At 43.6% G+C, this 117,414-nt stretch overlaps 1 protein-coding gene across 1 annotated transcript; it reads left to right on the top strand.

The window, feature by feature from the left end:
* Nucleotides 1-15,306: 15,306 nt before the first annotated feature.
* Nucleotides 15,307-103,340, top strand: LOC122755738 (aryl hydrocarbon receptor-like). The gene is made up of 11 exons (XM_044004539.1): nt 15,307-15,531; nt 27,716-27,903; nt 63,226-63,347; nt 72,979-73,068; nt 81,179-81,302; nt 86,437-86,579; nt 88,226-88,428; nt 89,711-89,820; nt 95,225-95,366; nt 98,900-100,901; nt 102,914-103,340. The coding sequence occupies exons 1-11, from the start codon at nt 15,473-15,475 to the stop codon at nt 102,980-102,982; spliced, it is 3,252 nt and encodes a 1,083-aa protein (XP_043860474.1). The 5' UTR covers nt 15,307-15,472; the 3' UTR covers nt 102,983-103,340.
* The last annotated feature ends 14,074 nt before the right edge of the window (nt 103,341-117,414 follow it).

The following is a 117,414-nucleotide window of genomic DNA, read 5'->3' as shown; positions in this document are numbered from 1 at the left end:
TAAGAAATGACAAGCAGGATGACTTCAGAAAGGCCTGGAAAGACATGTACGAAATGATATATTCTAAAGTGAGCAGAACCAAGAGAACATTGTACACAGAGACAGTAATATTGTTTGATGAAGAACTGTGAATGACTTGACTATTCTCAACAATACAATGATCTAAGACAATTCCAAGGGACTATTGATGAAACATAAAATCTACCTCCAAAGAACAAACTGATATTGATGCTATTTTTCACTTTCATTTTTTTTCTTTTAATCAAGTTTTCTTGTACAAAATGACAAATATGGTAATGTTTTACATAATAATACATGTATAACCCATATTTGATTGCCACCTCAGGGAGGGAAAGGGGAGGGAGGGAAAGAGGGATAAAAATAGAACCCAAAGTATAAATTAGAATGTTTATTTTTAAAAGAAGGGGAGATTTTACTTAATTGAGAAGAAAGAAAAGGAAAAGAATTAACTATATAAAATTAAGGAAGAGAAAAGACAAAACTTTAAAACTAGAAAAAGGGAACAAATGGGAGGGATGGGGACTTGGGAGTAAGGAGAAGAGAGGCTACCTTAAAATACATTAACTTAATATAACTTAAGAGACTTTATAGAAGGGAGAGGAGAAGGAATCCTAATGTAGAAACAAAAACTATTAGATCATATAAAGGAAAATATAAATGTAGCTCTCATAACTTTGGGTTTTGTTTATTTGTTTGTTTTTGGTTTTTGCAGGGCAATGAGGGTTAAGTGACTTGTCCAGGGTTATGCAGCTAGTAAGTCTCAAATGTCTGAGGTTGGATTTAAACTCAGGTTCTCCTGAGTCCAGGGCTGGTGCTTTATCCACTGTGCCACCTAGCTGCCCCCCTCTCATAACGTTAAATGTGAATGGATGAAACAGTTTATAATGAAAAAGAGTGACAGAATAAGGAAGCAAACCCTCACAATCTATCACTTACAAGAAATATATTTTTAAAAATAAGGAAATGACAGAGTGAAAATGAGAGCCTGGATTTCTTTTTCTTTTTCTTTTCTTTTTTTTATTATTCATCAATTGAATCTAAAAATAACAGGAGTTTCATTCAGGTTGAGACAAAGCAAAAACAAACATTCAAAACATTAAAAAGAGGGGAAATATGGAAACTATATCATGTTGCAAGAAAGCATAAACAACAAACCAAGGACAATATTAAACCTATCTGCTCTAATGATCATAGCATGATAATTCATAAAGGAAAATTTAACTGAACTACAAATTGAATGATAAGAAGGCATAAATGGTAAAAGATTTCAGTATCCCTCAGTTTTGGATAAGTCTAATGGAAAGATAAATAAATTACAAATTATAAACCTGAACAAATTGTTGGAGCAATTAGAGCTAAATGACTTATGGTATATTTTAAATAGGACTACTAAAGAATATACATATTCATCAGGATCACATGGAACTTTGCAAAAAAATGAATGTGTACTAAGGTACAGCAATATGGCAAATAAACATAAAAGGGTAGAGATAGTAAACATATATTTTATAGAGCATCATAAATATATAAGCAGCTCAGAGATCACACACAAATGGAGACAACAATGAAATCTTAAATAATGAGTGGATCAAAGAATATAGAAACAATTCTATGAAAGAAAAGTATAATACAATGAAATTTCTGCAATGCAACTAAAGAAATGCTTAAGGGAAAAGTTCTATCCTGTAAGGAATTAATTGTGATTTGGGGTTTTCATAATCCTATCTTTGCTTTATTATGATCAGATTGAAAAAAAATGTAAGCTCGAAAGGCCTGAGAGGATGGGTGTATACTTTGGGAGATGATTGAACAAACAAGAAGAGCTCTGACCACAGCAAACATTTATTGAAACTAAGTAACTATGCCTCCCTCTAATAGTTTTCCCAAGCCCACGTGGGTCTGGTCAGATTATAATGCGAACAGCCCATGTAGGTGTGCTGAGCCAATCGGAGACTCAGCATGGCTAAGAACCTCCCCTCCCCTTCCTGTGAAAAAGTCAGTTAGTTTCAGTTAGAGATACAGTTACAAGACAGTTAGAGAGGGTTCTGATGGAAATGGGGAAGGAAGGCAGACATTTAGAGGAGTTGCTGGTGTTTGACCTTTGGACAAAACAGAAGAGACTGCACAACTTCTTCTCCTTAAAGCTACAGATTTGGGGTGTTGGTGAGTTTGTGTTTTTGAGTGTTTTTGAAGCAAAGTGGAGCTAGCTGGGCTGGAAGCAGGTTTGGGTGCCTGGGGCCTTTTTACTCCAGAGATTTATACATTGTTTCTAGTTTTATTAATCTCACTTGTGTGATTCAGATATTGTTTTGAACTTTTTCCCATTAATAAACCTGTTTTGTTTTTTCAAAGAGGCTGTTTCCTTTCTTACCACAATACTATGTTGAGCTGCCCACTTAACTCTTCCCATACTAAATTTGGCCCTTACAATCCTTAGGAACATATGTTGACAAAATAGAAGATAAGAATTAAATATAAATTTTTAAACTAGAAAGCTAAGCAATAAACATAAAGTAAGCACGAGATATTAAAAGGTAGATGAGAGATAGGGATACACTAGAATCTCAATAAATAAAGGAGTAAAACAAGGATGCCTATTGTGTCTGTTATCATTTAATATAGTTATGGAAATGCTAGCAATAGCAATAAGACAAAAGAAATTCAGGGCATGCGATAGGTAAAGAGAAGATTAAAAGTATCACTATTTGTTAATAATATGTCAGTTTACTTTAAAAAAATTCTAGGGAATTATCAGAGATACTAAATCAAGATAATAGCTTCAGTAAAGTTTTAGACTATAAAAGAAATCCTTAAAAAGCAACAGCATTTCTATATAATAGCAAAAGCAAGAGGCAAAAATAGAAATGGAAATCTTCTTCCAAATAACAAAATGCATAAAGCACTTGAGGATCAATCTACCAAAACTCACAAAATACTTGTATGCATTCAATTACAAAATATTCCTTATAGAACCAAAGCATAATTGACATATCTAGAGGAATATTCAGTGTGCATAACTGGACTATGCCAATATAATAAAAACGTCAATGCTACCAAAGTTAATTTATACTTCTAATGCTACACAGATGACATTTATGAAAGGAATGCTTTCAAGAACCCCAATAACATGAGTATATTATTTTATATAACATATATTGTCTATTGTATCTCTATAGATCTATCTAAAATACAATATTTATTAGGGAATGGTAGTTATATATATGTAAATGTATGCTTATTTATTTTATATGTATTATATAATATATGGTGTGTTACACATAACATGTTTTATGTAATATATTACATATAAAATATATGTTTATATATAGTATAGGTATGTATATGTATGTATAACCAAAAGTCATTCCCTAATAGATACATGACAAAGGACATGAACAAACTGTTTTCAGAAGAACAACCATAGGAAAGAATGTTCTCAATCACTAATAACAAGCAAAAAGCACATGAAAACTCCCTGAAGTTTCCCCTAATACCTTCACCACTGGCAAAGATTAACATTAAGAAGAGAAGTCAGCCCTGAAAGGGTTTGGAGAGGATAAGAAGCTGGCTTGATGTTGGGGGAGCTGTCACTTAGCACAACCATTTTGGAAAGAAATGTTAAATGATGCAAACAAAGAGACTAAAATTTTTGTCCTGGAGTCAGGATTTCATTCCTAGGCCTATACCCCAGGAGACCATTGATAAATAGCAGAACTTTGTGTGTGTGTGTGTGTGTGTGTGTGTGTGTGTGTGTGTGTGTGTGTGTGTGTGTGTGACAGCAAACTTTGCCCCTGGGGCCCAGCATCATAAATCTCTTCTAGATGACAGACCGTCAATAACTTCTTCTCTTCTTCAGATTAAACATCCCAGTACCATGAGCCAACTGTTATATGGCAAAAACTTGAGCCCCTTCCCAATCTTGGTTCTCCTCCTTTAGAAGCCTTCCATGTCCTAGTGAGATCTGACCATGTATAGCAGAGGACAGCCAGAGGCTGGCCGACTTTGCACTTAGCAGCAGAAGAGACAACATGAGAACCTCAGGTTTGTATTGACTTTGGCCTGGCCTTGAAAACCACCTAGTTAATGCTGCTACTGGGATTTTGTCCAATAGCCGTGTCCCTGAGTCCATGTGTATAAATTGTTCCGTTTATGCCAACTCACTTCTTCAAATGGGCTTTTGTGTCTTGATCTTTAAGGAGCGTTATAGAAGATTCATTTGGTAGACGAGGCCCTGAGATCCTCCTCTAAGGAGAAGTAACCCTGAGGTGATGTTATCTCTCTGGGCCTCAGTTTTTATTTCTGTACAATGGGAGGGCTGGTTTGGAGGGACTCTAAGGCCCCTTCCAGGTAACTACGCACCACTCTGGTGCTGGGGAAACTCTGCTGGGTGTGAATTCAGAGCCCCTGAGTTATGATCCAGGATGTGACCTTGGGCAAGTCACTTTCCTGTTATAAATGAGGAAAGAAATGGGTCCCTTTTTAAATTGCCTTTTTGCATGAACTTTGTTTCATGGATTTTCCCTTTGTGTCTGCATATGCTGTTGTTGTCACTTTTCAGATGTGTCTGACTCTTCATGGCCCTGTAAACTCTACTATCCATGGGGTTTTCTTGGCAAAGGTACTCAACTGGTTTGCCATTTAATTCTACAGTAGAACAAGGCAAACAGAGGTTAAGTGATTTACCCAAGGTCACACAGCTAATAGATATCTGAGGCCAGATTTGAACTCTGGTCTTCTTGACTCCAGGCCCAGTGGTCTATCCATAGAGCCATCTAGCTGTCTCTTAATTATTATACTAGCTGTCCTCAAAATGTCATCCTTGGATGAGGGGGAATCTTTGTGAGTTTTTCAAGGGGTCTGTGAAGACAAAACTATTTTCAAAATAATACTCAGATGTTATTTGCCTATTAAAACACTCCATCCTTTTCCAATTACATATCTCTTATGAGCCTAGAATGTGTTCTCATACTTCAACCAAAACAATATAATACACTAGATTGAATGCAGAAGTAGAAATGATTGTGGTGATATAAAAATTCTTCTATTAATACATATATTAAAAATATTTGAACAAAATTATTAAAATAATACAACCTCACTTTTTTGTTTGAAAAATATATTTATTTTCATAAAACATGTTATGGGTTTATAATTGTTATTTAAATAAATTAATACATATTTTTTAAACTACCAGTTTCAGTTTTAATATGGTAAATGAAAGCTCTTTGGGGTCTTCAGTAATTTTTAAGAATGCCAAGGGGTCCTGGGACCAGCAAGATTGAGAACCCTAGTTTACATAGGGGGTCCCCAAGTTCACAGTTGTGCAGATTGGAGGACCTTCACAGCTGATAGAACTAAGGACCTTGCGAATTATGTCTTTGACTCATGCAAGGAAGGTCCAAATGGCCCTAATTAGAGCATTCTGGCACCGGTAATTCCCGAGTCTTTATGGGCCTCATCCCCTAATGAGGTGGGGCTCCTTAGGTCTGCCATGCCTGTTACCTTTAAAGTTAAGGGGGGACCACCCCCCTCCATTCCACAGTATCCATTGTCTAGGGAAGTCATAGAAGGGAGCACCCCTATAATTGAGGCTTTGAAAAGCCAGGGTATTATTATTCCATGTCATCATTCTCCATGTAATACTCCCATTTTGCCAGTTAAAAAACCCAAGCCTGGGCCAGATGGTAAACCTGTTTATCGTTTTGTGCAAGATCTTAGAGCGATTAATAATTATGTTATTCCTAGACATGCTATATTGGCTTCCCCTTCTACAATAGTGTCTTCCATTCCCTGCCAATCTACATACTTCACAGTGGTAGACCTCTGCTCTGCCTTTTCTCTCCTCGCTCGCTTGCTCTGCACACACACACACACACACACACACACACACACACACACGCTGACTCAAGTTCAACAGCGTGGTCCTTGGTGATCCCGTAACAGCGCGTGCTTGACGCGGTTCTCAGCCTTAGAGGTGGTTTTGGAATTTGGTGAGTTCTATACGTAATATAGACTAAGCTTAGATCTAAGACTATTTATTTGTGTTTCTACTTTCCTATTTCTCCAATCAACATCACCTTGTTTGTTGGCTAATTAATTCCCAAACAATAAAAGCTAAGTAATCCATCTCTAACTAAAGCTCAGAGGCTTCTTTCTCTTACTGGTCTGGGAGATATATAAGGGAAAGGTTAAAGGGGAGTTTTATGCTCTTGTATCCAATTTTAAATCTCACACAGTAGACTAGAGTTGAGCAAATATCCCAGGCAGACCACCAGAGGGCAGTGGTTCCCCAGAAAAACTCTCTCCTTCCCTTGCTCTGAAGGACAAGCCAATGGATGTGCCAATCCTCTTGTCCATGGCGAGATCAGGAAAGGAGTGATCTCTTCAGTGACATTCCTCCCCCACTCTCACCTTTGTTGGCTGAAGGCAACAAGCTCTTTAACAGGATTTCAAGACAAGCTGCAAACAGTTGACAGCATAATTTCTTTGTCTCTGTGATCATCCTAACAATGATGATATGAAATGGATGGATGGACCTGTAAGTTGATGCTTGGGCTCACGCCGCTTTAATAGTCCATAGGACACATTGTGCAGATCTGCCGGTTTCCATTTTTAGTCCTGGTGCTAGAGACTCATGTCTTTTGCCCCCCACCATCCCTGGTGAACCTCAAAATTAGGACAGGGGCACAGCATCCAGAACATGGGCTTGGCAGTCCTGCTATGCAGTGCTTTGTCCAGACCACACTTATTTAGGATCAGGGACTCTGTTTTGCCTCTTTTTATATCTCCAGTGCTTAGCACAGTGATTGGCACATAGTAGGCACTTAAGAAATGTATATTGATTGATTGATAACAGATGCAGAGCTTAGAAGATACCTCAGAGACCATGGTCCAGCCCCTTGATTATATAGATGAAGGAACTGAGGCTTAGGGAGGTCATATCTCAAGGTCTCAGGTAGGAAGTCTTAGAGATAGAATTTGAACCCAGTGCTATTTCAGCTGGCACTTATTAAATGCCTACTATATACTGTCTAGGCACCAGAGATACAAAGGCAAAAATGAGACCCACTCCAAGAGACAGATGCAGACAGAGACATAGAAACAGATTGTTTATACGTCTTGGATACAAAACCCTCATCAGAGAAATCTGATACACATTTTTTCCCCACTTAACTATTTCTCTTCTTATCCTAGATGCATTAATGTGGTCTGTGCAGAAGCTTTTCAATTTTAAGCAATCAGATTTACTCACATGATTGTTTTTTAAGTGACTATAGATGTTGTTGTGGATGGTATCCAGGGTTCAAAAGTATCTTGAGAGCCAAAAAATACTGGGCTGAACCACGTGAGATGACATTGAGCATTTCCAAGTCTGGATTGGCAGGATGAACTAGTATCCCAAGGTTGGACTTGTTGGTAAATAGGGACCCTGGTACAGTCCAGCCTCTGAAAAATTTGAGAAGAGAAGGGAAATTAACCAGCAAGCCAAAGAAACTTCAGTCTTCTGTGGCCAGACCAAAGTGATGAGGTAAGCCATTGGGGAATCCTTTATGAAAATAGCAGGGTGGAAGGACATGTACCACCACCTCTGGAGGCACATTGGGAGTCTAAAAGAATTGAAAAGCCAATGGAACCATCACCTTATGAAACATCTGTGGCCCATAGTCTGACAATAAATGGGTTAATTCATGGAGGGAATGATATTTAATGAGATAACTGTAAAGTCCTCTACTAGGGTTCAAAAAATCAACTTTATGAGCACTGGAGACACTTGAAGTAAGAATCACTATCTAGATCTATTGGCATATTTCCTGTCGAAACTCTTGTTAAGTTTTATAATATTGACACATCCTTAGCCAATTTCACATTCATTTTATAATCTTGTCATGACTCAAGCTACTTATTTACATTTAAAATATACACATGTATATACACACATACATATATGTATATATGTATATATAAACTTTTGTAAAGTAACTTGCTGTGAAGAATGTACATGAGCTACTTTCAAAATTTTGTAACTGGTAATTTGGTTTTGTTGTTCAGTTTTCAGTCATGTCCAACTCAGTGACCCCATTTAGGATTTTCTTGGCAAAGATACTGGAGTGGTTTGCTGTTTCCTTCTCCAGTTCACTTTATAGATGAAGAAACTAAGTCAGACAAGGTTTAGTGACTTGCCTAGGGTCCACAGAGCTAGTATGCATCTGAGACCAGATTTGAACTTGGGTCTTCCTGACTTCAGTTCCAGTACTCTATCCACTGTATCACCTAGCTAAAATGTGGTTTTATCAGGGAGTTAATAATAAAGAGAATCATGGTTAGATAACAGTTCATCTGATTTTTTTAACCTGGACTGCAGGTTTGGTAGGAGCCAGAAGTGGGTCATGGCAGCCAAGGAATTTGATGGATTCATCAGGTGTATTTAGAGAGTCACAGGGTCCAGGATGATGGAGATGACCACTCTGTTCCCTCAGGGGGGATATCGGGCCAGGCCTGTGGTGAAGGAGGAGGACCGGGCAGATGTGCAGATGTGCAGAGGAAGAAGCAGAGAGGGGAGAGGCTGGACCCTGTGAGACCAATTAGAAGCTGATCGATTAGTCCCCCAGAGACAAAGACTGAATGAATTTCAGAGGGGGCCATGCCAGCTATGGCAGGTCCCACCAAGTCCGACCACCCTGTGTCCTTGGGCCCTGGCCCAGGGAGGTCATTCCCTGGCAAAGGGGGGCCCTTGTTTACTGACAAGAGCAATTATGAGTGTTGATAGATAAGTGGGGACAGTGATCACCCACACTAGGGCTTCCTTCTGTTGGTTACCTCTGGGTTATCCTGTCTGTTACTTGAATGCATGGGGTTGTTTGCAGATTGTCTCCCCCCCCCTTATATAATGACCTCCTTGAGAGCAGGCTCTAGCTTCTTTTGCTTAGCATGATAGTACCTACACAGAGTAGGAGGGGAGCAAAGTATGAGAAGAGGGAAAGGTGGGGAGGAGCCAAACTGGAATGTCAACAAAACATCTTCTTTTTGATCTTGTAACTAATAGGGAGCCATGGAGGCTTATTAGAGGGGAGAGGGAGTACCATGGCCATCCCTATAGTTTAAGAAATCACTCTGGCATCTGAGGATACATTGGTAGGTAGGTAGGTAGATAGAAAGATAAAGAGATAGATGATAGATGATAGATAGATAGATAGATGGATGATAGATAAATAGGTAGATAGATGATAGATAGGTAGATAGATGGATAGATTATAGATAGGTAGATGATAGAGAGATAGATGATAGATTGATTGATTATAGATAGATGATAGAGAGGTAGGTAGATAGATAGATGATAGGTAGATAGATAGGTAGATGATACATAGATGATAGATAGGTAGATAGATGATATGATACATGGGTGTAGTATATGATATCTTAGGGAGGAGAGAGATTTGAAGAAGAAATACCAACCAGAAGGCAAATGCCATAATCTAGGCATAATATGATCAGGGCCCATAACAGGGTTAAAGCTATGTGAATGGAGGGAAGGGGTATATACAAGAGATGTTACAAAGGTTAAAACAAAAATATTTGATAGATCCCTCCAGGGTAATAGCAAATCTAGGAAGAAGGAAGGGTTTGAGTAGTAAGATAATATCCCTGCGGAAATAATGAGGAAGTTCCAAACTCTCCATGGTTCATACAAAGTTAGAAACCTCTTCTCCAATGACAAACTATGTCCTGAAAGGCAAATCAGCTGCACCACCTATTTTAATATGCCTCCCCCACCCCCAGTTAAGAATGTGCATTTTTTTTTTGGTTTTGGTTTTACATTTTAAAATAAAGTTCCCTTTTACTTTACTTCATTACTTAAAAATGTGAAAATCATTTTTAACTCCCAGGGCCATACAAAAATAGGTAATGGTGGACTGGCTGTTGTGGGCAGTAGTAGTCATGGTCTAAGGTATATGATTATTATGGACTTACCCAGTCACATTAACTCTAAGCCCCCCACCTACTGACCTTATCTTCTCCATGACCTTGTTAATTCCACAAAACTCCAGTCATGTGACCTTGGTGTAATAGAGTGGCCTTCTAACAAGAATAAACAGAGCATGTTTAACTGGACACAGTGTTTTGCTTTTTTTTATAGAACCAATAAAAAGCAATAGTACAAAACACAATAAAACATCTATTATGTGGCTGTTTGCTCAGGACTTCTCTTAGACACACATAGCCCCCAGGCTGCTACATACCCAGGAATTCTAGGGAAAAGACAGTTTAATCTGCTTAATGCTCCCCAAAACACTTCTGTGAGAAGGTGCAAAGGAACAGAGAAAATTGAACATAGCTCCTCAAAGATTCCTGACTAAGAATGGCTTTTCCATCTATTGGGGCTGGTCATTAGATAGGGAAATGGAAACTTTAAATCTAGGTTTCAGCTTTTCTTCATGTGCTGGGACATGAACTTGGGCTTGCATGGACTGAAGCTCATATTTGGGTTTTAAGTGCTTTTCCACTGGGTGTGTTAAAACGGGCCAAATTCTTTGACTTTCTCTTTCTATGGCTGCCTTAGCCCCTGTAGAACAGAGGGAGTTGGACTTGAATACAAGACCCAGCGATGACAGCCTGGGATCTCTCCAACCTTGGGTCCTTAGTAGAAGTGTCTGGAGGCTGTCCTTGAGCTCCTCTTTGGCCCCTTACCCTTGGCTGCTGTGTCGAATTACAGTTGCCTGGACTGTTGTTCGGTCATTGCCTATTGGCCGGCTGAAGCCAGGCCATTCCATTTGAAGGAGAAGCTGCCTAGGATGGAAAGTCAGTTAAGGAACATTCCAAGAGGGTTTCCTCACAACCAGGCACTAAGTGTTAGGCAGATGAAGGAAAGCAAAAACAAAGAAAACTGGACACAGGAAAGCTTTGCAGTTTAATCTGAATCATTGACATTTTCTCCATCACTTTCTTCCATCTAGCCAGTCAACAGAAGAATCCATCAGGCCTGTAGTCTTAGCACTGGCTGATTTCCAAGGGATGAATAATGCTCCCTAAAAATTTAGCCTTTGGCTTTCCCTTCCTATTCTAAGGTAGCTGCAGCATGTCCCTGCCCAAAGGGCCAAACCAGACTCCATTGCGGCATTTTGGCACAGTGTCCTAACCCTAGCCTGTGTACATTGGGACCGTATACATTAGTGCCCTTCATGTACTCTGCAGTCCAACCCAACTGGCCTGCTTGTATCAGCACGCTCCTTCATCCCTGGCAGCACTGGCCAGGCTTGTCCACCATGCTGAAAGCGCTCTCCCTCCTCACACCCACCCCTTTGAAACTCCTTGCTCCCTTCAGAGTTAAGCTCAACAGAGCCAGGGGAACACTGTACACAGTAACAGCACCATTGCGTGATGGATGATCAACTGTGATGGACTTGGCTCTTCTCAGCAGTGCAATGATCTAAGACAATTCCAGGGGACTCATGATGGAAAATGCTCTCACATCCAGAAGGAGTAACTGTGGAATCTGAATTATTGAACCATCCTGTGTTTACTTTTTGTTTGTTTTTTGAGGTTTTCCCTTTGGTTCTGGTTTTACTTTCATAACATGACTAAGGCAGAAATATGTTTAATGTGATTGTCCGTGTCCATTGGATTGCTTTTTGTCTTGGGGAGGGGGGAGGGAAGGGAGAGAGAGAGAAATATGGAATTCAAAATCTTATAAAAATAAATGTTGAAAACCATCTTTACATGGAACTTGAAAAAAATAAAATACTCTTATGATTTAAAAACAACAGAGTTTAGCTCAAGCACCACCAGGTCTATCCTGGTCTCCCTTAAAGACTGAAATTGCTTTTTATTTAGCTTGTATACTCTCTATGTTTACATATACTGTGAATCTACTCTTTACCTACTAGAAAAGGAAGTGGCAAATCCCTCCAGTATATCTGCCAAGAAAATCCCAAATGGGGTCATGAAGAGTTGGACATGATGGAATGACTGGACACCAGCACTGTTTACCCATTGTTTCTTTTGTAGAATGTAAGATCCTTGAAGGCAGGGACTGTTTCATTTTTTTGTCTGTGTATCCCCAGCCCCTAAAACAGTGCTTGAGCCACAGAAGGCTCAAAGTAAATGCTAATTGATTGACTAAATGTTGCTTTGTTCACTATACTTCTATCACTCAATCACTTCCCAATTCCTTTTGGCAGAACACAGCTTTTAGAGTTAGAAGGAGTCCAACTGTCATAAGTCCAACTCATGCCTGAAAAAGACTCCTCCAGACAACATGCCCATGATGTAAGGGGTTTTCCAGGCTTGGATTAAGGGTCTACAGTGAAGGAGAGAATCCACTCCCTCCCACATCAGTCTGGTATACTTTGGAAGAACTCTCACTGTTACTCTTTTTTAAATATCAAATTGAAAGGCTCCTCTCTAACTTCAAGTCACTCTTCCTGGCTCAGCTTCTCTTCTGCAGGGTGGATCTTTCCATTTTCTCCAAGTGCTCTTTATAAGACATGAACTGGAAACCCTTCACCATCTTGGTTTTTTTCCTCCTCTGGATCCTTGGCAGTTTATCAATGTCCTTTCTAAACAGCAGATCTAAGAAATGTACACGATACTCCGTATCTGGTATGACCAAGATGGAGTATGGTGGGATTACCCCCTTCTTATTGCCAGAAGTTATGCCTATGTAGCTCAAGACCTCATTACTTTTTGTAACTGTCCCATTATAGTACTAGTAGCTTCTAATGGGTATTGCATACAAGCACTGGACCTCTCAGACACCTCGTCTAGCCACAGCTTCCCCTTCTGGTACTCATTAAGTTGAGTTTTGACTCCATGGGCAAAGGTTTCCATTTGGTCCTACTCATTTTCACTTTATTAGATTCAGCAGAGTCTTTGAATTTCTTGAGGTCTTCTCTGATTCTGTTTCTATTATCCAGTGTGTTTCTCATCCCCTCCAACTTTGGGTCCTCTGAGAAATTCAATGAATTTCCAACCCATTACTATCCAAGTCCTTGGTATAAGTGTTCAACCACCCTGGTCTGAGCACAGGTTCCTGAGGCCCTCCTCAGGTTACCTCCAGCTAGATCAACAGGGACCATTGATGATCACACTTTATATTTGACCAACTGGATCCTATCCAACTACTTCCAAAATTGTCTAATGAATTATTGCTTAGCTCACGGGTCTCCAGTGGCTGATCCCTGCCCAGGTATGGGTGACACTAAGTGACATCTGAGATCCCCTCACTCTGAGAAACTATAAGACTGCATCGCCTCACCCTCTCCCCATGCCATGTATACAGTAGGTGCTCAAGAAATATCTGTTGGATGCTGACAGAATTTTTGTATTATTGCTTTCTTTATGTAGGGAGACAGAGTAAAGTTCATGCTACCTGGAGCCAAGCACAAAGGACCAGTGATTTTTGATGCTGACCTATCTTGAGGATAAGGACAGAAATGGGAAGCAGGAAGAGAGGCTGACAATCCTGCTCATTTCACTTAGACTATTGCTCCTTCCCGAATTCATTTGGATATATATAGAGGAAGATCTGGGAGGTCTGAGCTACCTCAGTTCCCAGAATGTGTATGACTCCCCCCATTAGTGTTGGGCGGTTAGCCAGTGGGAGACTGCATTCCATGTGCATGGAAGGGGTAGGTGGAGGCTTGTAGGAGAAGCCTTTCTTCCTTTTTAAATGGGCTTTGCTGTTTGACTAACCATCTCTTGCTTTGAATGACTAAGTCCTCTGCCTGCCTTGGAAAAATAACCACACTGATGGGAAATGGTGAGCCATGATTTCAAGGGCCTCCATCCTGGGCTCCTTCTTTCTAGGAGTCCCCACGTGCCTGGATGTGCCATATAAAAGTTCAGCTTGAAGGTCACTCCACCTGCAAAATGGAGGAGCAGCTGGGGACCTTCCTCATGGGTGTGGCCTTGGTACCCAGAAGTCCCTGCTTTGGTTTCAAGAGACCCAACATGCCTGTGAATGGGGATTCTCCACCCCAGCCCTGCTTAAGATGGCTGCTCCTTGTAAAGGGAGAGAAGGGCTGGCAAGAGCAGAGAGAGGGAGCCCCAGGCCCCCTGAAAGCACAAGAATGTTGGACTTCCTCCTCTTGGTTCCCCTTTGGGGCCCTTATTCTCTTTAAATAGGATAGAAGTAAAATGACCAATTGGGGGAGTTTTTGCTTAGTAAGGCAACTGGTTTGAGACCTCTGATAGGAGGGGCACAAGGAGAGGAGCCACTTTGCCCGCCTGTCTCACAGCCCTTCTATATCACTCCTTATTTCTATCTTCCCTTTGGGGCACCTGGGTAGTGCACTGGGGCCCTTTAGTCAGACCCAGGTGGGACAGAAGGGACCCTTTTCTCTCCTTCCATTTGGGAAACTCAGTGTCATTTCTTTAGCCTCAAGAGAACTGACTGGCTCAAAGAGAGCTTTCTAGAACGGCCAGCCTCTGTGTGTGTCTCCCCTCACTGATTTCCAAGGTCAGGAGAGGCAGCTCTCTGTGTAAGGCAGAAGAGAGAAATAAGCAGGTGAATGGGAAGCCCTCGGGTCTTCCTCTGTCTCTGCCTCCCTTCTTGCCTCCTTAGCTTCCTCCTTTTCTTCCATCCTCCTCTTTCCTCATCCCTCCTCTTCTTTTCCCCCCTCCTTCCCTCCTTCATCGCTCCATTTCTTCCTCCTCCTCCCTCCTTTTCTGTCTCACCTCTTACCTCACCCTCCTCCTTTCTCTTCCCTCCTTCTCTCTCCTCCTTTCACTTACCCCTTTCTTCTCCTCCCTCCTCCTGTCTGACTTCAGCCTCCTCCTCCAGCACGCTGCTTTCCTGGATTGGGTGTTTCTCTGTTTCCCTGAGCTCAGCCACCACCTGGCAGGCGGGGAGCTCAGTCCCTCCCTCCCTGGCTGCTGACTCTCGGGCCCCGCAGGTCCCTATTGATGGCAGAGCTGGTAAACTGTGGGAGGGAGTGATCGTCCGTCCCCCCTCACCCCCCCGCCCCAGCCGGCCCCCAAGTGCTGCCTCGGGCAGCAGCTGCAAGAGGAGGGCAGACCTGCAGAGGCTGACCACGGACGGACTGTAAGGAGGACGGGCCGGAGAGACAGCAGCGTCCCGCGGCTGGGATTGCTGTGTCTTGCGGGGACCTTTCCTGGGTGCCCCCCACCCCTCGCTGTCCAGCTTGTGGACGCCACAGCAGCTCCCTCTGGGAGCCCCAGCCCCGAGCCCCCGAGGAAGCTGCCTTCCTCCTTCCTCTCCCCGCTGCAGTCGGTCGGATCGGGGTGCGTGTGTGCGTGTGTGCGTGCGAACTAGGGGTGGCTGCGCCCGTCTCCTCCCCTTGTCCTCTCTGGCCCGTGGGAACAGTCCCTCCCTCCGCGGCTCTCAGCCTCCGTCCCTTCCTCCCATCTCGCTGTTCCCGGGTCGGAGGTGCCGGACGCCTGGGTCCTCTGGCTGATCAGGAGTCTGGGAGCGGGAGCGGGAGCAGCCTTCGCCATGCTGCCGACGGGAGGCGTCTATGCCGTGAAGAAAAGGAAAAAGCCCGTGCCAAAGAGGTGGGTACGTGGACCAGGGGAGCGGGCGGCCGCCTACTCCGCCGCTGCCCACTCTGCCGCGGGCGCCGCCCCGCTTGGGGCCAGCCTGGTTTTCCCCGGACCCCAGCTCGGCTGGTTGGTCTGCCTCTGGCAGCCTCCTGCGGGCTCAGGGTATGGAGCCGAGCGTCTCGGAGCCCGAGGTCGGGAGGGGCGAAGCCTCTTGGCCAGGGCCACAAACCTAGTACAGAAAAGGCCAGAATTGGAACACAGTACTTCTGCCTGGAGACCCAGGGCGAGCTCGCAATGCCCCCGCGCCCGCCCCTATTCTTGCCCCACCCAACGTGTGGGGTAAGAGCAAGGCCGGGGCGCGTGGGTGCGGTGTCCCCAGCGGGGCTCCTTGGGGACTTGGACAGGGCCCTACTGGCCCTGCAAGAAGCCAATTTCTTGGGGAGAGTCACTGGCGCTGGGCAGAGCTCTAGACCTTCCAAGCTTACTGAGGGAGGGGGCTCTGGCCGCAGTAACTTCTGACGCGCCCCCTCCTCCTGGTTCTGACGCTGGGCTCGAGCCGGGCCGGCCCAATGAGGCCGAGAGATGGGGGGCGAGTCGGGGCGAGGGGCTAAGTGGCTTTGATTTTAAATGTCTAATGTTTGCTACTTGCCTTCCCCAAGACTTCCTCCCTACCCTCAATGGCTTCCCTAGCCCCATGAACTACCCCCGCCCAGAAAAGTATTTTATTTTATTTTTGACTTGGTGGGTGTGGGGGATGGGTTCTTTCTCAGTTCCTCTGAACTGGCTTAGGTGTCAAGAGTAAGATTAAGGTCATTCATTTCCATTGGGAGGACAAGGGTGGGACGGGGCCAGGGCGGCAGGCAGAGCTGTAGGAGACAGAAACAGCGACCAATGTTGGATTGAGCAGAGATGGAAAGGGGGTGGCACCCTAGGGCTCTGCTCAGGACCTGCTGAGGGTGCCCTGAGGGTGTCTGGAATACCTATATCTTGTTTTTGTTCTAGCTCTGCAATGCATACACACGTGTGTATTCCAGCCTGGGTCCTGCCCCTGCTGGATGGGTCAGTGCTATCAATGAAAAGAGCCCTGAATTTGGGATCAGAGCACCTGGCTTGAATCTTCGACTTGACCCCCCCCCCCTTCTGAGACTTGGGACAAGTCCAAGCCCTCTCTGCTTCTCAGTTCCCATCTCTTAAAAAAAAAGTGGGGGCTGGGTTGGAAAGTCACTGGGCAGAGGTGATCAAAGAAGGGGTGGAGTAGGGCACGCGTGCTCAGACTGGGCCTTGGTGCTGATCCACAAGGTTACAGGGAGGATGGGGCGGGGGCATTCACCAGCCAGGAAACCACAGCAATGTTCAACACAAAGCATTAAGAAAATAATTTCTCATTGAATGGCCCAGGATTAGGACCAGTAGCCCAAATGACTCCTAAGGAAGATCTTTCCAAGCTCATGATTCTCCGGAGTAGAGGCTTAGACACACACTGACTGGTTTTATTTCCAGCTTGTCATTACATCGATGTGGAAGCTGCCTGTGCTGGTGTAGATGAGGTCATCTGAAGGAGGTGATGAGCCTTAGCCAGGGCCACCAGAGCACGGCTCAGAGGCAGGACTGGAACCTGGGTCTTCTTGAACCCAACACAGCCTCTGGTTATTCCTCCATGCTACCTCTTTCTAGGCAAACACAGGCATGAATGTGCCTCCTGGCTTGGAGGAGTTGAAACCGTGGAAAGCTGAAGGTTTCAGAGCTGAAAGGCCCCTTAACAGCCATCTAATCTCACTCCACCCCTAGTGTGACAGGGGAGGAAACTGAGGCACAAGGCGTGGATGGGATGGGATGATCCCACAAGTAGTGAAATCAAAGGCCCAAATGCAAATTCTTGGGATCCTGGAATTCTTTCCCTAGCTTGTTTGCTGAAGTGAAGAGTGAGTCTGACTAAGTACATGGAGAGGCATACCGGTCTGCCCTAGAAGGAAAAGAGCACTTTTGACCTTAACTCGCTTTTCCTACTCAGTATTATTCTTCCTCAGTGATAGGACTGGGAGTGTATGTGCTTGGGTACATCTCAGGTCACAAGATTGGGAGTCCAGGTTCTGGTCAAATTCTCTTTGCTCAAGAAAGCATACCAGGCAGCTATGGGACACCAAAGGTTGAGTGCTGGTCTTGAGTCCTGAAGATGTGAGTTCAAATGCTGATGTAGACACTTATTAGCTGTGTGACTATGGGCAAGTCTTCTAACTATCTTCCAGCTTCAGTTTCCACATTTGTTAGTTGGAGATTAATAATAGCTCCAACAGCAGAGGATCAAATGAAATAATATCTATGAAGTACTTTTCAAAACTTAGTGTTATATAAATTCTAGTTAGCTGATATCTTCTCCAATTGAATTAACTCTGTGTGTGTGTGTGTGTGTGTGTACAATGAAGCGAATGCAAAGGGGTAGTGAATGGGAAAGGGAGAATAGTTGAGGCTTCCTGTAGGGGATCTCTGAATCTGATCTTTGAGGGAAGTTAGACGTTTGAACAGGGGGATGTGAGATGGATGTCAGTCCAGCACTCAGGCTTTGGTGCCCATGGTTGCTTGGAATGTTTTCTTGAGCAATGAAAATTTGACTAGAACCCAGACTCACACCTTTGTGAATTGAGATGCACCCAAGACAGAGGATTCATACCAGGGCAAGAATGTAGGAGATGGAATGTTGTATGGGAGAAATAGCAGATAGAGGTCAGTGACTGAAACCTGGACTGGGGGTGGGTTGTGCATAGGACAAACTTTTGCCTGGGCTCAGAGAACAGCGGTCACCACTGTCCCTGCCCAGCCTCTGCATTCTGAAGAGAACAAGACAAGAGGGGCAGGCTGTGGAGTTTACAGCTTGCAGGGACCTCCCAGACCAGTTAGTCTAACTCTTTCATGTTACAGAGAAGAAAACTAAGGCCTGGAGAGAAAAAAATGATGCAGGATCAGGGGGTCACAGACTTAAAGTTGGAAGAGACCTGGAATCCATTTACTCTGACTCCCTCATTTTACAGAGGAGGAAGTTGAGGCCCACAAAGATGAAGTTCCCTAAGTCACGCAGGTGTAAACATCAGAGGCAGGATTTAACTCAGGTCCTCTGATTCCAGGATGAATGCTCAGTCTTCTGCCTCCACTCTTTGAATCCCAGGTTCTGCATTGCAGAATGAGGGTCTAGAGAGGGGCCAGACCATCTCTGGGGTCCTTCCAAATGGAGCATTCTGGGATTCTGTTTCTGTGCTGAACACATCAGAAATGACCAGAGAGAAGAGGGATGGATGACCTGGTGAGTGGGCTGACACCGCTCACGCCTGAGTGTGGACAGTTATGAAGGAGGCGGCTCTAAAGAGGGGGTCTATACCGCAGATTCCAGGGAAGGCAATAGCCTGGAACAACTCAGTCACAATAACATTCTTCCAAGTGTCCTGGCAGATGCCAGCTGTAACTCACTTTGAAAGCCAGGGATCTCCTTGCCAGCCCTGGAAGCTTCCTCCACCAGCTGCACTCAGACCTAGGAAACTCTGGCCCAGGCACATTGAAATACTGGGTTTTGAGAGCTGGGCCTTGTGGGTAGTACCCAGGAGGTCCTGGGGTTGATGTCTCTGCAGAGGCTGGCATCCTTACCGAGAAATAAGGATGCTTTCTGTGGCCCACAGTGACATTTTATCTGGGGAATTAGTCAATCACACTGATTCTTTTTTTCCCTTTTAAACATATTGCCCATCTCATGCCCATTGGTGTCGTGGGGTCCACTGGCATGTTGTGTGTCAAAGAAATGGCATGTACAGATGGTTTGGAAAGGGGGATCAAGCACAGAGTTCTGAGCTTGGGATCAGAAGACACTGACCCAAAGCCTTTTGACAAAAGTTGTGGGTGTGAGCCTGCACACAGCCCTTGGCCTCCCTGAGCTTCATTTTCTTATAAGGAAAATGAGGATGGGAATGGCTTCTATGTAGAGGCAGTGCCAGGGCGGGGGGACTTCTCCGGGCACCAAGACCTGACCTTATGTTCCACCTTTGACACTTATCCACAGAACAGTGCTGAAGCCAGTTACTGCATCTCTTTGGGCCTCAGTGTCCTCAGCTGCTGGGGACACTGATCCCTGGGAGCTTCACCTCTCAGAACAACAGGAGATTCAAGCATGACAATGTCTATAAAATTCTGCCGACTTTCAAGTGCCTGCTATATAAGGCAGTGTGGTGCAGTGAAGAGTGCTGGCATGGCAAGAGGGGGCCTGGGCTCCACTTCCTTTTCTTCTTCATTCCCTTCCTTCCTCTATACTCCCTCCCTCCCTCCTTTCCTCCTTCCTTCCTCCCTCCCTCCCTCCCTTCCTTCCTTCCTTCCTTCCTTCCTTCCTTCCTTCCTTCCTTCCTTCCTTCCTTCCTTCCTTCCTTCCTTCCTTCCTTCCTTCCTTCCTTCCTTCCTTCCTTCCTCTGTCCTTTCTCCCTCCCTTCCTTCCTTCCTTCCTTCCTTCCTTCCTTCCTTCCTTCCTTCCTTCCTTCCTTCCTTCCTTCCTTCCTTCCTTCCTTCCTTCCTTCCTTCCTCTGTCCTTTCTCCCTCCCTCTCCACCTTCCTCCCTCCCTTCCCCCCTTCTCCCTGTGATGGACACTTAGGCCCCATGACAGAATCAGGCCAGAAGCTAGAGAGGCCACTGTGCGCATCCTTCGTTGCTACCTGGCCGGATCTTCACAGAGCCATCTGACTTGGCTACCCAGGGGAACATTTAATGATTACAAGATGCCTCCTCATATAAAAACTTTAAATGTCTTTGGGTGAATTACTTTGTTCTGTGATCCCTGGCTTTGTGGCTTTCTTTAATCACTCAGCTTGGAGAAGGAGCTGTGACTCATTTGTTTTTCTTTTGATGAAAAAGGGCTCTTTCTTCTCTCCCATGAAAGTGTGAGTCCAACTCAAATATTGGTGTATCTGAACAGAATTTCTTCATGTTAAACCTAGAGGCTTGGTGTCCCCTGTATCTCTGGAGATATCAAAGGGCTCCAAGCTGGGGAAACCTGCAGCTGTGCCAAGCTTGATGACACTGACGCTGGACATGATTGTGTGTGTTTGTGTATGGGTGTGTGTGCACGTGCACCGAGGTTCAGCCCAGCAAGGTTCAGGGCACAACTGTGTGCTGCCGGTCTGCCCTTGCCCACTGACTGGCACACCTCTCTGAGCCTTGTGATCTGATCATTCAGCTCTCCCAGGTGTGAAAGGGAGAGAACACAATGCAGGTTTTCCCAAGATTTAAACACTTTCACATGCACTTATTTGGGAGTCAGAATCACTCAAGTGAGACCCTTGGGGCAGGAGTGAAAAGAGTGAGGGATTTAGCATCAGACAACCCAGTTAAAACTTCTGGCTTTATTCCTTTTTGGCCATTGACCTTTGGAATACACAAGTACTTCCTCTCTCTGGGCCTCAATTTCTGCTTCCACAAAAAGGGAATAGAAAGATCATCAGCTTCAGTGTCACAGATACTGGATGTAGATTGCTCTGTAAGTGCTCAGCCCAACAGCCATGCTGGCTGACACTTGTAAAAGGAGCCTGATGCTTTGGCAGATCCCTGGCAGCTCTGAACCTGAGCTGGTCCTTCTTGATGAATGACTTCAAAGGCCTTAATTTGCTTCTGGGTTGCCTCAGTTTCCTCATTTGTAAAATGTATGTCTGGTGCATTTCTCAGTGACCCATCAGGGATATATAAAATCAGTGCTTCTCCCGTGCTTTAGTCACTGCACAGATATGTCTGGTGATTGAGATCATGTTCAGTCTTCAGGTCTGTGTCCTGTGGGCTTCCCCCCAGTGTGTGGCCCTTAAAAACTATGTGACTTTTGGCCAATTGTTGAATCTCTCTGAGCCTCAGGCAACACTTGAGAACAATAACTTATAGATGACTTGAGAGCTTCATTGGGGGCAGTCTGTATTGACAAGATCCTAGGGCCCTCATGTGGGATGTGTAGCCCATCTTTAGAACTCTCATATCACAAGCATCTGTGACTTTGAGTTGGGGAAGTTCTTCTACTAAGGCAGATCTGAAACCTTTGAGACTTTAGGAGTGGCCGTGGCTGGAAAGTACATCCCTCTTATGGCTTATCTAGTGGTTAAATTTCTCTTCTTTTAGACATGTTCAATCTTGTACTTCTGGTATCTTTTCAGACATGTTGGGTATTGTCTGGTGTCTTTCCAGAGCCCTGCTGCTGTCTCTTCCATGTAGGGTTCCCTGGGCACCCTGAGAAGCTGATGGCTTTGTCTTCTGCAATGCCATTGGCTCAAGCCCTCACCAGTTATGTTTTCTCTCACCACTAAATACCAATGACTATCGATCCAATTCCATTTAACCACTTAACATTAACTAGTTTTTGCAAAGAGAATTTACTCGGAAGATAGAACAAGAACAAACATACAACTATCGATGGGCTTATCTTAGAGCCTGTCCCAGTTTGCTGAGACCTGCCTGAGGTTATGGTTCAGTGAAGAGAGCCTCAGGTCCCCAGTGTTAGCTCTGACTGTGATGAGACATAGAGGAGGACTTTACATCACAGATGCCTTCTAGAGCCTCCATAGCGACGTGTGGGGCATTGTACCCAAATCTGATTCTTTTGGAGCTTCTGGATCAGAGGCCACTTTTTTTGGTTTTTTTGCAGGGCAATGGGGGTTAAGTGACTTGCCCAGGGTCACACAGCTAGTAAGTGTCTGAGGCCGGATTTGAACTCAGGTACTCCTGAATCCGGGGCCAGTGCTTTATTCACTGTGCCACCTAGATGCCCCTGGGACCACATTTTGAGTATGTATTACCAGAGCTATCAGGTGCTCTGGCACCAGGGAAGCCTGTCCCATCATATGTTGTCAGCTCAACGAAGTATTCCTAGTTGAGTCTAAAAAATGCTTTGTGTCCATTTGCCAAGCTGCTTGATCTGTCAGCTCTACACAGATAACTTGCTCTCTCCATCCCACTGAAAACTTAGTCTTCTCTAACACTGTGGTATCTCATAAAGAGAGCTGAGGGAGAGGAATTGGATTGCCTTTGTCAGTCCCAAAACTGTGTGCCTCAGCTAGGACAGGGATGGATTTTCTCCTTTACTCTCTCTTTTTTTTTTTTTTTGAAAAAAGACATTCTTCCTCAGATATAAGCTTCTCCAGAGGATGCTGGACCTCTCCCGCTTCCCACAAGTGTCATAGCACACACCACTTCCCCATCTCTCTTCGGAAAAAGAAGAAGCTCCCAACTTCCTGTCCGTGTCCTCCATGGCGTCTCCCAAACAAATGGGGGCAGTGATTGCATTATTGGCTTCCAAGTGCAGCCTGGACTCATGGCTTTGCAAGGAGTCCAGCAAAGAGAACTCATCATGTTTAGGGAAAACTTCCTGAGCACTCACATGAATGGGATAATAGGCCATACAGTCACCAGGGGTGAGCACTCCTTGGCCACACATGTCCTCTAAGCTAGAGTCTACTTTTCTCTGAAGAGATAGTGTGTTACAGACCTTGGGGCGGGGCGGGGTGGGGCATGTTCCTGACCAACTGTCCTTAGCAAACAGCCTTTTTCTTTTTTTTTCTTAATACACCCCTATTAAAAAACTACTTAAGGCTGGCTGATTAAACGATTTTCATCTGATAATATTGAGGGGCAGGCACCTCAGTTGGGACTTCAGCCAATGGTGTCAGACAATCACCCTTCTGTTCAGATGTGCCTCTCCTCCCCCCCCCCAATCAGCTCTTATAGTAAAGAAAACAAAAGAAAGAGGGAGGAGGAGCAGCAGTTGACACAATTAACCAACACTGGTTTTGAAGACCAAGGACTTAGGTTTAAACCCTTCCTCTGATGCTTGATAGATGTATGACCTTGGGCAAGTCACTTAGCTCCCTGAGAGTCAGTGTCCTCACCAGTAAAATGCAGGGGGTAGATTAGTGGGTTTTGAGGTCCCTTTCTACTCCAGATTTATGACCAACATTGTCTGACATTATCTATGGGTTTTGGGAATGCCGTTTAGGACTCGGATGGGAAGATAGGAGCTTCTGCTCTTTCCTAAGAGAGAGAGAGAGGTGGTATATGCTATGACAAGGATGGGAAGTTAGAGAGATCCAACATCCTTTGGAGAAGATTACATCTGAGGAAGAATATTACTTTTTTCCCAAAAAACAATGGAGGAGAAAAGCTAGCCCTGTCCTAAATTAATATTTGTTAATTGCCTACAATATGTCAGGCACTACACTAAATGCTGGGGATACAAAAAGGGACAAAAGATAGTCTTTCCCCTCTAGGAGTTAACAATCTAATGGGGGAGACAACATGCAAACAAATAGACAAAGCAAGCTCTCTACAGGATAAACAGGAGGTACTTTAATAGAGGGAAGGCATTGGAATTGAGGGGTTAAGGCAGGCTCCCTGCAAAAAGTGGGACTTTGGCCAGGACGTAAAGGAAGCCAGGGAGGAATGGAGGGAGAGTGTCCCAGACGTGGGGCAGAGCTAGAGAAAACGCTTTGAGATGAGAGATGGAGGGTCTTGTTCACGGAAGAGCCAGGGGGCAGGGGTCACTGGACTGAAGAATATGGGGGGGGAGTGAGGTGTAAGAAGACTGGAAAGGAAGGCTGGGGCTAGTTATAAAGGGCTTTGAAGGCCAGAGAGTTTTGTTAGTTACCCCTCCTGTTTTTATAAATAAAGAAACTGAGGCCCAGAGATGTGAGTAGATTCAGGATCTGAACCCAGGTAGGTCTGCTGTGTTTTCATACAGAGAGGTATGTACTAGAGAGGTACAAGGGCCCCCAAAGGCCGTCTGGCCCCACCCCCTCACTTTACAGATGTGAAAACTTGGGCTCTGAAAGGTTAACTGGCCAAGCAGAGGCCTCTCCCAAGGCCACACAGCTGGTAAGAGGCAGAGATAGGATTAGGAACCCAGGGGTACAGAGGAGGGTTCTGGAATCAGAGGATCTGGTTCCACATCATGCCTCTGCCCTTTGCTAGCCCTGTGATCTAGGGGAAGGCATTTCACCTCTAGGGTCCCTGTAAAACGAAGGTGTGAGACTAGCTGGCTCCTGAGGCCCCAGCCAGACTGGAATCCCAGGACTCCAGACAGTGTTCCTCCCTCCCCCTAGGGCCAGGCTGTCTACAAGGCCTCCCTGTAGCTGTGACTGCTCTCTTAGTTCTGAGCCAGAGCTCTTCCTGTGGATGGTTGGTTCACAAACCCAACTCATTGGCTTTCGCTCCCAGAGATTGTGGGGGAAAACTGATCCGTATCCCTGTTCTAGAAATGCGAAAGTTCTCATAGTTGAGGAAAATAACCAATGCTTCCATGCAGGCTGTGGTGGCCTCTTTACTTTGTACGTGCAAAAAAAGTTGAGACTTTCATTTGCAGCATTATTGCACAACTCCAGTTTGGTCATGGAAGTTCCTAGGAGAATGTGACAGCAAGTGATCTGAGAGTCTATGGTTCTGGAGGTTTGGGGATGAGCTTTTCCAAACTTGGCTGCGTGCTTGAGGTTTGGAAATATTCTTCTGTCTTAGGGAATGAGTCACACAATCAGTTTCTTTCCTGGTCAAGATTCCCTGGGCTGTCTTTGGCAGACTGATGAGCTGACCAGTGCTCTCCAGCTGTTTCTAACTAAACCCTCCCCCTTCCAAAAACATTTTAGTTGACATCTTGTTTTTACATTGCTTTATTTCCCCTCTAATCATCTGCTTCTCCCAGAGACATACCTTTTAACAAAATTTTAAAAAAAGAAAATGGAAGAAGAAAAAATAAACAGAATCAATCGCTATATTAAACAAATCTGACAATATGTGATGTGACCCTATGCCTCTGCAAAGGTGTGGAATCCCATTTTCTGTTTTTGTTTTTTTGTGGGGCTATGGGGGTTAAGTGACTTGCCCAGGGTCACACAGCTAGTCAAGTGTCTGAGGCCAGATTTGAACTCAGGTACTACTGAATCCAAGGCCGGTGCTTTATCCACTGTGCTACCTAGCTGCCCCTGGAATCCCATTTTCTGATGGAGAAAAGGAGAATGAATGCTAGGATGTTGGGGAGAGGATGAGTCATTGCTCCAAGCTTAGTCGGGGCACATCCATCCTCTGTGAGACTCCCAGTCCAGGGCTGACTCTTCCAGGATCTCACTGAGGAGGCTCCTTTTCCTAAGAAGAGTCATTATCCTCAGAAGCAAAGGCCTTCAGGCCCTTTGCTGTTTCCTGGTCTGAAGGCTGATAACCACCACAAAAAATGGTGAAGGTGTGGTGAGCCCCTCAGGTGGGATCCTTAGTATCTTTAGACTGTGGATTCTACCTTTACAAGACAATCCTCCCTCAAATGTGGTTCTCTAAATGAATGGTGAGTAGTTTGGCAACATCCAAGGCTGGGCAGGATCTTTCTAGTTTTACTGGGCAGCTGGGTGGCGCAGTGGATAGAGCACCGGGCCTGGATTCAGGGGGACCTGAGTTTCAATCCGGACTCAGACACTTGACACTTGCTAGCTGTGTGACCTTGGGCAAGTCACTTAACCCCCACTGACTCGCCAAAAAAAAAAAAAAATCTGGCCTCAGACACTTGACACTTACTAGCTGTGTGACCTTGGGCAAGTCACTTAACCCTCACTGACTCGCCAAAAAAAAAAAAAGTTTAAAAAAAGGGGAAGACAAAAGTGAGAAAGGAGAGGTCGATGTTGGTTTCTAGTTTTGCTTTTGGAAGTGATTGATCCAATGGCTGAACAAGCCGTGGTCGATGATGGGGATGGAAGATTCTTGTGCTCTAAGAAATGACAGGCAGGAGGACTTCAGAAAGGCCTGGAGAGACTTGTATGAGCTGGTGTAGAGTGAACTGAGCATAGCCGAGAGAATGTTGTACACAGAGACAGCAGGACTGTTGGATGAAGAACTGTGAGTGACAAGTACTCTCAACAATACAATGATCCAAGACGATCCCAAAGGATTACTGATGAAAATGAACTCTCCACCTCCAAAGAAAGAACTGATATGGATGGAACAGGCTGAAGCAGGCGATTTGTCACTTTCTTTCTTTGTTTTCTTATACAAAATGACTAGCAGAATAATGTTTTCCATAATCGTACGTGTATAACCCATATCTGATTGCTTAGCGCCTCAGGAAGGGGGGAGGGGAGGGAGGGAAGGAAGGATAAAAATTGGAACCCAAACTATAAATACAAGTGTTCGTTACTTTGAAAAAAAAGAAGTGATTCATCCAGCCTGAGGAGAACTTGAGAGAGGCTCTTTGGGAGAGGGCACGGTGTGATTTGGAGCACAGGATGAAGTGGACAACTGTGCTAAAATTGTATTTTGAGGGCCGTGGAGGGGGCACCAGGCTCTGTAAGGTTATGCCGGCAGGGGGCAACTTCAGGCAGCTTCTGCCTGGCTGCAGAGGCCTCGAGGAATCTGGGAAACTTGGAGCTGGTAAAGACTACAAAGGGATCTAGCTTCTATTTCCTCATCTGCAAAATGGGAGTAATTATAGCACCTCAGTTACCTCATCTGGGCAAAGGCGCTGTAGTAATAGCGCCCACTGCCTTGGATTGTTGCAAAAATCACATAGGACAATGTGTATAAAGTGATTTGTAAAGCGTAAAGTGCGATGTGAAGGCTAGCTGATATTACTGTCAGGTGATGAGCCTGTATGAAGTAGATACCAGCTGCTGGTCATTGTGCCTGGCAGTGGGGGTGCAAAGACAAAAATGAAACACTTCCTGCACTCAGGGACCTTAGAGTTTAGCTGAGAAAGATGCTGTGTCCATTTATAGGTACATGCAGAGTAGATGATAAAAATGGCATTTTTATGTTTGCAAAATGCTCTCTACCTGTGTATCATCTATCCATTTATCTTTCTACCCATCGCCTATCTGTCCAGTTCTCTATCACGTGACGGTTTGTCTCTAAATTAATTTGATCCTTAGAAAAACCCAGTGAGGTAGTCGATATTATTACCATTTTATAGATGGGGAAACTAAGGTTGAAGGGGATAATTGACTTGCCCAGGGTCACAGAATAGAAGATAATTTTGGCGCAGAGCTATTTTTCTAGAAGTTATGAGCAGAGGATGCTCAGTCCAGAGGCATCATGGAAGGCCATGAGTGTTTTACCAGGAAGTATTAACTCAGAAATTTCAGTAGTTGGGATAATGTTTCATCTTAAAAACAGATGCTGACCCACCTGGATAAACTGTTCATAATCTTTCTTTTTTCCATTCAACAGTCCCAAGCCACCCCCTCCTGAGGGAACCAAGTCCAACCCTTCAAAAAGACACCGGGACCGTCTGAATCAGGAACTTGGCAGACTGACCAACTTGTTGCCCTTTCCCGAGGATGTCCGGGCACGGCTGGACAAGCTTTCCATCCTCAGGCTGGCTGTGGGTTACCTGAAAGTAAAGGGTTACTTCACAGGTAAGATGTGGAGATGGGCGTCCTCCCTGTGACCCTGCTCAGGAGGTCAGCCGCAGAGCCCTATTTAGAAATCGGTGTTTCCATAGAGAACACATGAAAGATGGCCTTATTTGGGGAATGGGGGGAGAACTCTCTGTTGTCAGAGACTGAGGGCCGCTGGGGCATCTTTGGGAGGTCACTTCCGAAGAAGCCACAGTGCAAGGAAGGACCAGGTCCCTGCTGCCATCTAGGACCTTCCCGTGCCAACTTTTATTCTGGCTGATGAGCTTTGCTAGTTCTGCTACATCTAAAGACTACAAGACCCACTGCTGCCCTTTCGATTCAGTGCCTTGGGCCAGGCTCCTGTGATCCAGCCCTAAGGCTGACGCTGGCGGACCACCGGTGGGTGGGTTGTGGTCATACGGTGCTCAGGCACGTGGCGGATAGTGCTGTGCTGTGGGCACACGTTCCTAGGCACAGCGGGAAGTAGAGCTGCAAATTCCAGTTTGGGCAAGGGCAGCACGTCCCAAACCTCAGTGGGCTTGAGCATCTCTCTTGTTCGTGCCAGGCTCATACGTGGCTCATCCTTGGCTAATCCAAGATGCAAAGGCTGGCATAGCTTGGCACGTGGGTGTGTTTTACACCATGGCTAGCGTTCTCTGGATAGGGTGTGGATGATAAAGGCCTTAGCTTGGGTTGACAATGATACAGACTCTTCCTTTGCCCTTTCCCCCCCTGGCTTTTGATTGGTTGTCACTCCTGAGATATCTGGTGACTCCTCGAAAACATGTAGCATCTTACTTCGGAGCAAAGAGCCCCAGAGACTCTGGAACTTTCCAAGTCTTTGTGGGCATCACAAATACATCTTCCCCACCCTTCAGTCTTTATGGCCTGTGATGATGGGACATCAGGCAGCGTCTTAGAATTCTTAATCCATGTTCAGGCATCTCAAAGAAACCACTGGACTGTAAGCCCGATGAGAGGAAGACCTCTACCTTCCCTAAATTTTGTAGCTCACCCATCAACTGGCAGGGCGCTCTGCTCAGAATATCAATTAAGCAATAAGTCACTAGTCACTGTGGGTGGTGGTGGACATACAGATAGAAAGAAAACAATCCCTGCTCTCAAGGTACTTACAAGGGGCATGCTGTTGTTCACTTGTTTCAGTCATGTCTGAATCTTTGTGAGCCCATTTGGGGTTTTCTTGGTAGAGGGACTGGAGGGATTTGCCATTTCCTTTTCCAGGTGATTTTACAGATCAGGAAACTGAGGCAAACAGGGTGAAGTGACTTGCTGAGGCTCACACATCTAGGAAGGGTCTGAGGCCAGATTTGAACTCAGGGGGATGAGTCTTCCTGACTCCAGGCCTGGCGCTCTCTCCACTCCTCCACGAGGTCCGCAACAACATGCCTAGATAGAGGCATATACAAAGTGTGCACTTTGTCTCCACCAGCATGAACGGATATACTGTGATGTAGAATGGATACAAAGTAGATTCAAGGTGATTGGGAGGTGTAGATTTGGTAGCTGGAGGGTCAGCAAAGGCTTCCTTCATGTTGCTCTAGTGGCGGCTTCTGAGAGGCTGAGGGGAGAGGGCACGTGCATTCTGGGCATTTCTGTAGGAGAGTCCCGCAGAGCCTATTTCCTGATGACCCCTCTCTGCAGTCAGCCAGCCGATGGTCACAGAGCACCTCCCCCTCCAGGGACTGGGCCTTCTGCCTCCTGGCAACCTCATGCTTTGGGGCTGGACACGGCCCCAAAGGGAAGGACTTGCAAAAACCCCAGAACACACAAACAGGGGTCCTGGTCTTGGGATGGCCCTGGATCTCTGCCGGATCATGAATGGCAAAAGCAGCAGGGTGCCATCTGGGGAATGGGCAGAAGGCACGTCCTTAAGCTGGAACTTGTTCTTGAAATTCGAAGGCTTGTGCCAAGTTGTGTCTGCTTATTTATGGACAGAGTGTCAGTCGAAGGCAAACTCTTGGAGAGAAGGGACTGTTGTACCTCCAGCCCCTGGCTCATGGCCTGACACAGTGTAGGTGCTTCATTCATGCTTGTGCAAGAACACAGGTCACATGCTCCCTCTGGCTGGACGGCTCCCAGAGAGAGGACAACAGTCCTTGCCTGCCAGGAAGCTTGCCTTTTCTTGGGATTATGGTCACAGGAGAGTCTTGGATGTATGCATATGGGGTACGTACCATGGAAGTGAAAACCGGCTGTTTAGAGAAAAGGATTCTGGGAGGAGGGATCGTGAGCTGAGCCTCGGAGAAGAAGTGAGGGTTCCAAGAGGTGGAGGGAAGGAAGGAGGGCGCTCCTGGCATGAGGAGCAGTCTGTGCCAAAGCAAAGGTGTGGGGGTGGGAGATGCAATGTCACCTGCAAAGAGCAGGCAGAGGGTGAGTTTGACAGAAGAGAGAGAGAGTGTGTGTGAAGGAGAGTGATGTAATCCATCTGGAGGTAGAATGTGAAGGATGAGCTGACCAAGCATGATTTTATGTTTTGTTCTAGAGGCCACAGGGAGCCATTAGAACTTCTTGGGCTGGGAGGTGGTGTGATCAGAACATCATTGAAGTCTAAGGGAAGAGTTTTGCATCAATTAAGGAGAAAAGCATCCCAAATTTCATATTTTAATTTGTTCCTTAAGATTGATTTAGAGGGGCAGCTAGGTGGTGCAATGGATCCAGCACCAGCCCTGGATTCAGGAGGACCTGAGTTCAAATCCAGCTTCAGACACTTGACACTTACTAGCTGTGTGACCCTGGGCAAGTCACTTAACCATTATTTCCCCACCAAAAAAAAAGATTGCTTTAGAGGCGGTCTGGTATAATGGATAGAGAGGGCTGTCCTTGAAATCAAATAGACTTGTGTTCGAGTCTTTCCTCTGACACACCCTGGCACTGTGGCTACCAGCAAGTCAATTAACCACATTATGTCCCAGTAAACCACCTAATGCCATAAGTTACAGATGAGTTGTTCATTTGAATTGGTGGAGGGAGTTTACACTGGGTGTTCCTTACTGCAATGAAATCATAGAGGAGGTCCAGCCTCTCCCCCACCCAAATTCTTTTATTTAATATAGTCACTAGAATTCATCTGGGGTGGATGGATGGATACTAGTTTATGATTCTTACTTCAACTGGAACTGTGGGGAGAAAGTCTCTGCTTGTATCATGCTACTCACTCAGAGAATGATAATATGCATCAAACTCTAACCTTATTTGAGTTTCCCCACAGTCCTTGGAGGATGGCATTTTTACTTCTATTTTAGAGATGAGGAAATATCAAAAGATGAGCTGTTGTTGTTGTTGTTTTCATTGTTGTCATTCCCTGCTCTTTGGCAGCTCCCACCCTCTCCAAACCTTGCCAGCTAGTTTTATGATTGGCAGGGATCCAGTCATTCTTCATTTGGGGCGGAGCTCTAGGCAATGCCACCTTTTTGAACTCAGCCTGTTCTTCACACACCAGTTTGTCACAGGCTCCATGCAGTCTGCAGGACCTGCTGAGCCTTTAGCTCTATCACCTGGGAGAAGCAGGAAGTCAAGAAAGGCATCGTCTGGGAAAGTCTTACTTGAGATCTTCCTAGGGGGAGAGGTTACTCCAGACTAAGTCAAGAATCTGTAATGCCACATCCTGATCCTCCTTGGCCCCCAGGAGCAAAGAAAGTCATGAGCTCATGGCCCCAGAGCTGGAAGGGTCTTCAAAGGTCATCCAACCCTGTCTTCTCCTTTTAACCATGGGAGAAACTCAGGCTCAGGGAGGAAATGAGGGGACTTGGCTCGAGGTTACACAGGTCATAAATGGCAGAGATGGGATTCAAATTTGGATCTTTTGATTCCAAATCCAGTGTTATTTCTACTGTTGAAGACTGTTAAAGTCTAGTTAAAAACAAAGCAGCCAATTGTTCCCATCCCAGCAAACTCTACTTGTTATTAAAAGATCACCTGTGGGCAGCTAGGTGGTGCAGTGGATAGAGCACTGGCCCTGGATTCAGGAGGACATGAGTTCAAATCTGACCTTAGACATTTAACACTTACTAGCTGTGTGACTCTGGGCAAGTCACTTAACCCCAATTGCCTCACCAAAAAAAAAAAAAAAAAAAAAAAAAAAAAGATCACCTGTGAGGCTAAAATCCATCCCTTACACCTGATCTGCCTAATTACAGACCTGGCATAATTAATTGCATAGTAACAGCCTGGTGTTTTGCTGCCAAACATTCTCTCTTGCTTTGGATACACTTAGAGTTTGTGATGTTGGAAATTTCAGGGGGAGGATTTAAAGACTTCTTCATTTAACAGTATATGAATAGGACGAAATTATGTGTTGTAAGCAGTGATGAAGGGGATATTTTCAGGAAAATCTGTGAAGACTCATGTGAACTGATGTGGAATGAAGTGAGCAGAACCAGGAGTACAATTTATACAATAAAAGCAACAATGTAAAGATAATTAACTGTGAAATACTTAGTAATTCTGACCAACACAATGGCCCACCACAGTTTCCAAGGATTCATGATGAAACATACCATCCACCTCCAGATGCCGTCTTGACCTTCAGCCAGGCTCTCGCAGCAGGGGGCCCCTGGTAATAATTTTCTCATGATAGACATAGTCTTTCTTTTGTCTTTTTCCAGAACATGGCCAATAGAGAAGTTTGTTTTGCATGACTTTATACTTGTAATAGATTTTGTTTTTCTTGCCTTCTGAAGGCAAGGAGTGGGAGTGGGGGAGGAGAATTTGGAGGGAAAAGTAAAATATGATATTAAAAAGGTAGATCAACATACAACACTTCTCCACTGAGAGGTAAAATCCTGTGGACAATCACAGCAGGGCTTGGGTTCATCCCTTCTTCAGCTGGAGGCAACCCACTGAAGGTGCTGTCAAGATCTGGTTTGAGAATCTTACTGCATCCCTTTTTATCACAGCATCTCAGAATTAGAAAGGATTACAGCGAACACTCAGTCCATCTCTTCCCTGAACAAAAATTCTTTCTACAATATCCCTAATAAGTGGACATACAGTCTGTTTGAAGATGTCCAGTAATGGGAAATCTACTACTTTCTGCCCTTTCCACTAAGATCCTAGGGTTCAGAGCCGAAAAGGACCTTAAAATCCATCTGCTCCAGCTCTTTCACTGCTACAGATGAGGGAACAGAGGCATTGGGAAAGGGAAGAGACTTTCTGAGTATCACTCAGGCTCCAAGGGAGAGGCAGGTCTTCTGGCTCAAAAGCAGCACTCTTTCCTCTGTCCCCCACTGCCTCCACAGTAACTAATATCCAGGTAGACCATGTTATAGGAACATTATCTCACTTTAGCCTCATGGCAACTCAATAGGGAGGCATTGCAGGTATTGGGGACTTGGCACCTGGGCTCAGAGTCTATTTCCAGGACTAACTAGCTATGTAACCACTCACTTGATCAGCACAGTTATTCATCACCTTAGAGGTGGCAGCCATGGGACAAGGAACAGTGCCCTCCCTCAGGAAGCTTATCTTCTCTGACCTTAAGGCAGCTTGCAAAGACTATTACCACTAATAATACTAACATTTATATAGCACCTACTATGTGCCAAGCACTGTGCTAAATACTGAGGATACTGTTTCTGCCACTGCTACTACTACTAAGCATTTACAGAGCACCTATTATGTTCTAGACTAGGGCTTCTTAAACGTTTTCCACTAATGACCCCTTTTTAAGAAGTCCAGCACATTGTGCATATATCTGTATGGACTCCATTGGCTTAGATCTCCTTCTGCTTTGGAGTTCTTCCCTGAAAGGTGCTCAAACCTTTTACCTTGTGTCCTCCATCTCTTTGGAAGTCTGGCACAGCCTCTATATGGACCTCTTCTCAGAATCATGCTTTTAAGGGCATAAAATCAAGTGCAGAGAATTACAAAGGAAACCACTTGTATTGAACTAGCAAAATATTAAATGAAAAAGAAAATACAGTTGAAGACTGTAGGTTAAAAACCCCTGTCCTATACAATAAAAAAGTTTTATTGATGCTTTTTGGGGGCCTCTATCACTACCCAGTAACAATTCCATAGCAGTAGAAGCTCTCCTTTGTAGCCAATAAGAACAGTTCAGGAAAAACAAGAACAACCAATCCATGCACTGGCCAAATATGAGAATGCATATCTCATTCTTCATTTTTAGTTCCCTTTTTCCTGTAAAAAGAAGTGGGATGTATCCTCAGTCCTTTGGACTCACTATTGTTTCCTACTTTGATTAGAATATTGACATCTTCAGTCATTTTCCTTCATGTTATTGTTGTTGTCATTAATGATGGCTCACATTTATATAGCGTTTTAAGGTTTGCATAGCATTTTTATAAATATGATCCCATTTTATCCTCATTAGAATGCTGGGAGGTAAATAGAAAAACTGAAGCAAAGAGGTTTAAGTGACTTACCCAGGGTTACATAACTAGCAAGTGTATGAGGCCAGATTTGATCTCAGGGCTTCCTGACTCTAGCTCAGCTCTCTGCCCACTGCAGTATCTTGTTATCATTATAGAAATTGTTCTTCTGCTCCCACGGATTCCCTCTGCATCAGTTTGTAACAAGCCTTTCCGTGCCTGTGCCTTCCACCATTGCTAATGGAGCAACAACATTCCGTTACATTCAGAAAGCTTACTTTGTTCAGCTGTTCCCCAAACACAGCTGCCATGACTATTTCTGTCTAGTCCCTCTTTTCCCTTTAGCTGGGCTCTTAGCACATGTACCTAATGGAGCGAAGGAGATAGACAACATAATGACCTTGGCCATATTGTTCCAGATTCTTTTCCAGAATGGTTGAGCCATTCCCCAGGATTTCTGTAAGTATAGTTATGTAAATCCTGAGCATCAGTCCATTCCATTTCTTTTTCTTTTTTTTTTTTTTTTTTTAGTGAGGCAATTGGGGTTAAGTGACTTGCCCAGGGTCACACAGCTAGTAAGTGTCAAGTGTTGGAGGCCGGATTTGAACTCAGGTACTCCTGAATCCAGGGCCGGTGCTTTAACCACTGCGCCATCTAGCTGCCCCCAGTCCATTCCATTTCAACCCTTGGTGATTGGGCAAGTAAATAACCAGTTCATCCCAACCACCACAAAAATGCTTTAGGGGGCAGCTAGGTGGCGCAGTGGATAAAGTACTGGCCCTGGATTCAGGAGGACCTGAGTTCAAATCCAGCCTCAGACATTTGACACTTACTAGCTGTGTGACCCTGGGCAAATCACTTAACCCTCATTGCTCCGCAAAAAAAAAAAAAAAAAAAAAAAAAAAAGGTTTAGGTCACATGTCCCTCTGTGGGTCGGTCTTGCCTTCTTTGTTAGCACAGACACATCAGCTAAGACAAGTGATACCCACTGTGGTTGGAATGATAAATATGTGATTATTTTCACTGAATGGTCATCCCTGTTGAATGCCTGAACCCAGGAGAAAAGTCTGATCTGCATGTCCCTGAGATGAAGAACTAACAGACTCCAGCTGCTCCTCCAAACCCCTGAAGAAATGTCCCCTTTGTGGCCCCATGACTCACACTTTAGTCTTAAGTACCTGGAGGAGTCAGATTGTGATGCTGGGAATGGAGCCCAGTTTCTAATAGACTGTGAGAAGGTGCTGGGTACATTGTTTATTTCTTTTCTTCTGGTTTCAAAGGCTGTGGTGTCGATGGCGAAAACATTATCAGGCACGTAAGACCAACATCTTTCCCTCCTGTTTTTATTGGGGAGGCTTTTCCTTCAGAATTAAAAGATGGCTGATGGCATGTGGTGCAGGGTGGTGAAAGCTTGAGAGTCAGAATAAGGATAGCCAAGAAAAGAGAAGCGTAGGCTGGAACGCAATGTGGAGACTGATACAGCATTGGCCACTGTGGCAGAGGCCACGTCAGCACCTACATTCTGGTATTCTTTGGATCTTCGCACCATAAATGCAGAGCTGGAAGGGACCTTGTGAACCATCTAGTTCAAATCTCCCAACTTAGAGATGAGGAAACTGACCCCAAGAGAAAAGAAGGTCTCCTGACTTTCATTCATGCTCACTTCCTATGCCATGAGGCTGTTCTTTCTCTTCAGATGAGTCAATAAGAGGCCCTTTCCAACTCAGATAATCTCTGATCTTGTCTGATCCCTGTATAAGGATGCTGGGATATCCTCCTCCCTGACCCCGCCCCCATCCAAAGATCTGTATGCGGGCATCTCCCTGGCTCGGACGATGACGAAGTACCTAGAGCTCAGAATTCTCATGTGAATGGTGTCCTCTGCTCCAATTCAGCCTAGCTTCCCAAAGTAAGGCAGATTGCTTCCTATTGCTCCAAGAGAGTCCACTCAGGGCTTCAGGGGACAGACCACTGGACATCAGGAGGCTAGGATGGGCCTGTCTCACTATCACTGCTGTGAAGCAGGCAAAGATCTAGAAGCCCTCCACCCCCACCTCCCCAGGCACGGACTAGAACCTGGTTCTTCCCTTCTTGGGGAAGGGGGTTCACAGGGCTGGTCTCTTGGGAAGGAGTTGTTATTGAGTATGGAGTCATCTAGCTCTCCCTTGGCCTCATCTTTTTTGTTTTCTTCCACCCACCACCAGAAGAGCTTCTGACTTCCTGTGGAAGAGAACCAAAGTCCAGGCCAGGGTGGGCCCTGAGGCTTCCTAGTCTGGGGCTCCCCTGAACTTGGGCTTAGAGAGAACCCAAGGGGATCCTAGGAGAACAAGGAAGGGTGGATGGTGCTCTGCTTTCCAGTGGCTGGTAGAAACAAGCCCCATTGTCCTATCCCTGGAGAAGTGCCCATCCATTCATTCTGTGATGCTTCATTGTGTTTATAGATTAACTAGTTACCTTCAAGTGCCCAAGGCCCAGAGGCTTCTGGGTTAATGGAACAAAGGAGAAATACTTAAGTTAGTCATAACAGTATTGATCACTCTGCCTTTTGGACACTTCTCTAATCCTACAGGACCTTTCCATGAACAGAGAGGGAAAAGTATTCCGGAGAGATGTGCTGAGTAAGCAAGTCGCACAGTTTATTATACATGGACTCCAGAAAAGAATAACAAAGCTGGACCTCAGGATGGCGCTTCCCATAAAGTTTCTCCAATAGAAGCTTTGTGGCCTTCTTACATAACCCCTTTGAGGGAGGTAGGGCAGTTGTTAGCATCTTTATTTTATCAGGAAACAGGGACAGAGAGGACCAGGGCCTTTCCCAAGGATTTTTGTTGTTGTTGTTGTCAACAACAGATAACTGTCCCTCACAAAACCCAGAAACATTGAAGCCCAGTTATAAAGACAAGCACCTGTTTTTTTATTCTGATAAGTAACTGGATCACATGCATTGCATGAGAAATCTCTCAGTAAAGATTCCACCAAGATTTGGGAAGGGGAATATTTAAGCATTTGAACAGGGGGATTGGGCAGTCCCTGGACAATTAAGTTTTATGTCTTTATTGGTAAGTCTGTCAGGTCCAGATGGATTAACTCCCTGCTTCCTGGTTTGCAACAGGAAGCCCTTAATTCCATTTGCACAATGCAAATCAGCCTGACAGTTCAAACCTGGAAAGCAAACAAAGTGACAGGTAGTCTTTGGGAATCTTTGCAGATAAAGAAGGTCCATGTAACCCTAAATGGCTCAGGAATGTTGGAGAGCTGAGACAGCAGATAATGATGTCTCTGTAAGGGCCATCAGTTCCCAAATGTCTCAGGAAAAGCCTGCTTGGTCTGTGTACTTATTGTTCTTGGGAATGCCTGGCTATTTGCATACCAGCCAGGCTCAGTCTTTGCTACCACAAGGGACCTTTGATTTATTGGTCCAGGTTCTCATGCAGTTCCTCTGGGAAATAAGGGAATTCTACATCATTCAGTCATCTTTCAGTTGTGTCCAATTCTTTGTGACCCAAATTCTAGCCTTATGGAAAAAGGCTTGCTGCTATCATGTTTAACATCCCCCAATCTTTAGATCTACTCAGGGTTGAATTCAAACCAGTTTGGAATAATCCTCAGAATCACAGAATTTCAGAGCCCATCTCCCTCCACACATGAACAGTAATCCAGTCTATGAAATTGGTAACAAACAGTCACCTAGTCTCTGCTCAAAGACTGTCAATGATGAGGAGCTCACTACCTTTCCACTCTCAACTTTATTTCCGTGTGAGGAAATTCTTCCTCATATTGAGCTAAAATTGGTCTCTTTGTAAACTTCCCTCCAGGGCTCCTGTTCTGCCCTCCAGGGTCAAAAGGAAAAAAAAACCAGGCTGATGCCTCTTCTATGGGGCACTTCCTCAAACTTTTGGGGACTTTTTAGTTTGTAGAGTTATTTGCTCAACAGAGATTTTTGCTTTTATTCTCTGAACTCATTGATTCTATCAGTTAATGTCCAGCTTCTCAATGCCTTAGCTTGCTCCTCTATAAAATGGGCATAATAATGCCCCTTGGGTCTGCCCCCAGGGTTTCTACCATCAGCTCCTCTAGCACTGAGTTGCAGCTCCTGCCTCAGAGATAGAGAGATGTGGCAAGAGATGAGGCTCTTGCTTCAGAGATAGAGAGATGTGGCTCCTGCCTCAGAGATAGAGAGATGAGGCCCCTGCCCCAGAGATAGAGAGCAGGTTTTGAGAGAGGCTGTCTTATATTGACCATGACTCAGGAAGAGAGAGTGAGGTGGATGACTTTCTGAAGCTCTACGTCATTTCAGTCTAATTCATGTGCAAGTCAAGACCACGATGTCTTTAATTCTCTTCAAAAACAAAGGATGAACAACAATATTGATCGTGTGACCCTGGGCGAGTCATTATCCTCTCTGTGCTTGTCCATTTTCCGAGACTATAAGTTCCAGAGAAGGTGCCGATTTGCTTTGGTGGGGAGAGTTTTCTCCCCTGGGAGTTCCCCACACCAGTGAAATCACCAGTTTCTATTTCTCTCTTCGATCACTGCCACTACTTTTAGGCAATGAAATCAGCAGCTTTTCACAGGCCAGTTTCATTCAGCTTCTTGTGAGTGCATGTTCCAGGGCTGGGAGGGAGGGAGCACCAGGGGAGATGTGTTTGGGTGTGCGTGGGTATCTAGGTGTGCCTCTCCCAATGTTTGCAACGTTTTCCTCTGGCCCACGTGCAGTCATTGGGGCGGAGAGCTCGCCCAAGCAGTCTGAGCTGTGGGCCATGGGCAGACACTGAGGCTCCCAGAGATTAATTCTTTGAAGCTCCGGGGACTCCGGAATCCCCGCGCTTTGTCCTTTGATCTTCCCTTAGCCTTGGAGGGGGGAGCTCTTACTTCCCTCCCCCTTCTTCAGCCAGACGGGGCAGAGGAAGGCTGACTCTCCCTGCTCCGCCTCCAGCTTTGGTTGATCTCAATGTACAAAGACACAGCTCTGGGGAGATGCTCCTCTTCTCATTAAGGAGAGAGAGAGACAGAGAGACAGAGAGAGAGAGAGAAAGACAGAGAGACAGAGACAGAGAGACAGAGAGAGAGAGACAGAGAGAAAGAGAGAGAGAGAGAAAGAGAGAGAGACAGAGAGAGTGAGAGAGACAGAGACAGAGACAGAGAGCGAGTGCAGGAAAGTGGGTATAGCAAAGAACCTCCCCGCTTAAGGTCTAGGATCCTTTCTTGCTCCTGATCATTCTGTAAAGCCAGATTTGTGAGGCTCTGACCCATCCTCAGACAGAGCTCCCATCCTAGGATGCTATACTTTCTCCATGGTCCTCCTAGCTCAGGAGGAGTGGGCCTCTGTACATCCTGGTCTCTGTAGTCAGGACAGATATAGCTCATTGATTTCCAGAATCCCCAACAAACCTGGGATAGGAAAGCCTGGAATGACTTTGTTCTTTGAGGACCCCTAGGGAGGGGGGCAAAGATGGGCTGTAGTGTAGAAGATCTTGTCCTCCCTGGAGCCTTGGCATCATGGGTGCATGGCAGAGCATCTGGCCACAGTGGGCACTCTCCTAGGTAATCAGTTCACAAGACATGCCTAGTCCTGAGGTAACAGTAATTGTTTTCATTATTCCTCCATGTGGCCAGACCTCCTCACCCATGCCAGGACCATCTCCCAAGCTGCTCTTCCCCATGAGCACGAGCAGAACAGAGGAAGTCATGCCCCTCCTCTATGACAGAGCACAGTCCCCTTGGAATCCATTCTGAAGCTGTGCCCCTGGATTCTGCTTCTAATCTCTCTCTAATATTCGTCCTCAGTCCAGAAGGAAAGAGTAACTGTTTCCAACCCCCGCGACTTCCTTTGGCCATAGGACACGGGGCTGGCTCAAAGTTGTCCCAGCTGTGGCCCTTCCCTTTTATTTTTGTCATTGATACCCAAGAGTGATGGACGCAGCATCATGTAAGAGGGAAATGGAGGGGCAAGGTTTGATTCCTGTCTCTGCCACTGACTGCATGACCTTGGGCAGGTCACTTCCCTTCCCTATACCTCAGTTTCTTCTGTAAAATGACAGGATTGAAATTGATGGCTTCTGACATCCCTTCCAGCTCCCAGTGGATGAGCCTAAGATCAGGAATACATCATGTCTGTCTTAATATTTTTCTTCACCATCAACTGGTTTATTGCTGTCACTCCTTAGGGGATCTTAACACATTAAAAACCAGTTTTCTTTGCTCTTGATTTTCATAAGGCACAATTAGCCTTAAGGGATGTATCTAAAGTGTTGGACGATAGAGTCAGGATACAAGTTTCTTGTCCAGCTCAGACGGTGGGCCAAATACAATAAAGTGAAATATAGGAGGTATAAATAAATGCAACTTCTTTGTCTGTTTCATGGGTCTTTTCAGTGAGCTGGCCCTGAATTGGGTAGGGGGGATTGTCCTGGTCTTGGTCACACTGGGGACATGGTCTAGCATTTTCAATGATCTTAAAATCACTCCTATCTCTGGAATCCTAGGTTTTCCCAGTGATGGGTCTGGGAATCAGGGAATGCCACCGTCTGCACAGAATCAGCATTATGGGAACAGCACATTTGTGCTGGTCATCTCCGATTAGTCTTTTTTTTCCTCCTCTCTCCTCTTCTTTTTTAACTGTCCTCTTTCTCTTCCTCTTCTTTCTGTCTTTTACTCAACTCTTCTCTCCTCCATCTCTCTCCTTCCTCCACTCTCGATTAACCTTTTCCTCATTTCCTGTGACTTTTCCCACTCTTCCTCTACTTCTTAATTGGATAGTTCCTGTTGGCACGGTGGTACCCAGAGCATTAAATGTTTCATTGTCAGGGCCCAAGCTCTGGTGGGCTCCACTGGCCTGGAACAGGGACACACAGACTGAGGCCCAACCTGGATAAGCACATGGGAGCTCATGCCCGTCCTAGCCTGGCACAAGAGCAGCTTGTAAACACCTGTACAGGTGCCAGTGAGGGAGACGGGCAGATGGATACAGAAGGAAGTTACCCTGCAGGTTGACTTCTTGCCATCTTTCCCCAGAAGCTCAGAGTGGAGGCCCTTCCCAACAAGGCCCGGGCTGCCACCTGCCATGTCTCTTTTCCCAAACAGCCAGGGGCTGGGAATGTTCTGCCAATGGGACAGACGTCTGCACGGCAGAGGCTTCTCTTCATGTTCTTTGCTGACGGGTTGATTGTTCCACAGAGCAACCAATGAAAACAGGAATCAAAACACTGAAGCAACAGCTGGGGCTTTTCTAGCTCTTTCTGCTGTTAATGCAGCTCTGGTGGCCCAGTGCTCTTTGTCCTAGAGCCAGGGCTCCAGGACCACCACTAAGGCAGGAGCATTCCTCTTCAGGGACTGGCTGACCAGATGCAGCCAAAAGCCCTTAGGGCTCCCAGAGTCCAAGAAATCACGAATTGAACATTTCTGCAGCTCATCGAGGTTCCTGTTTCATCAATCACTGAGGACGGGCTTATGTTCAGCATGAGAAGCAGAAGGCAGATCAGTGGAAGAGGGGGAGAGAGCAGGGAGCCTGGAGTCAGAAAGACCCAAAGTTAAATCTGACCACAGACATTTACTGCTGGCTGTGTGACCCTGGGCACTTCACTTAACCTGTCTGCCTCAGCGTCTTCACTTTAAACTGGGGGTTCTAATAGTGCCGTCTCCCAGGGCTCTCTGAGGATAAGGCAGGATGAGGTGAGTCAGACTCTTGGCAAACTTTACGATGGTATGTATAGACTAGCTTAGCTATTGTTAGCATTGTTGTTATTATTGTGGTTGTTGAGGTTGTTACCTGGGGACACTTTACATACAGCTCTTCCTTGCGCCTCACAAGAGCCCGTGTCTGCATCCTTGCTCCTGAGGATGGGCAGCTCCCGGCACTTCTTGGCCGTCTCTGCACCAGAGACAATCAGTCTTGACATGAAGCGAGGATAGAGATACTGTAAAGGACCCAAGGAGACTCCAAGCAAAAGCCAGGGACCACCCTGGTGCTCATGGCATCTCTGCTGGGACTGGAGGCTCACTGACCTGTGGAAGTCTCCTGACAAACTCTGGCCATCCTGGGCTCCTGGCTGAGATTCCAAGAATAGCGATTCCTCCTTCTCTTAGGCCGTGGAGCAGACTCACTGTGTCAGGCCTTTAAAGCTACATAGGGTCAGAGATGTCTTCTAGGAGGAAACTGAGGCAGAGAGAGGAGGAGAAGCGTTCTAAGGTCACACAGGGAGCTCAGAACCAATATTCGAACAGGCTCTCTGCCTACCGATCATGCTCTCTGTCTCCTGCCCTTCACCGACTTCATGCACGGCCTGGGGAGGGGGGGTTCCAGGCTCTCCAGACAAGGCTCTGCAGGTCTCCATTTTTCCTCGTGGCCAGACTGGGGCCTAGGCCCGTGCCTAGGCCGGCTCCCTCTCCTGTGCAGAGCTGGCCTGGCCATGTACAGAGTGTGAAGGTCCCCTCCCCACTCTGTGACTCCCCAGGGAAGAGCATCAGGGTCTTAGCAGAACATGCCCTGGGGCTGTTTGGGGTATTGCCAGGGGAGGAAGCCAGCTTTCTCTGTTTCTCCGGCAGTTACTAAGCAGTCGAGTATCTCAGGGATCTTTTTCATAGCAAATCCCTCTCCTCTGTTTGCCTGCCAGCCAGCCAGGGCCTGTGTGTGTGCCAGCCCTTTGATGTCTTCTTGCACTAGAGGCACTGCTCAGATGGTCCCCAAACTGGACTTGTTTGATCAGAGGCGCCAGGCCAGCTGCCATCAGGGCGAGTCTGCGTGTCTGGGAAGGGAAGGGCAGGGCTTGACCCAGGCCATAGTGCAGCATCAGGAGGGAGGCTGGCCTTCTTTCCTCGCCTCCAGTTTATGCAGGAACCCGCTGTGTGGAGCAGAGTCTGACGGACCATAGGAGAACAAGACAGACTTGCTGGAAGGGCCGGCAGAAGCCCTCCTCTGGGCCCATCAAAAACTGGGGTGCTCAGGCCTGGATAAAGGATCCCCTTCAGCACATCCCTGAACAAAAGAATCATCCGGCCTTTCAAAGACGGGGAGGTCACTACCTCTTGAGGCAGTCTTGGCTTTTGGCTACTTTTAATGAGAGAGAGGTTATTAGGGATTATTTCAGCTGTTGTCTTTGTATCTCTAACACCACTCAGGGAGTGAGTATTGGTGCAGCCCTACTATGTGCCAGGCCAGTCATGGGCCCTGCTACATGCCAGGGAGGCTACCAAATGCTTCTTACAAAGATTATCTCCTGGGATCATTTGATAGAGCCCAAGGGCCCTTCCAGCCCTGTTGTTGTGCATCACGTTCCCAGTTACTTGATTGCCTGATGCCTCATGTTGATGGGAAGCTCCTGGGAAAAGCCAGGTGGTGTTGTGCAAAGACAGTTACAGAAGATGTGAGTTCTAGCCCTGGCTCTCCCACTGCCTAGCAGGAGGACCACTGGCAATCATGGGATCTCAGGATCTCAATGTCCTGTGAAAATGGACTTGATAACAGTGGCTCCATCAGGGTTGTCGTAAGGAACTTCTGGGAGAATCCCTGAAAAGTGTTTGGTGACTGTCCAATGCCTACGAGATGCCAAGGAGCCTACTCTCCCACACTCCCTGGACTTGATTCTTTACCAGTATTTTCTGACTCCATTTTTTCTGTCCTCATCACATATATGCCAGGGGGTTGGACTTTGTCAACCTAACTACTGTGCAGTCTATGTGTATGGTGTGGTGTGGTGTGGTGTGGTGTGTGTGTGCAGGAACTAGGGGATAGGTGTCATCTGTCTCTCTGTCACCACCTGCTGTTTAGGGGACTCAACTCCTCTGGCCAGACCCTGGGCCTGGGTGACCTCAGCAGGCTCTGGGAAACAGTGGGCTGGTTCTTTTAACCGTGTTAATTATTGACCTTGCTGTATTCTCAACAATTCGCACCCCTTAGGAGCCAGGCACCAAGAAGCCATTTTCCAAATGGGTGATGACAGCAGGCTGAGGCAGACGCCCTAGGATGCTTCAAGTTCTCCTAGTGGTCTGAGCCTCTCAGTGTGACGAGCAGTGTTCCCTCTCTCTCTCTCTCTCTCTCTCTCTCTCTCTTTATTTTTATTTTGTGGGGCAATGAGGGTTAAGTGACTTGCCCAGGGTCACGCAGGCCAGATTTGAACTCAGGTGCTCCTGAATACAGGGCCAGTGCTTTATCCACTGTGCCACCAGCTGCCCTGTGGCTTTCTTTCTTAAGGAGAGACTCAGAACACGGAATGGAATCATCTACCTAGAGCTTAAAGGGCCTGGTCCGTTTAGTCCAACATTTTCATTGTGCAAGTGAAGAAACCAAGGCACAGGAAAGTTAAGTGACTTGATGAATGTTACACGGAGTGCTGTGGTGGGATTAGAATACAGGTCCTTTGGCCTCAAAGCTAGGACTCATTCTACTAGGCTCCTCTTTAAAAGACCGTGAGATAATTGACTTCATTTTATTTCACATCACCTGAGATGCAGATAAGTTCTTTCAGATCATAGACTTGGAGCTTCAAGGGACCTTAATGGTCTGCTAACCTACCCATCTCCTTCCAGAGGAGGAAACTGGCCCAGAGATAGATTTGCACAAGGGCCCCTTGTGGACCTCCAACCAGATCTCTTGACTCTGTCCAGGGCCTTGTCCAGTGTGGTGCACTGAGCTTGTACCTAGAGTACCAGGGCTCTGTTCTGGCTCTGACATTGACCTCTGTGTATGACCTTGACCTTGGGCAAGTCCCGCCCCCCCCCCATCTGGGCCTCCTCTGCAAAATGAGGAGTTTGGGCTAAATGGCATCTAAGGTCCCTTTCATCTGTCATCGACTTCTCTCCCCAAGGTAGGAAATGAGCCCGAGGGTGCCAACTTCTGGCTTGGCAAAGGAAGTGCTGGTTGGGACAGGGAGGGGAGGGAGAGAGGCACTGATGGCTCACTGATCAATGACTCTGAAGGATCCATAGGGCACTGGATTCTGTCTCTAGTGGTGGCTTTGGCTTTTCATGGGACATCTTGACTTCCCACGGATTCCTACACATCTCCTGTTCGTTGAGTTTGAAGCTGTGTTTGGGGGTGCTTTACATATTGTTGAATGGATACATAACGAACGAATGAATTTTCCTAGTTTGTCCAGCAGGAGAATTTCTTCATTGTTGCTATTCTCTAATAGACAGTTGGGTTTCACATGCTACTTCATGGACCCCAGATGACAGCCACACCCAATGGCCCCAGGGACTGGCAAGGAGAAGAAAGGAGGAGTGATGAGACTTGACATTTATGTCAGATGCTGAAAGGAAGGGTATGATAGGGCAAAAGACTCAGCTAGTGTTCTTGAATGATCCAAATTTAGAGTGACTGTATTTGTGCCTCATCTCTTTTGGATCCCAGTCCATCCCCAATGAGAGTGTTTCCCAAAGAATAGTGTGTTATGGTCCAGTCCTTTCATCTCCTGATCTGGGCAGCCCCCGGTGACCGATTTTATCCCTGGTAATGAATTTCCTGGCTTACACACACTCGATCCGTTGCTGTAATGTTTTCCATCACTTAGTAGGCTTGTTGTTGCCTCCCTGACACCGTGCCTACCATGTAGTCACTTGCCTTCAGCAGCACTGCCTGAGGTTTGGGGAAGACAGAGAGGAGCACGAAATTGGGACACTTGGACAAAAAGGAAATGACCGGTACAGTCATCCAGAGTTCTATTTAAATAGCAAGCATTTACAAATCTCACAAACCATTTGCATGTTAGGTTGTGCAAATGTTATTGACCCCATTTCACAGATGTGGAAAGTGGGATATGGAACTTGCTTATGGTAAGTAGCAAGTCAGATCAAATCCCACATTTTCTGTCCCTAAATTTGACATTTTCCCTCTACATCATCTAGATGGATTAGAAGAACATGCCACACGCCTCGGCATGTAATCTAACTTTCGAACATAACAAGTACCTGCTTTATTAAAATAATAGCATAAATTATTAACCAATCCTTAATTGCTACCTTTGTTTGCCAGGTAAGTCAAGATACAGTATGAGCAAGACTTGAAGACATGCAAATACTTAGGTACAAGTTAAATATTTTCTCTTCTTAGACCAGAGCTGGGATAGAATAGTTAGCACTTAGGTTATGTCCAAGGTCTAAGAAGTTCCCATCCTAGATCTGAGACCCAGCACCTGACTGTCATCCCCACCCCCCTCCTATCCCGCTCAAGGTAACTTAACTCAATCACTCTAGAAGACCATGTAAAGTCTCTCCAGTCACAGACCTTGAATTGCTTTGCATCCCTTTCCCCGCCCACCATCTTTCCTGTGATTGTACATTACTCCAAATTCTGCATGCATCCTTCCTTAGCAAAGGTTCATTTATATCAATTCTGGTACCTTGCTACATTTTTGAAGTTTCAACTTTTTCCTTCATGGTATAAGTCAAACTACCTGTATTTCTTTTTCTTTTTCTTTTTTTTTTTTTAGTGAGACAATTGGGGTTAAGTGACTTGCCCAGGGTCACACAGCTAGTAAGTGTTAAGTAATCTAAGGCCGGATTTGAACTCAGGTACTCCTGACTCCAGGGCCAGTACTCTATCCACTGTGCCACCTAGCTGCCCCTCCTGTATTTCTTTAACTGGACAATTGCTGCCTTTCTCACTTTGGAACATATTGCAACCCAGATTGGTTATAACAAAAGTTTCTGAATGCAGTTCTGTGGTGTTTAGGTTCCCTGCCTGAATGCAATTCATTTCCTTGCATAAACTTTTGCCAATATAAATTATACGAGTTGGAAAGAACCTTGGTGAATAAGGTCTACTAGGGAAAATCCATTTACTCCTTGGCTTGGTAGGGTGAGAGGGACATAATGAGTTAAATGACATAAATATGATCAGAGAAGAAGTATTTGGCTTCCTTCCTTCCTTCCTTCCTTCCTTCCTTCCTTCCTTCCTTCCTTCCTTCCTTCCTTCCTTCCTTCCTTCCTTCCTTCCTTCCTTCCTTCCTTCCTTCCTGCCTTCCTGCCTTCCTGCCTTCCTGCCTTCCTGCCTTCCTGCCTTCCTGCCTTCCTGCCTTCCTGCCTTCCTGCCTTCCTGCCTTCCTGCCTTCCTGCCTTCCTGCCTTCCTGCCTTCCTGCCTTCCTGCCTTCCTGCCTTCCTGCCTTTCTTCCTGCTTTCCTTCTTTCTTTCTTTACTTTTTTCCTTCTCTCCTTTCACATGCCTCTGAGGGTTAGGAGAAAATGAAACCATCTTGTATAAATAGCCTTCAAGTCTTTATTTTATTAAGTGTAATCTTTTCTTTAGTTTTTCCCCTGAAATATTCTTTTCCCAGTAGAAACAGATACATTCTTCTCCACCCCATTTCAGCCCCAACCAAAGGCTGGAATGTTTGGGGCTTTGTTTGTTTCTTTCAGGAATATTCAGTTTCCTTAATATGAGCAAGCTGAACAGTATTGAATCTGTGTTGTTTACCTGAAGGCACAGAGGAACTTGAGACTTCAAGCAAAAGCTGAAATGCATAACATGCCTTCACTTGCCTGGAAGGAGAGGCATGTCGAAGAACAATGGCCTGGTTGTTCATTCTGCCTAACATGAAAGCCACATATCACATGAAATGCAAAATGGACACTTAGGGCCCCAAAGGTCCTGTTGAACTGATTATAGTGAAAAAATGGATTTTACTGTTTCGTGTATATGTGTGCATGTGCGTGTGTGTGTGTGAGAGAGAGAGAGAGAGAGGAGGGGACCATAGCCAGCCTGAAAAATCTTTCTGACAAGTTTTAAATAAATGTTAATTATTATAGAGCACTGATTAATGTCACAACTTCAGCTCATGGATTAGTGTCTATCAAGGGCATTGAAATATCTCTGCTTGTGCAAAAGAATTTGTTCTCAGCTTCATTTTATGGCACATGGCTCCAAGAGCTCTGTACTTCTAGTAGAGGTTCTGAGTTCAAGGGGCTGCATGTACAACTGACTGACCTTGGTTGGGAGTCCTTTGCCCTTTCTGAGCCTCCATATCCTTCTCTATGCTAGTTGAGTTAGTACCTGCTGGAGGGAGTTGTGCTTTGGAGGGCTTTGGAGAGCTTAGACCACCACACATATCACATGACTATTATTATTACTGATGTGGCTTCCATTTCCTCATCAATCTTTTCTTATTTTGTTGTCATTTTTAATTTGTTCTCATCTTTTTTTAATTTTATTTTTAACTTGTTCTCATCTTTTTCAATAGAGTTCAAATAGAAACAGTTGAAGGAATCAACCACTCTCCTATTACTTTTCTTTTATATATAATATTCTGTGGACTGCTTCATAGTTGGATGAAATAATTGGTTTTTACCTTTAGACAAAAGCATTGGGATGTAATGTAAGCTTTTCTCCTGCAGGTTTACTGCAAACACCTTCAGTTCAACTAAAACAGCCAACAGGATGATGGAGGTGATGGGCATTCCATCAAGTTTCCCCAGGGTTCTGCTTTCTTCTGGGGAGTCTCTGTTTTTTGAAAGCTTTTCATTCTCTGTAGGCTGCAGATTTAGAGTTTGGGGTGACATGCTTCAAAATGCTATTTTAACATTTTTATTGATTAGTTGTATTGTGGGAAGCATTTCCCTCTGTTATACTGTCCTGGTTCCAGTACAATGTATGTGTTGATTTCTCAAGGCTATTTTAAGGTTTTTATTTATAGTGTGAGGATTTATTGACTGTTAATTTGTAAAAGCTAGCAAGCTTTGTATACACAATTCTAAATAAGAGATTTTGTCTTGTGGTTTATTTTTTATTTTGTACTAAATGTTTGTAATCTATAGTGATGTAGGTTTTTACCTTTCTACAAACCAAAATGTCATGGTTTTGATTTTTATAAAATTTGTATTAATCAATAAGATAACATTAACCCTTCTGTAATTGCTGGTTCTGAATTTCCATCATAAACACATGTTTCCACAAAGAAATCTTCATGACTCAACTGTGTGTCTGACGCTTCTTTGATTATTTCTGATTGAATTCATGTGGGCATCACTCATAGATGATCTTTTGACTTTAGTCTAGTATCTTAGCTATTTCATCAAATCCTTGTAGAGGTAAAACCACTTTTAGTGACATCTGACAGATTCAGTGGTATTTACTTATTCAACTCACCTTTTTTTTTGGTTGGGACAATGAGGGTTAAGTGACTTGCCCAAGGTCACAGAGCTAATAAGTGTCAAGTGTCTGAGGCCGGATTTGAACTCAGGTCCTCCTGAATCCAGGGCTAGTGCTTTATCCACTGGGCCACCTAGCTGCCTCGTGGTATTTGCTTATTATTAAACTTTACTATCTATTGCTTATCAAAGTAATGCCTGTTTTAAAAGTATTTTTCCTAAATTTTTAACCCATTTGTCATGGTCTCTGAGAAAATCTGTTAATTCTTTCTTTCCTTTTCAATGAGGAAATGTACATTTTTCTACAGTTACCATGGTAATAGTGGCTATATTTCATTAATAGTGCAGGGGGTTTTGTTAAGTTTTTGTTTACAAATCTGTTCTATATTTTATTGATCCAAAAATATATGTTAAACTGTTATTGAATAAGTGTTAATTGCTTTACACATAGCTTCCAGTTGACCTTTGACCTCAGGATGCTGGCAAGGCTCTTGCCATACATAGCTGCCATTTTCTCCTTGGTAGCTTTATGTTGGATGTGTCTTCTCAATCAAAATTGATGATGCTCATGGTTTGGTTCCCATGATAGTTTGACAGCATTTGGATAGAAACTTCCCTAGGTTATGTCACCATTCTTTTACGATGTCATACTTTTATGTTTAATGTTCTGTGGATAATTATTTTTATTGCTATTAGATGTCATGATTGATTCTAAATTTTTGATAGGTTTTACACAAAAATGGCCATAGAGGAAGTTACAAACATGATTTATGTTTGTATATTCGTTGTTTTGTGGACTGCTCTGCAGGTGGACAATATGATTGTTTTTTGTAATTGAATAAGATGAAGGTATATAAACTCCTCTTTTGGCTCAATACAAGCATCTTTGCGCCAGTCAAGAAAACAGGGACAATATGTATCTTATCCTATTCCCTAATGGTTTCAAATTCTTCTACCAGTCCTTTATGTTTGGAAAGCCTTTCATTTCACAAAATTTGAGATTGTGAATATTTAATTTGATGACCAAGCATTGCTCTTGAATATTCGTGAGCCAATCCCATCTGTAGGCAGCTGGAGGAAACAGTTCTGTCCACAATGATGTTCTAGTTCTAATACAGTTTATTTGTTGAATTCTCAAGGATTATCTGGTGTTTGTAATAGCTTGCTGAATTTGATTGTAATGAGTCTGGGTGGCAGCTACTGTTACAGATGACAGTAAAAAAGTGGTCCATGCCTGTTTCTGTAAAGGGGGATATTGATTCTAGGAATCACAATCGACTTGATGAGATGACATGACATGGTGCAGGCCTTTGTCTGAAGGCCACTTCCTATGAAGATAGGGATGCATAGAGCACCTTGCTAAAAGACACAGAGAACTCCTCTGATTGGTTGTCAGGGACTTCAGATGCTTCTGAGATGACTTGTGGCTGAAAGTCAAACAATGCTTGTTGGAAGACATTTCCCTTCCCAATCATGAGGAGATGTGACCAGCATGGCCCAGGCTTCTCCTGCCCCCTTTCCCAAAGGAATCTTATTTTGCACAGACTAGAAAGGGCATGATCACCATGAAGGTTTTTTCTCTCTTTGTTTCTTTTTTCCCACTCTCTGGGAAAATCTCTAAATATTGTCATGGTACTCAGTATATAAAAAGGTTATGCATGGGAGACCCTTTATTTGATTTAGAACAGGAATTGTGTTGGATACAAAGAACTCACAGGATCCCATAAAATACAAGGAAGATAAAACACTCAATTGCCCATTCAGTTCATTAACTGTTCCCCCCACCCCAAAACACACAAACCCTAAGAAGTGATGCCATGGAGAGGGAGGGAGCAGGAGACCTGCACCTTGTCATTGCTCACTAATGTCATGAGCTGCCCATCAGGGCAGGTGACATATGAAGAGGAATTGCTTGTCAAGCAGTGCATTCACCTTTGAGATGACCATCCTAGTTGCCCTCCTCTGAATTCACTCCAGTTTGTTAATATTCTTCCCCAAATATGCTGCCTCGAGCTGAATGTGATATTCTGAGTATATGTACTGTCCTATTTTCTCTCATGCTCTGGGAATGATGTTCCTTCTCAAAAAACAAATAATTTAACAAAAAACAGTAGAGGATAAGTCAAATTTAACAACTTCTATGATTAAACAATCATGACATTGAATCAAAATGAAATGAATTACTCTATTAAACGAATTCTTTAATAGATCAAAAAACCCAACCCAACCATATATTTCTTACCTTCAGAGAGCATTCCCAGGTGTTTCTAGAGTTGCAGGGATGGGCTGGACTAAAATGGACTACATTTCTATAATTTCCAGAAGATCCAGTCATGCCACAATCATAGTTGGCAAAGCTCAAGTCAAATTAGAAAGCATATATAAAGACTTTTTAAAGAAATTATGTCATGTACAAAGATACCATTGATAACTGCAACCTATCAACATGAAACATATTTGTACATAATGAAATAGAAGCTAAATACATACAGGAAAAGTTAACTGAGTTGCCAAAAGATTTAGATGGGCAATCGGCAGTAATGGAAGATGTCAGTACTCCAGGAAGAGAATATAATGTGTCATATAAACAATATCAACATGAAAAAATCCGCTAGCACTTGGAATAAAGTACTAAGGCTCATTTTTAGGCATTTCCAAGCAATAAACATATATTAGGTGCCTCCTAAGTGCAAGGGCTAGAAGCAGTGTGCTAGGTTCTTGGAGAGAATTAAATTTAAAAAAAGATGATCATGTACTCCCTGCCCCTCCCCCCCCAATTGGAAAACACCAGGAACATTCATGATAGTGCATCATGCTCTGGGCTACAGAGAATTTGCAGCTAAATTTAGAGAGGGGGTTTTTAACCACCAGACTTACATATCAAAGCATAATTTCCTTTAGAAAAGTAATTCATGATGGATACACCATCAAAAGGGCAACTAGATGACTCAGTAGACAGAGCACTGGGCCTGGAGTCTGGAATAACTGAGTTTAAATCCAGCCTCAGAAACTTACTAGCTATGGAATGTAGACATGTCTCTTAACCCTGCTTGCCTCAGTTTTCTCATCTGTAAAATGAGCTAAAGAAGAAACCCACTCCAGTGTCTTTGCTAAGAAAACTCTAAATGGAGTCCTGAAGAGTCAGATGTGACTGAAGAACAACAACCGACATGAGAAAAGGATGGAGTCCAGTGTGGAAAGTCACAATGACTGCTTGAATAATTCATGAATTAAAGAAAAATGATGGAAACACTCACACATCATATTAGAGATAACGACACTATAACTACCACATGGCAATATTTTTGGAGTGTAGCCAATGCTAAGTCAAAGTTCCAAGGCATATTTGTGCTCTTGAATGAACATATTCACAAAAGAGGACAAATAGAAAATTAATGGACGGTTTGCAGCAAAAGGAATTAGAAAATGAACAAATTAACACACTAATTACAGGCACAAAGGAAGCAAAATTTAAATAAAAAGATCAAGAATCATAGAACAATTGAATTGGTAAATACACCGAGTGACCGATACTGTTAATAAGCAATTAATCGATTTAACCAAATGAAGAGAAAGAAAAACATATTCGAGTACTGACCCAAAGCTGAGTGCACTGAAATCTGCTCATTCACTGATAGGGGAGTCCCTACCTGGGGATGCCGCCCCTGGAGGAGTCCCCCCCCCCAGCCCCCCCACACACAGCTGCTCTTGTCCTCATGTCTAGCTTCCTCACAGCTGGGCTCTACCTCCAGTCAGCCATTTTGCTCTTGTGTGGGAACCTTTCTCCCTTCCTTCCCTCCTCCCCACCACCTTTCCAACTCCCCTTTACATCTGATCTTCCTCAGCTACAATGTAAGCTCCTTGAGAGCAGGGACTCTTGTCTTCTTTGATTTTTGTATCACCAGCAATTATCACAGTGTCTGGCAAATAACATGGGCTTAAGAAATGCATGCTCTCTCCCTCCCTGCTCCTTCCCCTCCCTTCTTCCCCTTCCTCCCTGCTCCCTCTCCTTCCCTCCCTCCATCTCGTTTCTCTTCCTCTCTCCCTCCTTCTCTCTCTCTCTCTCTGTCTCTGTCTCTCCCTCTCTCTCTCCTCTCTCTCTGTTTCTTTCTCATACATGACAAAATGTGATTTACAATGAATGCATAAAAATAAAGACATCTTTTCTGCTTTTCCCAGAAGATAAGGGATGGGGGTAGCTTCAGATAGAGGATCAATATACGTACTGATTCTATTTTTTTAAAACTAGGCAATGAGGATTAAGTGACTTGCCCAGGGTCACACAGCTAGTAAGTGTCAAATATCTGAGGTTGGATTTGAACTCAGGTCATCCTGAATTACATAACTGATTCTAATGTTGAACAAACCTGCTGGCTTCATAATATCTATATCATCTGATCCCTTCCATAATTCAATAATAAGGGGTACAAAGTGTGCAGGCTCATTGGCTCAGGGATCTTCCTACTAGGTCTTCACCCTAGGATTCTATTAATAGCAACCCCCATCTCACCCCGTTCCCTGGCTCCTTTAATAAGATCCATCGATGTAAGGACCCTCTGAACCACGAGAGCTGTTTGGCAATGGAATGGGTTGCCTTGTGGGCCAGTGGAATCCAACTCATCCCTTTGAGAAAGGCCTGGATAAACATTGAATGAGAATATTGTAGATATGGGGGGGGGGGATGTATTACTGCATGGAGGAGGATTTTGGACCAGGTGGCCTCCCAGTTGTTTTCCCACTCTATGATAGTCATTGCACCTAAAAGCTGATAAGAGGATTTTCCTGAACAAGGAAATCATTCTCTTCAAAAGCAAAAATGGTCATCTTTCTTTATCAGCTCCAGAGATTTCATGACATGTTTTCACAGCTAGACACATATTGGGCATGTACAGGCTTATCTGTGGAGAAAGAAAACATTTAAAAATGTGAAATTGTGAAGAACACAGGAGTTCAGGGTTGTTTTTTATTTCATTTTATTTTTTATTTTTCCCAACACCTGGCTAGATTCTTCCAGTTTAATGTGCATGGATCTGCATTGGATGGTATGGAAAGTGGAGGGTTTAACAGGAAAATACACAGTCCTCTGTGGGATGTTTTTCTTTACTTTTTCCCCTCAACATCTTTTGTTCCAAATGCAGTCAACTTAGTTGTTTTGGGATGGGTGGATTGTCAGTAATGGTGGTTATCCCTATCTACTGATCAATACTGACATGTTCCTTAGTTCATAAAATTAAAAAAAAGAACTAGGGGCTAGCTAGGCCAACCTCACACCTGAAGCAGGAATCCCACTACCACATACAGAATAGACCATCATCCAGTAGCTTCTTGCAGATTTCCAGTGAAGGTGACCCTACCCATTCTTATGGTGGCCATAGCTCAGTTTGCTAAGTGACACTTCCTTCTATTGACCCAGATCTGTCTCACACTGTTCTTTTTACTCAGAGGTCTTAGTTCTGACTTCAGATCCCTTTTTTTCATACGAGTCTTTGAGTTCCATATCTTGGGTCTTTAAACATTTTGAAGACAGCAATAATAACATCTTTATTTCCCCATCCCAAATCTTCTTATTTCCAGGCTAAACATTTTAGGAAGGAGTATTTCCTGTGACTTTGTTGTACCCAATAGAGTCCATATACTCAGTGGGTGTTCAGCAAACAGGGTGCAATCTATTGGTGGCCAACCCTGGGAAGGAGGTTCCTAACTATGAAACGATTATGCTGCTTTAAAAATATTTTTAATTTATAGAATAAAACAAGCATTTCCACAACATAATATGATAAAAAAGATGATTGTACATGAAACTGCAAATTTCCTATGCACAACTTCTTATTCCTTTCAAATAGACAACATAATTATCATGTAAATTTCTTTTTTTCTCTTTTTTTCTACAATTTCCCTCTCCCCTCCCTCCCAGCCCTAGAGATGGCTCTCATTAGAAACAAATATGTGTGTGTGTGTGTATGTAAAATGATTCTGTACATACTTCTACTTATCAGTTCTTTCTCTAGATGCAGATAACATCTTAATCCACATCTTTTATAGTTAATTTGGGTATTTATAGTAGACAAATAACTTATTCGCTCAAAGTCATTCCCAAAACAATATTGCTATTACTGTATACAGTGTTCTCTTGGTTGTGCTCATTTCTATTTTAATTACTTCATGATGATGATTCTATTAAGCAAAAAAGTGACTGATGTTGAGGGAGATGCTCAGTTTTGAATGAATAGGACCTAGAAGCTCACTGATATGAGGAAGGGGGCACCTGGGAGAGGGAAGGGTCAAGTGGCATCCTTAGATTTTCAAGCCAGGGTCACTGGAAGAGGGTGGTGCTATTGATGGAAATAAAGAAGATGATGCCAAGGAGGAGGCTTGGGGGGGACTGGGGGAAAGGGCTCAGTTTAGTTTGTTACACCATTATTTGCTGTGCTCGAGAGACATCCAGGCAGAGCTGTCCCATAGGTAAATGGAGTTAGGATACTGGAGTTTTGGTGAAAGATTAGACTTGAGCTTAGATCCTGGAGTTATATGTATAGAGATGGTAACTGAACCCATAGGAGCTAATGAAATCACCAAAGCAGAGAATGTAAGAGAGAAGAAAGGAGAGTGCAAGAGAGAAACCCACAGTTAGGGAAGAGGAAGGAAATGAGAGGTCACTGAATGAGGCATACCATTAAGTACCAAGAAAAATCACTGAACTGGACGGGGTTAAAGAAAGCTTCAGAGAAAAGATGAAACTTCATCTGGCCCTTAAACGATAGGATTTTCAAAGTGGAAAGGACTATGGTCATGGGTCAATGTGGAAGATCTGTGTAAAACCCAGCTCTGTGACGTGGACAATTCACTTGTAAGGGCTCTCATTATCTTATGAACTCATTAAATTGAACAATGAATTGCCCTGAATAGGTAGCTCCCTATACAGTTGACCTGAATGGCTTTGGTTTTCCATCTGAATAAATAAGGGAGTTGCACTAAGACTGGTATTAAGTATTAAGTATTATTGTATTAAGACTGGTATTTGGTATTAAGATTGGGAGAGAATGTGTCAATAGAAGGAAACATGCATAGAGACAGAAAGTGGATTCATGTTCATGAAAGGTATGGAGGACAGTGAGTAGACTAATCTGACTAGAAGGAAGGATTCACTTTATGAGATATGGGCAGGTTGGACTCAGCTTTTTAGATGGATGAATAGATGAATGAGCAGCTAAGTCAATCACTTAGTATTCATTGTTGTTCAGTCCTTGTCAGTCATGTCTGACTCTTTCTGACCTTTTTGGGGTTTTTCTTGGCATATATACTAGAGTGGTTTGTCATTTCCTTCTCTAGCTCATTTTACAGATGAGGAAACTGAGGCAAACAGGGTGAGGTGACGACCAGAGTCACACAGCTGCTAAGAGTCTGAGTCCAGATTTGAACTGAGGAAGTTGGGTCTTCCTGACTCCAGGCCTGGCACCCTATCCATTGTGCCACCTAGCAGCTATATTAAGTATTTATTAGGTAACTATTATTTACCAGACATTGTTTAAGGTGCTGAGGATTCAAGGAAAAGGAGCTTACATACTAATGGGGGGGATAGGAAGTACACCATCATCTCTCTGTCTGTCTACTCTCTCTCTCTCTCTCTCTCTCTCTCTCTCTCTCTCTATATATATATATATATATATATATATATATAATATATATATCCATCCACCCATCCACTCATACTTCTTTCCTTCCTTCATTCCATCCATCCACCCACCCATCCATCCATCCATCCATCCATCCATCCATCCATCCATCCATCCATCCATCTCTAGCTATACCAGACACACCACACATATATAACAAACATAGAGTAAATAAGTGCAGACATATATAGAGTAGTTTGGGAGGAAGGCCACTAGGGGTTGGGAGGCTTAGGAAGGGCTTTGTGCAGACTGGAGGTCTTGAAATGCATGCCAAAGAAAGAGAGGGACTCTTTGAGGTGGAGGGAACCAGGGTGATGGCTAATGTAAAGGCACAGAGAAGGACGATGGGGCATTGTGAATGCAGAGCAGCGAAGAGGCCAGTTTGGAGGGAGCCGTGTCTGGGGTGGAAATAATAGCCAGCGATGTTGGAGAGACAGGTCGGGACCATGTCATGCGAGGCTTTCGAAGCTAGGAGGGGGAATTTATATTTTCTCCTGGAGGTGACAGGACACAGCTGGAATGGGCTGAGTAAGAGAGTCACATGATCAGGTCTGCACATAAGGGAAGCTACCTTGGCAGCTGTGTACAGAATGGATCAGGGTGGGGAAAGCTGAGATGGAGAGAACAATTTGGAGGCTGTCACAATAATCTAGGTGAGAGGTGATGAGGGCTTGAACTAACCTGTGTGACGAGAGAGAAGCAGAACGTGAGAGATGTGGGGAATGTTGACATGGCCAGAGCTGGCACCTCATTGGATAGGCAAGGCTGCAGATCGTGCCTCTGACGCTGTCTCATAGTGTACCTATGGCCTCCTCATCCTGGACCCTGCACCCACTCCCATGGCTTTCCCCAGCTGAATGTCACCCTAATCCCTGCCACCGTTTCCAATAGTGACTTCCTCCTAGGGTCTCCCTTTTTCAGAGGGCCCAGGCCACTCTTCACACCCTTCTTTGACCTGTTCAAAGGCTTCTTCTAAGCTCAGTGCCTTCATTTTTCACCTCCCTCCTTTTCAGCTCCTTTTTGTATACTGTCTCCTTCTATTAGAACCATTTCACAGTTCTCATGACTGCCGAAAACTTTCTGTTCTGGGCATTCGGTAATTGTGGCTACAGGGAAACAAATAATAAACTCTATAGAAATACAGAGGAGAGATCGTTGCTGTTGAGCTTGCCCTTGAAAAATAGGCTGAGTAGGTACACAGGAGTGGGATGAAATTGAGAGGCGGGCAATTAGCAAGCACTGATTAAGCACTTACCATTCGTCCACTGCATCCTGGACCATCGCGCATCCTCTTGACTTTTTTCCTGCCACTGGACTTGGATGACTCAGGAAGAGAGAGTGAGGCCAATGACTGTACAACTCTGCCTCACAAATCCGATTCATAAGCAAGTCAAAACATGGGATATCATGGTCAGCTTCAAAAATGAAGTACAAACAACACAACACACCAAGAATGTAGGGCAGCTAGGTGGCAAAGTGGACAGTGTCAGGCCTGGAATCAGGAAGACCTGAGTTCAAATCTGACCTCAGATGCTTCCTATCTGTGTGACCTGGGCAAGTCACTTAACCTCATTTGCCTTAGTTTCCTACTATTTAAAATGAGCTGGAGAAGGAAATGGCAAATCACTCCAGCATCTTTGCTAAGAAAACACCGAAAAGGGGTCAAAAAGAGTCAGACATGACTGAAAATGACTAAACAATAAGAACATAAGCTTCTTCAGGCTGGAAATGTCAGTAGTTTTGTTTTTATTTTTAGTACAATGTCTGGTACATAATAAATGCTTAATAGATGCTTATTTCCTTCCTTCCTTCCTTCCTTCCTTCCTTCCTTCCTTCCTTCCTTCCTTCCTTCCTTCCTTCCTCCCTCCCTCCCTCCCTCCCTTCCTTCTTTCCTCCCTCCCTCCCTCTCTTCCTTCCTCAATTCCTCCCTCCCTCCCTCCCTCCCTTCCTTCCTTCCTTTCTTCCTTCCTTCCTTCCTTCCTTCCTTCCTTCCTTCCTTCCTTCCTTCCTTCCTTCCTTCCTTCCTTCCTTCCTTCCTTCCTTCCTTCCTTCTTTCCTTCCTTCTTTCCAGTGAGAATGAGAAATCCAGGATAATGCCAAGATTATGGACCTGAGTTGCTAGAAACATGGTGGTGTCTGTGAAAGAAAAAGGGAAGTTTAGAAGAGAGGAGACTTTTTGAGGGACCAACAAATTTAGTTTTAGATATATTAAGTTTGAGATATGTTTGGAACATCCATGTAAAAATATCCAGTAGGCAATTGGTGACGTAGGACCAAAATTTGGGGGAGAGATGGGGCTATGTGTGTATATATAGAGATAGAAAGCAATCTGTTTTTCATCTGCAGAGAGATAACAACTGAACCCATGGGAACTAATAAGGTTACTAAGATGGAGTATAGTGGGGAAAGAGAAGGGGCTTTAGGTTAGGGGCACCCACAGTGTAGGGATATGATGTGTATAATGAAGCAGCAAAAGAGAGCAAGGAGTGGTCAAACAGGTAGGAGATGAACCAGGAGAAAGGAGTGTTTATGAAAACCACAAGAGAAAAGGTAAGAGGAGCAGAAAGAGGGAGTCTTCCAGGAAGAGGGTGTGATCAGCAGTGTTCACTGTAGCAGAGAGGCAGATAAAGGTTAAGGCTGACAAGAGACTGTTAGATTTGGCAATAGAGAGATCTCTGGGAGTGAATGAATGGGGTAAATTAAATTTGTGACCTCTCATGATACTCTGGCTGGCAATGAACACAAGGAAAGTTAAAAAAAAAAAAAGTGTACCTTCAAGCAAAATCTCACTCATCTCTCTGAGCTCTGGGCTGCAGGGTCAGGGTGGGATTAGACTGATATCTTTTTCTAAGTGAATGTTTTCTTTTCAAGGAAAACAAGTTACTGATCTTTGGTGCATGCATTTATACCACACAGGTTTTCTTTAACGCTGTGTCGTATGATGTGGTAAAAATTATTTGTGGTAAAGATTAATATTCCCGTTTTTAGCTAACTCATTTGGAATGGGCCCTGGCCCACCCCGAGGTTACTTATGCTACTGAGCTCAGAAAGGAAGCTTTTGAAGGACCTCCCCTTTTGGGGGAGGAGAGATTGAACGCTCCCTGAAGGGAGGCGGGCTGCTTCCAGAATGCTACAAGTCTTCCGGAACTTAGCCTTTTTCCTTCTTGGCCCTTGCACTGGTGGCACATGTTTGTGCTTTGTCTTGGGCGACCGCTGTTCTGGTGGCACATGTTCATGCTCAGTGTGTGGTGACTGCTGGCCTGGTGGCACACGAGCAACCTTAGACTGGTGGGCTGTTCAGGTGTTGGGTGAGTTACTTATGGAAAACCCTAAATCCTTTGAACTAGCTAAATTAGAAACAGTCTGGGGACTGCACAGGAAGTTTAGAGTTAATAATATGTATCTGTATTTCTATTTTCCTATTTCCTTAGCTTTGATTTTTTATTAGTTTCACCTTTGTTGTTTAATTAATTCCCAAGTAATAAAATCTGATCCTTTTGTGAACTAAAACTTAGAGGCTCCTTTCTTATTGGCCTGGGAGAAATATCTAAAAGGGCAGTTTAGAGCAGAGGGAGAACCTAAAAGGTCCCTTATATTTCCAGGACCCCAATATTAAGGTGAGTCACCCAAATAATGCTCCGTATATCAAATTTTGGCCCTCACAATGAGCTGTATTTCTCTTCCTCCCCACCTCCCACACACACCTTCTTTAAAGCAGAGGGAACGATGTGAGCAAAGATATTTTCTGAGTGTACAAGATTAATTTGGAGTAGAAAATCAGGAGCTGTCTTCTAGGATATTCAAAACCCAAAGCTTTCAGTCAAGCAAAATGGAAATTCTTAGGCCTGAACTCTCTAGGTTGACATGGCAGCCAAGAAGAAATTTCCCTTACCCCATGTGACTTAAGTTCACCTTTGTTCTGACAAATAGTACCTATTAAAATGTTAGATATAAATCCTGAAATTAAGCTCTACTAGACTGTACATTCCTTGAGAGCAGTAATCCTGCCCTACTTAATGGTTCTGTGTTTGTGTGTTTGTTCAGTCACTTAAGTTCTGTTTGCCTCAGTTTCCTTATCTGTAAAATGGGAATAATGATAGCACCTACTTCCCAGGCTTTTTGTGAGGATCAAATGAGATAATATTTGTAAAGTGCTTAGCCCAGTGCCTGGCACACAGTAGGTGTTATATAAATGCTGTTATTATACTCATCATTACTGTTACAATGGTTACATTTTATTGTGCTACTATTTTTGTGGACATCTGAAGTCACCATCCTTTCATTTTGGGGTATATTCCCCACTACCTGGCACAATGTTAGGCACATAGTAATAGCTAATAATAATAACTGACATTTATTTAGCTCTTAACAATGCTTTATAATGATTACTTCTGCTATGTAAATGTTTATTTCCCTTTCTTCCCCTTGTTGAATAAATGAACCTTATCAGAAAAATATACAAACCTTTCTAACACTTGGGGTATCAATAAATGGAACCAACTGCTTCAGGCGGTGGGTTCTTTCTCATTGGAGTTTTTCAATCTAAGATAAGATGACCACTCGTCAAGAGATCTTATATAGATTCACCCTGGGGTATGGGATGGACAAAATTCCCCCCTATATCCCTTCCAAGACTGAAACAATTCTATGATTCTGTGACTTGAGCTCCATGCTTGGCTCCACTGCTGAGTCCCCATGAGTAAGGAAGAGGTAGGTGGTGGTACATGTCCCAATGAAATGAGTGCTAGCCTGGAGTCAGGAAGATCAAATCTGACCTCAGTACTAGCTATGTGACCCTGGGCAAGTCAGTTCAACAAGCATTTACTAAGTGCCTACTGTGTGCTGTACACTATAATAGGAGTTGGAGATATGTTGTATGCCTTGCCCTCACGAAGCTTACATTTTAATGGACCAAGCAGCAAAAATATATGCCGACAAATTTTTCTAGGAGTAGGAGAAGATACTAGCAGTTGGAGATATCAGGAAAGACCTCCCTTAAGAGGTGGCCACTGAGCTGATTTTTGAAGGAAACAAGAGATTCTAAGAACAGTGAGCCAGTCAGTTTGGCTGGACTGTGGTGTACATGCTTGGGGGTAGCATATTATGAGGCTAGAAAAGTCATTTGGGGCTGAAGCACCATCACTTCGGACTTTAAATGCCAAACTGAGGAGTTTGTGTTTGACTTTAAAGGTCAAAGGGAGCTTCTAGAGGCTACTGAGCAGGGGCCCATGACAGTCAGAGCTGTGGCAAAGGAAACTCGCTTCGATCACTTGGATTGGAGAGGAAAAAACTGAAGCATCGTAGAAAGGGTTTCAGAGCTGGACCTCAATGGGGGCTTGGAGTCTTCCAAGTACTTGGTGAGCCCTTCCAGACTAGACACCATGTCTTTCATATCCTCATAACCCTGAGCATAGGCTGAGGAGTGGAAGGCTGCCACCTAATGCTTGTGGATGCCTTCCTAAGCTCAACACTTTCTTGAGTGGAATTAGCACAAGTAAATGGAGTTGGCTCTTGATGTCCAATAGCAGCTTCCTGTTCCTTCTTTGCTTCCCCAGTTAAAAATTACAGACATTGCTCAATCCTCTGCTCATCTTTATAAATGGTATGGAAGCAGGTCAGTTCTTTGAATCTACTTTTGATCTAAAATGTTGGGTTTTTTTGCTTTGCAACTTGATTGTAGGTCTCTGAAAATTATTATCTGGATTTGGGGGCTAGGTGCCATACCAGTACCACTTATTTTGTAGGCAGCAAGAGCATTACTCTTCTGGTCACTCTATGCCCTTCCCAAACTACCACCACCAAAGAAAAGGCAGACCTTGATCTATGGCTGAGCCTCACAGCCTCAGCCTGAGTTGGGGTTCAAATCTGACCACTTGTTAAGGACAAAAGACAGCTCTACATGGGGAAGGAGAGAGAACACTTTCAGTCCTGTGGATATGTAGAGGGTTGGGGTGAGGGAAATGGCTAGAGAAGACTTCACAGAGTGGGGAGCCTTGAGATGAGCCTTGAAGGGAATGAGGCCTTCAATGGCTAGAGATGGGATAGAGGGAAAATTCTAAATATGGGGAAAGGCTCATAGAAATGCATTGGAGTTGGGAGATGGTGTGCAAAGTTAAATGAACAGATGGGAGTCCAATTTAGTTGGAACATAGAGTCATGTCCAAGAAATCTGGAAAGATCAGCTGGGGTTTGCTCATTCCCTCAGCTAGATTGTAACAAATCCCCTTTCTCTTTCTCAGCCATTTTGAAGAACCCCAGTACAGGCCGGCCAGATGACCAATCTGCAAATTCAGAAGGAAGTATCCAGATGCCTCCCCATATCAACCAGGAAGCCTTTTCTGAAGGAGAACTGCTTCTTCAGGTAGGTGCAAGATACCTGTATCTGTTTCCCAGACATGAGTTGTGAGGAGGGGGAATCCATTGGGATCTGACTCAGAGCATATTTATATCAGCACAGAGTTCACCAGGAAACTTTCTCTCTTGAGATTATTTTTTCAAATATATAGAGCCCACATCCATTTTTCTTCGACAATTTCTTTGACAATTCAGGATCTTGCTTGTCCTCTGTAACGACTGGAGTGATGCCACCTGCTGGAGAGTTGGTGTAGGAAAGCTCCGCCATGAGGAGAAGGTATCTGAGGGCAAGCCATGTGGTCAGTTCTTTGGCATCAGGAAGTGATGTTTGCTCGTGGGTACTGTCTATCAAAAGTATCAGCCAATTAGCTTGGAGCTGTGTGTGTGGGGACAGGACGTTTCCAGTTTTCACAGGAGGCTTGTGGGATGAAGAAGGGGTGGTTCTCTTTTATATCAGGATTTTCATGGAGAGTGGAGCAAAAATGCTGGCCCCCTGAGATAGATAGATGTAGGCATCTAGGCCTCTTTCTCTCTCTTCACCAAATTCTTATTCTCCTTAATAAATGCTTAAAAGTCTAAACTCTTGCTAAAGCTTATAATTTATTGGCGACCACTCATTAGATATTTTTAGACAGACTAGCTAGAATTTTAGCACTTTACACCTCAAAAATGAGTGCTCTTGGATGAAGCCAAGAGATCCATGTCTGTAATACAAGACACAAATATTTAACTGACAATTTGGTTCACCACCACCAACCATAATAGCTGATATTTCTATATTGCTTTAAGGTCTACAAAGTAATTTATACAAGTTATTTTATGTTATCCTTCCAACAACACTAAGAAGTAGGTACTATTATTATCTCCAACTTATAGAAGAGGAAACTGAGGCACCAAGAAATTAAATAATTTGCCCAAAGTCATGAAGCTAAGTAATTGTCAAGGCATAATTCAAACCCAGATATTACTGACTCCTAAGTGCAATACTCAAATCCACCAGGTATTTATTAAAGGAGTACTATATGTACTATCAAAGGTGTACTATATGTAGGGTACAATGTTTGGGGTGTTGGTGATTAGAAGGGTGATATGAAATAAAATAAGGAGATTCCATTCTATTGGGTACCCAGTACGTTAGCTAGCAGATAAGTAAATATGAGATAATTTGAGCAGAGAGAGAATGCAGACACCTGAGAGGATTAGGGAAGACTTTCCTTAGAAAGGCTACCTTCAATGAGTCTTGCAGAAGAGGGGATGCATCTTAAACATGGGAAGCAGCCTCTCTAAAGGCACTGAGACAGGAGATGGGATGCCAGGATCAGGGAACAGCAAGAGGGACCCTTAGGCTGGGCTGTGAAGTTCACCTGTGTTTAGCAGCAGGGGGAATAAGTAGGGAGGTGATATTCAAGATGTGGACAAAACTGAGCATGCACTCCATCCCAGTGGAGATGGGACTGAAAACAGTGGGAATGGATCTACAAGCCCATGATACCCTGTGTTAATCTCATGAAAGACTTAGGTTGCTCATGACCATATTACTTAAGTGAAATATGACCAGGTCCATATTCCATGGAATAAAACTTCTATGATTCAGAGAATGAAAACTGTCGGAGCTGGAAAGGACTTTAGAGACAACAGTGTTGCAGTTTCTACTTGCATACTCTAAGTGATGGGGAGCTCACTATTTTACATGGTCACCCATCCCAATCAATCAACAAGTCTTCTGTTGGTAGATTGTTTTAATACTAGAAAATACTTGCTTGGCATGAGCTGCAATCAGCCTTCCTCATCGCTCTCTGCCTTAATTCTAACTTCTTTCACTCAGCAAATTGTATTAAAAAAGAGAGGGAGAGAAAACCAGAGAGCTGGCTCTCTGTTCCTTTGGGCTGTTGACGCCATTGGCTCTAGCTTTCCTGTTTCCATGGTTCACCCAGTGATGACTGGCTAAGGATTGGAGAGCCCTCCTTGACTACAGGTGCATCCTCAGAAGCTTTTGTTTAGCCTCCTTCCCTCTTCGAAGATCTGCTTCCTTTCTGCCTCCCAGCTGATATTGGAGTGGAGGTGGGGGACTTTCTTCTTATGCCTCTAATTCCTTGGTGTACTAATGAAGCCTCCTGAATCCCATTAAGCTTTTGATGAAATTGTTGTATAAATCTCTTCTATTCCTGATGCCCTACAGGCTTGGGGATTTCAGTTATCTCCACCCTGATGCCAGCTAGCCAGGCTCCATTTATTCCACATGGGCAATTTTTTTTTGGTGAGGCAATTGGGGTTAAGTGACTTGCCCAGGGTCACACAGCTAGTAAATGTCAATGGTCTGAGGCCAGATTTGAACTCAGGTCCTCCTGACTCCAGGGCCAGTGCTCTATCCACTGCACCACCTAGCTGCCCTTCACATGGGCAATTTTTATCGCTCAGGCCTGCCCCACCTCAAGAGGATTTTTCCTTTGAGGTCTTAGCAGTTGCCCCTCCTAGACTTTGGCTTCTTAAATCACAGGCTCTGTTTTCGGATTTGGTCTTTCTGAGCCTTTGGCTGCCTCTGAGGGACAGGCCTTCTCATTTAGAAACTGATTTCAGTTTATCATTTCAGTTGGATACAAATGGCCCTTCCCCAACTGTGATGGTCTTTGGGTAGCCATCGCTTTGAAATCGAGGCCAGCTTGATTTGTGACATGAAATGATAGATTAGTGGAGCCGGAAGGAACCTTAGTGGTCAACCTTGGAGGCCACCCTGTTTTTTCACAGATGAGAAAAGAGATCTCATATCCATTTTTTCCATATTCCAAATGAACCTGGAGTCACTACAACCCTGTTGGTCCCACTAACTTTCTCGCCACTGTTGCTGCCCAAATGTGAGGACAACATGATGCCCAAATGGAGAGACAAGAATGACCCAGGGCCCCCATGCTCCAGTCTCCTCAAAAACAGGGGTTTGTGGAGTGGGGGACATACAAACTTTTGACAGCCAGGATTTTTCCTGCAAAAACCCAGCGTTTTTTCTTTAATTTTAAAGAGTTAAGGTAATTAATGAGTTAATTAACAAACATCAAACACCTACGATGTGCTATAAAATAGTCTGTCCCCTCCCCAAGGGGTTTCTATATGCCAGTATAAAATCTATAAACAGTAATACAGAGTAATAAGGGGAGGAGGCCAGTAGGTGGGGGCTGGGAGCAGGAAGAACCTCATGGGGGAGCTTGAGCTGAGGTTTGAAAGACCCTGTGGCCCCAGCATCTGCACACTCAAAGCAGAAAAGAACCTCCAGGCCAAGCTCCTAATTTTGTAGGGAAGAGACTGAGGCCCAGAGAAGAGGAGGAGCTACCAAGCTTACACAGCCAATCAGTGGCTGACCCTGGGCTAACCCTCAGGCTTCCCGAGGGCTCTCTGCTCCTCCATTGTTTTCTGCTTGACCAGGAGTCAGAAGGCCTCCCGCCTCTGGAGCAGCTCTGGCTTTGGACTCCAAGGGTTCTCACCTGCTGGTCATTGGAGCAGGGACGCAGATGGCCCCCTGGAGCCGACACAGCTCTCCCAAACTGATGGTGCCCACAAAGGATGCGTGAAAGAGAAGCTCAGAATTCCATGCCGTTGCCTTCCAGGTCTTCATTCACAGCCAGGAAGTGCAGAGTGGAAACAGAGGTGGGTGTGGAGTCAGAGGGGTTGGGTGCGAATCTCAGCTGGCCACTGACGCCCCTGGGACATTGGGCCAGGTCTCATCCCTTCCCTCCATGGGACTCAGTTTCCTTAACTGTAAAATGAGGGATTGGATTAAATGAGATCTGGATTTTGTTTTCTAATTCAAAATATTTTGAACAGATTCTGAGGGTGCCGAGGAATGGAGAAGCAGCAAATTTCCGGGTGTTACATACATACACACATACATGCACACATATACGTATGTCTACAGACATATATATATATATATATATACACACATACACACAAACATATACATGTATAGGTGTGTGATTATGTATACACACATATATACACACATTCAATATATGCAGATATATTATTAATATAAATATAGCATTCATATATAAACATAATACATAAATAAATATTTATATACATATATACGTATATACACACATTGACATAGTCATACATATAATTATATATCTGTAGTTTTATCTCTATAGTTATATACATGCATTTCCATATTCTATGTGATATGTGGACATTAATACATATTTACATATTTATGAATTCTGTGGGATATGTACAGTATCATTTGAGCTTCTCACCTACCTCACAAGGCGGGTACATCAGGAAGGAGATCTACCTTCAAGTTCAAGTCTCTATAATAGATACTTACTCTGTGACTCTGAGTAGGACCCTTCACTTGTCAATCATCTAGATGTTTCATTTCCATTTGAAAGGCTCTAGGAGCTTTGGGGAGTTTTCTAGGACACCATAAAAGGTAACCAACAGAAGCAGCATTCGAACCCTTGCCTTCCACCTGTCATGCCAGTTTCCCTGCCCTGGAAGCCATGGATTCTCTCAGAAGGTCATTGGCAGTTCCTGGGGAGCTTCCTAGCAGGGAAGAGAGATCCTTCTACCCTGTTGGCCAAACCAACCCCTGCCCCCTGTCCTCCCCGACACTGCCCCCATAGCTCTGGCCTTGGCAAACAGCCGTTGGTCTTCTCATTCCTCTTGTGCTGAAGCCGACCAACCCACTCCCTCCCCTCTCCCATTGCCCAGCTTGGGGGGGAGGAGCACTGTCATTTTCTTTTAATGATTCCTCCTTTCTCTTGACACCCCCTCACCCTGTGCAGTGGTGCCAACTTTGTGCTTGTTTATTTAGTTCTGTTTAGAAATGGGATATTGTAGAGATGACCCCTCCCCCACAGAGGATGGCATTTCCCCACCCCCCACCCTCCACCACCAATCTATTCATGTTGAAGTGGCTTTAGTAAAAGGAAAATTCATTAAGAAAAATAAAGAAAAGGTGAACTGCTTAAAAAATCCCCAATAGTAATCTTGACAGCCTGAGGTCATCGGCAGGAACCTGATGTTTCTATAATAATGTCAGTGACCTTAGACCTGGAAGGGAGAAGGGAACAAGTCCTTAGTTCTGATGCACAGCTCTGCGATCCAGTCTAGACATGTATCTCTGCCTCCTCTAAGAGCTGAAACAGGCGGCTGGTCCTCTCTAATTCCCCGGATTCTGGTGGGCAGGCCGCTGCCAGGGGCTCCAGATGCATGCTGCTAAGAAGCTCACTGCATGGCATCTTCCATTCAAAGTGCTCCCCATGCCAGATATTTGGGGACTCACAAAGAGGGGGAAGCCCTTGGCTTCCAGGACGGCAGACGTGAGAGTTATGGGTGGCAGATCCCAGGGTTCTCTAGGGGTCTGTCTCGAGGACAACTGAATCTTCTCTCCGCTGACCAGCAAAGGCCTGTGTCTGAGCTCTGTCCGGCCAGGCCTGGAGGGGAAGGTTCAGCAGGGAAGCTATGGCTGAGCTCTGCTGCTCCAAGACAGGCTCTCGCCTTCTCCCTACTCTGCATCAAGGGACACAGGGGAGGTTGGCACAAGGCTTCGTGCAGATTTGGTGCCCTTGTTATCACCTGAGAGATGGGAGGCTGGAATGGGGTGGGGCCCACTGCATAGCAAGGGGCATCAGACCTCAGAGACATCCTAGGAGTGGCCCCAGTCCCTCAGACTCTCCTGGACCTTGGAGAACATCGTAGACTCCAGCTCCTCAGAACTGGAAGGGAAGGGGTAGAAAGGCAGACACCAGGCACTGAAATAGTGCCTAGGATGGGCCAGACACCGAGCTGAGCACTTTTTAGGAATATTTCCCTATTTGAGCCTCACAACAACCCTGCGGGGTAGGTGCTATTGGTGTCTGCATTTTGCAACTGAGGAAACTGAGTCAGGTAGCGGTGAAGTGACTTGCTCAGGGTCACGCAGCTAGTATTTGTCTGATGCTGAGCTTTTTCTGACTTTAGGCCCAGCGCTACAACCCATAGCTGCCCTCACAGCATCCAGTCTGACTTGTATGCGGATGGAGATTCTTTTTGTTCCTGAGAAGGAGCCATTCAGCCTGTCCTCTAAGTAGGTGGAGCCTTCCCCCCCCCTCCCAGGCAGCCCACTCTGCTAAAGAAGACATTTGTTCTTCCATTTGGCCCCCACTCCCTTGTGCCTCTTTGATCCCCCACTCCCTTGTGCCTCGTTCTGGCCTTGGGGCCACTCAGCACATGGAAGAGAACCAGGCTGGAAACAGCTGGAAGCAACCTTGGCTCAGCGTCTGGCCCAGCCAAGGGATCTGGGCACTCCCATGATGCATGAGGCCCTCTCCTTTTGTTAGCTGCCTGAGGGGTAGAGGAGAGCCAGGGGAACTTTGCTGGTTGAGGCCCCCTGCGTGACCCTAGCTGGTCCCTGACGCCTTTGTGCTTGGTGTCTGTAAGCAGAAAGCTGAGCCGGCCCCCATTCTCTCTGGAAGTCTTTGGCCTCCATGCCGCCCCCTCCCCCTGCTTTTCAGAGATGCTTGGAAACCCCAGAAGTAAGTGGGCTCCTGGTCAGTTTCAAGAGGATACTTTGGCAAAGGATTTTTGTAGATTCAGTTCAGTTCCACAGGCACATGTTCTTTGTGTCAAGCCCTGGGCTAAGCCTGGGGGTACGAAGGCAACAGTGGAAATCAATCCCTTCCCTGGGAGAGACCACATCCTGCTGGGGGTGGGGCATGGCCCGAACACGGATAACTGTCACACAAGGTTGGGTATGTCAAAGGGAGGGAAAGGAATCCAAGAGAATGTCCAGACGCAGAGAACATGTGTGCTGGGAGAAATCAGGGCAGGCTCTGTACATGTCTGACCTGTGAGTTGAGCCAGGAGAGCAGAGAAGGCTTTGGATGGGTGGGCATGAGGAGAGGGAATCTCCTAGGCATGGCACACAGCCTGTGCCAATGGGGGCGGCGGGAAGACGTCATGCTGAGTTTGGAAACATGGATCGAACCTGACAAACATATTTGATTGTGCCACAGAATTATGGAAACTAAGGTGAAGCAGGTGGGAAACGTGGGTGGGATCCAGACTGTGAGGGCCTTACATGTGGGGCTTCGGAGTTTGTATTTTACCAAGGAGCCAAAAGTCGTCATCAGGGATTGTGGAGCAGGAGAGTGGCCTCTCCCATCTCTGCCTTAGGAGAGTGATGCTGACAACTGTTGGGGATGGATTGGAGAGATGGGAAGGACAGAGACCAAGAAGGATTTGTTTATCATTGTCTAGGAGAGAGGCAATGAGGGAGATGCATGGGGAGAGATGGGATATACTAGGAAGTCAAAATGGACGGACTTGGCGGTGATTGGATATATGATGGGGAGGGCCATGGGAATCCTGGCTCAGCTCCCTGCCCCAGCTGCTCCCAGAACCTTCTGCGGCTGGTCTGAGGGCCCGTCCTGCTGGGAACAGGTGTACCTGTGTCTCAGGGCCCAGGAGCTCAGGTGGAAGCCTGCCCATTGCTGGGCTGGCTCTGGGATCTGATCACCACAATTTCAGCACTTAAGTCTTCATGTCCTTGCATTGTGAGTCCTTGCTCCTGAGCTAGATTGTAAGCTCTGGGAGGGCCAGGACACTGTCTCCATGTTTTGAGAGTTTTCTGTGTTCTGCTCCTTCCTTAACACCTTAACAGTGCTGGAGAGTATGTTCAATAAGCACATATTGGCCTTTGGAAGTCACATGTGTATATGTTGACCTTACATGTAAATGGTACATATATATGTTGTATTATTTATTAGTAGTACATTATCTGTTAAGTATTATAAATAGATATTATATATAAATTATAGAAAATGTTATTTTATTATATATTATATCTAATTATATGTATAATTAGATATGCATAACTATAATAAATGTAAAGTATATAGTACACATACATACATATATATATATATATATATATATATATATAGACACACACACACACACACACACACACACCTGGGTAAATATTTCTTCCAACAAGCTCCCAGAGCCTGTGGACTGTTTCACCAATCTTTGGCTCATAGTAGGTGTTGAATAAATTCTTGTCAGTTGCTTGGTTGGTCGGTAATTCAGAGTGGAGCCTGTGGGGCATGGGGCAGGAGGAACATGGGTAGAGCTCAGCACTGGGCATGGCCTTCCCTACTCCCTTGTGAAACCTGTGACAGGGAGAGTGGAGTTTGTGGTGGCTCACAAAAAATCCCTAGGCAGAATCCCTAGGAAGCAAGCAGTGGGCATTTGTGACTCATAGGACTGGTACTGTTATGACCACAGTACTACCAGGTTCCTGGGTGTTTTCTTTGTGTTGGCATGTGGAGCCAGTCACCAAGTCTTTGGGCAAGGTGACCCAGGGCACCTGTAGGTGGGACAGCTAAAAAGTGGTGAGCTGTGGTTCAGTCCAGCCAAGGGCTGCGTGTCTGTCTCCAGTGGCTCAGCTCCTCCCCTGTTAGCAACAGGAACTGCTGTGGGTGCCAGGACACAGTCCACAGAAATCCATGAAGCTCATTGGAGACTGGCAGTGTTCTCATAATTCCTCTGTAAAAGTAGACCATTTATACATGGAAAAACCATACTCACCAAAGATTTATCCACTGCCTCTGTTAGGACCTTGAGCTTAGTTATAGCACAGGTTTCTGAAGACCAACGCTTTGTTACCTGGTCTGTAGGGACCTACCATTTATCTCCTGAGAATGATCAGGAAGTGAGTGAAATATTCTCCCCTGTGACATACTCTCACTCGGGGTAGTTTTGAATGTCTGGCCACGTTAAGATGCATTCCCAAGAAGTGGTGATGAGAGGTTTTATCTTCAGCATCTTACAAGGTAGTAGGTAGGTGACTTTAGTGAATAGGTACAAAGGCAATATTCACCTCAGTATCCAAGGATGATGGCGTCTCAGAGGTGATGATGGCTTCAAAGGCCATCCAGTCCAACTTATATGTGAACAAGAGACCCCTCTCTAGCTTGGTGACAAGTGCTCATCCTGGAAATCATCCCAAGTGGAGCACTAGCCATGAACTGGGCATATCACTTGACCCAGCTATACCATTGGCTGTTATGTCTATGCCCCAGAGAGATCAAAGAAAGAGGAAAAGGATCCATAATTTTTATAGGAGCTCTTTTTTATGGTATCAAAGAATTGGAAACTGAGGGCATGTCCATCAATTGGGGAATGACTATATGATATATGAATGGAATGGAATGCTCTTGTGCTATAAGAAATGATAGAGGTGGTTTCAGGAAAAAAAAACAAACTTGAAACAATTGGTATGAATTGATTCAAAGTGGTGAGCAGAACTAGGAGAAAAAATTATACAATAACGATGGCATGTCATAACGATCATCATCTTTGAGAGACTTAATAACTCAGATTGCCAGGCTTATCAAATTGAATTGTAATGCCTTGTTATAAGCCACCTTATCTGATTTGTCCTAAGCAAAGGTCAGATTCAGCAGCCCAAGGTGTGTGGGATTCCTTGGCTTGGTAGGGCTATAACAGAAATTCTATCTGATCCTGAAACAAGATCGATTCTGGGTAATAATGGTGGAATGATCAGTACTTGTGATTAATGCTCTCCTCTCATTCTCCTTTCTCCTCCCCCACCTCTCCTTCCCTGTGCCTTCTCCCCTTCCCTCCCCTCTATCTCACAGGCTCTCCATGGTTTTTTCATCGCAGTCACTGCAGATGGATATATCTTCTATGTCTCACCTACCATTCAGGACTACCTGGGATTTCATCAGGTCAGTTATGGCTACCTTTGGTGGTTTTTTTCTGATTTAAGTGTTATTAATGTGGAAAGAGCATTGGAAGAGACTCATAGGATTGCATATCTAGAATTGGAAGGGACCATAAAGATCACGAATCCTTCCCTTTTACATATGTGGAAACTGATGCTACTTGCGCAGGGATACACAGCTTATAAGTAGAGCTGGGAAGGAACTGAAAAATAATTTATTATATCCCATTAAATGTGCAAACAATTTATGCCTATAAAGCATTTTGCATATTATTATTGATTATTATTATTGTGGGGAAGCTAGGTGGTGCAGTGGATAAAGCACCGGCCCTGGATCCAGGAGGACCTGAGTTCAAATCTGACCTCAGACACTTAACATTTGCTAGCTGTGTGACCTGGACAAGTCACTTAACCCCAATTGCCTCACCAAAAAAAAAAAAAGTACGGAGGAACCAACAGGGGCCCGTTCTCTTTTCACTACAAAGACTTACTCGTGGCTGGGGTAGGAGTCGTGGGCAGTGTGGAGGGAAGTGACTACTCTACAGTAAAACCTTGAGAGAGAAGGAGAAGCAGATTCTCCTTTCTTCAAAAAAGCCTTCACTTGATCTCTCCTTATTATCTCTCCTTTTCATGGTGACGTTCCTTGCCCAGGCTGTCTCACATCACAGCCTCTCCTCTCAATCTCTTCCTAACTCTCTCCAGGCTAGCTCCTGACCTCCTCCCTCAGCTGAAGCTATTCTTCCAGAAGTCCTTGTCCTGTCTTTGTGGCCAAATCCAGTGTTTCTTTTCCCACTTCATTCTTATTGATCTTTCACATCATTGATCACCCTCTTCTTGATCTTCCTTTCTTTCTGGTTTTCACAACACTGGTGTCTCCTGGTTCTTTCCTGTCTGTCTTTACCACACCTCTTTTGTCTTTTTCACTTCATCTTCCTCCAAGTCCTGCCCACTAATCCTGAGTTTCCCCAAAGTTCTCACCTAGGCCTTCTTCTCTTCTTCCTCTATCCTGTTTTGCTTAGTGATCTCATAAGCCACTATGGATTCAGTTATTTTATCTGTGCAGAAGACAATCAGATCTATTTATCCAGGTCTAACCTCTCTCTTCCCCTCCAATCTAAAGTCAACATGGCCAAAGCTTATTTCATCATTTCTTCCCTCTTCTGAACTTCCCTCTTTGCCATCAAGAACTCTGCCATTCTTTCAGTCACCCAGTCCTTGACCCCCTCTCTCTTACTACTCCCCCAATAATGGATGAATGAATGAATGAAGTAAAGCACAATCATTTATTACTCTCTTCCCATGTGCAAAGTACTGTGCTAAATTCTGGGGATATAAAGAGAAAAACAAGAGGGTGATTGCTTTTTAGATGCTCACATTGTAATGGGGAAGATGACACATGGAAAGCTTTTGCTGTAAGCCAGGTGGAAAAGTCCCACAGTTCTTAGGGAGCAGCATCAAAGTAGATGCTAAGGCCTCTTCTTTCATGTCATTTCCACTGATAACCTCACATCAGCTTTTGATGTTGAACCATTTGGCAGTGCCAAGGACTTTGGTGGGGAGGCCTCCTCTGTCTGGGTCTTCAGGAGCTGTGGCTGCAAGATCAGTTGCCTGCTTGCATCTCTACAGGGATGACTTGCCAGGATGATGACTGAAGGCATTCTTCTGGAAGAATTCATATCCCCAAGGCTCTTGGCTTCCAAGGAAGAAAGAGTACCGGGGTTTGGAGTTGGGTGATATGGGGTCAAATACTGTCTCTGTTACTTACCTGTGTGACAAGTCACTTTGCTTCTCTTGCCCTCACTTTCTTCATATGTAAAATGTGGGGATAGAATTAGATGGCTTCTGGGGCCCATTTCAGCTCTAGATTTATGATGCTAGGATACTCATTCACTTCATTAAACCATTGGTCTCGATCTCCTCATCTGGAAAATGAGGGGCTTGGCTACATGGTCTGAGATCCCCTTCAGCTCTCGATCATAATATTTTGAAAACAATACCCATTCCTCTTCCTAGCTAGTAGGAGTGGGATTCCTTAGATATTTCCTGACCATTTGGTTTTTATGATACAATCAGCATTCTCAGAGCAGTTGAATTTTTTATAGGGTTTGATGCCTTGGTTACATCTGTTTGAATTTCAGGGTTTTGTCCATTTTTTTCCCCACGTGATTATGTTGTGGCTACACACCACTACCACCCCATACTGGGAAACAACACCAATTTTTGCATTAACTCTTTGTTTTCAGTTACTACCATAGGATCAAAGTTATTGAATCCTACGAATGAGTTTTCCTTCTGATACAGGTTTTTGCTGGAATCTAGTGAGGTCCTGGTCCCATTCCAGAGAATGCATCTTTCTCTGCCAGGCAACTTTCAAACACCTAAGCTTCAGAACCATCATCATTGTGACCCGAGCTAGAAAACAGAAGCTCATTGTCTTTCATTAATAAACAGATGACAAATCATAATACTACAAATACAAGTCACCAAATACCCCAAGAAAAAGAAAACAAACAAGCGATCTGTGGTTCTGGACCCAGAGCATCATCACTCATCCGACAATCACCCATAACCACATTGATGGGACATCAAAGAGCACATTTTAAAGGATGATTTTGAGAGAAGTTGTGATACCAACATGTCCTCCTGTTTGCTGCCATAGCTGTCCTGGAGATGACTTCAGGGATTCCACAGGAGAGTCACCTAAATCACAACACTGACACTCATTTACAAAAATCCACAATCTCACTCACCTGTGCCATAGTTTGTCAACCACTAAACATTAAAAAAATAGACCTGGGGTATAATTTGTCCTACGGCTGTTTCCATCTGAAATTTATCAAACATAAAGATGAGAATGAAAGTGATGATAATGGTAGTATTAAGTCTTTGGCACACCAGTATAGATGACAGATGATCTAGAAGGAGTTCAAACAGAAGCTTAAAAAGTATTGACAAAACATATCCATTACCTCAAGACAACTAGATTGATACTTTCTCATCAAAAAGGAGGAAGAAGACTGGAAAATGTTCTCAGAAAACAAGATAAGCCAGTTGGAATTTTTTTGAAGAAACGGCCTGACTTCACAAAGCAATAGTAAAGGACAACACTGTATTTTTACACCATTGTATCTGTCAAATGTAACAGAACATAGCTGAAGTCCAAATGGAAGCTATGGAGTGGCATCTACCTGAACTCGGTCAAAAATATGTTAACACAGAAACATAGGAGAAATGAGTGTATCTTGAAGATTTGTTTATAGGGGGTGGAGGGTTTTATGGTAGCAACTGAGAATCAAATAATTTTCATCAGAAATTGCAGAAGAGTTATCCTTAGGTATCCCCTGAGTTATTGATCAATTCAGACCTTGCAGTGACATGCTAGAAAACTGAAATGCAGAACTGTTGAGAATCTAAGAAGACATGATTGGGTGTTTAGAACTCTACACCAGAAGGTCACTATCCTTTATAAACTAGTGAGGAACAAGTTCCTGTATAAAACAAATTTCCATTATTCTTGGGAATTCAACTAATAAACTATAGTATAGCTGGGACTTCATTGCAGACAGAACTGTTATTCACAACTGTCTGAACATAACAACTATTCCTAAAGCTTCAGGAGCAGCATTTTAATAGATATTACCATATCAAATACTTAGAACTTCCAAACTATATGGAACTAAAAGCCTTCAAACTATAGAAACCCAGTGGAAGAACTCTAAACCATGTGGGCACATCATGAGATTCGTGCCATGTCCACCATCCTACGTGCTCCTGGAATTGTCTTGAGAATATTTTCTATGAGTCTAATGAGGATGAGCTTATATCCTAATACTCTTATTCTAATAAAAATCAGCCATTTTGGAAAATTAAATATTAAAAAATTAATAGCAGGATAGTGACTGGATTTTTTACCATTTCTGTCTGAACTTTATTACAAAAGATGAGAACAAAACAGCAATGAAAACCACAACCATAATAGTACTAATAGCAACAACTGAACGTCTGTATCTAAACTAACGTGTACAAAGTGTCTTTCAGACATGGCATCAGTTGACTTGGCAGCAGGACTTTACCAGTTTAGTTCAATGAGTATTGAATAAGTGCGTATTTTGTGCTATATACAGTGTGAGGTTCTTGGAATACAAATACAAAAGTTAAGGCAGTTCCGGTTTTCAAGAAAGTTAAAGTCTACTGGTGGGGATACCTCATGTGCACAAAACATAAACAAAATAATTTGGGAGGACCACTAACAACTGGGGGAATCAGGAGGAGGTGCTTTAGGTGAAGACTGAAAAGAACTAGAGACTCCAAGAGTTAGAGATAAAGAGGAAGTACAGGGGAGAGAATAGCATGTATAGAAAAAGTAATGGGGGTAGTTTGGATGGAATGTGGCATGCATGCCTATGAATAATGGTAGATTATTCTGGAAAGTTACATTATTGGATCTAGATTGTTAAGGCCTTTTGGTGTTTACATTTTATCCCAGGGGCCATTGAATCTTCTTGAGCTGAGGAGAGACATGGTCAGATCTGTACTTTAGGGATATTCAGTTAGCAGCTATGTAGAGAAAGGAATAAAGAGGAGACATATTTGAGGCGGGGCAACTGATTAATCGATCAACTAATTAATAGATATTTATTTAGTGCTTACTATGAGGAGGGAGAGCATTCCAGCTATGGGGACTAGCCAGAGGAAATGCCTGGAGTCTAGAGTTGGAATGTCTTGTTTGTGGAGTAGCCTGGAGGTCAGTGCCATTGGATGAAAGTTATGTGGATGAGAATAAGGTGTGAGAAGACTGGAAAAAGTAGGAAGGGCCTGGGTCATGAAGGGCTTTGAAGGCTAAACAGAGGATTTCGTATTTGGTCCTACAGGCAATAGGGAGTCACTGGAGTTTATTGAGGAGAGTGGGTGACATGGTTGGACCTGAGCTTCAGGAAAATCACTTTGGTGACTTCTTGAATGGAGGATGGATTGGAGTGGGGAGAGACTTGAGGCAGGCCGACCCACCAGCAGGCTATTGCAATCATTCAGGCATGAAGAGATAATGGTGTCAGTGTCAGAAGAAGGAAGGGGGTCTATTGAAGAGAGGTTGGGAAGGTGAAATCAATAGGTCTTGGCAACAGATTGAATATTGGGGGTAAGAAATAGTGAAGAGTTGAGGATATGAACCTGAGGAACTGGGAGAATGGTATTGTCCTTTATAGTAATAGTAAAGTGATTGGGGATGGGGGAAAGATAATGAGTTTGGTATTGGACACATTTAAACTCTTTGCTTGATATCCAGTTTGAATGTCTGAAAAGTAGTTGAGGAGGCAAGGTCAGAAGTCAGTAGAAAGGTCCGGACAGGATGTGTGTATTTGAGTCATCAGCATAGAGATGGAAATTAAATCTGTGAGAACTAAAAAGGTAACTAGATCGAGTAGTATAGAGGAAGAAGAAAAGAGAGCCCAGGACATAATCCTGAGGGACCTACAGTTAGATGGCATGATGTGGATGAGGATTTCGCAGGGCTGGTTGAGAAGGAGTGGTCAGATTGTTTGGAGGAAACAAGAGAGAACGAAAGTCATTTCAACATACCTGGCAAAAGGAAAGGAGATCTAGACTGAGCTGGTGGCTCTATTAATGGAAAAAAAAGGACCAGTGTCATAACATTTAATGGTCATAACTAGTATTTCATATATTATTTTTGTAGTGTTCAGGTTTTCTGAGCTGTCATAGTCTCTTGGGAGACCTATAATCCTTAAGTTCTCTATATATCCTGTCTCTGAGATAATTATTTTGCTGGTATAGAAATCATGGGGCAGCTAGGTGGCGCAGTGGATAAAGTACCAGCCTTGCATTCAGAAGGACCTAAGTTCAAATATGACCGCAGACACTTGACATTAACTGTGTGACCCTGGATAAATCACTTAACTCTCATTGCCCCCCCCCCCAATCATCTTTTCTCTAAACATCACTGGGTCTTGCTTTTGTTCTTTCAGATTGTTCTTTACTTCAGTGAATTTGCATTTTTTTTTGTTTATTTGGAAAGTGTTTTCACCATGGATTCAAGTTTTTCTATTCTGCTTGTTATTTTTGCTATGTAGGACATACATTCTACTTTCACAATTCTTGTTTCTCTCTTAAACCATTTGGGAATATCCTGACATGATTATGTGTTCTCTCAGGAATCCACAACCTCCTCTGCCTCATCAGGTATATGTTCATTATCTTTTGTCTTGCATCATCTATTCATAGGTGTCTGATGAGGTCACATTCCCTTCTGTCATTAAGATCTTCCCTGTTGGCTTATTCACTTGTGCTCAAGTTTGTCAAATGAGTCTTTTTTCTTTTGACATCTTTGGTAATTTCAGTGGTTTTTATTCCCCTATTGCTTGTTTTCTAAGTCTTTACCCTCTGTTGATGGTTTCTCTGAGGGCTGGACCTCAAATCTGTCTCTACCCCCTCTCACAATGGGGAATTCACTTTTCTCTGGCCTTGGTCTCTGCTCCAAGTGACTTCTGGGGAGCAAAACAGACCATATATGTATACAGGTCCCTTTCTTTGAATTCTAATGGCGTCTCGCATACATACTGACTCCCAGAGTTCCCTCTATTGCTCAGGTCTCTGACTGAGCATAGCACACTGTTATCAAACTGACCCAAGCAGAGTAGGCTTCTAGCTTTGGCTTTCCATGGTTTGGGATGTGTGTGTGTGGGGGGGAGGCAGAATCGAGTCATATCATAATCCAATGAATGGGCTTGTGCAGGAAGCCACGTGAGAACATGGAGGCTAGTGGATGAGGGCTACCGAGTGAATACATCAAGGATTAGATCATCCTTCACTGTTAGTTCGTTGGGTTATTACCTCAGGAAGTTTCTTTGTGTCTCAGATCATGGAATCACTGCAATTGAGTTTTCTATTGAACATAATTCTTACTGTGGAGAGGTCATGAGGATAGGAAGAAGTGTGTAGACCTCCATAGATCACAGGACCTACATTATAATAACTGATGTTTCTATAATACTTTAATGTTTGCTAATCTCTTTCCTTACATTATCTCATTTGAGCCTTACATCAGCCCTATGAAGTAGGTACAAGAAGCATTATTGTCTCCATTCTACAGATAAGGCTTTGAGAGGTGATAGGACTTGCTCATAGTCACATAGCTACTAAGTATCAGAGATAACCTTTAAGTAAAAGGTAGCTAGGGGGTGTAATAAATAGGGGGCTGGGGCTGGAGCCAAGAAGACCTGGAAGACGCTTAGCAGTTGTGTGACACTGGGGGATTCATTCAGCCACACTTTATCTCAGTTTCCTCATCTGTAAAATGAGCAGAATAATAACATCTACCTTTCAGGGTTATTGGGAAGGTATTTGAGGACAGTTCTGAGTACACAGTGTTGCTATTCTCTTCTGACTCCCTGTCCATGGCACTGCCTTCTTTGAATTCCTATTCTCTATCCATTTCTTCTGCAACTATTAGTTATGAGTATAGGTGGGATATGGGGACATCTAGTCTGAGCCACCCAAAGCGGTGAAGTTATTGTTGTAACACTGGCTTCTGGGAGGGTGGGCTGTTTTGCACCAGCCTATCCCTTCCTTGCCACTACCTTCATGACTCATTTTTAGCCAGAGACCAGAGGAGGTGAGTCATAAAGGGCCACATGAGAAGAACACAGAGATGAAGGATCCCTGAGCTCTTCCATACTGATGCATATATATCAGTCAGGGAAGAGTAAATCTTACAACTGTTTCAGAGAACAGTGCTTCCCTTGAGTTCCTGGAGAAGACATAATGAAATCTGCCTCCCTCCTCACAAGAGAGAGGTGGGGAGTACCGTGACAGAAAAGCCCGTGCTCAGAGGTGGGCACTATATTAAATGTTTTTCCTTAATTGCTTTTGTCACTAGTGAATTTTCTGTATATGAATTTTTTTTTGTGGGGATGAAAGGGTTGAAATCATTTTTAAATAAAGAAAAAGGGCACCAGGAAAACATTTTAAAGTAAGTCAATTTAAAATGCCTCCCTTGCAGTTCTCTTAATAGGTTTTTGCCTTAGTTGTCCCTTGGGTTGGCTTCCAGGAGCACAAGAAGCCCCTCCAAGAGGCCAGCACCTTTGCCTTGATTCTTGCAGTCAGACGTCATTTACCAGAGCGTGTTTGAGCTGATCCACACCGATGACAGGGCCATGTTCCGTTGCCAGCTGCACTGGTCCCTGAACCCCCCATCATTCAGGGAAGCGGAGCAGGACTCCAGCTGTGAGTATCTGAGCTATCGGCTTACCTAGAAATTATTGTGTGAATGTGGGGAGACACGAAACATTCCTGCTTTCTTATGGTGGAAAAAGAAATCAGCCTACTGGATTAGTTTGGCCCACACAGCTTCCCAGCCAGCCAAGGGATGCTTAACCTCTGCCCAATGTAGTCTGAAATAGTTGAATAGGTGAACCTAAAAGCTTAACCCATTATTGGCTCAATATTAGCTTGGAAGGAGGTTCTGAAATCCTCCAGGGATTGGTTCTTGGTTCTTATCCTGTTAAAGTTGTTTTTGAAATCAATAATTTGGCTAAAGACATAGATAGGATTCATTTCATAATTGTAGGTTACACGAAGTGAGCAAGTACAGTTAATGCATCATATTATGGAGTTTGTAGTCCAAAGTGGTAGACTAGAACACTGGGCTAAATCTAATAAAATTAAATTTAAGGAGGATAAATATTAAGTCCCCTACACATGGGTTCAAAACATTGACCTCACAAGTACAGGGTATGGAAGGTGGAGCTAAATAGCATTTGTTTCTGGAAAAAATCATGGAATTTCATGGATTAGAAATTCAATATCACTCAACTGTGTGTTATGACAGCCACCAAAGCTAGTCCTAGGAGTTTGGGGTTGCATTAATAACATTACTAGTTGTTAGTATTGATAAAACATTTTAAGGTTTGCAAAAGGAAGGAAGGAGGTGATCGTTTCCTTTTCTCCTCTCTGTTTTCCTCACATCTGGAGTATTGTTTCATTCTGGTTGCCACATTTTAGGAATGACACTGATGAGCTGAAGAATGTCCAGAGGAGGGTGACCAGGATGGGAAAAGATCCTTAAGCTCATCTTGAATGAGGGATGGTTGAAACGTCTGGATAGGCTTCTCCTGGAAAAGATTTGGGAGAAATAAGAGCTGGATTCAAGTATTCAGAGGCTTGTCACCTGAAAGGAGGAATCAAACTTGCTCTCCTTGGCTTCAGAGGCTAGAACTAGGATGGATGAGTAGAAGTTATAGAGAGGTAGATGGAGATTTCATGGCATGAAAACCTCCCTACAATGAAAGCCTGGGGAGTTGGTAGGTTCCCTCTCACTAAGAGTGCCAAGCTCAGGCTAGACAATTACTTTTCAGATATCTTGTAAAGGAGATTCTTGTCTCAGTATGAGTTGGTCTAGCTAGCCTTGGAGGCCAGACATGACTCTGAGATTCCCTGTGTATGAAGCCATGGTTTCATTCATGTGGGCACTTCCTTCACTAATGCATGCTTTCTCTAATCCTGTGCAGCTCTTCTTCCTGTCCTTACCTTAATACTCCACAATGGATCTACACAACACACTGATTGTATCCCTCTGGTGCTTGTAAATTCTCAGGACAACACGTATGCCCTTCTGTCCCACTACTGTCTTTGATCCTCACAATTTGACTGGATTGCCTCTTTTCCCTAGCACACATGGCCTTGAGAATTCCCTGTACATTACTTGTCAATATGTCATTCTGGCTCCTGTGTTCATGGCCTTGGTTCAAATCTGGCCTCAAACACTTGACACGTACTAGCTGTGTGACCCTGGGCAAATCACTTAACCTTCATTGCCCCTCCCCCCCAAAAGAACCTACTCTGTGCCACGTACTGTGCTAAATGCCTTACAAATATCTTCTCATTTGCTCATCACAGCAGCCCTGAAAGATAGGTAGCTGCTAGTGTTGAGGGGACAGAGGCAGACCAAGATTAAGTGACTTGCTGGGGATTACACAGCTAGTAAGTGTATGAGAACAGATTTGAACTCAGGTTTTCCGAACTGCAGATCCAGTGCTCTATCCATAGTACCACCTAACTTTCTCCATAGAGTATCTTTTGGGACAATAGAATTATGTTAGAGATGGGATTCTGCTGAGAGTCATTGACAGAACTGATGTCCTTCCCAGATGTGATTCCACCTGTGCATCCCCTGATGTTCAGTTCTGGTCAGCTCCTTGTCCTTCTTCACCACCTAAGATACACTTCAATTCTCTAAGCTACCCATCCACTTGTATGAACAGTCTTGTATGAACCAGTCTTTTTCATACACTTGTTTGTTCAGGGTGAATGGCCAAACTTATCCCTATTGCATTTATGTGACTTCATTAGGGAGACTGAATATTTCAGTTGGCACTTTCCTCTGCAAAAAGGTGAACCCTGTTATCAAAAGAAAACCTTCCTCTTATTTGAGTTTTTCTCAGACCCTTCTGGAGACACTGATGCACAGACATCTGGGCTATGTGTCTCCCCTTAATTCACCTCATTGGAGGTCAGTTCTCAGCAGACTTGTGGACAAAGTTATCTCCAACTGTAATAGAGCCCTATATGAGTGCAGTGCAAGCATATGAGGTACTCTGTCTGAGGAAATCCCTCAAGGTGGTTTCATTCTATTGAGCCAAATCTATTATCTTACAAATACATTTTACTTAAAGTAACATTTATTTTCTTTCTCTCCTTCCTCCTCTCCCCCATCCCTCAAAGAAAAGAGAGCTAAAACCATTGTAACAGCCAATTGCTTTATAACAAAGAAAGTGACTCTCACTCGGTCTTAGATTCCCTATACCTCTCAGTAAGCAGTGACTGCAAAGCTAGTGATGCATTGGTTTTGCTACATGTGCTTTCCTACTTTATTTTTGTAGAGAGAATGACTTGGAAAGACATGAATCTTCCTTTAGTCCTGCTCATTTGGGAGTCAGGGATTGAATGGTCTGCTATTTGTCAGTTATACTTGAGTCATTTTCATTTGGCATTTAGAAATAGTATCTTTACTTGCAATTCAGGGTCATGCTGGATAGGACTTATGTGCCCTGAGATAGATTTATGGCTATAAAAATCTACCCAGTACAGATTTTTGAAAATAACAGAACCGTTTCAACTGAATAAAGGCAAACATATTGTACAATCAACTTTTTTCATCCCCCTTTCCCCTGCAGGGTGGGCCATAACACTGAGTTCTTCCATATCTAGATTTACATCTCTGCTCGCTCCTGACATCAAGTGAGGTGTTGAGCTGAGAGATTCATACTGACCCAGGGTGTTCTCCAGGACCATGGAAGGCATTCTTCATAGCATCCAGAGAAAAGGAGGATCACGCACTAAATGATTCTGTGTCCATGTGCTACTTACTATTAGAGAGAGCTTTAAACTCTAGAGCAAAACCTCTTCAGTCTGCATGCTATCAACATTTCTAAAAACAGACATTTATTAGACATGGGTTACATGTAAAGTCATACAAAACATATTTCCATATTACTCATCTTATGAAAGAAAACACAGAGCAAAATAACCATTTGCTTCAATCTGCATTCAGACTCCAGCAGTTCGTTCTCTGGGGGTAGGTAACATTTTTCATCATGAGTCCTTTGGGGTTGTCTTAGATCATTGTATTGCTAAGAATAGCTAAGTCACTCATGGTCAACAAGAATTTTAAACACATAATATGTTATAGGCACTGTGCTAAGGAATTTTTTTTGGTAGGGCAATGAGGGCTAAGTGACTTGCCTAGGGTCTCACAGCTAGTAAGTGTCAAGTGTCTGAGATTGGATTTGAACTCAGGTCCTCCTGAATCCAGGGCCAGTGCTTCATCCACTACACTACCTAGCTGCCCCTAGGATTGTTTTTAAAAAAGACTAATACAAACAAAGCAGTCGCTGCTTTCAAGGAATTTACAATCGAATGCAGAGACAATCTGCCAACACCTATGTACAAACAATATGTGCAAGGTAAATTGGAAATACTCTTAGGAAGGAGGCATTAAGATTAAGGGGGTCTGGGAAAGACTGGCAGAGATGAAGAGAGAGTTCCAGGTATAGAGACAGTCAGTGAAAATTCTCAGAATGGGGAGATGGAGGGAATTTTTTGGGAGATAGCCAAGAGGGCATGTCATTAGAATGCAGACTATGTGTGTGGAGGGGAAAGGGGTGTGGGAGGTGTAAGAAGAACAGAAAGGTAGGGAGGGGGCCAGCTTTTAGAGGGCTTTCTAAGCCAAATAGTGTTTAATCCTAGAAGCAATGTGGAACAGCTGGGGCTTATTGAACAGGGAGCATGGACAGATTTGGGCTTTACGAAGATCAATTTGACAGATGAACAGAGGATTGATTGGAGTGGGGAGAGACTTGAGACTGTCAGACCAAGAAGAAAACTATTGCAATAGTTCAGGTATGAGTTTAAGTATGGCCTAGACCAGGGTGGTGGAAGTGTCAAAGGATGCGAGTAGACTTATATGGTGGTAACAGTAAGAGGAAAATTAGGAAGAGGGGAAGAATTGAGGTAGGGAGGGAATGAGTTGTTTAGACATTTTAAGTTTAAGATATTCAGTAGGCTGTTGAAAGGGAATCCAGGTGGTGCAGTGCAGTGCCAAACCTGGAGTCAGAAAGACCTGAGTTCAAATCTGGCCCCAGACACTTACTAGCTGTGTGACTCTGGGCAAGTCACTTGACTCCATTTATCTCAGTTTCCTCATCTGTAAAATTAATTAGAGAAGGAAATGACAAACCACTCTAATATCTTTGCTAAGAAAATGGCAAATGGGGTCAGGCATGACTGAAATGACCCAACAACAACAACAACAACAACAACAAAAGGAAAATTCAAGAATAGAGGTCAGGGGGATAGGATTGGACAAATAGATCCAAGAATTACCTGTATAGAGATGATGATGGAGTCTTTGGGCACTGATGAGTTCCTCAAGTAAAATGTTATAGAAAGAGAAGAGAAAAGGACCCAGCATAGAGCTTTGGAGGATAGCTGATATTAGAGACCATGACCTGGGTAAAGATCCAACAAAGGAGACTAAAGTGTAGTCAGACAGGTGGGGAACCAGGAGACAGAAGTGACCCTACTCCAGGCCACAAAACCTAAAGAAAAGAGTATCAAAAATATGGTGATTGACAGTGTCAAGGGATGCAAAGAGGTCAAGATAGATGAAGACCAAAAGGGGACATTAGATTTGACAATTATGAGACTATTGGTAGCACTGAAGAGAGCAGTTTCAGTTGAATGATGAAGTCAAAAGCTAGACTGCAGAGAAAGAAAGTTGAAAAAGGGTTAAAAGCAAAGTCAACCTGGTTGTGAGAGTAATCTTAACAGCTATCTCATCAGTCTTCATTTCATCTTCTAGCTCTGCCTGGGAATGAGAGCTCTCTGAACAGTGGCACCACTACCTATGACCCTAAGCACCTGCCCCCAGAGAATTCCTCCTTCCTGGAAAGAAGTTTTGTCTGCCGATTCCGCTGTTTGCTGGACAACTCTTCAGGGTTCATGGTAATCTTGGCTTTAGCCATTAATCCTTATTGGTCCACATAGACCTGTGGCCCTTTAGAGTCTCCCACTGACCAGCCTACAAGACCATATTCTCCCATCTCTTGGGCAGTGGCTGGGGGAAAGGGATTTCTTTTAGTCATGCCCCATTTCTCTATTCCATATTGAACCAGGGTAGCATATCAGAAATTGAATCATCTCATAATAGATCTACTTTAGAGAAACTGAGGACATGTCTAATCATTTATCTAAAATCAAAATGTGCACTGAGTTCAGCTGTTCTCTCTCTAGAGGTGGATAGTATTTTTCACGATGGGTTCTTTGGAAATGCCTGGGCTCATTGTCCTAATCAGAGTAGCTAAGTCTTTCACAGTTATTACTGTTACAATATTGCTGTTACTGAGCCACAAGAGCATCTTAATTAAAATCTTTGTGTCTCTAGTAATTAACACAATTCCTGGCATGTAGTAGGCACTTAATAAGTGTTTGGCGGTTGGCTGATTCTTCAACTCATTTGGATGCCCACTCATTTGTGCAGCAGGTGCCCATTTATCTCACCTTCATGCAGCTTGGTGGGACATCTTGGTGGCACAGTGGATAAAGTTCTGGGCCTGGAGTCAGGAAGACTCATCTGCCTGAATTCAAATCTGGCTTCAGATATTTACTAGCTGTGTGACCTTGGGCAAGTCACTTAACCCTGTTTGCCTCAGTTTCCTCATCTGTAAAATGAGCTGGAGAAGGAAAGGGCAATCCATCCCAGTATCTTTGCTAAGAAAACCCCAAATGAGATCATCAATAGTCAGGCATGACTGAAAAATAACTGAATGTGCAGGTTCTCTGCTTCACTGGAAGTCCATAGAAGTTGGGAAGTGGATTTTATTAAGCTGGCCTTAACATTTACTTGCAAAGATTCCTAGAATATGCAGCTGATGCAGTTTTGTTCTGGTTGGAGAAAGTTCAGACATTTCCAGATGTTTAAAAAATATTCCAGCCTCTAGATGAGTTTGGTTTATTCCATAATGGTAGCCAGGGGATGCAGGAGTTAATGTGTAATGAATGACCTTTATTGACCTGATGACCTAGTGTTCCTTTTGTTTTGTGGAAGATCTGGATTTCTTGAGCCTGATTCCTTTTCTTTTTTTGGTGAGGCAATTGGGGTTAAGTGACTTGCCCAGGGTCACACAGCTAGTAAGTGTTAAGTGTCTGAGGCCAGATTTGAACTCAGGTAGTCCTGACTCCAGGGCCAGTGCTCTATCCACTGCGCCACCTAGCTGCCCCGCCTGATTCCTTTTTACTGAGTGTAGCTGAGTCCTGCCCACAGTCCTATCCAACAAGTATTTATTAAGTAGCAGACACTGCGCTCCCAGCCTAGGATACAATTAAAAATGAGAAATTCCCTGCCCTCCAGGAGCTTATATTCTACTGCTGGGTACTCAGTGCGCTTCTACTACATCTCCAAATAGTGCAGAGAACAGAGAAGGACTAGAGGGAACTTCATCTCTCTTCTTCCTCCATATGGCCAGAAAGCTTCTTCTGGGGTAAAAGAATGAGGTCTGATGTGATGGGCAACAGACCTCTTAAGTTCAATGATTCATTTGTCCCTTCAAAGCATTTCCTTCTAGCTCTGTTTTTTATTATCCTCTTCCCAGGCTTTGGATTTCCATGGTCGCCTGAAATTCCTCTATGGGCAGAATAAGAAAGAGGAAGATGGATCCCTCATGCCACCTCAGCTAGCCCTGTTTGCTATAGCAGTGCCCCTCCAGCCTCTCTCCATTCTGGAACTCCGGACGAAGATATATCTTTTTCAGACCAAACATAAGCTGGACTTCACACCAATGGCTTGTGATGCTAGGTATGGTGGATTCCAATGTTGTGCCTGAAAGTCAGAGCTTCAGGTAATGACAGGTCCTGCTGGGGCCCATCACACTTGTCCTGAGCTGAGGTAGGGAAAACCTAAGCCACAAGCTGACTCTGGCCATACATGTGATAATAAAATGAGCAGTAATTTGAAAGTATTAAGTTGTCATTGCCTATTGCCTCCTTACTGATGATGATATCTGAGTCAAAATTATGAGCTACCTGTATAGTCAGTCCTAAATTGGCCACGGTGGTGGGGGGGGTAGCTTTAATCTGAATTAACTCAAAGTAAACCTTCCTATCAAATGGCTGATTTATGATATCTACTTGGTGAAATTTCTAAGTATTTCAACTAACTTGAAAATCTCAATATGTCATGGCAACGTTCAAAACTTTGATACTACAGTTCCCCAGTGAGAAGGTCCCAGATTAACTGAAGAGTCCAGTTTAGACGTGGCATAAAGAAAGCATTTCCTGATAATTGAGTCATCCCAGTAGAGAATGGAATGCCTCAGAAGGGAGTGGGCAGATGTCCTCATCACAGGTCTTTGAGCAAAGGCTGGATGATCACTTGCCAGGTGTCAGGATGGGAACTTCTTTTCTTTTTTAATCTTAGGTGTTTAAAGTTCCTTCATACTATGCAATTCTCTGATTCTTTGATTTCTTGGTTCTGGGATCTTGATGATTTAGATGTTCCCTCCAAAGATGTAGATCGTACCTGACCATCCCACGCTGCTTGTGTTCATGTCCTCCCAAAGGAATACCACACACTCAGTGTTTTCACCTTCCTTAGGTTTTCTTGATATTTCATGAATAACGACAGAGCATGTGGGTTGCACAGCACTAGACAGAAAGTCAGATGGGCATGTGGTGGGAATACCACTGATGAACCAAAGAAAGTTACCCTGTTACCCCAAGTCTTTTAGAAAGTATCTAAAGATAGTTAAGCCTAGAAGTAGCACTTGGTTGTTCAATTCCTCATTGTCTCACTCATCAGGTGGATAGATTTGAGAACATCTTCCTTAATTTCCACTGCCTAACTTTGGCAAAAGGTCATCATGTGATGGCCTGAGCTCTTGTGTCCCCCTGACTCATGAACATGAGGTAGGATGATAATTGGTAGAAGCAGTGGTAAGTCTTTGCTTTTGCAGCACTCAAGGATCCTTAAATAGAATGGGTATGTTGGTGAAAGGTGGTCATCTTTGGCCAGACTTTATTCATTTGGGGTCACAATCCATGTTGAATTTAAAACCCTATCATTCTTTTCTTCCTCTCAGAGGGAAGGTGCTTCTGGGTTACACAGAAACTGAGCTCTGCATGAGAGGCTCTGGGTACCAGTTTATCCATGCAGCAGACATGATGTATTGTGCTGAGAAGCATGTAAGAAGTAAGTTCTGTCCTTTCCTCCAAACTATGCAATAGCCTCTGTCAGTTCTTTCCACTGGGGAATCACCCCAAACATTGAGCTATATCTAATTTACAAAGAGGGGAGAGTTCAGCCAACAAGTGCCAAGACTGCATAACAAGACTTAGGACTGCAGTTGGACTCAATCAGTGGACACAGTTAGACTGGAGAGGTCAGAAACACTCAAAACTGCAACTGGAGAAATTAGTCAATAAGCATTTATTATAATAAGCCTATTATATGTTAGGAAGTATGTAGTGTTTGGAAAGAAAAAGAAGGGCCAAAACACATTCCTTGTCCTCAAGAACATCTCATTATATTGGGGGAAACAAAATGTAATCAGCCATGTACAGTGTAGATAGAAAGTAATCTCACTGAAAGCCACTAGTGGGAGAGGGAGAGGCAGTAAAGAAGTTCCTTCAGAAGGTGGGATTTGAATAGTCTTTTAGGAAGCCAGAGAATCGAGGAGAAAAAGGTGAGCATTGCAGGCATGGGAGAGAGTGAGTGAAAAGGCACAAAGTGAAATCAGACAAGCTAAATCATCAGGGTTCAAACCAGCAAGTGTAGAGGAAGTAACCGAGAAGCCAAACAAGAGAGTGAGGGAGGACTTGTGGGACGCTTCCAACTCTCAGGCTAAAGAAGAAAATCTTAATCTGAGATCTGTGAGCTTTTAAAAAGCACATTATGATAACTATATTTCAATATAATTTGTTTCCTTTGTTTTTCTATATATTTTATCTTATGCGTTAAAATGTTATTGGGAGAAAGGGTCCATAGGCTTCACTAGACCAGCAAAGGAATCCCTGACAAAAAATGTTCAGAACCCCTGCTCTAATTCATCATTGTTGAGCTCATCCCAGAACCATGGAGAGCTCCACACTTTCACTGTTGGTCTTGGGGGTCCTTTATTCACTGGCCCTTTATCTCTGATAGCACTAGGCTACTCAGTCAGACAGGCACACCTGGATATTAAAAAGGACTCGAAAGGTCAAGTTCAGGTCCATGGGGTGGTGAGTCATTTTCATCTACCTAGGAGTATTCTTTTGTGTGTGTGTGGGGGTGGGGTGGGGGCAATGAGGGTTAAGTGACTTGCCCAGGGTCCCACAGCTAGTAAGTGTCAAGTGTTTGAGGCTGGATTTGAATTCAGGTCCTCCTGAATCCAGAGCCTGTGCTTTATCCACTGTGCCACCTAGCTGCCCCCAACCTAGGAGTATTCTGAAGGCAAAGCTGCATGCTTGGGTCTGAATTAGGGTTTGTCACTGGGTTATCCATAGAGTATGGCTGTAAGACAGAGGGTCAGGTCTTCCTTCCTTCCTTCCTTCCTTCCTTCCTTCCTTCCTTCCTTCCTTCCTTCCTTCCTTCCTTCCTTCCTTCCTTCCTTCCTTCCTTCCTTCCTTCCTTCCTTCCTTCCTTCCTTCCTCCCTTTCTTTCTTACTTTTGCGGGGCAATGAGGGTTAAGTGACTTGCCCAGAGTCACACAGCTAGTGTCAAGTGTCTGAGGCCAGATTTGAATTCAGGTCCTCCTGAATCCAGGGTCAGTGCTTTATCCACTGTGCCACCTAGCTGTCCTTGGGTCAGGTCTTTCTACAAAGACATCGATCTTCTCTTCACAGGGATTTTCATGTTTAGGGACCCTGTCATGCCCTAAGGTAAGGGACTAGGCTTTTAAAAACTCACTTCCCATTGGCAGTTTAACTTTCTAGGCAATGAAGCAAGACATTAACATACTTTTTTTTTTTTTTTTGGTGAGACAATGAAGGTTAAATGACTTGCCCAAGGTCACACAGCTAGTAAGTGTCAAGCGTCTGAGGCCAGCTTGGAACTCAGATCCTCCCGAATCCAGGGCCAGTGCTTTATCCACTGCACCACCTAGCTGCCTTAACAGACACTTCTTAAATGCCTCCTATATATCAGGTTGTAGGGATGGAAAGGGAAATGTGTAGGAATCTCAGTGCCCTCAAGGATCTGACATTCCATCAGAGAGACAACCAACAACTCAAAAAAACTGATTGTAACAAACTGTTCCTAAATACCAAAGAGATTTTAAGAGCTATAATTCCCTAGGTAGGGGTGGGGTGAGAGGGAAAAGGAATAACACAATAGCCCATGTGAATTTGGAACAAGAGACATATAACATTTAGATGCTATGTAGGAGGGCTTTGGTTCTGCCCTCCCAGAATGTATGCCTCATTAGCAAACTTGATGCTAAGTGGTCCTCAGAGCTTTCTATTTCCCCAACTCCCTGGGCATTAGGACATTTGGGAATAAGAAGCCTGGGGTTGTGGGAAGATCAGTGACCTGGGTGGGAGTTGAAAAACCTGAATTCTAGCCCTATATAGGCTATTCATGACTCTTGTGATCTCAGATAATGTGCTTCTCTTTTCTGGGCTAAAACATTTTCCCTTCTGTAAAGTCTGAGGTTAAACTGGAAGATTTTCAAGATTCCTTATAGTGCTAATATTCTGTGCTTTTAAATTATTTGTCTACAGATATGCAAAAATGACAGTGTGGTCAAATGGACAGAGGGGAATTAGAAACCCTGGATTCAAACCCCACTTCTTCTACTTACTAGGTTTATGACTGGGCAAGTCACTAGCTGGACTTCAGTTTGCTTATCTGTAAACATGAGCATCATATGACATTATCTTTACAGTCATAAACCGCTAAAATCCTAGAGTCCTTACATTTTACTCCTAAGAAAGTCCTACATGCACAAAGTGACTTGACCAAGGGAGACATATCAATGGTGTGCATGCATATATGTATGTATGTATATGCACATAGATTTATAGAGATCTCCATATATATCTACCATAATGTATATTATGGATTTATACATACATACATCTCCATACTTATGTGTAGAGGTAAAGATATCTAGTCGACCGGTCTCTCTCCTAAGATCCACTCCTATTGGACTAGATGTCTCATAGAAATCTCAAATTCAACACATCTAAAACAGAATTTCTCATCTTTTCTTGCAAACCATCCTTTCTTCCAGACTTACTTGTGGCTGTCTTGGGTGGATCTACCTTTTCAAGATCTTTCAGATAAATCCCTTCCTGCTCACTGCCATAGGCACCATCCTGGTATAAGACCCAGCACCTCTCACACAAAATATTACAAAAGCCTAAATAATCTCTCTGCTTCTATTGTTTCTTTGCTATAATGCATTTTCTTTTTTTTAATTGTAAAAGTATTTTAAGGGGCAGCTAGATGGCGCAGTGGATAGAGCACCGACCCTGGAGTCAGGAGTACCTGAATTCAAATCCAGCTTCAGACACTTAACACTTACTAGCTGTGTGACCCTGGGAAAGTCACTTAACCCCAATTGCCTCACTTAAAAAAAAAAAGTATTTTATTATTTTCCAGTTACATGTAGAGATAGTTTTCAACATTTGTTTTTATAAGGTTTCTAGTTTCACATTTTTCTCCCTCCCTCCCCTCCTTCCCCCCTCACCAAGACAGCAAGTAATCTGATATAGGTTATATATGTACAATAACATTAAACATATTTCTGCATTAGTCATGTTATAAGAGAAGAATCAGAGCAAAAAGGAAAAAAACAAACAAAAAGAAAAACAACAGCACCAAAACCAAAAGAAATAGTATGATTCAATCTATATCCATATTCCACAGTTCTTTTTTTTTCTGCATTTGGAGAGCATTTTCCATCATGAGTCCTTTGGAACTATCTTGTACCATTGTGTTGCTGAGAAGAATCAAGTCTATCACAGTTGATCAACACATAATGCTGATATAATATATCTTCTTTAAAGTCACTAAAGTGATTTTTCTGAAGTACAGCTCTGCCCATGCCCGCCCCTCCCATTCAATAAACTCCAGTGGTTTCCTATTACCTCTAGATCAGATGGACATTCCTCTTTCCCACATTTAAAGCTCTCCACTTCAGCCACCCCACTCTTCCTCGCTTTGCAGTTTTCTTAGACTTTACTCCCTCCCAACACTCTCTAGGCCAGCCAGCCTGGCCTATATGCTCTTCCTCACCTGGGAGGAATCAGCTCCTCTCTGTGCCTTGAGGCTGTCTCTCTCCCACGTGTGAGATGCTCTTTCTCCTTCCTCTCTGTATCAGAGTTTTGGTTTCTTTCTAGACTCACTTCAGGCAGCACCTTTGATAGGAGCCTTTCCCAGTCCCTCAAGCCTCTAGCCCCTTCCTCTCTAATGTCACCTTCTTCTAGTCTGTATTTATCTTATATGTAGCTAGTTGTGTACATGGCTCATTTTAGAATGAGAGCTCCTTGACAGCTCTTTGCCATTTTAGAAATTCCTCAGGGGGTGGCTAGGTGGCACAGTGGATAAAGCACGGGTCCTGGATTCAGGAGTACCTGAGTTCAAATCCGGCCTCAGACACTTGACACTTACTAGCTGTGTGACCCTGGGCAAGTCACTTAACCCCCATTGCCCTGCAAAAAAAAAGAAAAGAAAAAAAAGAAAAAAAAAAGAAATTCCTAGCACACACCTGGCACATAGTAGGTGCTTAGTAAGTGCTTGTTGATCGACTGACTGATATAGCTATGACACTAGCTTTGTAGAAACCACCAGAGCTTCCATTCTGCTGATACAGTCTTCAAGGGCTAGGGGTCATTTCCATGCCATGATGAGATATTTTTATTTCATAATCTCATAGACTTTGAGTTAGAAGAGGCTTTAGAAATAATCTGCTTCAACTTCCTCATTTTACAGATGAAGAAACTGAGTCCTAGAAGGGTGAAGTGACTTTCCCAAGGTCATCCAGACAGCAAATTATGCCTAGAACTTGGATTCAGATGCACTGACTGCAAATTAAACTCTCTTTTCCAATGGACTGAGTTATCTACCCCACTAGAAGAAGACTTTTGTAAAAGCAGGAAGATCATAGAGTTGATATATGTGTATTTATGTACTCACACACATACATGTACCTACATCATGTATACATACGTGTGCAGATTTAAATGTGTGCCACACTTTTAATGTGTTTTTTTTTCCTTTTGACTGAAAATTGGAGGATGAGAGCATAAAAAGCCAGAATCTCCTGTAACATGGTTGTAATTTCCAGAGGTCACCTTCAACCCTCACTGACTCCCAGGAGCAGTGTCTTCCCTCTTAGATTACCTTCAATTAGCCCTGTATATATTTTGTATACCCTTGGTTGTTTGAGTATCATTTACCCTAATCAGAATGTGAGATCTTAGAGGGCAGGGACTGTGTTTTTGCCTTTCCTCATATCCCTGGTGCCTACCACTGTGCCTGCTACATAGCAATTGTTGATAAAGGTTTGTTGATTTGACTTTACAGTTGTCAACTCTGAGGTTACCACATAGCAAAGCTTCTGACTTGCTGAGTTTACTAAGGAATGATTTCTTCATCTCCCTATCTCCCACAGTGATGAAGACAGGTGAAAGTGGAATGACCATCTTCAGGCTGCTCACCAAGAAGGCCGGCTGGCTTTGGGTCCAGGCCAATGCCAGGCTTGTGTATAAAGGAGGCCAGCCAGACTGCATCATTGCTCGGCAGAGGGTGCTCTCGTGAGTGGGGTTTTCTTGAAATAACAGTTCTATTTGGCCACAGTCCAAACAGTACTTTCCCAACAATGCCCAATGGGGTCATGAGCCTTGATTAGTAAGCACTGAAAGATCACCCATGTGGCCTAGATTTTCCTCATGTCCCTACAGACAATAATAAACAGGGATGGTTCTGTTGACTAAGCCATAGGACTCTTGTCTTCTAGTTCCCTGTTCTTTCTTTCTTTTTTTTTTTTTGCAGAGCAATTGGGGTTAAGTGACTTGCCCAAGGTCACACAGCTAGTAAGTGTTAAGTGTCTGAGGCCAGATTTTAACTCAGGTCCTCCTAACTCCAGGGCCGGTGCTCTATCCACTGCACCACCTAGCTGCCCCTCCCTGCTCTTTCTATTGAGACCTTGAGATTCTCATTATAAAGGACAAATCCTCTCACCTGTGCGCAGACAGTACCTTGAGCCTACCCTCAGTAGGATCTAGAGTTTTAGTTTAGTTTTTTGTCTGAGTAGGGGGCTGCTCTTTCACTGAGCTAGGCACACCCCCTGTCCCAGTCCCCCTTCACATGCATGAAGTGGGTGGTTAGGAACGGTGGGGCTTGTGCTTAGGGAAGGAAACAGAGTGAGAGGTACCTGTGCGAATCCATTGCGTGGTGGTCCCTCCACTGACGGCAGGACACAGATAGTCAGCAAGACAGGAGCTAAGTCCTGGAGAGCTGCTTGAGCCTCAGAGCTGGGCCATTTGCTCTGATCACAAAGCTAGTTAATATCAAAGGCAGGATTTAAACGGAAGTCCAGCCCTTATTCCCTATTCTGTGCGGCCCTGAAACTGACAGATAAGGGGATGAATGGTGTGACCCAGTGTACCTCAAGACTAGAAACAAACAAACCAGGCCTCTTATTGTTCCTGGTTTGCCACATTCTGGGAATTCTGAAGATCCCAAAGGGACTGAATTGAAAGCTTCAAGCCTTTGTAATCTACAAGCTGAATGGTGCCAATTAGGCCCAACTCCAAGGACATGCAAAGAGGGGATAGTGTCAACAACAAAATGGGGCGATAGGAATGAATAGGAACTTAGATGCATTCCACCCCCATCCATTCTAGAGGAAGAAATTGAAGACCAGAAAGGTCCAGTGCCTTGCCCAAGATCAGACAACTAGTAAGGGGCAGAGCCGGGATTCACACCTAGGTCTTTTGATTCCTGTTTTGGTGTTTCTGACTTCTAGTTATAGATCCCCACTTATTGTTTCTTTCCATTTCAGATTCAGAAATGGCTCCAAATTATTCTAGCCTAAGTGTGTTAGTTTATGACTTTCTGCATGGATGACGCTATTTCAGGTGTCCCTACCCAGTCAATCAAGATTGCTCTTGTGCATTGTCAAGGCCAAGCCATGTGATCACAGAAGGGGCAGCCACTGTCAGCCACTGTCCGGGTACAGATACCCTCTCATATATACACAACCTCCCCTTACTTGGTCTAGCACCATCATCCCTTACCCTGTCATAGATCTTCACTTCAAGGAAGTGAATTGTTGCTCTCCTCAAAGGTAAAGTTGGTGATCCTCAATCACGTTGCTCAGTCAAGCATTGAAGGAAGATGCCTCTGACTCAAGCACCAGATCTTTTTAAAAAAACAAAAACCAGGAATATGTTTGTAAAACTGCACTGATATTCTGCTCTCAACTGTACTTGCAACCTTTCCTGAGCTCCCTAGCTCCCCCAAATCACTTAAAAACTTTTCTTTCCCCTCTTAATAGTCTTTAATTTTTCCCCACTTACATGTTAAGATAGTTTCCTACATTCATTTTTATAAGATTTTGAATTCCAAATTTTTCTCCCTTTCTTGCCTCTCCCCTCCCCAAGACAGCAAAGAATCTAGTATAAGTTGTACCCAAATCACTTCCATTTGATTTTGTATATAATCTGTATATAAGGGGCAGCATGACCCAAAGAGTCAGGCTCAATGCCAAGAAGGTATGTGTTTAAATCCCATCCCTGACACAGGGTCCTATGTGACCCTGGGCAAGTCATTTAACTTCTCAGTGTCCTAGGCAGCTAAGACCTTAAGTTACATAGAAGGTGCCTACCTGGACTAGAAGAGGGAATTTCCTCACCTGGGAGTTCTCTATATCAATGAAATCATAGGTGCAGTCCCTATCCTCCTAGTCTGTTGTATATCCCTTTGTATATACACATTATTTTCTTTGATAGAATTTAAGCCCACTGAAGACAGGGACTGTTCCACTTTTGTCCTCACATCCCCAGTGCCTAGCATATTGCCTAGCCTAAGCAAGTATTTAACACAAGCCAGTTGATTGATTTCTCCTTCTGGCATAGAGGTAACTTTCGGTTCTCAAAGACTTCAGCATGTCTGGAAAGGTTGTGAGCACCCAAAGCTCAGGGGTATGTGGCAGGTGTGCTGGCTGAAAACCAGACAGGCCAAGTGCAGAGATGCTCATCTCCTGAAGGCTGCAACCCCCTGCTGGACTCTTTTAGCCATAGCGACTCATGCAAAACCTCTCCTGAGGTACCTGGGGTTAAGATTTGCATTGGTGGAAGGGATACCCACAGTGATGGAGTAACAGAACCATTAGTCACGAAGCATTTCTTAAATGCCTTCAATGTTGGGTGCATCATGTCTAAACACCTTTTCACACTTCTGCACCACTGATGTCCTTTAAGAATATTCCAATTCAGGACCACTCCAAACAAGTCTCCGTTAGCCACCTGTTATGGGTGCTAAGAGTTTTTGCCTTCAAGGAGCTTACATTCCATGAGTTTGGACAATTGACTAATAAATCAATCAACAAACATTGACTAAGCACTTCCTTTCTGGGGGTTGAGATTCTAGACTCTCAAAGAGCAGAAGGAGCTTCCCATCAGGACAAAACTGTAAGGATCAAGTAAATTACGGTTTTCTCCCCTTAACAATTAGCAAAAGGACCAGCCCTTTTTCCTTCCCTTGTTTCCCTGTTGCACCATAGCTTCTCTTTTTGGTTGATGTAACCACCCTGATATGCAGAGGGCTCCCAGCAGCAATCTTACTGTGTATCTCGTGCCCAGGATAGCAAAGAGGAACAGGCACAGCAGTGAGAAAATACTATGGAAGAGAATGAGGGCTATAAGTTTGAATTCATATCGTCTGCAAGGTCTGAGGACAAAGGGAGGTAGGGGAGAGGCAGAGAAGATTGTCCCAGATCAGTCAGAAGGTTGGCATCAGGAGAATGGCATAAGATGATCCCATCTCTCTTGCCCTCAAAGCAAACATTACTTTTCCTAGTGATTGAAACTGATATTCTTATTGGAAAGCATTTGCTTTTGGAACTTATGCATAAAACTTGGAAGTTTCCACATTCACTAAATGTCCATTAAAATGGCAAGACAAAACAAAAATGCATGCTTGGTCAAAAGATTCTAGCTAGATGGGCTGTGGAGATGACAACTGCAAAGAAAAGTGATGAAGAGAATGTACATTTTTTAAAATGTAGCTGGTGGAGACATGGCTTCTAACCCCATGATTTTTGTGTGCCTTTGCACCACTTCAGGAATGAAGAAGGTGAGGATCATTTGCACAAGCGGGCCACCTCACAGCTGCCTTTTAACTTTGCCACGGGGGAAGCTGTCCTGTATGAGAACAACATTCCACACTTCCTCAGCTCCCTCCCTCCCAGGAAGGAGTTCAAGCCAAAGAAAGAAGCTTTTCTTGACCATGACCCAGTCGACCCCAATTCCCTCCTGGGAGCCATGATGCAGCAAGATGAGTCTGCATATATTTCACGGACTGTCTCTGCGCCCTCCTTTTCCTTTACAGATGCTATGCAAGCCCCCAGGGAATGGTGTCCCAGTGACAAGAACGGGAAGATCATCAAAGATGAGACTGATTCCCTTTTGACCATCATTGAGACATTATTTGAGAAAAATGAGGCTGAAAATGACATCTGTAAAACTATCCAGAACCTGGATGTTGATGACCTTGAATTACAGAAGTGGGAGGAAAGCATGTTCCCAGTGAACCAAGTGGGGTCCCCAAGCTTCCAGGGAAGACTCCAGCAGGGAGTGACCCCCTTCATGGATAAGGTGCTACTCTCACCAAAAAGTAGAAAGCACATGGACTTTGCACCACTGAACATCACAACGTCTTTACAATCCCTAAGGCAACAGGCCCCACTGATGGGACCATCTCATCAAACCAGGCCAATGAACCCACTCCAGTACTTATTTATGAACCCCTCCAAAGAGAAGGATGCAGTCCATCCTCAGGAATGCTACTGGCATTCCCTGGACCCTGAGACAGTTGATCACTTACCACCTAGATTGCAGGGAATCTTACCAGACTTACCCCAGCAGACAAATGGACAGGCTCAGGAGGGTCCATTGATCTTTGGAATGTGCCAAGATTCCATGGCCACCCCTAAGACACAAGCAGCATCTGGCCAGACAAATCCCATGCCAATTTCCTCACATCGGACCAGTTGGCATCCCCTGGAGCCAAGCTCAGACAATTCCACAGCAGCATTTCCACCAACAGGCACATCCTCTCTTCCTTTGGAAAAAGCAGGTTCTGAGAAGGAGAAACAGCACAGCTCTGGGGGCGATGCTTCTGCCCAGTCATTTCGGTTCCAGACACATGCACACAGCAGTCATTGGCAGGATCCAGAGCCTGCCAGTGCTCACCAGGGTCCTCCTCGGGGCACCAAGCCCAGATGTAGTGTGGACTCACTGACCCTCAGAGAGCCTATGGAGGTGGAGGCACAATTCCAGATACAGAGAGCTCAGCCAAACGCACTTGGATCCCATGAGACAAGCCCATGGACTTCTTCAAGGTTGGCTGACTACCCTCATGAAGACATACAAGGTATGGGGATCACTCCACTTTCCAGCACACAGCAGGCCCACAGGACAACACTGCCATGCTATGGCCAACAGCCCACTCCCCTGGAAGGTCATTGGCTTCCTGGGGGCTATCCTTCCTGTTGGCCAAACCAGCAGCAGCAGCAACCGTCACCAGTCTTGGCTGTTTATAGTGAACAGCAAGAGTTCTCAACCCAGCATCAGCAGCACTTGGGGCCAGGCACTGACCATTCTGCAGAGCTCTGCAGGCCAGCTCTGGAACATCGTCATGTGCTTCTCACAGGTGAAGCAGGGCCCAGCGTCCATCAGCAGACTGCCCCTGATCAGGAGGCCAGCTACCAGAGAGAGAGGATGCTCCAGACCACACAGAGGTCCTCTGTTCCTACCATATGGCAGAATGAATGCTTACTCTCCTCACCTGAATATCCAAACAGCATGCCCACTATGGAAAGGGACATCTCTCCCCAGGTAACTCAGGGATCACCCTTTCTTGGGTCCTGCCATCTCAGCAGTAAACTAGGAGAAGCCTCGCCATCTTGCATGGGCAGACTCACCAACTCAACCCCTGGTAGGGAAGCAAGATTGGAATTGGACTGGAGTCTTCATCGCCATCCCTCAGACCCTCCTTTCTCCCACACATTATTAGAACAACCACCAGATGGTTGGCCGGTTTTCAGTTACGATGTTCACTGCAAGGTAAGATTTAGAGGGTTAAGGAAGGCAATTGCAATGGCTTTCCAATCATATAATAGAATCCTGCGCAGTAAACAGGACAGTGCCTGGCACTGTGTCTGGGTGTCTGGGTGTCATAAGTGCTTCCTGATTGCTTGCCACTTCATGCATCCACACACATATATAACATATACATGCACACATATACACATATACACATACACACGTTTTACCAGGAAAACTGAGCAGAAGCAGGCTGAAGAATGAAGGCTTTCTGGCTGCTCTCAGCTCTGACTCCCTTTTGGTGCAGTCCCTTCCTTTAATATGTCCTGGCAATGTGACCTTGGGCAAGTCACCTCCCTGCTTGGTATCCCCACAGCTCTCTCAGATTACAAGCTGTAAAGCAGGTGCCCACTTGCTCTGGTAGAGGGAATTTCCTCACTGACAGCTTCTTATATATCCATGAAAGCCAGGCCAAATACATGTTTTATTGGACAAACCTGTGACTTCTTTCAGTGCTAAGGAACTCCTAGAGAAAGAACCTCCAGTAAACCTGTCTCTTTCCCACCCAAGATATATGTATGTCTGTACTCCAACCTTCTGTAGAATTCCTCCACTGTAAAAGGCTAGGCCTGTCCCATGGTCCATTTCTTCCTTCATTGCCATACCTATTCTTCTGGCTGGAGATGAGAAGCAGAGCATGGTCTGGTAGATGATTCATCCCCTCTTCAAAATATTTGGGTCAAAGAGTTGTCCTTTGGTAATTGCAACATTAGGAGGTTTATCACAGACTGCCCTAGCTCAGACACAGCATCTTGGGGCCATCACATGGTGTGTCTGTGCTTTATAATATGTGCTAACTTTTAAAATCACATTTCTTGGATAACTCATCATTGGGTTTCCATTGTGATCTTTCTTTTACCTGCACAGTCTCTAAATGGAACACCTTATTCTGTTCCTGGTAGAATTTAATCCTGATGCCTTTATTGCTGCAGATCATGTTTTATTGTAATCTCTTTCTACCTGTACTCAGACTAACTTAAACTGTTATCTGGCCTCAATCCTGCCTCCTTGGCATCTTCTCTATTGTCCTGGTACTATTCACTAGACAGGCTGGCTTCTCCTCATGAGGACCATAAGGGAATGAAGTAGTCCTCAGAAGGGAATCTTTCCTAGCATGGCAACTTATCCCTTTATCTGATAAAGTTCCTTTGCTTCTAACCACTTTGTATGTAAATATTTCTAAAGTGTACTTTATGCTGTTTTATACCAAATAGAGGAACCCTAGTGTCCTCATCACGAATAAATATTTCTGGATTATTGCCGATGGAAATGCAATAACGTTTTAGAGGTCATATAATCTAACCCCCTCAATTTATAGATGAGGAAACTGAGACTTAGAGAGGTGAATTTTTGCAGGATATTAGTGCCAAACTCACTGATCTGGGTTTTCAGAATTTTCTGCTTTGGGATGCCACATGAGCACCCTTCTCATTCTCCATAATAATGCAAAGATTTCTTATAAACTTCTAAATCAGCTCTTTAATTTTTCTCAGTATCCTGATTTGGAACTGGGCTATGCCAAGTGATATAAACTCATTTAAATAAGCCTAGCTCTTTCTTCCTAGCTCCTGACCTCTCTTGGGTTTCAGTTCCTTTAAACATCTCTTTTCCCCTTTCCAGTTTGAAGAACATTCATCTTGACAGAGAAGGGATAAGCAAAATAAGACACAAGGAGGCTGCTTTGCATCTGTTAACATTGTATCATCAGTCACAAACAGAGGACATTACATCTTCTTGCCTTAGGTATTTAGTTTAGAATCTTTGAGGCTCAAGCTAATAAGTATGGTCCCAGGGATGTATTCATGTGTTTGTCACTTAAGGACTGGTCTAGGTGAAATTTGTTGATGCAGGGAGGGGCTAGATTATCTGCATCTGGGAAAAGAGGGCCTAGCCTGATTAAGTCAAGATATTCTGAGGTCTTTGGGGTGTGGTTGTCTTACTCTAATTCATTTGTATTTTTTTCCTCCAACCAGCCAACCCATCGGAGTGAAGAGTCTAGTACCACAGGATTTCCTGCTAGTGCTCATCTCCCCAAAACATAGTTTACCTCAAGTTCTGCAATCAAATCACTATTTCCTTCTTGGGACTGAGTTTTTCTGTGGGGTTTTTTTGTGGCCTTCAAAGTAGTTGTCTTTCTTGAAACTGAAGTTCCTGAAGCTTTTCAATGGCTATGTGAATATTTCACTGATTAAAAACAAACAACAATTCTCCATGTGCACAAATCTATTTTTCTATAATCAAGTTCCCTAGGTTCTGGAGATGCCCCACTTTTATTTCCACATTGTACTCTTTTTATTTTTTTGCTGGGCAATGAGGGTTAAGTGACTTGCTCAGGGTCACACAGCTAGTAAGTGTCAAGTGTCTGAGTCTGGATTTGAACTCAGGTCCTCCTGAATCCAGGGCCGGTGCTCTATCCACTGCAGCGCCACCTAGCTGCCCCCCACATTGTACTCTTTTTTGTACTTACAGAGGAGTGTAGATAGTCCTCGTATGGATATTTTCCGCTCATTCCTTGGAGGAAAAGAATTCTAATAGAACCAGGAAAAAAGAAGAATCAGAAAAAAAATGATAAGGAAAATGATGTAAAATGTAGCAGTCTTCTCTTGGGTGAAATGAGCTCTTCATGCAGCTGAGATCTTGTTCCAGTTCTTTTCCTTTCCCATCCTAGGTTTTAAGCAGATGGCAGGGGAGTACAGATTCGAGAAGGACATGGAAACTTGTCCTTTCGACACTTGGAGGTGGTTGGACAAAGCCATCATTTGCACAGGGAAAATCATCTTAATCAAGATTTTTACCAACCAAGATAGAACCTTGATAACTAACACTCATCATGATATCGTTGTAACTACTTTAGATGGGAAATATACAAAGAATATTCCTTGCTATTGGCCAGAATGCTAAAGGGAAAGTGGAAAATTTGGATACACTTTTCTTCATCTCAGTTCAACAAGCATTTATTAGGCATCTGCTTTGTGCTGGGCAGTGTGCTGGGCACTAGGAGATAAAAAGGCAAAAATAAAGTGGCTCCTTCCTCAAAGAATTTCCATTCCAATGGGATCTGTTGATCTTGAAGAATAAAAATTTTGTGTAGCTTCCCTCCTAGCTGTTTTGACTTGGGAAGTAAGCTTTCCAGATCAAAGTCAGAGGACACACATTTAGAGCTGGAAGGAAACTTGGAAGCTACTTGCCCAATGGCATTTTACAGAGAAGGAAACTGAGACCCAGAAAGGTTCAAAGGCATATAGAAGGACACACAGGTAGCAAATGGCCGACCTGGGATTTAAATCCAGGTCCTCTGACTACGAATCTAGTGTCGCCATTGTTGTTTTTCTATTTCCCAAGTTCCAGTTTCCATGGCTCAATATTACCAACTGCCACATGGTAAATTACTTTGTGCTTAATTATGAATTAGTCCTCATGTGACTCCAGAAATTTCCTTGATGGGCTAACTTTATGCTCTCTGGCTTTACATGAAACTAGTACAAATGGAGTTCATGAAACCTCTTTTTCCCTCCCTAACCCTCCACTGTGGCAGTAGGCTATCTCATCTCTGTAAAACTGCCTGCAAGACATTGAAGGGGATTCTAGAACCCCACTGTGTGTCCTTTCTAACAAGAGGTTAGGGTCTTTCTGGGCAGGTAAGTTATGAGGCTGATCTTTTCATGATGTGATTGGCCTATAAAATCATTCCCTAAATGAGGCTGGCAGTCTTTTTAAAGGTCCATCATCAGCTGTTCTCAATCAGATTCATGGAGTGGATAAATGAAAAACAGAATACCAGCAAAACTACAACTGGAGATGATCACAGAATATTTTCTATCCCTCCTTCACCAGCACCCTGAGTCTTGCATTAAATACAAAGGATTCACATTTGCTAGTCTTATTCACATGGCCAATAACTTTCCAAAGCACTCCACCCCCAAAAAACCCAAAAACAACCCTTGTGGAAAAACCTTGTTGATTCCATTTTTACCAAAACCATTCTCTCTGCCCTGCCTCAGGCAGGCCTTTGTAATTTTACCATTAAAGAGTGCCATTTTTCATGTGGTGTTTGATGAAGTTAAACAGAAGAGAAAATGGTTAGGTGTCATTGGGGTTATCTGTCTTATGAATCAATCAAGGATGAGGCCATAGTCCTTAAAATTTGTTGGGAAGGAAGATATCTTGAACTCAACTTGTCTGTTTTTTCCCAACAGAAAGGATTTTCATATCAACGTTGTTGAGGTTCTCAGAGTAGCCCATGATGTGGAATAATTACATTAACTTGAGTCCTGGGCCCTGGGATTAGGGGCCATGGATTGGAGCAAGATGAAGATGAATTTTCCCTCTTTCTCCTGGTTGCAGGATTAGCCTCCAGCTGCCTCTCAAAACATGGTCATGATCCCATCTTCCTTTCCCCTTCCCCTTCCCCATGAATAAAGTCAACAGGGCAAAATGGATCGAATCTTACTGTGACTTGCATTCTGGAAAACCTGGATGCTAATTGTTTTTGTTCCTCCTTTGTACTTGAAGAAGGAAGACCAATGGCATCATGATGTTGGGGTAAAGGAACAGTGTGTTCAGTTGTGGCTGAGCAGTCTGATATGAGCTCAGAAGGCTCTACCACATGTCAGGCACAAATGGTCCTTATTAACATTTGGGATGGAGATGTCTCTAGTTTTGTGCATCTCATGTTTCATTTGTACTACTGTGATTCTTTGATATGAACATGCTATGATGTGTGGTCCAATGCCAACATCTCCCATGTCTCACAATGGATACTAAAGTTCTTCAGAGAGACATTGAGAGTGTCCTTATACCATTCTTCTGATCTCTTTCTGAGCATTTGCCTTGTATGCGTTCTCAGTAAAATAGTCAGTCTTTTAGGCAAATGTATGTTTGCCATTCAAACAACATGGCCAGCCCATCGAAGTTGCACTCTCTGCAGTAGAGTTTGAATGCTTGGCAGTTCAACTTGAGAGAGGACCTCAGTGCCTGGTACCTTATCTTGGCAGGTAATCTTTAGAATCTTAAGACAATTAGAATGAGAAAAAAGACAATTTAATTGGAAGGATTTCAATTTTCTGGCATGGTGCTGGTAGACTCTCTAGGTTTCACAGTCATACACCAATGAGGGGAACACAACAGATCTGTAGACCTTCAGTTTGGCATTTAATCTAATACATCTTCTTTCTAATGATGTGTTTTGGGGCCTCCCAATGCTCAGCTAGTTCTAAAAAGATGTCCATCAACCCCATAATCTATGTGGATATTCCTGGAAAATAGGTTACCAAGTTAAGTGAACTTAGCCATAGCATTAAAAAATTTCATTTGCTGTAACATGGTTGCACATATGGAAGGTGTGGTGCTGGCTTGTAGATAGCCTCTGTTTTGGGGGTGTTGATTGTCAGGTCAAAATTGCCACAAGCAGCAGAGAATTGATCCATACTCTTTTGCATCTCAGAGGTTGCACTGAGTACATAATCATCTGTGAACAAAAAGTGCTGCACCAACTCTCCCTCCACTTTAGTCTTGGTTTGTAGCCTTTTCAAGTTAAGTAATTTACTGTCAATGCAGTATTTTATCTTGATGCTGGTTTGATCCTTGTCGAAGACATCTGACAATATAACTGAAAACATCATGCTAAAAAGCATGGGAGCAAGCACACAGCCCTTCTTTACTCCACTGGTGACTGGGAGAGCTCAAGAGCATTGTCTATTATTCAGAAGCATGCCTTTATGAAACTGGCGTGCAATACTGACGAACTTCTCCAAGCAACCAAATTTTACCATGATCTTCCATAAACCCTTGTGACTGACAGTTTCAAAGACCTTACTTAGATCAATGAATGTTGTGTACAGACTCTATTCTGATCCTGACATTTCCCCTAGAGTTTTGGGATAGCAAACACTAAGTCAACCATTCTTCAGCCCTTTCTGAAACCTCACTGGCTCTTGGGTAAATGACCATCTTCCACTTGAAGAATCAGCCAATTAAGGATGACTCTGGCAAGAATCTTTCCAGCAATACCTAAGGACTTTTTTTTTGTAAAAAACACATAGCACAGTGCATGATGCATAGTAGGTGATCTATAAATACTTATTCCTTTCCCCTTCCCTACTATTTCACTGAATGGCCTTATGTAGGAATAAGAGGAAGGAAGAGAACTGACCAGGGACTGATTGAGAGATACTTGGTCCTCTCCAGTCCCTTGCATTTTTAAGGGGAGGGAATTCCTATTAATCTTCATATAATTAGTAGAATTTGCAGCAGAGTTAAGAAAGTATAGTGAATACTCCTGGTGGTACATGTAGAAGCTGTTTTGAGGTAGTCCCTTCCAGGGAATCATTCCAGGAGGTCAGTTTCCCTATACTGTGCTGAACTTTCACAGATTTCTCTTCTTAACTTCTGAGCCCACAGCTTCATTAAAAACTCCAAGGTTTTTTGGTTTCCCAGTGGGTCCCAAAGTAGTGGATAGTTCTGGGGGTGGAGGTAGCAGAGGAGTGGCCATTTGTACAAACAACTTATTTGTCAATCAGGGATTTGCCCTTTGTTTGACTTAGACTACATAGTGCTCAGCTTTAGAAACAATTTTTTTTTAATGGAATGACTTGGGGGCAGAGCCATGATGGCACAGTATAGGAATCTGAACTCTCCCATTATTCCCCTCCAAGCGATTTCAAAATAACTCTTCAAATCAAATTTTCTAGTGGCAGAGCTAACAAAATGTCAGAGTGAGATATTCTTTCAGCCAAAGAATTTGGAAATGGAAATTTGTGACACAGGCTGGCCAGAGTCCATGTGGATGAAACACCAGTGGTGGGACTAAGTGGTGGTGACAGAAGCAGCAGCAGTCTTGGGAGCCCTCAAGTCAAAGATGGTAAAATGACCTGGAAACTGATAAAGAAGAGATTACAGGCAGCTAGGTGGTGCAAGTGGATAAACCACTGGCCCTAGATTCAGGAGGACCTGAGTTTAAATCTGGCCTCAGACACTTGACACTAGCTGTGTGACCCTGGGCAAGTCACTTAACCCTCATTGCCCTGCAAAGAGAGAGAGAGAGAGTCCCGGGGGGGGGGGGGGGATTACAGGATACTGCTGTGATAGCACTGGTCACAGGACTAAACTGTTTGGCAAATCCATTGTCTATACACCCTTCTGGGTCATAGTTCAAGGATGGAGAGGAGCACTTTCAGTCAAGAGGAAGTGGAAGCCCTGAGGGGCAGGATAATTTCATGAACCAAGGAATAAATCACCCTGGAAACAGTATCATTTCTGGTCCCAAGGGAGGAGAGTCCCAGAGGAGAGTATCTATTGGAATTTCAAGGATCAGCAGCACTTCCTGAGTAAGGAACAAATCTCATACCAAGAGAACAGTGACAACACCTCTACTAAGATTACACCATCTTGAATCACTGGAAACTTCCAAACCCTCAAAACCAGCTCTGAAAACAGCAGTGCAAAAAATCCTGAAGCTTAAGACAGGCTTCCCTCAGCCTGCTCCACACGCCAGGAATAGAGCCTAACATTAACATTATAGGGTATGGTATCCAGCCAACTACACCACTTCTTGGGTACTGGCAAGGACACAGATGTATACCTCCTCATACCCTCTAGATAACAATTCGATACCAAAGAAAGCCATTGGCAGCTCCAGGGTTAAAGAGATAGAATTTATTTAAAGGATACTTACTTATGGGGGGGAGAGGTGGGGTCAGTGTCCAAGATGGCAGTGAAATGTTATGTTAATTCTTCTCTCAGTCCTCCCTAACATTCCTTGATATTTATACATATAAACATACCTGGCAGAAAGCCTTATTTATCTGTGCAAGCTAGAATCAGAGATATAGAGGCATGGGTGCAGAGGGTTGATTGGTCAAAAGGTTGTGTGATATCTCCTTGCTTGGCTAGCTCATACTATGTGCACCTTAAGTGTGGCCCAGAAGTCTCTTCCAAATTGAGATATTCCATTCTGCATGTCTTGGCTCCCACACTCTCACTATACTTACCTGGGAAAGTATTGATAAGAAAGTCTCCAAGACTGTCAAGGATGAGCTAATGATGTGGTACCAGTTTCCCTGATAAAGGTCTCATTTCTCAAATATATACTGAGTATAGAACTGATTCAAATTTATAAAAATAAGTCATTCCCCAATTGACAAATAGTCAATGGATATAAACAAGGTAGTTTTCAGAAGAAGAAATCAAATCTATCTATATTTATATGAAAAAATGTCCTAAATCAGTATGTATTAGAAAAAGGAACATTAAAACAACTCTGAGATACTACCTCACATCAATCGTAAATGACAAATGCTAGCAGGATGAGGGAAAAATAGGTACACTAATGCACGGTTAGTGGAGTAGTAAACTGATTTAGCTATCCTGAAGAACAATTTTGGAAGTAGGTCCACAGTGTTATAAAATGGTGCATACCCTTTGATACAGGGTCACTACTAGACCAATATCCCAAAAAATCAAAGAAAAAGGAAAAGGACTTATATGTACAGAAAGATTTATATCAGCTCTTTTTGTGGTGGCAAAGAATTCAAAATCAAGGGGATGCTCATGAATTGGGGAATGGCTGAACATGTTGTGGTGTGTGATTGTAAATGGAGTACAACTGTGCTGTGAAAAATGATGAGAGCAGTGGTTTCAGAAAAAAGAAGGCAAGAACTGGTGCAAGGTGAAGTGAGAAGAACTGAGAGATAATTGTGCACAATAACAGAAATGTTATAATGATCATCTGTGAAAGACTTGGTTATTCTGATCCAGAAAGTGATCTTAGGCAATTCCAGAGGACTCATGATAATAAAATGCTAACCACCTCCAGAGAGAGAACTGATGAATTCTGAGTGAAAAACAAAGTATAATTTTCTCACTTTATTTTTCTTTCTTTTTAAATAAATATCATTAATATTAAAATATTTTACATGATTTTGCATGTATATTTGATATTATATTGCTTGCTTTCTCAGTGGGTGGGGTAGAGAGTTTGAAACTCAAAATTTATTTGTTTGTTTTGTTTGGGGGGGTTGGTTGGGCAATGAGGGTTAAGTGACTTGCTCAAGGTCACACAGCTAATAATGTCTGAGGCCAGATTTGAACTCAGGTCCTCCTGACTACAGGGCCCATGCTCTATTCACTGTGCCACCTAGCTGCCCCCTGAAACTCAAAATTTAAAAAGAAAAGTATGTTAAATAATAAGTTGAAAAAATTTTTTTAAAAATTAAAATTTGACTTTCAAATATAAGACTCAAGAGAAATATAAAAGGTACATTAGAGAGAAATCATAGAGGATTCACTAAGTTTAAACTGTTTACCTTTATATATATGAAGATGATATATGCATCTTCTAAGAACTTTATTATTAGAACAATTATTAGGATTCTACATAGAAAGAGAGCATGGAAATTAAATGATTATGTTGGAATGATATAAGAAAATAAGTGAGAAAGGGATGTCCTGGGAGAAGGGAGAGGAAGATCGGAGAAAATTATTTCACATAAAAATGTTGTGCAAGGAAGAGATTTTACAGTGGAGGGGGAAATGGTGAGGGAGGGATGTGCAATACTAGAACTTCACTCAAGTATAAATTAGTTCATAAAGGAACTATATATGTATATATAGGTATGTATATGTATATCTATATGTGTGTGTGTGTATGTGTGTGTAGACATACTCAATTGGCAATAGAAATCGATCTTACTCAACAGGAAAGTAGGAGGGGAAGGGGATAAGAGAAGGGAGAAAATGATAAAATGGAGAGCAGATAAAAGAAGGTAGTGGTCAGAATCAAAACAGACTTTAGAAGAGGAACAGGAAGAGAGAGACAGACAGAGACAGAGACAGAGAAAGACAGAGAGACAGAGACAGAGAAGATAGGAAGTTCATAAAATAAATTGAAGAAAATAGTTAAGTGCCTTGCCTCGGGTCACATAGTTACTTAGTCTGAGGCTGGATTGGAACTCAGGTCTTCCTGACTCTAGGCCCAAAGCTCTATCCATTGCATTGGTAGCTGCTCTGTTCTATGCTAATAAAATTGACAAGGCACAGTTAAATGGCACAATGTATAGTGCACTGGGTTCAGAATTAAGAAGACCTGAGTTCAAATCCAGCCTCAGACACTTATTAGACATGTGAACCTGGGCAAGTCACTTAACCCTTATTTGCCTCAGTTCTTTCTCTCTCTCTCTCTCTCTCTCTCTCTCTCTCTCTCTCTCTCCACATACACACACACACACACACACACATATATACACACGTACATATGCAATCATGTAAAACATATTTCCATATTAGTCATGTTGTGAAAGAAGAAACAGAACAAAAGGAAAAAAATGAAAATGAACAAAGTATTCTTCTATCTTTATTCAGAGTCTGTCAGTTCTTTCTCTGGATGTGGATAGCATTTTCCAAATAAGTCTTTTGGAATTGTCTTGGATCATTGTATTGCTGAGAATAGCTAAGTCAATCATAGTTAATCATCACACAATGTTTTTGTTACTGTGTTCAATGTTCTTCTGGTTATGCTCACTTCACTTTGCATCAATTCATGTAACTTTTTCCAGATTTTTCTGAAATCTGCCTCCTTGTCATTTCTTAAAGTATAATAGTATTCCATTACATTCATATATCACAATTTGTTCAGCCATTCCCCAATTGGTGGGCATCTCTTTAAGGGGAATAGAATCCTCAAATAACCCAATCTTAGAAAAAAAAATGAAGAACCCATCAATGTACTCCCTAAGAAAAAATCACAAGGACCTGATGGTTTCCCAAATCAATTCTACCAAATATTTAAGAAACAATTAATCCTAATACTTCATAAACTTGTTGAAAAATATGTAAAGAAGTCTGACAAAATTCCTCTTATGACACAGATAGGGTTTTGATACCTAATCAAAGGAGAGCAAATACTGAATAAGAAAACTATAGGTCAATCTCCCTAATGAATATCAATGCAAAAAATTGGAAAAACAGCTGACTTGGAAAATAAATCTAGGAGAGATCATTTGAAAATCATTGGACTACCTGAGAACCATGACCAAACCAAGAGCTTAGACACCATACTCCAAGAGATTGTTGAGGGAAAATTGCCCTGATATTCTAGAAGCAGAAGCTAAAATAGAAATTGAAAGAATCCACTGATCACCTCCTGAAAGAGATCCCAAAAGGAAAACCTCCAGGAATATTATAGTCAATTTCCAGAACTCCCAGGTCAAGAAGAAAATATTGCAAGCAGCTAGAAAAAAGGAATTAAAATACTGTGGGTCTTCAATAAAGATAAAGCAAGATCTAGCAGCTTCTACATTAAAGGACCGGAGGGCATAGAATATGATATTACAGAGGGCAAAGGAACTGGGACTACAGCCAAAAATCACGTACCCAGCAAAACTGAGGGTAATCTTTCAGAGAAAAAAATGGGATTTCAATGAGAAAGAGGTCTTTCAGGCATTTGTGATGAAATGTCATGAACTGAATAGAAAATTTGACTTTCAAGTACAAGACCCTATAGAAACATAAAAAGGTAAACAGGAAAAAGACTTCACGACAGATATTAAAAGATCAAACTGTTTGAATTCCTACATGGGAGGATAATACTTCGAACTCATAAGAACTATCTCAGTAAGGAATTCACAGAAGACACAGGTCTGAACTGGATATGAAGGGATGATATCTGTAAAGCATTTATGTTTTGTTCTTTGTGGGGCAGACAAAGTGGGATGTCATATCTGGGGCCGGATATGGGCTTGGGGCCTCCTGGGTCCAGGACTGATGCTTTGCCCACTGTGTCACCTAGTTAACCCATGATGACATCTTTAAAATAGGGTTGAAGTGTAGGAGGAATAGACTGGGGGAGGGAGAGGGGGAGAGATGGTCTGGGGAGAGGTAGTTCACATGAAAGAAACAAGAAAAAAGCTTATGGAGGGGAGGGGAAGAGGGGGAAGGAGTTGGGGAGTGAGCGAACCTTAATATTATCAGAATTGATTCAAAGAAGGACTAACATATATCCTCAAGTAGGTATAGTAATATATTTTTACCCTGAGGGAGGGGAGGGAGATAAGGGTAGGGAGAGGGGAAGGAGGGAAGGGCAGATTGGGGGAGAGAGCAGTAAAAAGCAAAACACTTTCAAGGAAGGTGAAGATGTTCTGCATAACTACACAAGTATGACATATTGAATTGCTTGATTTCACAGGGAGGTTTGAGGAGGCGGGGAGGAAGAAAAATTTAGAACACAGAATTAGCTCAAAGACCTTAATCTCATCAGAGTGGGCTCATGGAGGGAATAACAGTCACACTCAATTGGGAGGAGTAATCTATTTGACCTTACAGGAAAGTAGGAGGGGAAGAGGATAAGGAAGGAAGGGTGAAAAAAGGGAGTGCAGAGTGGAGGAGAGGATAGTCAGAAGTAAAACATTTTTGAGGAGGAATAGGTAAAAAGAAGATAGAAAATAGAGTAAATATCATGGGAAGGGAATAGGATGGAGGGAAATAGTTATGGTGATTGATTATAATGGCAAAACTTATGGTACCTACTTTGCTGGGCTATTATGAAGAAAATTCTCTGTCAAGTTTAAGGTACTGTATACAGGTTATGATGAACAGGATACTATCAGAAAAACCTGGAAAGACCTACATGAACTGAAGCAGAGTGAAATGTACTGTATACAAAATAACAGCAATAATGTAAGAGGATCTGCTGGGAAGCATGTGGTTATTTTCAACAAGACAATGATCCTATATAACCCTGAAGGACTTATGAAAATTACAACCCATCTACAGAGAAAGAACTGATAGTATTTGGAAACAGATGGAAACACATTTTTTAAAACTTTTTTTTCCTCTCTGACAATTCCTTAATCTGAAGTTTTGTGGGTTTTTTTTTTTACTGTTTTCTCTCACAACCTAGCTAATGTGGGAATGTTTTCCATGACTACTCATGTATAACTTATTTTGAATTGCTTGAGTTCTTGTGGGTGGGGAGTAGGAATGGAAGGAGGAAGAGAAGTTGGAACACAAAGTTTTAAAAAATTGATGTTAAAATTTGATTTTACATATATTTTGGAAAATAAAATTCTATTCAATAGTAAAAAAGGTTTCTGGGGAAATTACTAATATGGAAATGTTTTACATTCTTGGACATATACAATCCATGTCTAATTGCTCGCTGTGTTGGGGGATGTAAGAAAATAATGGCTTTGCCAACTCCCAAAGGCCTCAAAGGGGATTGCTTTGGACTGATGAGATTGACTGACTTAGACAATTAACATGCTTAAAGTTAATTCAATTGAAACCATGCCTGTCTGGCCCTCAAGAGGGTGTTGTTCTCAGAAGAATGTGGACTATGACCTCCACACAGGACCACCCTCAAGTCCAGTGAACCAATGGGTTTGAGTGATGCTGGCCAATGAGCTTGAAGCAGGGTGGAAGGACCGCCTCTCCTCGGGACTCAGAAGAAGGATCCTGGGGCAGCTGGTTGCTTGAACAGGCTGGTGGTGGGAGAACTTGAGAACTCTAGGTTAGATAGGCCTTTCTTTCTTGACTTTCTGACCCAGGTGTTCTCTTTTTCACTAATAAATACTTAATGCCAAGTGGTGCTAAAGCTTCTAATTTACAAATACAACCTAGCTAGTTTTCCCTACACTTGGGAGAGGAATAAGGCCACCACACATTAGATCTTTTTTTGGGGGGGTATTTTTTTCTGGGCAATGGGGGGGTTAAGTGACTTGCCCAGGGTCACACAGCTAGTAAGTGTCAAGTGTCTGAGGTTGGATTTGAATTCAGGTCCTCCTGAATCCAGGGCTGGTGCTTTATCCACTACACCACCTAGCTGCCCCCCACACATTAGATCTTAAATGTCACAGGGAGGAGTGGAGAGGGACAGAATTTGGAACTCAAAAGTTTTCTAAAATGCTAAAAAATATTTTATTACATAATTGGGAATAATACAATATTATTTTTAAAAGTTTCTGGGGAGGAAAAATCCATTTAGCAAGACCTTACTCTATCCTGGGTGAGGAGTTAATTGGCACACAGCTCTTCCTTATCTGAAACAGCCCTAGAGAAATACCAATCGAGGGCTACAAAGGTTTGATTTACTTCCCTGAAAGGCAAAGGGACAATGTAATTGGAGTTTAGTCTTCACCACTCATCAGGTCACCTGACAATAAATATAAAGACAAATTTTAAATGAAGAATTTGTCAGACCAACTTTTGACATAAAGGCATAAGCAAAACAGTAGCTGCCCTCAGAGAGTTTATATTTTATTGGGGAAAACAATATAGACATGGATAAGTCGATGCAAAAGGGGCAGCAAAGTGGCACCATCGTATTTCCAGTGCTGGACCTGGAGTCAGGAAGACTCCTCTTCCTGTGTTCAAATCTAATTTCAGATACATACTAGCTGTGTGACCCTTGGCAAGTCATTTCACTCTGTTGGCCCCAGTTTCCTCATCTGTAAAATGAGCTGAGAAGGAAATGATACTGATGGGGGGGGGTGGGTTTAATTGATCAAATTGATTGTGAGGCATCCCAAAGAATTACACGCCTCAGTGGCTGTTTCCTAAGTTTTATTGGAATACGGTGATGATCACAGGGAGAAGCACCCAAAGGTGTCTTGAATAGTGAGAGGAAAAATGGTTCTATTTATAATGAGCAAAGTTTGTTATCTCTTCATTATCTTAATCTCCTCCTTAAGGAGATGCATGGGAGGTTCATATTCAAATGTGGACTTTCTGGGATCCTAAGACTTCTTCCAAGGTGTGTACATTTTCCCCTAGGTGTGTGTTTGGGGGATTTAAATGCCATGAGTCGAACCTAAGGGACACATTTGGTCTCTTCTGGACATGTTCATAAAGACATGCTTAGACTTGTCAGAGCCAGAGGTCTCTCTGGTTATGATATCTCTTTACTTTAAGATCTGGTTTCTAGGTGTCAAATATTAATGGCTTATTAATGGTTTATGGTCCCTGGTAACTGTCTCCTTAGGCTTTGGGTTGATAGGGACTCGAAACCCTGTAGTTACTGTAGTTACAAACCTTATTTTCTCTGTTAACCTCTTTTAGGTACTATTGATCAAATCTTAGGTTATCTGTTAATCCCTTTTAGCTACAGTTGATAGAAGCTCAAGTTTTAATTAGACCTCAGGCCTTAAATTATCTGTTAACCCTTTTAGCCTCCTCCATGAATACCACATTAGTATCTTTGCAAAGAAAACCCCACATTGGGTCATGAAGAGTCAGACATGACTTAAATGACTGAAATGCAACATAATACAAAACATGTATAAATAAACATAAAATGATTGTGGAGAAGCATCCAAGAACAGCAGGTATCAGGAAAGGGTTCTTTTAGAAAGGAGAAATTGAGCTGAGTCCTAGAAGGGGCTGGAGGTTCTAGGGGTCAGAGATGAGGAAGGAGAGTATTTTCAGGTATGGGGAACAGACTGTGCAAAGCTAAAGGTGAAAGATATCATTTTTTGTAAGTAATTCAACAAACATTCATTGAGCATTTTCTAGCTACCAGGTACTTTTCTAATGTTGGGGATATACACAGAAACAAGGAAGAAAATTCCTTCTCCCAAGGAGTTTCTATTCTAATAGGAGAAGATGATGCATGAAAGGAAGCTGGGAAGTGGGTGGTGCTGCAGGGAGATGTTGAACAATAGATGTTAGGTGGATTCTGGGGTTCCCTGGGAAACCCAATGAGTCCTCTGCTGGACACAATCAAGCACATCATCTACTGAGTGATGGCACCTCTGAAACTGTCAAGGTTCCCTCTTGCAGTGCCAAGTTTGGGGAGCCTGGCTGAGCCTGCCAAGTGTCCTCTTGCCAGGCAAAAGCAGAGAACCCTAAACTTAAAACTCATGTACCCTTCCTTTTCCATGGTAGTCCCCAAACATATTCCCACTCTCTCTGCTCCAGAGGAACTGGAGAAGTGGACTTAGAGAAGTTTTGTTTATCTACCTCTCCCACAGTTGGTAGGAGCTGGGCACCACCTCATGCCATTCAGCAAAGTGGCCAAGTCAATGAAAATCGAGTAAACACCCTCTCGGTGCACAACCAAATAGCCCCACAGGCCCCATGAAGAATTTTCTTGTGAATATCTCCCAGTCTAGAGTGTGCTCCTTCATCCTCTCCCAGTTTAGAATACTTGACTTCCTTAGATCTCACTCCTTGGCTTCCTGCTACAGGAAGCCTGGGTGATCTCCCTGGCCCTAGCGCCCTCTCTCACAAGGATTACCTTGTATTTGTGGACAGCTTTGTACTTGCCCTAGACGTCGGAGAGCACGAACTCTCATTTTGTGGCTAGCACACAGGCACAAATGATTGTTGAATTGGACGGTGGAATAGTGGGTAGGTATTGAATTTAGAGTTAGCACCTTGTGGCTTCAAATTCCACTTCGGGCTGGCTGTGCGCACCTTAAATTTTCCCTTGTAAACTGAGGACATGGGAATGCTTGGCTTCTAAGAGCTCTTCCAGTCCCCAATC

The sequence above is a fragment of the Dromiciops gliroides genome, chromosome 4 (assembly GCF_019393635.1).
Source record: "Dromiciops gliroides isolate mDroGli1 chromosome 4, mDroGli1.pri, whole genome shotgun sequence".
In the NCBI taxonomy this organism is placed as follows: domain Eukaryota; kingdom Metazoa; phylum Chordata; class Mammalia; order Microbiotheria; family Microbiotheriidae; genus Dromiciops; species Dromiciops gliroides.
Note: the sequence above shows the minus strand (reverse complement) of the source record. Positions and strands in the feature narration are given on the sequence as shown.

Coding starts and splice junctions, on each gene's coding strand:
- LOC122755738 (XM_044004539.1), top strand. CDS start 15,473: ATGCTGCCGACGGGAGGCGTCTATGCCGTGAAGAAAAGGAAAAAGCCC. Junction 73,069..81,178: donor ACTACCTGGGATTTCATCAG/GTCAGTTATGGC, acceptor TGATTCTTGCAG/TCAGACGTCATTTACCAGAG. Junction 88,429..89,710: donor CCAATGGCTTGTGATGCTAG/GTATGGTGGATT, acceptor TCTTCCTCTCAG/AGGGAAGGTGCTTCTGGGTT.